The following is a 125929-nucleotide window of genomic DNA, read 5'->3' on the forward strand; positions in this document are numbered from 1 at the left end:
ATCCGACTTTACCATCTTGTTCAAGTTAGGTACTAACGAGAAGACGTAGGCAAGTCGCGGTTGGGTCGATGCATCCACCATCTCCTCTTCATCTTCTCCAACCATGAGCAGAGAGTTGTTATCAGCATCCTCTTTTGCGGCAGTGATTTGGCTAAGGGTGGCTCCAGGAGGGGATTCCTGCATGGCTTTCAACAGAGTGCCCGAATCCTCTACTAACTCTAACAGAGGCGCCTCCAAACTGGATACAACGGTGGTTGAACCCTCCCCACTGTCCCCATCGGTTTGAGAGGTGGTGGGGGAAGAGCCAGAGAGGTAAAAGGAGGCAACCCCAGCAGCTATGGTATGAGTGAGTCTGGACTGGGGAAGTAAAGGCGGAGGAGCGAGGCGTGACGAGGCGACAGGGATAGAGATGTCTCCAGAACTGTTAGCTGCCGAGGGAAGGCGAAGACCGCTGCACAATGGACCCGGGAAGTTTAATGTACTGAGACGACGTGGAGTGCTGCTGGCCATTTGGAGGCATACCCAGTCGTAGAGGGTGCGTGGTTGACCGTAGACGCTGTAGCTTTCGCTCTAAAACGAAAGTACACAGTGTGATTCGGTGCTATAAAGGCCTCGCAGTGACCTACGTTCCTAAGTCAATTTATTTAACTGCTAATGCGGTGGTAGGAGCAGAAATGGGACTGCGGAGAGCACTAAAGAAGACATCCAAGGCAGAAAATTAGCTGTTTCAGTTCCTCTACCCATTCGATCGCTTACGCACTACTAGTCGTCCAGGTGATAATGAACCTTCTCTTTCAGGCTCAGGGAGTGAAAAATACTTGAAGGTGTCAACCCTTCGCCGTCTTGCTAAGGGGAGTTGGTCTGTAAGAAGACGAACCAAATTTCCGATTCAACTCAGTAATTAGTTAAAATTGGAGTAAAACAAGGCGTTGCACCGCAGTTAATTTCATCTGGCTCAAAGCCAGCAATAGTAATATGGTCCAAAAATAGTCTCACTGCGGAAGCCATCGCTATCCGTCCCACAGCGCTGCGCAAGGCCCTGGGTGCGCTCGTTGGCGCGTGTCTAGACTCCTGTCACATGACCACCAATTTCACTCGGGTTAGGGAAAGGCGAACCCGCCTAGGTTGCATTGCAGAGGCAATATGCCGAGACCTAACGAGGAAGCAACATCAATACACAAGATCCAGGTGGAACAAAAATGTGGTGCAAACGGGAGTTAGACCATGGATGAGAAATACCGCTTCCACTGCGCAAGGGGGAGGGGTGACAGTACTGACATAATTAATGACCCAAGTATGCGATATTTGAGAACCTTTAATGCAGGATAGCAGACAGGTCCAAAAAAACAAGAATGACGCACTTGTATGCGGCCGTTCACTATCCAACCCTTTCCCCAGCCTCTTATCTGCGCCTCGTGAATGAAGCTACCGTGGAGGAGATAGGAATAGTTGTATTTATGTGATAGAAACCTCGGTAGTGACAGACGAGCGGAAGCGCTAGACGCTACTCATGTCTGACACGGTACTGAATCCAATATGACGCCTAAGCACTTCTAGTGTCGCACTTTCATCTGTTTAGTTAGAACTACAAAAATTATTCAACACGAACTGCCGGCCATCAAATCTAGATGCCAGATGCGGTGTGAATACTTACTAGATGGTACATGCGACAGCCCAAACAGGTATTAGCAAGGCAGTGAATTCAAATGGGATTTATTCGGCAGGTCCAAAATTAACCTCGCCTATGGGAAGGAAATGCCGTCCACCCAGACCATCGACAAATAAACACCTTGAACCGTCAAGGATAGAACGCACTAATCACAAGCGGGTACACGTTAGCAGGTACCTACTCAACTGACTACGCAGGTCCTAGATTAAACAAAAGCAATTTTAGGAAAAGCTCTAATAAGAAATTAAGCATTGTGAAGCCAAAGGTATGTGCATCGATGCATCTATGCAGCTTTAAGCAGACACGCCCAAGGAAACGATCAACACATTAGCTGCATCCTTCTCCAGAAAATACCTTTTTTTGTACTTTAAACACTTGGAAACGAGTATTTGTTTGTGCGTGCGTAGCTCTCGTGTTTACTCCCAAACAAGCATTTTCAACTAACAAGGCACGTGGTCGTGGGCGCACACACCCGTGTGCGTTCACAGACACAAGTCTGTGGGGAGGAAAGGAGAGAAAAAAAGTGGAATTCGAAGGCAAAAGGGGCCTTTAAAATGAAGCAGCAATTTCACGTACCATTAACTCGGCGGAGGCGGCCAAAAGAGAGGGTAGGAGGGGGACACTGCGGAGTCGATTTTTGATACTAGGAAATCTGAAAAAGAAAAGTGCACAAACATTGTTGGAACAACACTGCTCTGGTTAGGTGATTTAACTAGAGTAATAAAACTGAAGGATTCGGAGTTCAACCAAGCACTTTAAACGAGGAACAAGAACGGTGATTGTAGGAAGGCAAGGAAATAAGAACTCAATGTTGAGTACTAGCTTCGACGAGCTTTGCCAACGTCCACGGGACACCTATTAAGATACAAAACCACCAGTCTCATTTCAATATCTACATACGCCGTTTGCCGACAGCAGTCCCACTTTTGATTTGCATGGCTAGGATAGTACAGTATACACATGAAGCTTTTGATGGACAAGGACAAAGCTACTGAATGCGGAAGGCAGACTTGATCGAAGACCACGAGGTGGTGAGCAGCGTGGATGGGCCGAAAAGGCAGTGGAGGAAACAGTGGGTGGATGAGTTGTCAGCGGCACAAAGGTGTACCAACCGAAAATGACCTTGAAAACCGGCGTAACAGAGCATCTTTGTAAGCAAAACTTTCAACTGACCATTCATATTTTACGCAGCTAAAGTTGGATTTACATTTGCAATTTCAAGGCTGGTCGAGCAGAGGACATCAGAGTTTTCGAAGCAAAGCCATGTCAAAATAAGTCCAATACCCAAAATGAGACCAAATAAGGTGGTGGACAAAACAGGTGAATTGGTGTAATGAAAAAAAAACACTGGAATTAAGGATACACACCAGTTCGATTACCACACCTGCGCCATGGCATTCCACGCCGGTCTTCGAGGAGTGCAAAAACAGGGCCAGCACGAGTCACCTGCGTGATAGGGCATCAGGCCTACCGCGCATAGCAGGCAGGCATCACATGTTTAGGCAGTGGCATCTGACGAAATGCGGCATTGGCAGGCGGGTTACAAATTACAACAACACAAAAGAGACGCAACTCCGACGTAAGGACTAAAACTGCGCTGACTTCTGCTCTCCCTTCTCTTGCACGAGCTGGAGTCCAGCCGCGGGGCTAAAACTGGTTGTGCTTTGGTGTACAGGGGATGACGAGGCTAATACAACCTTCATACTACTGGTTATGCATGGTTAGCTGTAGTGTCGCCAAGGGCGGCTCCTTGATATTACCTCCCGAAAATGCAGAGAAGCGTGACACTGAACCCTGGAAACTGATGGCAAGAGGATTAAGTGACTACCATTGCATATGGTTAGCAAGTTGTACCTCTGCAGAGATGACGATCAACCAAGGAATCACAGGTGCCTGATGTCGTCATTTCCTATGAGGAGGATCTGGGATGGGAAAAAATCTAGACTTATTTGCAAGTGGACAACGAGCTATATTTGGAGTCCAGATGCCTTCACAATGCTGGAGAGAGCCGAGGTTTCAAGTTAGATAAACGATTGGAGGAAGTGATGAGATTAGATTAATGTGCTGAGGAGTTGGGGCGGTAAAGGGAATTTCATTGGCACTTGGAAAGTAATCACGCCAGTTGTGGGTGACAGTGACCATCTCATGACATTTTTAGGTATGCGACATTAACATACGAAATAATTTTCCCATCACAAACATCAGGGTTGACTGGGCATTAACAAGGGGCATTCATTATGGCTGCCTTGAAAGTAACAAATAGAAGAGACAAGACTGCTCAATTTACAGAGCTATTCAGCAATTGAGCGAAACCTAGATTGACCTTGTCCCGAATACTTCTGTTGAAACTAGCAAATGAGCAGAATTCCAGGCTTCAGCACCTTCTACTCTGTGCTAAGAAAAGCTAAGACATCAATACAGACCGATAGCAAAGGAATGGAAAAGATACGTCTGCAGGCAAGGGTAGCTAACTCTGAAAATCTAGCGCCTCTCCACGATGCGGGAAGTCAGATAGCATCATATTCATAAAGGATTGAATAGATAAGGAGTTATGGGAGGAGCGTAGAAGACCCTAAGCTTTTGAGGCAAATTAGTCGCCTTGTTATGAAGAAACGACGTGTCGTGAAACCTACTGCCTTCATCAAATTCAATTTGCTCAGCATTTTCCGACATGACTGATGTAGTCCTTCAAAATCCACTGTTGCTAAAGATGGCGTAGGTCCAGCTTATGGGCTAATAAACGTTCAGAAAATCCCATTCCAAGTAGGCTTTACTTTTCCTACTATTTCGTTTCCGGCAAATAAATCTAAGCACCTGGGAAACCACAACCAAGACAATCTTTTTTAGACCGAACTTAATGTCACAGTAATTCGAATTTCATTAGGTGAGTGGAGTGGAATACAGAATGACCCAACTCACTTGCTCATATTGGCCTCCCAGCGTCCAACCTGACTGCAAAAATTTGCGTAGTCTTTCCAGTAGACGTCCAAAGCCTTCCTAAACTCCTGCATGTCATGATCAAAGTTGGCTTGCGCCACGAACCAACCCTGAAAGAAGCGTTAAAAACAAGTAAATCATAAACAGATTGGGTGAAGCTAAAACAATATATGTGGGACGTTTTCAGGCTGGGGATAACTACATTTAGCAGCAGCTGAGGTTGCCAGTTCGGTGGAGCAAGGATTAATTCCATATTGGAGCAGCAAAACATCTAAGCTGCGGTAATGGACTTGCACCTAAGATCCCAGTAACATGAAATTATGTTTACCAGGGGAAATATACGAAGCATTGGCGCAATTTCTTACAGTGAATTAGCCTAAAGTAGCCCTCAAGTCAACTCGCTTGACCAGGTGATTGATAAACCTCCGTCCGGAGCCCAATGCGATCTGCCTTGAGGATGAGCTACAAAACCTAGCTATTAAAATTGCCCCCAACCGGGTGTTTGTGTGATCTCGTTGCAAACTCCTTTCTTCTTCACAGGTAAATTGGGGACAAAAAAATAAAACGGTTTTCTTCTCTAATATGACTGGCCAGATGGCGACATTATTGACAGTTCACAAATGAGATATCTAGGAAAAGAAATGAAACTTTTATTACCCACACTTTACTCACATTCCATGACTAACCCAATCTGGTGAGAGAAGTGATGCTGGGATGACGCAAGATATTGCTATATTTGTAGATGTATTTTCACTAGCTTTCAAAACACACTCTACCACATAAAATAGCAGCGAAAAGTGCCAAAAAGATAACAGAAGACTGAATTTGTCTGCCCGACCGACAACACGTGAAAACCATAATTGTGCTACATTATAAACAGGATCTACTTTGAGAACAAGCGCATAAATAGCCGTCTGCTAGCTCAAGAGACCATTAGGGCAAGATTTCAACAAAACAAAAAAGCCAAAAGTTAAGCAGGAAAGGGAATTTTAAACAATTCTTCTCGATAGGGAAAAGAGCAGCTAAGTCAACCAACCTCACACATGAGGCGCTGTTCCTGGTCCAGCCGTTGAACCGTTTCGCCATCTTCCCTCACCGCGGCAATGAGGCCTTTCAGGTATTTTTGGAACGAAACCACCGTTGATTCTGTGGGCGTTTTTAAAGCGTCTAGCAAATTTTGTGAGATTTCAGGAGCTGAATTGGAGATAGAAAAAAATTATAACTTGTCTAAATTGCACGATCACAGCAAATGCCTGAGGGATCGTTAATTTGAAGTAGTTAAATGCACCCCTACCACCACCAGATAACCGCCATACTCACCAACTAGAGTCAGACGAACAGGACCTTAGCAGCAGCTCCGAGGATTACTGAGGCCAGTTAATAGAAGGACAACAGGCTAGTGATGACCAAATCCCACGGAGGGGAGTTGGCAGATAGTGACCTTTGAACACGCGCACGCAAATGGGGGACTCAGGCTAATCCGGAGTCTTTAATTTTATCGGCACAAGACAAGAGGAATCGCCATGGTGACACCAACCCTCCTATTTTTTGTGCAAATGACGTGGACTAGACCGGTTACAGTCAATCAAGAGGGTAGGCAATACCGCGAGCTGATTGACGAAATCGCTTGTCACCATAGTACTATAACTTGAAACCACCGAAAACTTTACGCATAGTTTACGGGGCGATAGAGCGCAATCGTTTTGAAAATGCCTGCACACATCTAAGTCAGTTAGGGACCCAACCATGGGAGTTCCCAGTCGTCAGCGTAACTCATGCTAATGAAAATCTGCGCGCATAACCCGTCGTACGACGAAGATGCATAGATGAGTCTTTCCGTGAGAACAGTGAATACGATCAAAACATCCGAAAAATTTACAATTAGCGATGCTGGGTACCAAAGAGGAAAGTAAGCTGCCATAGAATGGTGCGACTACACTGACAAATTATTCAATGCCGAGGTTTTACAAATATTAGAGCAAAGTGCTGGGATAAGTACATCAAAGACTTGTGTAAATTTGTCTCTTTTTTAAAAGTCTTGAATTGGTCTGAATGGCACTATTTCGCATAGCAATTATGCAGCTAACCTTTAAGTGCACACGTCTCGGGGGTAATTGTGTTATCGCGAGAGAAGACGTAGATTGGATTGGTTGGATCCTATACAGGAGAAACAAGATCAAAATATGTCACGATCAGTTAGGTGCAAAGGCATAAGCAATGGGCTGACTTCGCCAGCACTGTGGTCGTCGATTTCATGAAGCTCCCTCAATTGGCAGCCTCCGTTCGTGAGGAGTATTTGATGATCCTGCGGCAGGTTGTAATACCTGGCCAAATGCACGGTGAGACTGCCAAATCTATACACAGAAAAGAAAGCGATAAAATTAAAATAATTAAACAACTTACCGATCCTGAAGGTTTGTGTTGTCAATTTCAATTAGTTTGCACTGGGACATCAAGAACACGTACATTTTGAGTCTAAAAAGCACCAGTGTCAACATTAAAGTAAAAATTAAACTAGGGAAATGCAGTGTTATACGCTTACATAGTACATAGGCTAACTATCACCAAAAAAATCAGTCTCAGTTGCAATAAAAATGTTTCACAAACCCGACTATCAGTAAGTAGGAACACTGCCGAAAAAACCAGCCAGAAGACCAAAGGAAAGACAGACAGAGGGTTTAAAGGCTTACAAAAATGCATTTTAACAAGAAATAATGAGAAAAATGCAGATGTTTAATCGGCGAACATAATTAGGAAAAAGTGATGCAAAGAGAAGAAAGTAAAAATTAGGAAAAAGTGAGAGCAGACGTCAAAAGCACCGCAGAAAAAAAAAGTCAGACCCCACCGACCTGTGTAAGAACTGTCATAAATCCTCAGAATCGAAGACACCTACAATCAGCTGATGGAAGAAAGAATACATTCAAACGAATAGAACGGCGCGCTCGAAAAAACAAGTTGAAATGCGAAATGTATCTTATGGCAAAAAAATATCAAAAAAGCCTATGCAAAACCTTAAAAAAATTTGCGTCGTACAAAATTTGTCTTTTTTTTGCGTAATTTCAACTAAAGTGGAAAGGTGAAACTATGGAAAACAGCCACAATGCTTAATCACAAAAATGTAAAGTCTCTAATTTATTAGCAAACTTAGCAATCTTTAGCTTAAAAGAATTTTAAAAAAATTTAGCTACGGATATTTGTATTAAAAAATCACCATAGTCCTCCACTTTTAGGGCAAAATAGGAGATATAAATGCAGCGCACTAATTGCCAAATATTCCACCTCTCAGTGTATATTTTGCCTAGGTTTTTTTGTTACCTCTAAGGAATTCTCGAGATCGGTATAGGTCTTTTTGCATCTTCAAAACCAGCTAAGCGTTGGGTGCATTTTATTCTAAGCATTTTATGGCGAAATCAAACTAGGCTTGCCCTGGTAAGCCCAGCAAAACAAAGCTACTGTAATACAGTAGTGATTTATCCCCCGGTTCTGGTGAGGCGCCACTTTTGTACTTAGAATTAGCCCCCTTGTACCTCGCTGGGTGGGCCGGCCTTTTGGGCCATGACAATAGCCCAGACACCTTCTCCGTGCTAGATATATATATATTCTACACAAGTATTGTGTCTTTTTTCGTCTTCAGGGAGCCTTGGGACGCTACACTACTTCATTTAAAAGTTAGAGTGCCGGTCCTTTAGGTGCAGTACTTCACTTTTTATGTAATTTCGCGGGTCCTAACTGTATTTATTGCGTACCCACCCTACGACGTGACCTTTGAGCCATGTCGGTAGTTTCTCGGATAGTTAGCATATTTGGCGCTTTTTTTAATACAACCATATCCTTATTCGAGTCCGAAATAGGCGCATGTTACTGCAGTGCCACTATTATCTCTGGCAAAATCGCAGAATGCATGAGTAACTCGTGCTCAGACATCAATAGTCTAGTCGCTTTTTTTAGACCCACACAAATTATAGGTTCTTCAAATTTATTAAGGAAATAATTGACAATACATTTATGCCTACATGATATTGGTATTCGATTTTTTTGTCGGAATCGTGCAGTGCTTTTAAGTATACTTTCCAGAAGTCGTTACCCCTTTTTAAGCGCACGAATTTCTCTATTGAAAAATATCACATATTTTGAATATATCAAATGGTCTTTTGTTAATTGCAAATAGCCTTGAGGTTCTTTGCCGGGTAATACATCTCTTCCAGCTCTTGAACAGAATATCGTGAGGTACGCAATATTGACTGCGTCTTTTTGCTATCTGTGAATACCCATAAAAACCTTAGCAGAAACATACTGTCAGTAGCCACTATTTTTTGCACAGCGTAATTTTAAAAGAGGTATCACTTTATCCAATTTTGTAAATCCGAATTTTTCAACGTGAGTGCATTGCGAGTATTTTGCAATGCAGTTTCAAATCAAAATGAATTTGGCCATTTACTTTTGTTTTTTTCGCTTTTTAGCTGCGTTAAAATACGAATTCTATCTTGATTGTTTATTAGTTCCTTCAAAGGCGTTCTTCTCTAATTTACATCTCATTACTTGTATAAGCATCCGCTAAGCACATCAATTTGTGTAGTCACCTGTTGTAAATCACGTCAAGCTTGGTTTTGAATTGGCGAATTGCAGCAAACTTCTTCATTTTTCCAATAATAATATCTTCTGATGATCAGCTAGTGGAAAAACAATCCTTTTTAATTGTATTAAAAAAATTTACTAGTAAAAGGGAGGAATTTTACCCTTGGTTATAAAGTTATTTATACACAAACTTGTTGTCAAGGCTTAGCGCAAGATTCAAGTTTATTATTAAATAGATTAATTCTGTCCCTGCTATTTCGCATAGAGGACTATTTCACCAAAAACTTCACTGGTTATCCTGATTAAAAGCCCTGATTTAGCATTTTTTAGGCACTAGAGTTTTATTTACTTCTTGACGCTTATTGTAGATTATTTTAATGCTAAAATGAAAAGATAACTTGCATGCTTGCGGATTTCTTGCATTTATTCAGCGCCTTTTGCTGCAGTCAACCAAGAGACAGGGTGACGTAATTGAAAAGGGGCTTGTTAAAGTTTGTATCCTTTAGAGCGTAATTTAAGTGGCGATCCTAGGGTAATCTAATCTAATCTATTTGATGTAGTTCTGTAGATAGGTATTCCTACAACTCCAAAACGAATTATGTGTCATGAGCCTAAAGAGCAAATGAACAGCGTTTTTACAGGGATTTGCGAGGATACGGGAAGATGAGTCAAAGTTAACCAGACATTTAAGTGATTTGAGGGCTTAAGACAGAGAGTCGGCTGTTCATGTGACATGTGACTCAGCTCATTAAATGGCATCTCGAATGAACAAAACGACTCATTTCACCTCACTTTGGCTTACTTAGTTGCCCTAACTGGTTAAAATAACATTTTGTACAGATTGCCTGGTTTTCAATACCAGTTAAAAAGCTTGATTTTTGTTTCGGAGCATTGTACACTTATATTTAGACAATCTTGAGGTAAAATGAGGATATTTACGGCGTTTCTGGAAAGTTTGTGTATTTCTTTATCATTTCCTCTAGAAGTGCAGTGTGATCTGGGTCAAACTCATTAAGCTTGATATCCTCTTCTCCCCCTCCCTCTTTTTTTTTCGACGAGTGACTAAACTTCATGTTGTCATGCTCCGAGTCTTCAGGATCCTGTTTAATAACTTCGCCGTTTATACGTATTTTTACATCACTTTACCTCTCTTGAAGAAAGGAGGGCTGGAGTACGTTTGGCGTCCAAATAAGCACTTAGTGACACAATGGGAAAAATTTGACATTCCCTGATTTCCCTTCGTTTGCATCACTATCCCTTTAGTAGAACAGAATATGTTGAAATAGAACTAAGTTGTTTTCCAGCACCCTCTATCCTATCTCTTGCTTCAAATGACTAAAAGTCTTTTGAATAGTTTATCTCTATTTTTTTTTTTGATATGAGACAATAATCCGACCTGGAGACAGACAAACGCTCTAAGGCGTTATTCAAAAACCCCTTCTTTTGATGTCAGTTGGGAGGGTGACATCTTTGAAGTAAAAATCGTGAGTTTTGGAAATAAAATTTGATTTCTGACTACTTTTTGACAAGTCATCTCTTTGTGGTCTCTCTGCTTGTCATCCTGTTCCTAGCGGGTGTAATGCTTAGTCGAGTCGCCTACGCTAACCCGAAGGCACATGAACGCGCAATTCCGAGGTACCACTCGATGCAAATTAAGTCTACCAACACAATTTTACCAGGAATGAAGATTATGACCCGTTTGTTTGCTGCATAAAACAGTATGACTGTCTCAACAATGAGTTGATGCCATTCAATAGGGCCATAAAAGTGACAATTGGATGCGGAGGTAGGGCCGTATCTTTGCCTCAAAAGCCCTGGAGCCAACTCCTCTCCTTTGAATGTGAAAATTCAACCACCTAGAAAATGACTAAAGTGTTTAAAGTGGTATGATTTTGGTTTGGTTTCAACCTGAGAATCCCACTGATTTCAGCCTTAGTTCAAGTAGTTGGCTACATTCCAGGATTTGTCACCAGATGAACCTCCATCTCAACCATTGTTTCCATCTATTCAACAATGAACGTAGCGTAAAGTATTCCCATTGATAATACTTTTTTGAAAACTTGACCTCTGTTAAAATGTCTTGGAGCTCACAAAATCGGTGTGGAGGACTGTAATACTTCGACAAATGGAAACGAAGCCCTTCAAAGGCCATACTGGCTAAAATCCCTATACCAGGAAGATGTCGTTAAACTTTCTTATCCCGGATTTTGATACTTTGACACTTAAGTGAATGGACTCTGACACGAAATTACAATCACTAATGTCAAAGTAGCGGTATTTTGTTGCGAAATTGGTTTACGAACTTTCAAGTGGCTTACGGGTTCATTTTGACTTCAAATGTCGTATATGTGGAGGAGGATTTCCACATGTGTCTATCTTCACTTAGACGGCAAGACGAATGTGATTTCGCTCTTCGCTTCTTCGGTCAATGAGCTGCATACTAATGACTTTTCCATATCACGAATTTTTCGTGGAGTGCGGTGATCAATCAAGTGGAGTAACATAGGGTTCCCTCAGATCAAAATTTCTGCCTCCTTGAGTTTGCGCGTCTTTTTTTTAATCCAACCCCCTTCTCTTTATGGGAAAAGTGCTGTATCGTTATGTGAGCGTGCTTTGTGTACGAGTAGAGATGGGAAAGTCGAATACAAAAAAAGAGGCTTCTTTTTTCACCTCCTTTTGCAAATCCTTGTGAATTCTACTGCCGTCATCCACTTTTTAAAATGCGAGTCTCCTCGTCAACTGCACATGTGTTGCCAAATAGGCGTGCCACTCCGAAAACAAATAATCTGAAGTTTTTGATAATGCCATTTTGACAGCCACCCACGCCTTTTAAGACAGAAAGCAGGCGCTCTTTTCCAAGGCGCCACAAACCAATTAACGCTCCTCAAGGTCACTCTGATGACCAATCATCACGCGCGAGTGTATTCATCCTGTTACTTCAGTGGTCAACGAGCACACACAGATGTGTATGCTTCTGACGCATTACAATGTTTGCTGCGGCCAAATGCAAAATTTAATCAATTCGTCTTTTTTTTTCTTGCGAAATAACTACTTGTATATTTTTTTCCAATGTTGATGGTCGTTTTTTGCAACTTCACGGAAGCCTAGAAGTCAAGACATTCTCTAGGGTCGCCTGGAGGGAGATAATTGCATTTTCAACTTGAGCGATTTCCGACTTTTTTCTGGTATGAGGAGGCATGATATTCCTACTTCGTCAAATCAAATCATTTGTTTGCTTCTTTTGTCGAGCCTTTCGTGACACTGCTGGATCGTATAACATAGGATCATGCCCTCTTTCTGTCCCCTTAAGGCCCCACCCTCGCCACCTTTGAAGGTCGTCTGTCTCAATGCAGTTTAACAATCTTGGGGCTTTGTAATTTTGTTGGTTCCTGTGTGGAGTCAGTGAGAGTGTGAATTGTCGATAAAACTAGGTCTAACTGCTGCTCAAATGGCACTGATTTAGCGGAACCCACGTTTTTTGGAGGGAACAAGAGACGACTTTTCTCAATTGCTCATCCAATTTCCTTCCGAGGGAAGAGTAAAAAATAGCGCATACCTTTCTACTCATTGACTCGTTGTTTAGGGCGAATGCGTCTACCGTCTCCCTCCTTTCCGCTTCATCCACCACCTCGGTCTCCTCGTCTCGGTTGTCTTCCTGCGTGGAACGTGACGCATTTCTGGGGTTAAAGTTACCTGTCAGAGAGAAATTTCTCCCTCATCCCAACCTAGGAGTCACTATTAAATGTTGTGAGTTGTCGTGTCATAATGCCGTGCCCTCGAATAACCTCCAATTTCAAAATCCTCGCTGGAGGTCTGTCTTATTTCCCACCCACTTAGAACGAATTACTTACAAATCGGTATGAAAGTTAGAAACGGAAGCCGCGACTTTTACATTGCAAGCGATTGTTAAGACCCGCCTTGTGTACAAGTAGCGTTTGTATCCCTCCTGAAGACGTAAGGACAGATTGGTGGACTGTTGACAAGGCATGACATGTACATAACATAACATGCGAACAAGGTGGTGGCCGTAATCACAAAACGCAGACAAATAAAAGCGATTTAACTAAAAAATCCCTTTGTTACATTATGTCCTGTCGTAATTTAGCATTCAGAGCCTCCGCATCGTTTATTGCCCTTCAGGAGTAAAGCCCTTTTGAATTTTAAATGTACCCACCGTCCAGATCGTTAATGTGGATCAGTGTAACGCCTCTTATTTCCAGTGATGAAAAATTTTCTTTCGTCCATGGAACTCAAACTCTTATCTATTTCCATTAAGTATTACATTATCCTCCCCTTTTGATCAACTGAGAGATTGCTTCAAAGATATGGAGAAGGGATGATGGTCTCTACCTTGGGTTCGTGGAACTCCCTGAACTGCCTACCTTCAACACGGCACCTTGTAGCCCACTCACGTTCACTGAGAAGTATCTTCTAGGCTGGATGGAGGGGACACATGTTCAAGGTTGTGTTGTTAGTCAATGGGATGGAAGGGTACTCACATCAACACCGCCCCTTTCCGTAATCTCCTTGCTACTGGTGCCACACCATATGTGGATAGCCTAAGCTTCTCACTGTAGCCACTTCACTGACGGGCGGAGCTAACAGAAATGATAGACAAGTTGACAATTAACCAGATTATAGCTTGAAGGACATACCTATTGCCGGAAGGTGGGAGCACTTGATGGCAAGAATGAATGATTGGCAATGATTAGGCGGCTGTTCTGCTGGAGTTTACTACCAAAATAACTCTAAGTTTAATTTTTCGGAGGCAGTGTTTATTCGTGCCCAAAGGATCCTACTCCCAGTCTTCTTGATTCAATCTCCACACGCACGCATTTTCTTTGTTACTTCCTGACTTTTCCCCTTTTTTCCGTCAAAAAACTCCACTTCGATCCCTCTGCACGCAACTTTTTTTTGAACTTTCTTCATTTCCAACAAACCTATGGCTTAAGAGCAATTGGAGCATTGTGGAGGACCTCTAGCGGACTAGAAGGCGCTAAATGAGTAGCTTCTTGAACTATCGGCTGGCAGGAATGACAACTCCACGGTCTAATTTAAAAGCCCCCGTTCTGCAGCCATAGACGAAGGTGCTTGTGCAACAATTAATCATCACAACACACCCTTTCTCTGGCAAAATGCCTTATTCGCAGCTCACTCAGTCACTTTGACAGCTCACATACACTCAGAACATCAAGGCTGTCTGTTATCGTGCCTCTAGCCAGTAGTATTGTGCCATCTCACCTTCCTTATGACTCGATTCTGCTGTGAGCATAGCACATCAAAACTGACCTTGTCATGCCTGCCTCTTAGCACGGGTAGATCTTGAAGACTCCTCTCTCCAAGGAAAGCTATAGTTTTTAAGTCATCCAACATGATCATTCATGAGACACTCTCACTACCAAGATGAAAGGGAAATGGGTGACTAACTTACACGACGTACTTTCGTTCACCTCGTGAACAGTGACATTTCGCCAATTTTGTCTAGTTTCGAGACAGCCTAGCAAATGAAATTCCAAGTGCTAACAATAGAGTCAAAATAGGGCGTCAAACTGTCTCGCTAAGTAGGTAGGGGACAAGAGGGGCTACGGTAAGCACGTCATCCGACTACTTGTGTCTACAAATTGCTTGCTGTAAATGCTCTCACCCTGATTGTTGAGGGAGAGCGTACGTGTCGTCTCCATCGGCGGTTGGGCTCACAGGTGGTTTATAAGGAGCGCTCCAGCCGTAGAAGCGGTAAAGACTCCTGGAAGTACAAGAATGTTGATACTGCCTACGCATTGATTGGTAGCAGTCTCGAACAACCCTGACTGCATTAAACTGACCCCATGACCGATCTTCAGTTCATAACCAGGGATCACCCCATGTAGGATTGGGGTTTGGTGATGTGGATATTGGTTTAAAGGTCAGTGAAGTGGTATTATAATGAAAGCAGGAAAGCCCGCGCCTATTTTTATCCCGTTGTGATGTGTGTCGTCTTCATGCTGCTGCCGCTTTTTTGTCCAAGCGAACTGGGGAGGAAAACGGAGTTTGGGAAGGATGGGTGAATGGGGAGAAGTGCAGCAACCCTCCTGCTCCCTTTCCTTCCCCACTTCCGAGTTTTTTATACACAAAGTCAAAATTTGACTTAGTGCAACATCTCCGCCTCTTTCCCTCCCCAATGATTGATGCCAAGTTTCACCCTCCTTTAAGTTGCAACCAACTTCGACACTAATTGACTTGGATTAGTTCTGTTGGGGAAAACGTTTTTTTTCTTTACTTGACAAGACAATTCCCTTGCCTCAGTGGGAATGCAACAAAAGTGCAAAATTTTTTCCTTCAAAATTTGATTAGCCTACGGCATTCTTGCCAGCCTTTGTAGCCAGATAGGGGAGACGTTGGAAGGTGTTTTTGTGTCCCATTGATCCGATCAATTTAGGTTCTCTCGGTTTTAGATTAGTACATGTGCTTAGAAGAGGAATAATGAGGGCTGAATTACTTCCTGAATGCAAAAGAGGATGTAGATGTTGGAGAAAATTCAAATATAAGAGTTGTACTTTTCAAATCCCTTCAGCACCCTGATGCAAGTCCCCTCGAAGTGGATTAAAGGACACATTGTTAGCAGTCAGGCATCCTTGTTGAAGAGGGCGCGAAAAGTCACAAGGAAGTCAACTCTGCAGAGTTAATTGTGGATGGAAATCAGGGAAAGATCGCCCTGATCTTAACATCGGTGAAAGGAACAATAAAGCTCTGTCCAGTCGTCTAGAGACGTTGACATTTCACTTTTGGTGCCTTTTACTGCCTGATGAAATGGCTGGAATGCCATTTGAACATCCATATATTCGCCACTTTTTCCAACGACGTCGGTTCAAAGAATTTGAAAAGGCGTAGAAAGGTAGACTGAATTAGTAGGGCGCAATAGAATGCCTGGTCGAGACTCTGAGGTGGTCACTACCTGACAGAAGCCTGATGAACCTGGGGTGACAAATACTGGTTTTTGGTTTATCTCTTGGGAAAAAGTTACTAGGTTTGGAAATTTTCAGTCAGAACCCGCGCACCTCCATTGAAGGTGCATGTATGAAGTGTGGATGTCTGCCCCTGTGCAGACTTGCTTTGCGGATTACCTACAGGAAGATTGTTAAAGGTGAAGCATTGCAGATAAAGAAATCGGAATACATCCATCCATCTATCCCCTATTTATTTGTCGGTCAATTCATTCATCCATCCATCCCTTATTTATTCCGCATCCATCCATCCTGTGTCCGTCCATCCATCTATCCCGGATCCATTCATCCTGTATCCATCCATCCCGGATCCATCCATCCATTCTGTATCCATTTATCCGTCCATCCCCCCATCCATCCGTCCTATATCCATCCATCCATTCACCCATCCATCCATCCATCCTGTATCCACCCAGCCATCTATTCATCCAGCCATTCATCTATACATTAAACCCTCCGTCAATCCATCTATGATTCCATACTATTATCTGTTAACTTTCGGAGAAGGGTTCACGAGGCGACCTAGGTAAGTCAACCACACGCGGTGCCTTCAAGTAAATTAGCGAAGTCCTGCAGAACTTTAAACGATATACGCAAATTGTAGAATACGTATGCCATTGATTCACATTTGTGTGTAATTCCGCCCATTTCTTGTTAGGTCAATTTGCAGGTCTCTCTCATCGAGCAAGTCGATTTTTTCTTCCTTCTTTTTCGTCTTAGGTCAAACTAACCTCGCAATTTTGTGTGTCCACATCTTTTGCGTTTCACAGGAACAAAAATGAGACTTCTGGCGTGCAAATGCCCGTTACTGAATTTCCAGTTAAAGTGGTTGAATTATTCACCATAGGTAAACCAGGTTAGTAAAAATTTCGCCTCTTCTTCTCCTCTCTTCTCTGGACGGTGACATCAGTTGGACCCGACCCCCTCAATAAGGGCTGCTGGTCCCAGAAGCACTATACAACCCTTCTAGTAGGTCTAATTGAAAAAAAGGAGAGATTTTCTTCAAAAGATTGCCTACATTTATCCGAAGAGCACTTGACAGTGGCGGAGTTGGGGACCGCTGCCCTGTACCCCCTTCATTCAGCTCCGCCGCGGCCTCATCTGTGGTTCTAACCAGGACAAGATTTCTCTCAAATTATAACCTTCATCTTAAAACTTCAAGCATTTGACAAAGCATTTATCTTTTCCAACGTCTTAAAAATAAGAAGAATTCCTAATCAGCAGTCGAACTATCCGTTCTTTAAACTGTCACCCCAAATCGATTTGCAAGTAGGTGGAGCATCGGGCCATTCCAAATGTTCCGCCGTGGAATGAGGAATCCGAGAGGAGAAAAAACTCATATTTTCCTCATTTTTTATGCTAGCTGTAAGCCATTACCATGGCTCTGCCTCACCCTTAAGGTAGACGTCACCGTAGGGCCTTAAAAACTGCCTGATTAGAGGGAGGGGTGGGGTTGCATCAAGCCCCTAATAATACCCCATGATGCTGGCATTGAGTCTCCTCACATTTGTCATTCTCATTCGGTATACCAAAGGGCAGGGAAGATCAAAGCTACTGAAAGATTACAAAAAAAAAACTAGTTGTAGAGGCTTTATTTGCTTTTACGGATTGAATGACCTCCGTTATACCTTTCTAATTAAGTCAAGGCCATTCTAAGATAGTGAATTCGGACTTATCCATCTCTGAACTGGTTTATGAGGCAAATTCTAGCTACACTAGATAAAATTTCAAGAAGTAGCTGACGTACCCGCGTAACTACTGTTGTCACCGTCACATGAGGGGCAGTCAAGTTAAACTGACACTTCAGTGGTTGTAAAATGACTAAGTACATCCATTAGAGTGCTAAAAAATGTACTTTTACTTGACCCTCAACATACACTTATTCCAGCCCTTTACGATCTGGACCATGCTTGGATAGACTGCTGCATTACTATCCCCAATCAATGGATGTGCTGACCTCTTCAGGCCCCCCCCCCCCATACCACTCCTGACTCATCGTCATGACCCCGCGATCACTTTTGCCCTCATCAGGTGTTTCGCGTAAAGCCTCTGCACAGGGGTGGCTGTTGTGCCCTCTGGCAAAGATGTCACCACAGTTGGCATCTCCACTTTCCCGGTGCATATGCCACACCATAAAACGAGAGACAAACCTCCAACTTACTGCCAAATGGCCGAGTGTCACATCGTCATACCAACCGCAGTGGAGGCCTTCTGCTGCCTTTTATTCCTTTAATGTTGGCAGAACAGTCCTGTCATCAAAGTTTCGTTGTCTCCCATCTAACTACTCATGAGATCAGAAGTTGAAGCGTCTGATACTCTGTGACAGCATGCCAAAGACAATCTTTTGTGTTAAAGTTGTTGTTTTCATTGACTAGGGTTTACTCCGCTAACAGTAAGCCTCTTGCATGATCAACTGAGTTACATGAACTTTCACCTATTTCCAATTCTATTGTATTCCAGATAGGTACCACCAATGGAAGAGCACACAACCTTTCGATTCGCTCGATTGCTAAGCCTCCCCGACTACGATGACACTTACGCGTGGTTGCCTTTGAACACGCAGGAGAGGCCTCGACTACGGACATCGTCGTCAGTTTCCACACTCTCCTCCACTTTCCAGGCTACATCAACCAATGGAGGCAAATACGATGATCCGCTCGTATTCCATCACAGCCTTCCTAGTCACATAACTGACGACACCACCTGTCACAACGATTCTTCACCTCCTACTCCAGATCTTTCAACCCTACCAGATCTAGATAGCGTAACTTTTCCACTTGTTGAAATTGAAGGAGAACGACTACTGGAGGAATCCGTGCAGATGCCTCAATCCCAAGCCCCAACACAGTCTGGCAGCATTCTTAATCAGCTTTTAGTACCACAGCAAGGAAAAAACAGTCCAGAAGTGAAGCACTCTCAGATGCAATCACAAAGCCTTTACGATCCAGATGTTGGAGGTGGATCCATAAAAGGACCAACTTCGGAACGTCGTTATATGTCTGCGGGGGAAATCATTCCTCTCCCCTCGTGCCATCCCATAATCGTGGAAACTTTCATTGCTTCACCGCAGCAAAATGGAACTAAAAATTCGGCAGTATCAAAGCCTTCTCTGATTTATCCAAGGTTCCCAGAATTCCCTGCACTGAATTGGAATCACAGAGAGAAAAGTGACGTGGCGGCGGTGGTGAAGACACAGAGCAAAACTAATTATTATAGTGATGTGCAAGAAACCCACTGTTCCGCCGTGAACTCTACAGTCTCACCGTTGGACAGATTTGTGTTGCAGGATGCTGAAGAGGTGATTTCAAGGCAGGAAGTACCCTTATTGGCGCGAACTTTAGGCTCCACTATCACGATGGTCCGACGACCTCGTTCAAAGAGCTTACAAAAGCTTGAAATGTTGCAGACTTCGCCAGGACAGGAAACCTACTGTCCCTCCGTGAACTCCACAGTCTCACCGTTGGACAGATCTGTGTCGTGGGGTGCTGAAGAGGTGATTTCAAAACAGGAAGTACCCCTGTTGGCGCGACCTCCAGACTCCACTATAACGATGGATCTGGAGCCTGAAAAGCCGCGGGCTTTGTCTGATCGAACTTTGGAGATTCCGTCGTTGTCCAGTGGACCGAGCCCATCAGCTTTACCTGAAACTATCTTCCCAGTTGGTGACTCGACTGTCCTTACAACAGATGATGTTGGATCGGTGAATCCGGGTAAGTATACTTCATTTTCACTTGAAGGTAGATACTCTTGACGCGGTTTCCAGTGTTAATCGATGAGAATGGGTGAGGGGTGAGTGGAAGAGGGGAGGGGAGGAAAAAACCTGGGTTCACCCGGATTTACCAAGGAAATACATTTAAAGGGGACTAACTAAATGCGCCGTTTTGCCAAGGGAGCTGGCAAGGCCAAATGACATGACCCTTCATGGGGATGTTTACAACATAAAGAGACGATGCAAAAAGGGGAGGCTTGACAGACGTCATTGCACTCACTTCTTGGAGTTTTAAGTAGGCCGCTTCATTTACTCTACACTTTGAAGTAATGAAATGAACCCATAACTTTCGATAAACAATTCCCAATCAAGGCTGCAAAGATTTTCCAACTTTGGAGACAAATTTCCAGGCAATTAGAATAGTCTAGAATCGCCTTCCAGTTATAGGGATGCCAGCAACAGTCAGGATTTTTCGTCCCTCATGAGAATAATTTGGTGATACTAAGGTAGCAAATACAAATCAATCTTTAGGCTTATTATCCTTCTCTAGAGTTTAGCCTTCAATCCAATGCCTTGAAATACATCCACTGCTTCAGATAACGGTCCATTACAAATAGGCCACTGTCAGCGATACCACTGCTAGCCACCAGAGGCCAGGGAGGTGAACTCCATCCCAACCTCACTTTTTTCCGGTTAATTTTTCTTCCAAGAGAAGTGGCATACTTTATACCGAATTTGCATCAACTAGACCCTCCGCTTATGCCCGAAATCGCCAAAATCGGTGATTCGCTGAAACATTGGGGTTTCTGCAAGCCTTATCTGGCCTTGACAAGTCTGTTTTGGGCTAGACGGCTAGCAAGACTTTTGTACGATAGAAACAGTGGTACCTACACCAAATATACTGCATGTCACGCAAAATAGCTTGCTAATTTGAAGATTTGGCAAATTTCCTGATTCGCCAAATTACATACTACTTTTGGGTGTAATGAGTAGACACGGTGTTATTGAGTAGGGTTTGACACTTTCGCCTTATTGTCATTTATTCCTTCATCTTTTTCGACTCGCTAAATAATGCTCCACCTAATTAATGCTGAAGATGATGCCTAGAATATTCACTTAAAGGCACTTCATGCGATGAAAACCATTTGATGTATGTTAAGTGTATGCTCCGCGTGCCTCCGTTCGTTTAAGCACATTGGGTAGTGAGGCGATCAAGTGTGACCTTCACCCCCGTTTCGTGAAGTATTCAGCTAAATTTAGCAATATAAAGGATTCCTATACATTAACTTCCGTCTCAGTTCGGCTTTTTTTTCACGTGGCATCAATAAAGTGTGCCAAACCTGCAGTAATGCTACCAATTTATATTGTCTACACTATCAGGTCGTGGTGTCACGGTGGAACCCGCATTTAAGAAGTAACCTTTGTCAACATTTGCCGTATGAATCATGCACAACCTGGGTGGATGCAAGAAAATGCAGGCATAAATGAATAACAGATTTGGTCGAACTACAGAGGGCCTGGAGCACCAAAGTCTGACACCAGGTCTGACAGTATTTGGAGCATTGCCCCTGGTGTCTCGTCCGTCATATTTCTGTATTCTCCCTCCCAGCGTCAGTAAAGGGAATTTTTATAAAACGCAAAGTTGATTTTATGAGGAGGCGTTATTTCAAGACGTCCCTTGGACTCGGTAGAGGAATTCACCGATGGGCTTCTATAATCTGCTTCTCCACTTTTGAGTATCCCAACTTCTCTGTCTTTCCTCGAAGTAAACACTGTGTCTAAATGTGTCACACTACTCCTTATGTCTGGTAAAAACAGGCTCTTTTGTGGTCTATTAGGGTTCAAATGTTATTGCTTCCTGAAGTGGACTGCTTTATAGGCTAAAGCTGTCTGTGCCAGCAACACAATTTATTTTTATTGTTGTAGGGAAAGGATTTTCTGCCATTGGGTGTGAAGCTGCCTCGAAGTTAGGCGGAAGGTCGTGGAGGAGTCATGCCAGTGTGGTGAGTAGAGATAGATCCCCTCAGATATCTGGCCAGTCGCATCAGCAATCACAGGTCATGAGGACATAGACCTGAAACTGATTCACGAAAGTGCGGGAGAAGCAATTCCATCTAGCTCGCAAGTAGCATTCAAGCCAAGGCGGAACTTTTGGATGTAGTTGTATATCAAGGTGGAATAGTTGGTACTACACGCTGCATCAGGTGACATGCATGTCGTAGTGAAAAAGCCCTCCTCTCGTTTCATGGACCACTTCAGTCACGGTTGATTAAGGCGAGAGACAATGCTGGCAGCTAGTGCATGCAACAGCGCGTGGTGATAAATGAAACGTCATGTCAGTAGTCAGAGAATGCATCGCAAATCCACTTAGATCGTTTAACAGTTTGTTTGACATTTATTGTCTGTTTTATGGTGAGGTGTGTTTGTTGGCAAAGCGACGGGACATCTGCAAGTAAGTGGCGATGCCGTCTGTGGTGGCAACCGTATCACTCCTGTGAAGAAGCATCGTGTAGAGCATCTGATGGGCATGCCAATAGTAGTGAAGTTGTGGAGACGGACATCAGGAGAGGTGGAATGGGTCAGCGCACCCCACAAACAGGCTGACATGATCAGTCCAGCTGTCATGATGGAATTTATCATGCCAAAGCTTTTCAAGTGCATATCGCAGCCGACCAGGTCAGCAAAAAAGTCAACTCTTCGCTTTCTAAAAAAGTTATTTTCTTCCTCTTTTTTAAACTCTAAATTTGCGACTAAAGTGGAGTGGATCTCCAGTGCATGGCATCATAACTCCTGCTAGGGGAGTGCAAGCACCACAAATCACTGTATTCGTCGTCATGGTGGCTAAAAAGCCAACGAAGAAATAAATTAGGAAATAAAACATAAATCACTAGTATAAGCAAACTGCCGTCTGGCCCTCTTCTTCCATCATTTGATGCAGCAACTGGCATTTAATCGCCTAAAAATCCTTCTTCTTTTATTCCTTCCTTCCTTATTTTCGCTGAAATTATGCGCAATAACACGTGATCCATCCTTCAGTGCTTTCGTATGCTTGCCTACGCCTTGCAGCCCATTTGTGGTGAATTTTGGGACGGTATTTCTCTAATACTTGTCTGGGCCCTAATTGCTCTTCAAATAGAGCTTATTTGGTTGTCATGTGTGCAGGGGTTTTTAATTGACTATGGAAAGCATGATCCTTCCAACAACTGGTCTAGAGATGAAAGGCGATGGTTAATTGAATGAAGCCTCCATGCTGCCTAGTATATTCACTTCTTTTCCTTCCTTCACTATCTCAACAATCGATTATTGCGGTAGCGGTGTTGCCATGATCGAGCCAATCGCAATGCACGCACACCGACGCGCACATAAAAGCAGAGCATCCGAAGAAAGAAACACCATTGTATTCACTCACTCACACACTCTCTTCCACTGTACTCGCTTAAATTTCCACTGGGTCCTTCTTTTGATTGATCTAAGCCACCTTCGTCCGCCTCTCTATCCGTCCGACCGTCCGATAGCCTGTCTGGATCTATCCATTCATTTCCTCTCTTCGCTCCCCCATTTCACCCTCGTCGCACTGTAATGCTGCGTTTTCAACAACGATTGCGTGAACGATTCAAATGTAAGTGGATTTTTGTACTTGTCACCGCCTCTTAAGCGGTTAATGTCTCTGTGAAGTGAAACAGACAGATTACTGGCAGGTTTGGCCCTCTCTAGACCCTATTTTGAGTGATTGCTCCAGATAAGCAGTGTGCACGGTGCAGTGAATGTTTTTGCAGATTTCTTTCTGTTTCCGCTCCTTCTGTCTCCCTCGAGCTGCCCAAAAAAGGGAGCTACCGTCTGAGAGCAGATGTGACCGAAGTTGTAGATCTGTGGGCCCTTTTCTCTTCCTCTTTATTCTCGCATTCTGTTTCACTTAGCTGAATGTTGTTTTGCCTATTTCCTTTTTTGCATCCGGACACTTAATAGTTGAAGCACCTTGAGGTGTGCAAGTAACTTCAAATTCCCTCTAGTTTGTCAAGGTCTTTTCGCTGATCCCCCCTCTCCCTATCTCATGGCTGCTTCCGATCTAAGATTTACGTTCATGGCACTTCTAAGTTGTCGTCAGTGTTATTTTGTTTTTACAACCCTGCCCTATTAGTGTATTTATTTAAAATATGTTTCTCGATTCTCCCATTGGCCGAGAAAATCACTAAACTTTTACTCTTATATCAAATGTGTTCAACACTTTAGAACAACTGATCTTTGTAAATAAGCCCCTAAAATGTGGTTCTTTAGGTCCATCTCCCAGATTTTTTATAATTGTTGCGGTTTTAACGCTGATTGCTTCCGTATTTCGGAACCTCATGTGGGGTGAATTTGTTTGAAGAGTATAATAAAATACAGGATGAATATGATTTATAGGCCTCTTTTTGGTCATTTTTTTTCTTATTCAATTTCATTATTCGATAACTTTGTGCCTGCTCGAAGTTGAGGACGCGGTAAGATTCATCGTAAACGTTGAATGAACGTCCACCGTATTTTTGATTTAACTGTTTCTCGAAACAAAACAGTTTTTGAGTTCAGCATTTTCGTTGTGTCACCTGTGTCAGGTCTTTGAGAACGCATGTCAAAGCATTGTTACACCGCATACAAAAAGCAGAACACGGTAATATGTCCGGACATTTGTAAGGCCTTTTACCCTGTGACCCCAAATCTGCAGTTTAATTTAGCACATGGCGTCCAACTTCCGAGGCGCACAACGTTTTCGCGGTCGAAGGAAACCATTTTGCATCGCTCCACTTTAGAAGCATAAATTAGAGCGAATCCGTGAACAGCCCGTACCCCCCAGCCCACACTGAAGTTGCAATTATCCCAAGGTAGTATGGTGGAACGATACACTACTAGTGTTCAGCAGAGTCAAGAGCCAATTATTACGATAAACCTGTAGATCCTAAAGCGCCCACGCAGTTAGGTACGCAGTTAGACAAAGTATTCCTCTACTAAAGCCTGCTTTTACATTTTGGCTGAAAGCTGCGTCGGGAGGAGTGTATTTGACAAAACATCTGGTTTGAAAGTTGGTTCGCGATTGTCTGACATGATTTCTTCATAAAAAGAGATAAACAAGGTCACTCTCCTCCTCAGTGCCTTTTTCCTCGCTCAGTCTGCAATAAGTGGCTGTCTTTAAGTCTACATTGGGGACACGTTATACTCAACCTCTTTAAACAAAAACAAAACCCATTTTCACAAGTTGACCTCATTGCGAATGGAAAATTAAGTCAAAACAGAAGGTTCGACGACTGGGATAGATGCTGATTATCACCTAGTTTCACTTTAGAGTTGCCCATCAACGATAAATTTATTCTAAGTCATCAGAAATTTTATCCCCACCTGTCTGTGAAAAGTAAAAGCGGATCACGAGATCATGGAAAACGCCTACTGAATTAAACTGAAATATAATAGGGAGGACGATGCAATGACGTACGAGGAGAGGAGTGGGTTCTGAGAAAATTGCGGCTTTTGGCTGGAATTTAAGCTCAGGCTGTGATAATTCGTTGGCACCTGCCCAATATCCACCTGCCTTCCCTCCGTAACAAAGGTGCAGCTCCAACTTCGTCATTTTCTACGCGTTTCTGGGAAAAGTGAAGTTTCACGTCACATGTCACTGCGTATTCGTTGACGCCTCTACCTGACGGCATAGGCATGTGCACACGCACTAAGGCATGTTCTCTCTTTTTCGGAGAATTAATGCTTGTGACACTGGAGGAGTCTGCTTGCCGCCCTTATGAGATGAATGGGAATGATGGTTGTTAGATCACCTTCCTTAAGGCATGCGCTTCACCGTGTTCCTCTCAGGGGTAGGCTCTTCGTGGAAGATAGAATGTGTGGTTATCCTGTGTCGCAAATAAGGACTTTTATTGTTCCCTTCTTTTTGCAGCCTGCTCTAGCTTTTCGTTTGAAGTGTAGGCGGGGTTTTAGTTATTTATTAGTCTCTAAATTATGTTTGACACCAATTTGTGGGACTCCTTTGCAATCACCTCAGTTTTCCTATTTTCAGGAATATTTGTAGCCCAGCAGAAACTCTTTTCTTGAAGTAAAAAATATCTTTAGCTAATGGTTTACAGTTTTGTTGCTGTGATCAGAGAGCAATGAGAATTTTTAAGTTAAATGTCTGAGGCTCTTTCCGCCTTTACTTTCCTGTTCACTAGGTTACAATCGTGGGATTTGAAGAACTAACAGGCGGATTTTGAGCAAAAATTGTTGTAACAATTACCACTACCTGATGAACAACTTTGTTGAACTTTTATAGAAGCATAGTTAAACCTAGCTTATTTTGTTGGCCCCGAATTTAACCGGAACTTTCGCGAAATATTCTAGTGAAAATCTATCATTGTGCTTCTTTTTTCTTCCTTTTCATTAAAACTCTAACAAAACTTGACTCTTAAAAATAGCTTAATTTGTTAAAACAAAATGAGGTAAGAATTTTCTCGTAAAAACAGTCCCAAATGATGTTAAAATTTATTTTCTAATTAGAATGAAAAGACAATGAAAATTATGGAACGCGAAACCGAGTTTAGCGTTTCCGCAGCTTTATGGTCATGGCGATGTGGTTAAATTAAATGAGCCTATCAAGCATGTTTTATCAACCTACTTCATCCAATGAAGTTGCAATGAGAGGCGGAGGCACTTTACAAAACAAAAGGGCGAATGTCTCTTGTTAAAGTCCGAAATCCTTTTTAAGTGCCAAATAATTTTTTTTCTTTTTACCTGATTACAAAACAACGCTCCATCCTTCCATTCGTTTTAATGATGCTTTGTCGTCCATTGCACTGGGACCGTCCTATTTTTTTAAGGCTGCTTGTGTGGCAATATTTGTCCCCGTTTTTGGGATTTTTCCCAATCTCTTGGTCTTGCGATTCGGCCCCTTTGTGCGTCCATTTGACTCCTCTATCTGAGAAAATAAAAGATTACTTTCTTTGATAGCGGGACTAGAGGTTACTTTTTGCATACTATCACAACAAGCGTTTTTTTTCTTCATCTTAAAAGTTAATGGAAAAATCACTGTAAAATTAAAAATTTGTTTTTAAGGAATTCGACCCTGAGGAAGTGTGTGGGCTTCTTCTATTTCTCGACACACCAAGCATGTTCTTAAACTTCCACAGGAAACTCAATTCCATAATCGGTAACTCACTCCTCCTATACTTGCTTCCTCTTTTTCCCCTAGTTCTTCACCTTTGTGAAAAACGCAAACCTCCATTCGAGCACTAAGATAACAATATGTAAGCGTACTTATATGGAGTTATGCCTTGCGATGCCGAGGATGCAAGGAGTGGTTTTGATGACGAAAACAGATCAAAATTTCAAAGACAGATGATTGCAAAATGTAAAGTTTCTTTTCACTTAGTTGATTACGCGCTGCAAGACACATAAAACGGCCTCCAGCGCCCCACGGCAAATGGCAAAGTGCCATAGTTCTTCAAATACGTTCCGCTTGTCAATCGATGAGCGTGTGATTCAGCAACACCACAAGTAGTGAACTGTTGATTTCACAAATGGTGGGAGCAAATGATGGGGTCTGTTGATCTGGTGTGTAAACGGTTGATCACGTGACCCTATTCTATGCCCATAGGGGAAAGGTGAGAGGGAGAGATACACACAGATTGCCATGATGTCCTACTTCACATTTTAAATGCTCTACTGGTATGCCATGGACTGCCAGGAGTCACTTCTCCCCCATCTGTAAGTCACACATAAAGTTGTCAAATTTGCTTTATCCGTTTGTTGCTCAAGTGCGAGGTGAGTTTTCCCACCACGCCTTTCCAGTGTAGCTGGCTTTCACTTCATCTCATGACCTTCTCTCCCCTCGGCTTCAGCTTGTATCAACTCTACCTGTAGCACGTGGCTGACTCACTTGTAATCACCCGTCGGAGCCTAGTTTACCCAACTCATTCTTGACCTCTATACATCAATCAAAACCTCTGCCTGTCTATTCACCTTTATTATTGCTTCGGATTTGTAAATCCAGGAGAGTAACACGATTTGCTTGGAAAAAATGTCAATTAGAATGATAAGCACAAAGCTCAAGCAGCCTCACTAGATAGGAGCAGTCAAAGTAGGTTTTCGATGCCATATTGCCCCTGTAAACGAGGCATAATTTAAGGGCATAAATATCTATTTTTAATGCATAAAAACACAGAATGAGGCTTCATTCAATACCTTGAGATCTTGCATATTTGTCGATTTTAGTGAATAAGGGCACATCCTCCCAGCAGTCCACTTTGAGCACAGAAGTATTGGAATCAGACTCGAGGAAGCCTCTAGAATCTTCGAATAACTTGCTTCCGGAAGGCAGGAATAGCAAGATTGATCTCACTGGAGCTGAAGATGACAGGAACAATGAGACCTACTCTCCCACCGAGCAGCTTGTGGAATCGCAGAAACCACAAGAATGTGTTGCTGATGAGGGTAAGTAAACAGGAATAGACCAAAAAGTATATTCACGTTGTAATTTGAGGTCGCTTTTCCAGTAGGACTTTTCATAAAAGCAGTACAAAGCCGAATTTGAGAGAGATGGTGGGGTTAGAATGGATGTCAGAATTATTTCGCCTTAATTGGAAAGCAGGAAGTAGGAAACTCGAGATGTATATTTCAAGGGGGATTTGCTTCCAGGCGATCCTTCTAGCCTTAGTCGATTCCACTTCCACCCACCCCCTCACCTCCGCTAACTACTCCTGTTGTCAATACCTCAGCAGAGTGAACACCAAACAATACGACTAATTGCGACATTCAGCAGAATGCTGAACTTTGTTTAGTTTATTGTTGTGGGGGAGAGGGTAAACATGATCAGTGGTTACCCAGGTGACCAGTAAATCCAGTGGGTCAATAAGATGAGGTGAAAGACATCTGGCTGATTCTTCCAGCAGGTAGTAGATGCCATTGTAGTGCCAGCTTGTGTAAAGGAAACCCAACAGACATCTACACCTCCAACAAAGCACTTGTCATCATTCACATACACTCCGAAACACATATCTGTGAATCGAAGGAGAAAGTAGAGCAGATTTTACACGTTCTGCCCCACTCCGCTTCTCCCATCTGCATCTCAATCATGGAGTCCCCGCCTCTTCCACAAGATAGCACACTGTTCTCCAATCTCTGAGATTAGAATGTGCTCGGTCTAATGGTCCACTTCCAATTTGTTGCACAATAAGTAGTAACAATCCACTATTGTGGTGGTTGTGAATGCAAGTGCGGGCGTGAATGCAAACACGACCTTGAGCCATAAAGGCAATGATATCTTGAGTGACTAACGCGTGCAGGAGCCACAGAGTAAAGCAATGCCTTCCATTGGTGGGAGGTTAACTCTCCACTAGGAATAGCAAAACGATTGGTTGACCGAGTAACTACGAGAGGTCAAAGGATTGAGTCAAACTTACTGATCTTCATTACAAGTATCGCCAGATCAACACAAGAGCTGGTGCGTGTTTCAATACTCATTCTATCCATTTACCCAATCTATCTTTTATTGTGTGCTATTTCTACCCCGGTGGCAATCTACAAGTACACACGCATACTTTATTTAGCTTCACTCAGACTGCCCTCAATAATTAATTGCTGACAATGGCCTCTCACGGAAAAATTATATCTATCCAGTTTGTTACTGCACCCGATCAAAATTGTATTGAAGAAAGTCATCACGTACATTATGATGCATGTTTGGTTTACTATTCCTGCCTTCGCTAAAACGGCTGTTCATTTCCCTTTCTGTGGCGAACTAACCTGTACTGATAAAAGCATTCTTTCATCCAAAGTAGCTACAAGTCTCTCTTTTTAACTCATAATTTATGCTTAAACATATATAACCCATATTTTGACCCAACTTTTGCTTTCTAAGGTGCTAATACATTTGAAAAATAGAAGGAAATTTCTTTGTTAGATGTACCAAAATAAGGGTAGTGCAGATGCGTGTTAAATATTTAAAGAAACGATCCACAGCAACAACATTTTTGAGTTGTTTTATGGTATTGAAGAGGGTTCTTTACTAACGGGGCAAGGAAATGGTAGAAAGGACCTAGCTACTGTTGACAGAGTCCACTTACCCAACACCTCCATTCGTAAATAACACAAACGCCTTACTGTATGATAAAAACTTGACAATTTTGTTAAGTTGCTGGACTATGAGCCGTTTATTTTTTTCTATTACTACATCCTATTTTTTAATGGTCTTCTCTTGGGAGCATACTCGTAGCTTCACGCAGGTCAACGACATCAACAAAGTATGTGGTGGATTAAAACACTTCTAGACTCTGTTTCTAGATTTTCTGATTTGATTTCCTAAGTGGCACCAATGGGCACATAATTACTAATCTATGTAGTCACCTTAAAATACTCACAATGATCAGCATTGGATTCCAAATATTATGAAATTGTCAAAGTTAGCGATAGCACTTCACACTAGCTCGAAAAGTTCTTTAAGGCTTTAAGTTTTCGCAGTAAGAATATCTTCTCATAGTTTTTGGCATTTAACGAAAAATTGATAGGAGTCCAGGTTTAAGCCGACTGAGGGAGGCTCGTCGACTTACTCATATTCACATATTACAAACCAAAAGTCACAATTTTTTATGCAATCACTAGACGGCTTTGCTGACTTAAAGACAGGTCATAGTATCCATGACAGTATTATTCATGCCACTCCCGTCAGACGACTACGCCTATTGCATTTGGAGCCCCAGTTGTGGCTACCACAGTCACTCCAATTTTTTGTGCAAGTGAAGGTAAGTTTTTTAGCACCTAAGGAATCCCACCACTTCATCTTTCCAGTTATCTTTACATTAGTTGGGACTTTTTTACAATTTAATGGAGCCCAGATAGTATCACCAGCCTTGTTTCTTCATCTATCTTAGTTTTTCATCCCCTATATAATTGCCAAATTTGTTTATTTCTACCAGCTAAACCGACTTTTGGACCTATTAAACATCGCTGCACATGATGTCATCAGTACTATGTACATTTCTGTCAGGAAGGTGCATTTTTGATTGAATTCACCAGGTTGTGGTGATCACTCGTGGCTCCGTAGTGTGTTGGCCAATCCACTGATAAAGACATGGTTCATCATTTCAAGGGTGTAAAATTGGAGTAATTTGGGCATAGCACGCAATATGCACACAGCCGCGATAAAAACATGGTCGCCAACACAAGAGTAGGTAAGAAAATTAGCATGTCGCACATATGTGACACTAGGTGATAAATGTGTCGATTATCAGCATCGAAATGAAGATAGACAATAAAGAAGGCCTTATTTTTTTAAGCAATCGGTAAGATTCTAGAAGTTTAATCAGACAAATAAAATTGCAACTTACACCAATATTTCTCTATAGCCCCGGTTACTATGCCTACGTTTATGAGAGAAGATAATGACCAGAAGAACCGACTTCATGCAGTTCACCTTCTCCCTTTGTATCATTTTAGAAATTCGCATCATTACCAAGACTGACGATTCTACAGAGAGTACGTTTGTCTTGTATGCTGTTGAAAAGCCTCGTTTTATTTCCTTTTGAGGGACGGAGCTGAGCGTTTCCTGTTGGCTCCTTTCTTAGGTGTTAAACCTCAATTAATAACCAAATTTGTTCAAGGTTAGTTACCAGACGCAAATTTTGGCTTATTTCATCACATCCTTGACCTACTTTTTGATGGGGGTCCAAAACATTTACACCAACAAATGCCGACAATCTGCTCACCATTATCTCAAATTGTGATAAGTGTTGAATGAACTCTTTCGTGTATGAATGGACAAAGCCGGTTTCATAATCATCGAATTCATTTTTTATTAAAAATCAGAAACAGTCTAGATGAGACCACAGTTCTCGTTCTGAAAAAATTTATTATCATCATAAAGCACGTTTGATCAGCTACAAAATTAATTGAAAACTCATGAAAGTGACAAATTGACATTTAAAATTTCAACTTCAAAATCCTCGCGAGTTCATTTAACCTTCATGCTGATCCCGGAAGCACTAAATAGTCGAATTAGAATTCCACCTAGGTCATCGTCTAACACTCTGTAATACGTGTTAAGTAAAGTGCTCCAAATTTTAAATTCAGAAATCAATTTACTTTGCACACTAACTTTTATCAAATCGAGGAATCTTTAATCAGATCTTGCCATCATTAACCACCACTCTAACTCAAGGCAATGCAGGAACGCTTACATAGTTGTGCAGCTACTTTTGATTGCTTTCTTAATTCGATGTTCACCTTTTACACAAAGCTTTAATCTCCATTATCAGAGGGTGAGCAAAAGATTTGTTTGAGTTGGTTGTGCATCGGGACAGGTTTTTATTCATCCACCAAGCAGTTCTCTCTCTTCAGCTCATTCTATTCCTGTTTACCTTTAACTTCAACTCGTCAAGGAAATTTTCTGATCTGTTTTGCTTATCCGTTCACTATGTCCACATGCAAATGTAACAACTTCAAATTTCAAGGTCATGGGTTGGTGTCCCGGCTTCCATCTTTTGCGCAACGTCTCTCTAGACTGTTTGTCTTCTTCTTTTTCATGAATAGAATGTTTGAGATCCACATCCATCTCGCTTTTGAAGGAAACTGTCACTGAAGGTCATGGGTGATTCCTAGTATTTTCTTTACATCAAACCTAACCTCTATTGCAATGCTTCACTTAATAAAGAAATAGTGAGCATCTATAACTTGCTAAGCTCTATAAACACAGACTGAAAAAGGAGCATGGTACGGTGTTTGGTGTCTCTCCTGGTTTAATTTGTGAGGTAAGTGCAATGACGGCATTTCACTATCAAGACGAATTTGCAAGGCATTCAAATCTGTAAGTGGTTTTATGAGCACAGAGAACAGTTGGAATGTTTGTAGCATATATTGAAGACGAAGGTTGAATTATGAGGCATTAAAAATATGTGCGCCTTCTCGCAGTGACTACAATGCCTTCAGAATGAGTTGAATTCAACTACAAGTGAGGGATTAAATTGAAATGATAAGACTTAACAAAAGGGGAGGGCTCCTTATTTTGCTAGTGAAGATGCATCTCGTGGCTGACAATGAGATTTCTACATGCCTCAGCCCCTGCTCTCCGAAATATTGGTCAATACTGCTCAATTTTCAAAAATAGAAATTTCGATAGATTCGCATGAGAACATTTGCCCAGAAGCATTTATGTTCTAATAGAAAATGAAGTATTAATCCAAGGAATGGAAATTCGTAGAACATCAGGTTCTTGCCAATTTTTGATTTTTTTTCCAGCAACGAAAGTAGACAGTGAAACTGATCAAGGTATCGATGCAGACGATTACGCGCCGAAAGAAAAGGCTAGTGGATCCCCTTCAGTCTCATCAACCACATCATCTATCCTCTCCGCCACCTCGTCCACCACCTTCCCTTCTCCCTTCTCATCCTCCTCCTCATCGAGTTCCTCGTCGTCTTCCAGCACTACAATGAGCACGACGTCTTCATGGTCGGTTTCTTCAACAACACCCCCGTTTTCTTTCACATCACCCGCGGAGTCGCCAACAGCTAATCCGACGGTCCAATTGGACAATGGCGAGAAGACTGTGACTGAGGAATCCACTGGGTTGACAATGGATACATCACCACCGACTCCACCTCCTCGATTGCGACGAATGGACTCAAAAAAGGCGGAAGATGAGGTCTCGGAGACGGGTGAGTCCCTGTTTAGATATCTCACTAAACATTGATAAGATTGCAGTATTGACATGTCCATCGACGAGCCATTTGATAGGTTAGTAAGGTCAGGATTCAGTATGCCATCAGCTGAACCCAGCATTGTATGACCAGCTAGGTGAAGGACCTCGAAAATTCAGCCGAACTACTTGTGCAGAATGCTATCGAAAAAAGGATATCTCACGATAAAAGAGGATTTTTTCAGCGGTCTTGACTACAAGTAATATGCGACGCAGATGGACTGAATAAAATACTGATACACACAACATTTGCGTCCAGTGAACCAAGCGGTGGAAAACTTGTGGAGTGTGCTTATCTGGAGGTACGTGACACGGGAATTGATGGTTTTGACCCGAATTTTTGGCTCACTCGAAAAACTAAGGCTCCGCCTTGAAGCATTTGGTCAGTCCATGGTTTTGCTTTCCAATGTAGTGCGTCAGTCTCCCTCCAATGAGAGGCATTGCTTTACTCTATGGCTTCCGCATGCGCTAGTCACTTAAGATGTCGCACTCCCTTTACTGCTCAAGGTAGCATTCGCATTCACACACATCCACACTCGCATTTACAATCACTACAAAAGTGGATTATTGCTACTTATTGTGCCACGAGTTGAAGGTGGACCATTGGATTAAGATTAGTCTAATCTCACAGAGGTTGAAGAACAGTGTGCTGCCTTGTGGAAGAGACGGAAACTTCATCATTGAGAGAAGCTGGAATGTGCCCTGGTTCCTGTTTACCGATTGAGACGAAAGAAGTCTGACATCCATCCATTACACTTTCAAAGTGAAAGTCGTAAAATCTAAAACACATCCCCCAATAAGAGTGCCTCCTTGTCGCCATCTTTAGGTCGTCAATTATTCATCACTTTACCGCTGTGGGTTTTTACTTGTGCGTTCCGGTGATATCATCCTTGACCTGTGCACACTTCTCCAGCGCTGTGATGAGGTCGCGAGCAACTCTTGTGCCAATTTGGCATCCTGCATAAGGGGAGGCGTTGATTTTATGCGATTTCTACCAACCTTCTTCATGTCACTTGTCTTTTCTCTACTCACTGGATCGTTTTTGAACAGCCCTTATGGAAGTCTTGACTAACGGGGTCGGGTAGAGGCCTAGGGTTGCATCGTACCTTCAAATGACGGCGTATTCCATTATGGTACTGGAATATCTCGGATAATTTCTTTAGGGCAAGGAAAAGCTCTTCTCAATGGAGATGAAAATTTGCTTTTGGTGAATAATTTCACCACGGAAAATGAGATATCTGTCGCGTGGCAGACGTCATTTACCCTCCTAATAGCCACTTCTGAGTTAAAGGTGGTAAATTGTGGGATAATTATTTCGGTGGGATGGGTGAGATAGGCGGATGGATGAGTGAATGAATGGTTAGGCGTGTTGATGAATATTTTGATAAATAAGCTACTTGGGCTGCCAGTTACCCAAAACGGGTACACACTCCTGGTCTCCCTCACTAGATTATCCACAGGGAGGGTTATAGCTTGTGCTAATTTTCTTTTTCAGGTAGCAACATCTCCGACATGCGGACGGCCGAGACCATCACCACCATCACCATCACTACCGTTGCTGCTACCCTTGTTACAAGCTATGACTCCTCTGACAAACCACTGTTGAACCTAGAACGTCGAGACAGCTCCGTCGAGCTCTCCGAATACGCTCCCAAAGGCAGAGCGCAATCCAATTCCGACTCGGAAGTTAAAAGTAGCAGTGGTGGTGGAGACGAAAAAGCGGAAGTGAAGGTAGAAGAAGACAAACCAGAAGAAGATGATTCAGATACCTCTATCTCCCTCTCGCTGTCCTTTGATGAGGAGGAAGAGGATGATGATAGCAGTAGTAGCAGCAGTAATAGTAGCAGTGGTAGCATCAGCAGTAGCACTAGCAGCAGTACCAGTAGTAGTAGTAGTACCAGCAGTGAAAGTGAGGAATCCAGGCATGTGGCAGCTGTAAAGAGTCGCAAATCCCTTGGAGAACGAGATCCCTTCACTGATATCGGTGCGGAGGAGAGCGGCGTGACTATCGATGATGCGATTCCCGTGAAGACGGTCACAAAGAGGTGAGTGAAAAATGAGCGCATTTATTTTTCCATTTTAGAAGCATTTTGAAAAGTGGTTATTTTTTATGCAGTCAAGAATCTAAGTCGTCGGACCAAAGCAAACAGCCCCCTAAGACTCCTAAAGATGTAAAGACAGGTATTGAGGCATCAAAATCCAAGCCCAAGGAAAAACAAAGCTCATCGTCAACTCACCTCCGAAAAATGTCACGACATCATTCCAGAAGTATGGAAGGTGCTGACCAGCATCAAATTCAACGCTCTGGATCCTTACCCTCTATCACCTCTCCAAAACTCGCCGATGAAGATCTTGACGACTCACCCCGTGGTGGCAGCGTCGGTGGGAGATAACGAAATGCCCGAGATCAAGTCACGTCCACATGTCATCTCACCACTGAAACCGAGGGCTTCGTCGAAGCATAGGAAGGGTGAGGAGGTGCAGAAAGAGACAGTTCAGGCGAAGGAGAATTCGACGGTGACAATGAAAAGACCGACAAAATTTACTTCAATTGTACGGCTGGATCTTGTCTCGCCAAATAAGGTATCAGCCGAATTCCACCGAGCTGTTGTTTCTCCAGAATCTTCGCCTTCTTCGAATACTGCAAATCGATACATTGTACCGAGGACACCAGCGGAGGCTCTACCCAAGCAGGTAAAAATGTAGACCTCAATGAATGGGGTGCTTTTGAGCCCTACGGAAGGGATCGCTTATGCGCCACCACTGCTGCCTACGATCTTTAGTTGCCAAGTCTTGTTCTGCTTTAGCCAATTCAAATTTTTTTGTCTTCTTCCCCTTGTACTCATTTCAGCCAACGATAATCGGTATGTCAACGAAGGAGGAAGATCGGCACGCAAACACACCAACTGCTTCCAGTGTCACCATTCCTCGACCAAAAGATCTCACACTCCCAACGAAATCCTCCCATGAGCCGCAACACCGAAGACACCATGAGATGCGTTTAGGTGAAGCTCTGACGCCTCAGTCTTCGACGCTGCCATCGCCTGCCAACAAACCGGCCTATATCACTTCATCGTCAGGTGAGATGGTTCTCCCTGTGAACCGGTCCCTCGGGCATGACTTGAACTTCCATGATGTCCGAGCATGGTTTAGTGGTTTGCACATCCAGCCAGATTAGGTGTTTCATGTGGGGGAAGGCGTTACCTCTACTGGATTTCTGATGTAAAGCTCCAAGAAAGGAGTCATTTGATATTAGCACTGATTAATGCAACATTTAAATTCCACTCGGGCATTCTTCACCTATTTACTTTTGAAAAGTACCGAGTAGCGTGCTGACAAAGCCATGGTAAAAGGAGCTTTTTCGACGTTCCGATTGCGTCGGTATTGCCACATCGTTTGGCGCTGAGTTAACGGAGTGCTCTCACAGTCCAATGAGACTCAGAGGTGAACTGGGTTGAGGCGTGGGTGGATGTAGTGATGAACGATGAGTGGAGGTATGAGCTATTGCCTAACCTGACAGGTGGATAAGCAATGGATATGATAGGTCTATTGTGGGTAGATATTATAAACAAAGAAGTGAGTGAACAGAGGCGAGACATACAGTGGAACAAAGGTGGGGCTAGACGCCTTACTGAGTGAATTGCTAAATGGATGGATGAACAGAATGACATTTGCCGGCAGAAAGACAGCCAAAATTTTGTTCTACAGTGCCCCTACTTCAATCACACGGCTAATGCCTCCTTCTCCTCCACCTCCTCTTCCCTTTCCTTTTTATTTAGCAAAGCGTCATCTAAATGACGGTCAAGATGGTGGCAATGCCTACTGTAAGCGTTACGTCTATCCCGACGGCGTGGTCTTCCATACCACTGGGTCCTACAACACTACCTCACCTACCAGCGTCTCTTCCCCGCATCGACAGGAATCCCGAAAATCGCGAGCCGTGGTCGTCCCCACCTCTCCCATGAGCAACAGCTCGAAGTCTCGGGTAAGTAGATGCTTACATTTGCCATTTGCATTACTCCCGATGATGTTGTAGGGTATGCAGGTCTGTAAATAGCGTAAAATGTTATCATAGTAGCGGCTGAATGGCGGTGTACCTTATAGACCTGTGGAGACCCATGCGTAGTTTATGGATGCCATTTTGGTACTCAGCCTTTGCAAGAGAATGAGGGCACTGCCTCAATTTGACGTTAGCAATGATCGCCTACTGTCGCTTTTGCTTCCCAGCCCACTACCTCAGGACAGCCTTATCATCCACACCACCATCACCATCACAGCAACGGCGTCAGCATTGGGGTTGGCAGCAATACCGGTGGCCTCAACGGGATAGAGCTTTGCGATGCGCCCACACCTCCTCGCCGTCGTGCCGCGAATGCTCGTGGGCACCCGACACGGTCGAGATCGGTATTAGAGATGCAGCCAGCGTCACCGCAGCAGTCGCCTCTTTCTCCCAGTACAGTAAATGGGATGAGCATTGAGAAGGTGCTACGACATTCCTCGCACCCGGCGTCTGGACAGTCATCCAGTGGACTCATGCATCGGACAAATGGATTCGTTTCACCGGGTGCAAAGGGTGAGCATGACGTGGCTCAGCTATTCATCCATTTAACTAGCCTTCTAGATGATGAAACCAAGAAATTGTAGATAATACCCCTCTCTTTATCTTTTTCAGTCAGCGTCAAGAGTTTCGCTCGCAAAGACAAGAAAGTGAGGCATTTCTCTAATTCAAATGTTTTCCTAATGCTTACTCGGTAGTAACTACTTAATCAACGAAATAATTCGCACTTTAGGGTGAAGAAAACGGTTATGTGCATACGCGCGCTGGTTCGCGAACACGTTTCAACACCAGTTTAGAGGTACTTGAAGCCGACGACTACGATCGACGGTCGGAGAAGACGTGGGCCAAACTCACTCCCTCCGAAAAGGCAAGCGTACAAGCGAGAAAATCTGTTTTCTTTTCTTATTCGTCTCTAGTATAATTATGTTGGGTGACGAATTAAAAAGGTTTGAGTCTGGTTTATTTTTTTTGGGCTGATCTTTTCAGGCTTCGATTCGGGAAGAGTTGAATCTGTACAAGTCAAACGAAATGAAAGTTCATGAGGACAGTCGTCAGTACACAAGGTTCGCTATTCTTTGCTGCTACAATTTTACGCCTACTATTATGTATTCAGTAGTTGTTTTAACCAAGTTCAGGGTTTGTCCATTTGATGGGGTTGCATTTAATCTTAATTGTTTACTACCTTTTTAGGTATCATAGATGATATCTTCAACCGCTCTCTACCACAGATTCGCCGAGTATCTTTCACACTCATCATCGCAGTCATATTTATTTTTAATGTAACAAAAAGCGAAAGTCTGGACATGCATTAGACCCACCGTGCCACCTCTGTATGTTCTTTGATTTTTTGTGAGGAAGGGACCAAAGTAGAGTGGGAGTGAGAGGGTGGAGAGGGAGGAAAGAATCAAAATTCGTAAGCCCTCCATATGCTTGATGCAAGTCGCTTTCCTCGCTCCTTTTTCTTGATATTGTAATTCTTCCTTCTTACTTTTGTACTTGTAATATACGCTCTGATCAACCTACTCACCTTTTGTTTCCCTTTGTGGTATTTTGTTTTGATGGGAATATTCCAGTCTACACTAAAATAAGCGGCATTCTCATGGCGCAGTCGTCGCTGCAACGCAGAAGCTACTCTCTCCCCAACGAGACACAACATATTTGCGAATACCGCATTTATTAAGCCTAGCTCCAGTCACCTTCACTTTTTTCGCATCTTCAACTTCTAAACATTCGCTCTATTCTGCTGGTCTATTCGGTGTGTGTGTGTGTGTTGGTGTAACGCCGATGCGAAAATAGCTTGGACCTTGAAGAAAAATATTGCCAAGAGAGAAGACAAATGAGAGGACGCCTCCCTTTCTCCCACCCTAAACGATGCTAAATTTCTCACGAAGCAGTTGTGCTTTATGAGATATGGGGTCTTGCGTTGCCTCGTGAGGATGGGACTTTACGACGACTGATTTACCAGCAGTGGTGGTTTACGAAGTAGAAGAATAATTTCATCCACATCCCAGCGGCCATTTTTAGTCAATGGTGAGAAATTGCGAGGGAATTGGATAAGTGGCATTTTCTGACAGTGAGGTGGGGAGTGAGAAGTCCATTCGTCTAACAAATGTGGAAATATGAAAGCCACCTCTTACCACAAGCATTAACGGCTTTCACTAAGCTAATGTGGATGCAAACGAGTTATTCCAGATCAAGCTTAGGGGGTCCACTTGGATGCGCTGCATTCATCTTTGGGTGACCCACCATCAGAGTTGAGTAACCATATCGCAAAATTACTTGTATGCGAGTCTTCTCCTCCCTCGGCGAACGCTTTTAACCCCATTCATGGGATGGACAAGCTCGCACTACGTGAGGCCGGTCCATTTAAAAGATAGTCCATGATAGGAGGGTTAAAATGAGCGAAAAAGTGGAACAAAGCACCATGATGAGCAACATTGCAGGTAGAGTGACGTATATCTCTCTTCAAAGATATGGGCAAATCCAAAACTACCTGAGACTTTCCGGTCATCTACTAGCCAAGAGATGGAGGCGTTTGCAGTCGTCCGCGGTTGGTTTTTTCAAGGTCAGCTCGGCCATCGGCTCAAGGCACGAAAAGACGATGCAAAGGCGCAGCACAATTCACGCAGCCTGGCTAGAGAAGTGTCACGCCGACAGACAAGCTGAACTACCTTTGAGAAAGGTCTGAAATCAACTGCGATAGAGGGAAGTGGTCGCTTCTTGATGGTATTCAGTAGTATGTCTCCACCGTCTGCCAAGTTTTTAATCATCTAACTTAACCTGATCTAAACCGCTTTTACTGAGGAGGGAAATGACATCCTTCTATTCCGGTCTATTTAAATCGCTCGCCAGGGTAGTTGAATCCTAGGCTGCTTGGACTGGAGGTAAGATTAAGGCATCACGAACAGCGTCGTCTATCTACTATCCGCTAAGTTGGCGGAAAAGCGCTCGTCAACCCCTCATTAAGCAGGCGGATAAACCTCTCTACAGGATAAAAGTGAAGCTCCGAGCTAAGGCATCCATTTTGCGCTAAAAATGTTTATGACCTCATTGCATTCATTACCAGATTGGCTGAGCGGTCACCCAAACAACCGCTCCCCCCACCCACTATTCCGGTCCCCCACCAGATATTTTTCATCCGGACATGACGCATCGTTTGCCATCGATAGGGCACAAAAACGTGAAACGGGTGGAGTTATCAAATTGTCCTCCTACCGCTAAAGTCGACCAACATCTTTCCTGATACCATGGCGTCCGGGCGACTTCACACAAAACCACGCAGGGGTCGTATATTTGAGACTCCGATCTAAGATGAGCAATTCGATAGGTCAGAGAGTTCAGAACTCGGAATATCACCAATCAGTTCATTTATTCCGTTCGGTGAATGCTTAATTAGAATTTCATGAGGAGGAAGCGTGCGGGGCGTTCGTCATCATGTGACTTTACCAGGTCCCGCGACCGTTATGGGAGTTCCAGACGCGGGCACGTCTGTAGTTTTTATGATGCGACGCGGCTAGTGGAGTGGAATTTTCGCACCTGCAGTGTATTGAGGGTGGACGCTCTTATTCCCCTCACCTCTGACCATCAGTCAAACAGCCCACAGGCCAGCCAGACAGACAGAGAGGGCTAACCGGCTGGAAAATCAGGGCATGTTTCAACCCCCCCCTCTTCTCCTCTCCCTTATGCCTTCCCTCCCGCCTAGATCCCCCGCCCCCGCCCCCGCCGCCACCCCAGACTTTTTCAGCGGAATTTTGGAGAACGTGTGTGTTTGCCAAAATTTGGGGACTTTAAGGACTGAGGTGATGTGGTGCCCAGGAAGTAGGAAATAGAGGCTTGATTTTAGGCCTGCAATGCGATCAGCATGGGAAATCTGCTCAACCTTCGGATAGATTCCTCCGGATGGTTCGTCCGACAGAGGTTGAGGAAGAAGATTCAGGGACGAATAGATTGAAGGATCCGGCAGAGGGACACTGTATGGTACTAAGCCAAACCTGATGCCTACATTGCGTGAATGGAGGACCCTCTGAAATCTGCGAGGGAGATCACTGCCTTTGAGGTTTGAAAAAGCGTCTTCTTGCTGTCACAGAACAACATCGACTTCAAATTCAATTCTCTAAAAGTCATTTTTGATGATTAAGGTAGAAGATCAACCACAGAAAGCTCCTGAGGAAAAAGCTTAAAAAAGGAGGGAAGTTAGGTACCGGAAAGTTGTTGGTTTTCTAGGAGGGCTTTTCAGATCTCTCGTGACTCAACCTCCAAGCATTGGAGATCTTCCACTTGTCCTCCAGGCCTTCTGTACATCTATAGTAACCATGCCTCTAAGGCAGGAATGGTTCTGGTCCTTTCAATAGCTGACGCGTTCGACCACCCAAAGCCTCGAAGAGCTTTAAAGCAGAAGTCGGTGATTTACAGACGGAAACCTGACTTTACCGCCAGTACACCTCTGAGAAAGAGAACCATATCTATCCGTTGTCAAGCGACTGTCTCATGAGTGATCATGACCATGACCGAGTTTATGGAAATCTTTACCCCAGTATAGCCGTGACAGGTGGCAAAAGACCTTGAAGGCTAACTGATACGGCAATTACGCTTCAAGGCACTTCTGAATGTTTTCAAGGAGTCCCTATAGATTTTACCAAAGTACAGAAGGCCTGAGAGACCAAGGTGGTCACAGGACACCAAGGTGACAACCTAAGAATGGATGATTAGCCAGTTTTGTGTGGTTAGGCGCACGAGTAAAGCCACCTCCTCTGCTACCTGTGATTGTCCCTCTTGGAGGAGTGTAATCTGCCGAGAAATAGAAACGAAGATGGCATAATGAGTTTGCACCCCATTCCATCAGTGATGGTACATGGAGCGTAGAATACCTGAATAACGCGCCTCCTGTGGGGGAACTGCTTCAAAGGTGAATTTCAAGGATTAGACAATGTCCGACATATAACACGGACCGAATGCCAACAGCCTCCGGAGAGATGTCATAGTGAGAGGCGTCCTTTCCTTGGATCGTGACTTCGATTCGTAAAACCATGGTCTTGTTCCAGTTCGCAGAAGTCAACATCTAGTGGATTACCAAAGAAGGCCTTGTCATTCGGTATCGCCAAAATGTCGCTTAAGGCATTTCGGAAGAGGTGAGATTAGCTTTGTCTAAAAGTTCAGGTGTGATCTCCCTCGATAGTCAGGGCCATTCCGGCATCATGCGTCTCTGCAGTTCCCTCAACCCATCAGCGTCTCCTGACTGGAGATGATGGTGGAGAAACCGCCATCATTGTACAGCGTGAAGACTTTCCGAGAAGTCGGAAGGTAGCTTTATCATCCTAGAGCAAAAGATTAGAGCGATCAGTGACATGGAGGGCGGTGTAACCAAAAATTTTTTGGGGGACCGAAATACCTCAATCAAATATTTTTCTAGTGAAGTACCTGTACGATCCCGAAAAATTCCTTATCTAGACTTGAAGTCCTCAACTAAGGGAGATCTAGTCTTCTCCACTTAATCGAGGATTTAGTAAATGGATGGTTAAAATACCTAATCTCCTTCACTCCCTCTCTCCTGCTTTTTTCGCCACGAGGCGACAAATATAGCTGAGTGCCACATTTTTATCCTTATCCCACACCAACTAACAGGCAAGCATAGGTAAAGTAGCCTGTCAAGGACGGGGAACACAACAGGCCCAAGTGAGTTGTGACCTATCATCTCATCTTGTATTATTGCAGGTATGGGAGGAAGGAGGCCGGCGATAGGGAAAGTAGAGGGGAGGGGAGAGGGTAATGATAACTGCGTATACCACCACCACCACCACCATCACGGCGAATGTAACATTGCACACCGCCGCTGTCTTAACTGCAGTCATTAATCTTCATTGAATCACATGAGCGGAAGAAAGGAGAAGGGGAGAAGGCAGTAAAAAAGGATCTCTGAGTGGGGTGGATCAGGTTGGAGAGGTGAATAAGTGATCTCGCATTATTAATGCAGTCTTGTTACTCCGCTCCAGGTATGCGCATACATGCGCTCTGGGTTGTAGAGGGTGCGGGTGGGGGACAGGGCCAAGGGAAAAGGGAAAGAGGATCCTCTGATGATTACCCTAGGTATTCAGGTAGAAAATAAAAGAGTGCTATCCCCTGTGATCACATCTTTTAAAATCAGGGGAAAAAGGTTTCCATCTTTCCTCAATTAGTCAGGTTCATTTGCTCTCATCTTCTTATAAGTGAAGCCTTGTCACCTTGGTTAAGAGGGATCGTTTACTTCTCATCATCAAGACGTTCCCTATCAGCCGTCACAAATATGTGACGTGTATCCCTTACCAGCTTTTGATAACTGTGAGCATATGTGTTGCCAACAGATGAGGCTTTAAATGACAAGGGCGTTGCCGGGCTTCCTTAATCTAAGGATATTTATTTCTTTATCGATTTCTGAAGAGCTTAACTTTTCGTGGTTGTCATCTTTCCCCTAAATCGAGCGCGTAAAGAAGTGATTTGCCAACCCCGCAAAACTAGTTAACGCGGGTTCTTTTAGTCACTCATCAATTCATGCGCCTCTTGATGTGTGAAGAGGTAACAAGGAAAAAGTGCAAGGCTTTTTCGACCACCTTTAGGCTGATGTGGATGCCCACCCGGGATCCGCTGGGGATCCAACATTGGTGACTACCTCGCCGACATGGCTGGTCGCAAGTTTTCATGCTTGTTTTGAAAAGAAGGTAGGTTTACAAAGTGGCCCTTCCATTAAGGCTATAAGAACCCCCAGCAATGGCTGAAAACGATGGTCGCTTCCCTTCAGTAGAATTCTCAGCAGGCTTGCATCTTACTGGTACAGAATGGCGGACTGTAGCGGTGACGTTTCAAGAGGCTTTTTGAAGTTAAATTTTTAAGGGAAACGATCCAAAGAACCATTTTAGTGTCACGCTGAGTAAATATGATTTCGGGTAAAATATCGCCTCCTAGGGTACCTGTGAGGCGGCATTTTGCCGACCTTCGAACTGGAGGTGAAAAATCGGCAAATTTTAGCAAGTTTCATCACACCAGCAGTCATTTTTTAGCCTATCAGGAATTGACACCTTTTTGCCTAATTTGAAGCCTCTGACGTGATAAATTTTCTTGCCTAAACCACCTAATTTCCAGAAAATGCCAAATTTTTAACTTTTCTTACTTTTTCCTCCTTTTTAAAGCCAAATTTGGTCACTAATGCGATAGTGGTGCGGAGTAACGCTATACTATACTGAAAACTGTAAAACTCGAGTTTTATAACGAGGTTAACTTGTCTCGGAATTTTGGTCATTCCATGATCACCGCGATCATGTCATCGGGATTACTAATCGCCGGCACGTCACTAGACCGCTAGATGAGCCCAAGCGACGGTCACCATGTGACAGGATATAATGAGTCATTTATACGCCATTTTAGCTCTCAAAAAGGTGCTTTTTGTAAACAAAGAGAAGAAGCGGGCTGATATTTCAAAGAACGGTGAAATGCATGGCGGTAATTCCATCCGCTATGCGGCCTAACAACCGGTTCAACGCTTTCCGTGCGAATCAGCAATTTCTTCACCACTTATTTGAGGCATTGTGCAAGCTATTTGCCGTATTTATCGACAAATGGTGGAGACGATGTTGATAGTCTCATAGTCCAGGTGACAGTGTTGACAGTTTCCTCTCGTTGGCACTATAAACGCAGTGGCCCGTTCAAGGGCCACAAATTGCGAGAGCTGGGGACACCAAGATCATAAAATTCCTTATTTTTTTACTCCAAAATTTTACAGACAGAGAGAGAGAGTCTTTCTTAGACACCCAGGACCTCGTCTGAGTAACTCTTTTAAACTGGGACTTGAAAACCACCTAGATTTAGAAACTGACACGTCAATCCTAATAAAAACTCGCAAAAGTCCGTTGTTGCAACCATAAAAATCCGATCGTGCTCCGTTTTGATGTGCATTACCAGAGTTTTTAAATAACTTATTGTTGCTAGGTGTCGTGACATATGGCTCCGCGTGAAGATGAGGCAAATGCCAAAAAATCTGGCAACAGATTAGATCCGAGCATCACAGAGAATGAAAAGTGCTATTAATAACTACCTCAGTAGAATTTATAACGACTTGGTTCTTTTGATTAAGTAGGTTAAATTTTTCTGGAAATAGGCAGGGTGACAGCTTAACCCACGATTCTGTATCCCCAACTGAGCGATCGCAGTAGCTGATAAGGCTTTCGGGTAAGGGGGTGGGTATCTAATGACCGAACTTGGTTTAGCCCATATTTACGTCTTGCTGATAACTGCACTGGATGAACTACCTCTCTATTCTCCTTTCCTTATCTTTCTTTCTTCGCATGCCTAGTGGCTTCAAGATTTGTACATCCATTTCCGGGGGATCGAGATTTTTAAGGCAAAAAATGAATTGATGCCATCGCAATGAGAGTGGTCTATTTAGATTACTTAAGATTTTAGGAGTTTCAAAACTGTTAATGGCACATTTGCTGACTCATTCTATTTTGTGATGTAAACAGAGGTCCAAAACGTGAAATATAGTTTTAATAAGACCACACTTGCTGTCTTTACTCCTCACTGGCGTTAATTCCTACTGCTGGCGCTAATAGGATGGTAAAACGATCAAATATCTTTTAAAAATGCCAGTAATTCTCTTTTTAAGCCCATTTATTATCATGAATGCACTATACAAATTTACTGAATTGTTTATAAGCACCGATCGGAAAAATATTTAATTTTGGACCTTATAACGACTTTAAACGAGCTAAAATGTAATTTTTACATGTTTAACTTCCGGATTTCATAATTTTGATTCGTTTTTGGCGCTTCTTTTCATTGGGGGTCAAAAATTTAGACGAATCTTCACTTACTCATTCCTCACCAATCACATCTGCGCGCATACATGCACGCACAAGCAATTGGCCAAAGGGAGGGCTGAAACAGTCGCGAACGTCACTAATTGGCTGGGTGACTGACCCCCTCGCTGACGCGAAAACAAATAAATGCGCTACGCAGGGTTTGTGTTTTTACAACGAAGCAGAGCAGTATTTAGTGATGCCAACAGAATACGAGGTTTGCGAGGAAAATTTGAGCAATCCAGAGCTCCGAGTTTGGAGTAATGGATGTAGCGAAGAGGTAGCATCAACCCAGGACCGGGTAAGTGCTGGTTTCCTTTTCGTTTGTATTCCCTCTTCCCTTTCTATTGTTTAATCATTTTTTGACTTTAAAATACTAGCAGTTATGCAAAGTTTCGGCGATATGCAATGCTTTGTCATTCGCTTGAGATCATTTCGCTTCAAACCGATCTGCCTGATTTCGTAGAATAAGTAAAATGCTTCATTTTTAATTTTTCATATAGATATTTAGTCAATTGGGTGTTACAAGCAATTTTAGGAACTCAAAACGCCTCTGTGATCCAATTAAATGTTTTGCCTGAATTGAGATAAGTGCGGAAGCGCCATTAAAATGTAACGGTTTCTGGACGGTTGGAAGGGGGGGGGGGCGGAGAGGAATTTACTTTGCGTAACAAATGAAGATTTGCAGCAGACCAATTCTCTTACGTGACTATCTGTAATTTTAAGTGATAGAGGTACAGTACAAACTCTGCCACCCAGCACAGATTTTCACATTCATGACCATGGGAGAATTCCTCTCCAAGCTTAGAAATGTACCCTTAGTTGCGAGGAGGGGAATAACCTATACGCACGTTTGGGTACGACGCTACCTCAATACAGCCGATCCATGAGGAAGCTGAAATCTTTTGCCATCACCACTCGAGCTTGGCAATGGAATGTCAAGTGACACGTATTACGTGTCAGAAACGGTAATGAAATAATTACCAAGGTCACGACGTAGCAGTTGCTGTAGCGGATTATAGTATTTTTAAACGAGACGATTTTTTGATTTATATGAGGGGGTAGCGAATAGCCAAAGTGGGGTTTTCAAAACAATTGGCTTAGATATAGTATGGGTTTGTGGTATCATACTTCCTATTTGTTTGAGTCCTGTTTTAAGGCTCTGACATGACTTTGGAGGGACTCAAAATTTGGCACTTGAAAGAAGGATGGTATGTTACATATTTTCTGGTGATTTTAAACTATCTGAAGGTCATTTTGCCGCATGGTGGAATCCCACGCATTACACTCTCCTTTAGTCTTCATTTTTAAGCCGATGGGAATTTAATTCAACCATAGCACATGTACGCAGGGTGGTGTGAAATACTACTGGCTAAAAAAGCTCATACTACTTATATAAAATTTTTATTTAAATAAAAATGAAATCGAGTTACCCGCACGTGAACCTGGTTAACCCCAACCATCAGCTGAAGCACAATCAGCTGAATCAGGAGGTTGGAGAGTGAACTGCACATCGTGAATGACATCCAGGTCCTATCGACTGGATGGCATATTTGTCAAACTTTTTTGAGCACAAAATTTGACCGAACTTCGTGCGACTATTAGGTGGCTAAAAAATAGATGACTTGACAGTTGGCAGTTGATTTAAACTTCCTGGGTCAGTAAGAAGCGCCTTTTCTGGCACTTGAAGGAAGCTTCATACCTAGGCGAAATTTTCTGACAGACTGAGGAAATGAAAATCTTTTGTCGTCTCAGCAGTAAATACTCGAATTAGCAACTCACATGTTTTGATAGAAAATATTATCTTCAATTTAACCTGTGGGCGGTTTTTGATTGGACGCGAAGGGATAATTATATTCTTCTTGATATCTTCGACACGTTACCCTTTTCTTCCGATTCCTTTCAACTTTTCTCCACCCACACACCTCTGGCTAGAAGGTGGTGGTGAAAATTGATCGTTGGTTTTATTTTACCATCGTTTGTCATTCCATGCCAAAGCCTGCTGATTTATACCCAAATGTGATTTGTCACACTTTTCTCACACCTCCACATTTGAACATTTACCGACTAGAGCGGTTACCATAGCTTAATCTGTAATTTTTTTGCCTTAAGTAGTCAGTACTATTTTCCAAGAGAATGTGTGTGTTTTTAGTCGCTTCTCTTGCTTCTCAGATGCAAGATAAGGGTCGTAGAACTGTCCTTTATTCAACACCCCGTTCTCGTTAAAGCCTTGAAAGCTAAAACACTGTGATTTATTACGTAAATTTTCAAAGCAAAATGAGAACTTGGGGATTTTGTTTGAGCGAAAGATTACCTGAAAAGTGACCTCTTTTAGGTCTGTCACCGACCATAAAAGTAGATGTTGTAGCCCTAGATTGAAGGGGCTAGTTTATAAAATGAAGGATTTTGGAAGAGAGTTCACTTGTTGATTCGATGAAATTCTAGAGTTATTCAAATTATCTTCCTCTTTTTCGACGCTTATTCATCCAAATCATTCATTGGAGTCCAGTTCTTATTCCAATCTGACACCACTCAACCACCATCTTTTCATCCATCCACCCGACCTTCCACCCATCCGCTTCTAATTCAAAGAATCAGAATCGTCCTTCTCCAGTAAACTCTCTTGTGATTGAAAAGACGGTTAGATCTTGCCGTGGTCCTCCTCCGTGGACTTCAACCGAAGTCTGATAATAATCTCTTGATAACAAATAACTCCTTCAAATAAGTCTAGGTGCCGAAACATTGACCTCACAAGAATCTACCGCTGATGGTTTTCGTATTGCTTAAGAGGGACTTTTCCATCACATTCAAAAGACCCGATTATAGTTGATCTACTTTATTCACAATTGTCTCAATTCAGGTCCCTCATTTCCAATAGTAAAATCGCTTATCAGAAAGGAGAACTTCTCATTCAATGCTTCAATCAACATTACTTCATCTTTTTACCTGATTATTGCACCTACCGACTTTATGATAAAAAAAATTGGGGTTGTACTAGGCGATAATGATGATATGGGCACCCACAAGAGAGCCGTTAAGTAAGGAACGTACAATCCCTCACCGGCAATAAAAGGTAGATACGCAGGTAAGTGTTGAAATAGATAGGCGCGCGCATTTTTCGAAGGAAAAAGGATATGGAATTTCCAACACCCGAAGGCAAGCGTGATTTGAAGTCGATAATACCACCAAGAGCAGTAGCAGAAGCGGCAGTTGTTGTTGTTGCCGTTGCGGTGTGTGTGGCTTTTTGCTGAGGACGAGGAGATGGGGAAGAGAAGAAGTTAAAAGTATGCCTCCACAAGGCTGAAGAAGAAACCTCAAATGAGGGGACCACACACCGCGATTACTTTCACCCGCGCCCAACCCTCTCCGCCCCCCACCCACAGTCGATTGGTCAGGCACCCAGTGGCAGTCGCGGTCTTGAAGCCGAAAACGACAGAGACCACCCAACTAGTGAAATTGCAGACAGCTGTCGTCGTAGTCGTCTTCTTCCTCTTCGCCTTCTTCTCGCCTTCCTCTACTGCGCTTGAGGCGCTAGAAAGGGGACGGTATTCCCGCCTTGGATACTGCTGCGATACAGAAATGTGCCGACATCTAGGTGGACCAGTCCAAGTCTACTTGTGGCATCATGGGGGGAGTTAATAAGGCTAACGTCCTAGGGTGGAAGCCTAACAACATTTTAGGCTTCGAAGCCACTTTTTGCCTAGCTGTATTGACGTCAGGTTTTGCTCTTTAAATCGTCTCATGATGATCTAGCGGGGTCTCGTGCGTCGTTGCTACGCTCTGTGGCCAAATCACAATAAATAGATTGCAATGTTTCCTTTACTTCTGGTACTTGTAAATCTTGACATTTTTGATCACTTCTACAATTTTTTAGCCCTGGTTCGTGCATAATCTTTCCATCAATTAAAAAAACTTGCTCTTAGCTATTTATGGAATTAAAACAGAGACCTAGGGGTGTTACAGATGAGATAGTTCAGCAAAGGGCATAAAGTAAACAAATCTAGAGTGAACTTTTGTTGTAGATCCTCGCAGACTCAGCTATTTACACAGGAAACACTTTTTTATGGTGGCAAGGAAATAGGATTTTTTTTTAAACCTTTTACTGGAGCGTTCGTTGTTTCCAAATCATCCCATTCGCCGATGTTGACAATGTAGTTCTGATTGGCTAATAACAGTTGCCAACAGCGAAATCGAATCGCGGGAGATCGAAAAAGATGGCATTCGACGTGGACCTCCTTTAAGACCCAAATACTACTCTTCGTATTTAAGTAGCACACGCGCAGGCTGGCACTAAGGCATTTGGGTTAGGGAAAAAGCTAGATAGTTTTCCGAGATAACATCCCAAAACTGATTTGCAAAGGCTTTTGCAGATAGATCTGCAGTTATGGTGACGGCGGTTGTTACTAAGTCCTGACGACCCGTCGTCAAATCACCCGCACGATAGCTGCCGTGCGCGCAAGACCGCACGTGACAAACCGACAATGATTGAGCTAAGTGGACATAACTCTATCACGCCAAGCTGGGGCATTCAATCCTTCCAAATACAGAAACGTGGGAAATGGATAAGGGGGTAGGCGATGGGGTACTGATGTAGCGAAACTGATTTTGCATTAACCCAGGTGAAACATTTACTCTCTTAGGGAGAAAATGTGGAGAAGGGATAAAAGAGGCTGTAGCTTTTTTCAAATTTGGAGTTTGATATTTTTATATCCTCCCCAAAATAGCTGATTTTGTGCGGAAGTAAAAGCATCCAACCGCTCCCAACAACAGTTGCTGTCTAACCACATGTGCAGACATAGTAAAAGAATTCCAAGGTAATTGCGGAAAATGGGGCTCAGTCGTCTCACCTGTCCACTGCCCTTTTCAGATACCGTACGATCAACGAGTCATGAATCAACCTACCCCATATCCGCCAAATCATTCCCTTCCACAGCAGCAGAGATTACCACTGCAACCATCTTCTTACCACAATGAATTGAGCCACTCGCAGATTTTGCGGGAATCTTACTTCACGTGGGATAGAAAGATTTACACAAACCTTCAACCATCGCGAGTGGACCCATATATTGAGGAGATGCGACGCCACACGAGGCCATTCGCAGCCTATAATCCGACATACAATCCCAGGAATCATTCGCCCGCCCTCCCGAGAAGAAATTCCATAGAATATGCTTTACGGTCGACGGCAGGAGCTCATTGCAACATTCCTAACAATGGACAGTTCATCCCACAAGGACCGACGGGGGGAGTTCATCCAGGATTCTACAGTCGAATACCTCCACAGATGCATGTTTCAAACGGTATTGGTGAACCGGTGTTTCCGCCACCAATGGATGCTCCACATATCCCAATTCCTCGGCCACCACCACCTCCGCCGCCACCACCGCCGCCACCATTACAACAGCATCAAGTTATTTCTCCACACACGATTGAATTTATTCAATCGCGTCAAGCTATCATACCCATTTCGTCATACTATTCGCAACAGAGTTTTTGCAATGGGAGTGGTGGAGTGGAAGGAAGTTCCAGTTTTCAGGAGACGCATGTCGTGGACACTCAGACGTAAGTGAATGTCATTGTGTGTGACAACAGTTGTGCATGTGCGCGCACGAACGCAGGAGGGACATTAGCATTGTGGAGGAAGAAAATTTTTTGTATATCCCCACGAAGGAAGGAGGGGAGAAGATGGCCAAAAAATCGTGTGCACACACACAGAGCTACAGCACAGCGCGGGTAAAAAACCATGACAGTCAAATTAGATAATTTAATGAACAAATGCATGTGGTTTGGAGGAAAAATGCGATAGCGGTAGAAGCATGTGCAGGCTTGAGGGAAATGTTGCCTTACAATTGTGTAATTTTTAGAGCCAAAGAACAACCGGATACAACGAGAACGAGGCCTGCGACGCGACAAGCAACAAATTACTTGAAGACATGGTTAAATGAGCACAACACTAACCCATATCCCACGAAAAATGAAAAGATGGCTCTAGCCACCAGGACAGGCATGACATTCAACCAGGTTGGTAGAGTTCCTAGTCCGTTTGAATGACTATAGACTTCGGACCTCTCACGGGAAAGGTTATTTCTAGATATCCACCTGGTTTGCGAATGCCCGTCGACGTCTGAAAAAGGAGAACAGGATGACATGGTCTCCGAGGACAGGCGCAACAGAATCACGTCCACGAGTTCCGGAGTTAGTGCGGGCTGACAGTGATGAGCACAGCGATGGACATTCTTCCAGCCGCTTGGAAGAGGTCGCTGAATGTGATGCACAGGGCAGAAACCAGCTAGGAGACATATTTATCTCGGAGGAGACTTATTCCATCACTTTCACTGCTGGGATGTCACCGTTTCGACAGTCATACCAGCAGCCTCCGCCAATGCCTCTGTTGCCGTCCGCTTTTTCGTGTCAGACCCCACCACGTCTGGAGGTAGACCATACTGCCTACACCAACAACAACAGTGACAATGGTGCAGATTTCTGCCAAACGCAAAATTACTTTACCAAAAGCGAAAATGACAGTAGTCAGCGTAGTCACTTGAACTCCATCTGATGTGCTTTGAAGTCTTTCCTTCTGCTTCTGCGTTCACGTTCCACTCTCGCGTGTCCGCGGTGATTGTTTGTTCAGTTGTGTGTTGCAGTAGCTAATGCAAAAGTTCGTATGTTACATTGTCTTCTCCATTTTCCGGGTCTAGTTGAATGGGCGTAACACTTCAAATTCACTTAGACTTCAATAGATGATGGCATGAGTGGAAGGCAGGATGGTTTGATAAATGAATGCAGAATAGATGAAGGGATGGATGAAAGATTTGGTGGAAGATCGGTGGAATTGGACGTGGGAACGCAGCCAATGCGAAGGGAGGTGTCCTGGTACACGTTTCGTCTATCCAGTGTACGGAATTTTGCAATTTACTTCAATCTGACCCGACCTTGACGTCTGATCTTACTCGCCCTCTGGCGTATCTACTGGGATCGCTTAGAGGTCACATGACAGGTGAGGGGGTGACTGCAAGTTGCAGTTGTCCAGATATCATTTATTTCACCAAGAATCTAGAAACATATTTCCACAGGACGTCAAAATCATTATTGCTATGGTAACCGCTCGTTTTATCCCTCTCTCACCCTTGGTAAGAGAGCCCTTCTGTACAAGTGTCACAGAAAGAAGTCGGAAATGGTTTCAACCCTTTCAGAATGCTATCGAAGCCACAGGTTAAACATCCAGCGCCACGAGGTATTTCATTCCAACAGAGCAACTGTTTTGCTCTCAAAAAATTTTTCAAGGAAAACTTTTTGACACATAAAACCTTCGAGGAGATTTTAGCTGCGCGCTTTTTCCCCCTTGCTGCTTAAATTCCTCTGTCCTAACAGTTTTCTCAGGGTTAAAGTATTTCATTGTGACCCATAAGTTAACGCAAAATCTGAGTGACACAGACAAAAATTGATTTTGACAATTAGTGACAGTTTAAAATCAATCGTCAATCAAAGGACTTGACAAGGTGGCTTTAAATAGCTCAGCTTCAAATTATTTTGAAAATTTTTTCTTCCGAAATAGTTTGCACCCTTTACTAGATAGCCATTTAAGCTAGGTGGTGTAAATTCACCCCGTAATGTCACTTATTTAACTAACTGTTCTCCAGTGAACTTGATGTGTGCTTGTTCAAGAAAGGTCATTCCAGTGTGTAACCCCGACACTGAAATAGTTTTGTTATTTTTATCCATTTAACTAAAAAGACCAATTGCAACGTTTCAGCTACTTCTGATTTTGTATTACTCCTTCCATGGCTAGCCCTAAGGATGGCAGGAGGCAGTGAATGGAACGGCAGCTGCATTATGGAGGCAATGATGGACTGGAGGTGGTGAGGAGGAGACCTGGCAGCTTGAGTAGGATGAGCAGAACACCATGCCACCGTCATAGAAGTTGGATTTTGATAGAGGAGCTTAAAGATGGAAATGACCAAAAAACGAGAATTGACGTGTCTACTAACTCAGCAGTTTTCCTATAAGCAGTATCAACATTTGGTGGAAAGTCAAGGGTACAATTAAAGACTTTTTTTGACATCTTGGATCATATTTGCTTCCTGAGCTCAGGATTGCTAATCCCTAGCAAGAAAATCGTGATTGCCAGTCCTCAAAAAGAAAATCGGAGAAATTGGAACTTGTTTTCGCTTCCATTGCCTTTCAAAGTCCACCCACCTGGTACGTATCGCTCGTCGGACATCTCAACGGCTGACCCTTCTAGTTTCCCCAAATCACGTCACTCAACGTTTGGAAATGCTTCCAAATGCTCTACAGCTTCAATAAATCAACAAGTCTAGCGGCAGAGACTAATGGGCTGGTGGCACGATGAAGTCTTCTGAACTCCCCGGCCAATTCAAAGACATACAAACCATAGATATCGACATGCTGTATTCAAAATAGAGCTTTAGCTAACATCACGTGGTCGAACTGGGACACGAGAAGAAAATTATATTCGTCATTCTCTGTGATTTACAGAAATTTTTGGTGAAAATGATTGAGTCGGTTTCTCCCAGGGAGTCACTCCACAATCCGCCGTTACAATGGAATTCAGCCACCTCCTCGATACTTCTCATGACCACCCAGGCTAAACGTTCAAAACATCTGGTAGCACCGAGGCTACCCTTGAAGGAGTAGTAAAGCCAAACTAGCGGACAAGCGGACAACTGGACCTCTATATCACCAGAGTACACTTTGGACTGATTCAGACTAAAAAGTGGTTTTTGACACTCTAGTAGTGGAACGGATGATTATCAGCGTGGAAGGTCTAAGCCTTCAGTTATAAAATCACTCTCTATACGAACGAGAAGACGAAAATAATTTTAGGCAGTCCCTCACGCCTATGGTGCTCTATAAAATTGCCGAGAAACTCAAGAGAATCGACGTATTGCGTTCCCTCCTACCAGCAGATTAAGGTACGCCATTTGCACACAATGGTGCCCCAAAGGTGCAAATTTTGACTGTGGCGGAGTGGATACCGCCTCGCTCCTCTTCCACTTTCCCTTTCTCCAGCTCTCTCTCTCGCTCTCACGAGCTGGACAGGTGGTTGACTGGCTGGCTGGATGGCAGTCTGTTTCCATATCAAAGGGGTGGCAGGGAATGCGCAGGGTGCTAGGCACGGGGGGAAAGGGGAATGAGGCAACGCTGAAGTCTCTGTGCAACTGTTCCGCCTTCACTCTCCGCTCTCTTAGCCGTTTTTTCTTTCCTCCGATTTTCCTCCTCCACGCCTGCCTTCGTGCGTTCTTGTGTGTGTGTATGTGTGCACGTGCGTCTGTGATAAAGTGAAAGCGCAACTGGTGCAAGGATGACAGGAAGCCACTCCAGCCCCTACACTTAGTTACTTTCTGCTCCTTCCTCCCTTCCCGCCTCCCTTGCCCCCTCTCTCTCACAGCGAAGCGCATTAGGGGAGGGAAATAACGACGACGAGGACGACAGCAAGCAAAAATTTCTGCCGCAAACAGCTGACGCTTGTGAGTGGAGGTGGAAGAGGAGGGAGACGGAGAAGAAGGTGAAGGATAAATTCACTTTGCATGGGAAGTAGAGGCGTTGTAGGGTGAGGTAAGGTGGAGGAGGGGGGATGAGGAAGTGGAGCAAAGGCGAGAAGAGGGAGCAAACAAAAAAGCGGAGCCAAAGTGGGTAAGCCAACGAGAAGGCACGGGACCAGATATTGGCAAAGTTTGACCAAGTTGATTAATTTTACTGCAACCCAGCTAGCTGTGCAGTTGGCCAGGTAGCCAGATAGACAGGCCTGATTTTACTCTTTCTCTCTCAGTCACTCAATCAGTGATGCACCTGACTTAGCTTGTTTCTCTTATCAATCAAACCAACTTTTTTTTAAACCCGAAGCCCACTGATAAGGAGATCCACTGTCTCTCTGGCGGATTTTGCGTGTCTACATGTCCAGTAGACAAGTCAAACTCCAAAGTGAAGAACTTAGCCAGTGATTGATGATTGACTGACACAGAGCTACTGCAGGTTTCACCTTTTTTAGAACAGGCTATCTCAAGAACGTAAGAAAAATCCTCGCCCAACCCACCATCACCATTTTAAAGCCGGCATTGTTGCAAGCAGATGTCAAATATCAGGAGAAGCTGATTGTCATCCAAATCGGTCCCGAGGTGGGATATGAAATGGTCTCGTGGGTGAAGCCTTGCGGTGCCAAGATCGTTTAGGACTGCATCACCTGTTCTGACGGTTTCTAGAGAGTAGATACATCCCAAACGTACCTGTGTGGTAGTCAGCAAGTGAGCACTTTCGTCTGTAGTCTGCCTCAGAAAGGGATTGTCGAATAATAGCCAGTTATGCATTCGTTTGCCCGATGAACGTTGGAATTTCTCAGCTCATGTAAGTCTGTCAGTCAGTCAGCAACCGGTCCAAAACTTAGCAGTATTACGGCCTGGGAGGAAGTTATTGTCATCTTTAATGCATATGGCGGCCATTAACTCAGCTTTCATGGCTTTCCCTTCCAGGCTGGGGTGAATATAAATGCATTGTTGCATTCCTCATTGTTGGGTGATTTTACACCACAATCAAGATGGTGGCTCGACGGTTAGATTTTAAGCAGTGCGATTTGCCACCTTAAAATGCCTCTCTTCCAAGCGTTGCCCTATTCAGTGCTTTAAAATGCGAGTTTAACTGAATCCAAAAGGGCGAAAAAGTTGAATTAAACGAAATTTTATGATCCTAGATGTCAAAAGAAGAGTGGTGGTGGAGGCGACGATAAGGAGCCCCCGCATGGATAGACCAGGAAATGTTTATGCTTTTTATTCCACTAACATAGGCAAGTGCGGACGTTTTAGTGTGCCAATGCGTTCCGACATGTTGCGTCGGCCTGTAGGTAGATTGTTGAACTCTGCACTTACTTGCGACTAATAATGAAGGGCAGAGACCGGAGGGCTAGCGAGATAGTAAATATGATGCTTAGATTTCCATTTTTAACTATCTCTTCAATCTTCGTGGATTTCGGCCATCATCTTGTTATCAAGCTGCCCCGGCTCCACACCTATAGCCACTTCGGCCCTCTGTCTCTCGGGGGTGACTTGTAACCCTGAACACAATGCTCACATTGGAAGACCGGAGGTGCTGTGATCTTATCTGATCTACCCTCTACTTAGTCGTAGATTTAGGAGTTTCAGCGATTCCATCCAGGAAGGAACCACATTCAACAAGTGAAACTGGAAAAGCTGTAAGTTCCTTTTGTTTTTATAAATACCATCCATCTTTTCATTCCCCTCAGATCGTATCTCCATCTTGGCCAAGCGGCCCTTCTAAAGTTCAACAATATGTCTTCATTCATACCGCTGTAGCTTATTACGACTTCATAGTAGCCACCAGACGTCAAATTTGGCAACACCGAAAAGTGGACTCGACCCATGAAGTGAAACATTCTGACTCAAAACCAAGTCTTAACATCGAAGAAGGAAGGCTTCTGCCACAAGTAAAAACAGGAGAACCGTAAAAATCACGTCAACTTTTCCCCACTGACCCTAGTCCTGCCTTCAGCGTAAAGACTGGTGGTAATTTTGGCGCAACAAGGCTGGAACAAGTTGATAACATTTACTGTGGAGTTGTCCACTTCATTTATGCAACTTCGGATACGATGGCATCAACGAGGCGCATCTCTAAACATTTTGTAACCACTGTTTCCCCCTCATGGAGGCTCGTCAAATACCGACTACGCTGTGAGGATCTGTGCTAAAGCGTGAAAACGGAGAACGCGGATGCTTTTGCCTCACCTTCCATAGCTCGTGCTATCCTCTACGCCATCTTACTCGCTCTGTGTGTCGATAACGAACCTACTTCCACACTGTATGGCATATTACAGCAATGCAAGAGACTAGGACGACCACAGTGTAATACGGAACTAACGACACCATCAATAAAACCGAAAGGTAAATAGTGAGTGCATAAAAATAATGAAAATTATCGCTCTGCAAGCAGACAGACATGGTGATCGTGGTAACAGGATGGTGTTTGGCTGTGACCGCTTGCTTGTTTTCCGCCAGGTCATCAGCTTGCGCTGAACTCCTCTGGTCAACCCAACCTACTGACTTTTTGTTAAGTGATTCACTAGCCAGAAATGCCGGTTTTGCTCGAATTTCACGACTGTTGTCAAATCGTTGCTTACCATAGGACACAACCGAGTCTTCACAAAAGATGCCCTTCTTTAACGGTAACCACCCATTCCACTTGGAAGTTAATCCTCCTTGAATCCCAGGCTAACAGGTGCTCAAATTACCTCCTATGACTTGACAGTCTGGAAGACAGCTCAATTCTAAGGAGTACAGAAGGTCTGAGAGCTTCTGCATTCCAGCGCGGAATACCATGAAAGGGTCCGACATGTGCAATTTTATTTTTGTCTCTTTTAACCCCCCCAAAAATATATATCAGCGTGTTTCTTCCTCTTTTCTTCCTTTCCCTTCCCTTCCTTCTGTAACACCGCTTGCCTACACCGGTATCAAGAAGTGGTGCGCACATAAAATCAAAATCAAACCCACCCCTTAAGGCACGGGAGAAGGGCGCTCTTAGCAAACCTTGTCAGGCTATGGCTGTTTGATTAATTTGATCAACCGATGAAAATCTAATCGGGTATTTATCAAACCCGGCCTCCTCTGCTCCCTCCTTCTTTTTCTAATCCTTTCTGCAGCAGCAGATACATTCGCAGCTTCAGTGGCACTTCTTTATTGGCGACGGTAGCAGTGGCAGAGACGGAGGCAGTAGCGGTAGTAGCTGGGATAAGAGTCAATGCAAGTCCAAAAGTGTCAAGCCTTTATAGGCATCATAATTCAACCGTTGCCGTCGGTGTGTGCCTAAGGCAATAAAGGAGCGGGGGGGGGGGGAAGGACTGAGGGCGAGGGCATTAAGTCCGAGGCACAAAGTTATGGCTATCGAGGCTAGGGCCTGTCTCGTCTCGACCACTAATGATTTACAGCCCCTTCTTCCTCACTACAGTCCATCCCTCTCACTTTCTTACCTCCTGTCAGTTATTTGCGGTCTAGAAGCGGTCTGGAAAGTGGCTTTAATGATCTCAATAGACATCTCTGTAGTTAAAAGGAAGGGTTTTGTAGTTTTGCCTTTACTAGCCACAGATCAGCTCGTGAGCTTTTAAATACGTTCAAGACTTTGAAACTCGAATTCATAAGCACAATGTGAAACAGCTGTTTTGTCGGGAGTTTCCTTGAATGGTTTGAGGAGGAAGTTGACACATTAGATGGGATTGTTTTTATGAAGTCCTGACCTCCATTTGGATCGAAATCAGATTTGAATGCAGAGGTCTACTACGCATCACTGAGAGGATCCAACCACCAGGTCATGGATTCAGATTCCTTATTGGACTTCTGAGATTACTGCACTCTCTATGACCTGGGGAAGTTGAAGGTGTGACATTGAAACCGCTGATGAGGGGATAACTTTTTCTGACCAGCTAGATAAAAAATTACCCAAAACATTTAAAGCTGCCAATTTTTTGACCTTACGGTAAAGAACTACGCAACACCTGTCAGATCAAAGGCGGAGTCCGGAAGTATTTTGATGCAATTTATCGTCAATCCACATAAAATCATTATTGGCCAATTCGGTCGGCTGAAAACTGAATTCGCACAAAACCTGATTCCATCCACGCAAATATGGAGGTGGTGGATTCAACTGGTATAATTGGAAAACAAAGTGAAGCAATGGTAAGCATGCACTTTCGGAAGCTTTCGGGTTGGTGTGCTTAGCCTGGAGGATCTGTGGGTCCATCTAAATCAGGATTATTGCTTCCTGCTTTTACAAACATTCAGTCGTATATTTTTCGTGGCTAGAGGGTCCTCATGTCTAACAACGCTTGTGGATAATCGTCAGTGTAGAATCCCCTGCCGGAGGAATTCCTAAGTCCTCCGCTTTGACGGTGACATTGGACCATCGCCCAGTTTCAGTGGCCAATGCTAAACCGACCACGAAGGTCACACTCGGGGAGAGGTATTTTTCCACACGGTTTTTGAAGAAGGTCAGGTCGGTGAAAAAAATAATAAGCAGCCAACCCTGCACTCCTTGAGGCAGAAGTTTCCAGTGTGGGTGTCTAGCTGGAACGGGAATAATCCAGCCTCGATTTTGGAACTTGTCCAGAGGTCTCAGCCACAAGACCTTCCAAATTGTTAAATCACTCATCAGTGGCAAGTTTGTTGATGGCGACTTCTTCATATCACGGAAAAGTAGGAGATTATTCTCCGGGGCATAGAGCTCTAGGATTCTATACCTTTTTGACTTCAATCTTGATATGAAGGTGAAAGGATGCATTCCTGAAGTATCTTCTAAATTTATTCTTATCCCTTGAAATGCCGAAAATGTAATTTTATTGAATCAAGGAGGTTCAAAATGCCTCCAAGCCAAGAAATACTTTACTTTCACAGGAAAGAAAAACCAATCAGAAGAGTAGGAATGAAAAATCCTATTAAAGAGATTTCTTGAAGGCCGACTTTCAAGCTTAGGCATCGATAGTTGGGCTTAACGAAGCGTTCATCCAAAGGAGAGCCTTACCTCCACGAAGGTGGTGAACAATGCTTTTTGCAGGTAATCTATAAGACGGAAAAGTTGGGAGGGTAAAAAATATGACGCATGTCTGGTCAAATGCACCTTGGAGACGGCCTGTGTGTGTGTGTGGGTTGGTGCCAGCGAGTGTGCGTCGCATCACATCGATTCCAGCACAGTTGGTCACAGGCCAAGAAAGCCCGCGGCGAAAGCACCGAAGACGGAGGTATTGGAGGGTGAGAGGTGGGGGATGGGGTATGGCAAATCTGCCTTAAAAATGACAAAAAACAGCTGACTAGGGTCATTTAAATGGTTCAAGGGAGATTTATGATGTTTTGCGGTCCGAATGGCGCGCGGTCTGTGCATATGTGTCTCTGTGTGTTTCCGTACGTGCGGGTTTGACTTTTGACTACTGTTGTGCCCTAAATGAATCGTTTACTGCGTCTTTGTTTAATTTTACCTGGGGCAATCTGATTAAATCGTCAATAAAAGCCGTGGCCATCCATGACTGCAAGAACTTAAGAGCTCTAGGGAATCATAATCGCTTAAGTCCAGTCCCTCATGGAAGGTAAAACTGATGATCCTTACTAACATTATCAACGCAACCAGTGGAACTATCTGGAGAAAGAGTCGTGGTAATTGGCCTACTTGTGCCTACAATTCATTATAAGAGTCACCACCCTAGAATGAAGTAAGTTGCAGAATTCCTACCAGGTCAATGGCACCATGGAGGAAGGAGCATCGGGAGAGGAGGAGAGGTGTACATATCTTTGAGACACAAATTCGTCTTAGGAGGAATTATGGTAAAGATTCTGGCAATACAAATTTAGCGGACTACAGTTGTCATTTTGCGGAGTGAAGGGGGACTTCCAGACATTGTTTTATCCACAGCAGTGACTCTGTCCTCGAAGAATACTGCACTAAAGGTGAAATTCTTTGCAAATTTTAGTTCCGATTTCTTGGTGAATTAGGTGAGATTTCTCGCACCTCCTGCGGTGGCTGACTAAATTTGTCCTTGATGTTAGCTATTAGCTATAGAGGCCTGGGTTGCACCTTCCACACAGAACGCATCCCAACAAGCCCTTGCTATTTATCACGGGGAGATACTAAAATCTTACTTTAAGGTGTTCCTACAGTCACAGCCCTATTTGCATCTCCCTTAGTTTGGCTGTTTGGTGCCCTTTCAGGGCCTTCTACCGCAATACGTGCCCTAATGAGTGGGGACTAGGGCAAATAGGGGGTCGAGGTGGCATTCACTACCCCTTTTTCGGACAGAGGACGGACGAACGGGCGAGAGCAAAGTGGATAGGCGAAACAGTTGCGACCAGTGTTTGGAGGATCAAAGAAGGTGCTATTTAATTTGATAACTTGAAGAATGTGGAAGAGACTCTTCCATTTATTCCCATGCATCACCTATTGGAAAAACCTAACTAGGAGTTGCCTTTACAAGCACCTCACTTACTTCTCCTTGATCATCAATATGCAGTAAAAGATTTTATCACTTCAATTTGGCATCCGTTAGTCAAGTGAGGTCGTTTAACGTTTATAAAATGCAATTTTGAAGGTACCTCTAGTTGTTGAATTTGCCTTGCTGCCAAGTCCAAAAGCAACGAGTTTTCTACTCTTTTCGACCCTGTACATAGAGCCACAGGGGCGTGAGGACACGATGCGACCATTGAAGAGAGGCGGACTCAACTGGATAGGTAAGTGAAGTGCTTTAAGGATGATACATGTCAAATAAGGACAAACAACTGAACTACCTGTGACCTGCGTTGATCACGCTACCTCCGCCCTCCCGAACCGTTAAGGCAGTTTGATTTTGTGAGCCATCTATGAGTTCAGCATTCACTGGAGCGATTGAATAGTCGTTGATTAAACGAAGAATCCCGTTTGGCTAACAATTTGGGCTTCATCAAGCGGATGAAAGCGCCACTTTCCCAAATTTTATAGGGCTAAAAGTCACTGCGTTGCATAAAATACCAGTGAGTGAAAGCTCCACCTGAATAGGTTGTAGGCCCCCCAATCAGTTGATTAAATTTAACTTTTGAATGGAAGGAAAGCTGTAGCTTTGGGTATTGGGCTTAAGATGTAGCCGTTGAATCGCCAGATTTTGAAGCTGGTATTGTACCTAAGACGTGTTCCAGGTCTATGCTTCCACACCGGTTCAACAGGTAATGCAAGCTACAGTGGGAAAAAATCCCTTGAGATGTTCTTTGCAGCTAGCTTCCACGACGTAGTGTTACATTTGTCGGTGTATAAGGAGTAAAGATGGGCGTCAGTCCCTCGTTGCGGAACTTCCGCTGCGGAGCTGTTGGTTGCCCCTGCTGAATGTAGTCCAAGCTTGTCCGTTATACGCTTCTAGATGCATTTGAAGAGGTGTTTTTGATGGAGGTACCATTCAGGAAGGCTTTCAAAAGCTTCATCACCTCTCGTGGCGATGGAAATGCACTGTATTTGGAAGGGCCTTCTAATTACGTGTCACTTTGTGATGAAATAATTCCTTGACTCCTGCATTAAGAGACAGTTGTGGAGGATACCAGATGGGTGGATCTCAAGCCTTTAATCTTCAAACCGCTAGTTTGCTTTTCATTTCTCTTTCTAGAGCGCCACCTAGCTAAATTTTTGGAGATAAGTGGCTTTCCTATCACAGCACAAAGCCAAGCTGCTATGCCTCCAGGGCTCAACCCCATTTCTTGCCTAAAGAAGGCGCTTGCTTTGTGTGTGGTAGGCAGCAGATGCAATTTTTCATCATGATTAGTGAAGTGTGCCTAAGCTTCAACTTCTCAATGCAGTCACACGACTGCAATATGTAGAAGAACGAATTTCTTACATCGGGAAACAACTCCCACCCCCAAAACCAGCCCATGAGATGTGCGCTTTTGGTAGGAAGGAAAGGAGGGAGAGGGAGAGACAATGCCTCATTCTCCAAGCTCCAAGCGATGCTTGCTACCTTTTCCCCCCATTAGCATTTTGCTAAACCACGCGCTGAATGGGGACACGAAGCAGGACAGACCATCGGGAGGTGTGAGTGGGGGAGGAGCAAAGACGGTCGTAGCCAGCGATCATGTGTCACTTTAAAGAATAACTACATCACAGCTTAAAAATGTCACTATTCCGCCATGTCAAGTCCATTAGAAGGTTCCTTGGGGCCATAATACCTTTTTAACCCCACTTTATAGAAATTGCGTATCAAAAGATTTCCCCACCTCAGTAGTACCTGCTTTCCACTTAAAAAATCTAAAAATAAGACTCTATTTTAAGTAAATGTTTGAAGCTTATAATACGGAAAAGGATTTTTGATAAATTTTTTAAAGAGGAAGAAACAGCTGCTAATATTATTTGCTTGGCCTCGAGATGGGAGGGGGTGGAGGCACTTGATTTAAGCGATCTCCGTGGTGATCCCATACAATGGCGAATTCAACTGTCTTGAGTTTCTTATTTGTAAAACCAATTAATTTGTAGAGTAACTCTGTTCAGTTTTTGAAAAGTTAAAAAACTTAAAGTGGTTCCTGATTTTGAAATCATATGATTTGTGTTTCACTTACCAGGTTAAGGAACTGTTGGCGATTTAAAGTGCAGCGGAAGGGAGACTTCCAAGTGCATTGATCATAAAGTGGCCAATTATTATCTTAATTTCTTTAAAAAGCAAAATCAATGCAAAAAGAAAGTGGTCTTATTAGTCTTACCTTGGCAAAGTGCTTTAGCTTTGAATTTTCCGCATTAGGCATCAGTGTCACAGATATGTGACGCCCTTACTTGGTGGATTTCAGCCTCACAAATACATGAAGTCTGCAATCTAGGTAGATCTGCAGTTGAACAGATGTGCAACGCTTTTACTTTCCTGGTGGATACCGGCATCACTGAAGTGTTACGCCTTTACTTTCTTTGTACGTCCCTGCGTTGCAAATATGTGACGCCTTAACTTTCTTGGTGGAGTCCAGAGTCGAGTGGTTGAACTTAACAGAAAATAAACAACTTTAAAAAGTCTCCCAAAAGACCCTACCAGTCTGTGATCTGATCTGCTCTCAACAAAACAGAAACTCTAGCCACCCCTATTCCCACTTCAATTCCACTTTCCAACCGTCAATGCTGCCTCGCACGTCCATTTGGCGCGAGGTCACTCAAAATTGATGATGGAAGGTAGAGGCGATGGCCTTTACTTGGAGCTTAAAAATATTACTAGGCGAAATCTCAGTGTGTGGAAGATATCAAGGTAGTCTCTCCTTTATTGAAGTATCCACCTTCTCTTCTGAAGAGTTAGCCTTACGTCGTGGGGTATGAAGTTTGAGGTGCTGCGTTGTTCTGTGTTGCATTGGCTGGATGGAATAATATTAATAAAACTTTTCGTTTGCCACTTAATTAGTCCTGACCACTGATGGTTTTTTGAGAGAAGGAAGGGGAATCGGAAGGCAGGGAAGTGCCTTTGCAGCAAACCCCCCACTTGTATTGGGCGGGATCGAATGGAGAGACTCCTTCTGTAATTGTTATGTTTTCAGTACGTAAATTGCTTTTAACCCAGTCTTGTGGAGGTGGTGTGTTGCAGGAGAGTGTGGTAGACAGTGAGAAAATGGATTGTTTAGGCGGAGACAACCAATAAAATTCTCCCTTAATAGACGTCGGACTACTACAAGAGCCGTTTCTTACCACAAGTCGATAGTTAGGTCAGCCAGTCAATCACTCGGTCGGTCACTCAGCCAGTCGGTCGGACCGCAGAAAATCCAGCGTGGACGCCGATTATTCATGAAGCGAGTGAATAAAGCGAAGAGCAAAATTTGCTGCCCCTACCAATCAGTGATAGTCTGCGGAGCAGTAGTTAGATGATTTTACCTAAAAGGGAGGAAGAAAGAAAGTGAGGAGGAAGGCAGTCGTTGATTGATGCGTAGTATCGAATAAACCCCATTTTGAACCCAAAATTTGCAATTCGTGATATTCATGAAGTTCTGACGGAGGAAGATCCAGGCGGGGCAGCTCTAACCAGGGTTAGTTCCATTTGCAAGAGAGAATATTAAACAGCATCAAAGAAGCATGAGTGTGGTAAAGAATTTATTGACAACGAAGGCGAGGGAACTGTCAAACGTGGGATTCATTTCCATACGCTGCAAACTTAATTCCTCCGAGCCAATCTACCGCGGGATATGTGAACGCGTCCGATTTACTACCAACAGATCAGTTTTTTGCCAATTTTTAAAATTTTTAATAGCTTGCAAAAAATTTGACTACCAGCTAAGGTGCGAAGCATTCGATAGCACATTTAACACGTTAGCTCGCGGTGTCACACATATGTGACGCCCACACTAACCTTAAGTGGTCCCACACTTTACGCTGCACACCTAGTTAAACTATTTAGTCAGAGAAAAAAAAACAGAAATGAACGATGACAACTAGTACATACGGTGCAGCATATCACCCGAGTGGCTTTGGTGGTCGAGTCACTCCTGAGACCATGATCTGTAATGGCTGTACCGCCAGAGATGATGTCTACCCTACTTCAGGGGCGAATTTCGTCATCTTACATTCATTTTTATATCAACTAAGGAAGTGACGTCACTTTTATATGAAAGATCAAGAAGATTCAATGAAGTTAAAAGTATGGTACTGATGCTTCCAACTAATTTAGCCCACAACTCCAATCAAAGTTATCATGTGGTTTTATTAAAGAGATCGGTGACGTCTTCTCTACAATGCGGCACCACCGAAGCCTCAAAAGTCAAGTTTTACGGTTCGGTGATTTGTCAAGGGTGCTAGATGTCAAAGTAAAGCCACAAAAACAAAACAGACAAAACGCCTTCCCAGCACGAATTTTGTTATCAGGACACAAAAAGGAATGAATCAGCTACAAAGCGATAGTAAAGGCAGACTGATTAAGGGATTTGATTTGATGGCTAGCCATGTTGCGCTAATCGCTTTTACCAGTTATAATGTCTTGCGGTTTGAAAATTGCGCCTGGTTTTCGGTGCACGCACCTCGTAAACGCCCGCAATTGTCCATATGGGTGCAGTAGAAGACATAGACAGGCCTCGATCTATCCAAGCAAGGCCCCTAATCGCTTACTTGGACACTTTTCCTCCCTTTCGACCACCTAATTTATAAAATCTGTATTGATTCAGGTTCTTTCACCTACCGAATCCAGATATATTTGGTTCCGAGAATCCTAAAAAGCGTTTTAACATGCGAATCGCCCTCCAGATTATTGTGCCGTCGGAAGCGACTTGGACGCCGCAAAGGTTACCGACTGGTCAGATACCCGCGAGGTTTAACACCTCCTCCAACCGACTGCTAAGTTCACACGTCTAATCAATGCTGAATCAACGTTTATAACAACTACGGAATCACAAATGGCGCCTTCAACAATGTCACTTCCTCCGTGTCACCCCTAGGTGAAAAAAAAAATCTATCAGAAAAAAAGAATCAAAGTGCCATTCAAACCACCAAGCCAAAATGAAACCCACACATTTGAGATTGTGAAGACTTTCTCATGTGGAAATAAATACAAGAAATGTATTTGGAATTTCTCCACACAAAATCCCCTCCCTTTCTCTAGGACCCACTCGTTGGAAGAAACGAAAACTCCACACACAAAAAGAAGCCTGTTTAACGGAAAAAACGGCTAGAATTGGCATCTTCACGGCCACAATTCCACACATCTACTCCTCCTTGGTGTCGTAGCCCACCTCCTCGTAGTCCTGCTCTAGCGCGGCCAAATCCTGACGCGCTGTTACAAAGTTTTCCTCCTCCATGCCCTCTCCCACGTACCAGTGGACAAAAGCGTGCTTTTTGAACATTAAATCAAACTTCCTGTCAATCCGAATAAATGCCTCACCGATGGCCGTACTGTTGGCAAGCATACAACACGTCCGCATGACTCGTGCTAGGTCCCCACCCGGCACAGTAGCCGTCGGTTGACTGTTGATGTCCACCTTGAAGCCGGTTGGACTCCAGTCCACAAAGTGGATGGAGTTGGCCGACTTAATTCCTGAGGTAGCCGAATTCACACTGGCTGGATCCACATCACCCCGGTAGAGCAGACACACCGCCATATACTTACCCATCCGCGGATCTATCTTGACAAAGGAATTTGCCGGCTCGAAACAGGCCTTAGTGATTTGATCAATGGAATTAGTTTCGTGATAGGCTCTTTCTGCAGCCACAATCGGCGCAAAGGTAATGAGAGGAAAGTGGATTCGGGGATAGGGTACCAAATTGGTTTGGAACTCGGTCAGATCTCCATTCAGCTGACCTTCAAATCTCAGCGCTGCGGTGAGGGAGGAGATAATCTGTGCTAGGATACGATTGATGTTGGTGAAAGTTGGACGGCGAATATCAAGATTGCGACGACAGATGTCCCACACCGCCTCATTATCCATGAGGAAGCAGACCTCAGAGAGTTCAATGCATGAGTGGGTAGTAAGTACGGTATTATAGGGTTCCACGACGGCCGAGGCTAGACGCGGAGCCGGGTAAACACACAGCTCAATTTTAGCGCGTTTACGGTAGTCATCTGAGAGGCGTTGAATAAGGAGGGAGCAGAACCCAGAGCCCGACCCACCACCGAGAGAATGGAAGACAAGGAACCCCTGGAACATGTGACAGGTATCAGCAGTCTTACGGATCTGATTGAGCACGTTGTTGACCATCAACTCGCCGACGGTGTAGTAGCCCCGCGCAAAGTTGTTTGCTGCGTCCTCCTTTCCTGAGATCAAGCTGTCTGAATGGAAGAGTTGACGGTAGTAGCCCGAGCGAATTTCATCTAAGATAGTAGTAAATGCAAAAGATTATAGCACCGGTAAACAATGGTAGACGAAGTAGGGAATTTTCAGGGTTCGAAGGTACTTCCTAGATCAAGGATCCCTTCCAAAGATGACAGATTTGACAATCCTAGTCTCGATTAGCTCCTGCCGTACAATATGCGCTCTCCTTAGACCAGGGAGCAGCCTTGACATATACCAAGGAATTGGACCCCTTATGATGCAGTCAGTAACAAGGATAGTGTCCTTTAGACTTGCATGCCTTATTACCTCTTCCGTATCTAGTCAGACGCTACAAGTTCCACAACTCACCAACCACAGAAGGTTCCAAATCAATGAAGATGGCGCGGGGCACAAATTTGCCGTGAGCGGTATCATTGTAAAAGGTAAGGAAGGAGCTGTCGTTGGGTTCGTAACCATCGTAGTAGAAGCCATCCGGTCGAATGCCATGCTCCAGTCCAAGGAGCTCCCAACAGGCATTACCGATCTGCACTCCCGCCTGTCCGATATGGATGCATATCACCTCTCGTACTGCGTTCTAAAAGATGTATCATCCACGTCAATCACTTAAATGACACGAAATTAGGTTTATTTTTGACCTAAGCAGTCTATAGCACTTTGGGCCCTATGCAATAAGTTCGCCACGGGTGTCACATATATGTGACACCTTATTTTTAACCTGATCCAGGGCGCATAAATATACTGGATCATGACCACAATTTCCATGCTAAATGGAAGCAAGCACAGACAAAGAGGAACTTAGGGGTCCTAAATTACCCTATTCTAACTTGACAATTATTTGTTTAACTCTCTGTAGTCAGTAAGTCTACTTTTGATCCTTTGCTAGAGCAATCTTTCGATCTAAACAGTAGTTCTCTTTGAGGGGGAGGAGTTTAAAGGGGACAAATAAAACTAGATCATGACTTAAGAGAAGGCGTCAGGTGATGGATTTGGTCGAAAAGAACTTCATAAGTTAGACATTATTGGACTAAAAGACTGGGTAAAACTCACAAATTTTAAAGAAGTAGGGAGGGGAGATTGAGAGGCAATTTACTCACTTTGGCCATGCTGGACGTCACCGCAATGCTGCAGACTTCGAGCCAACGATACGCCGACCGACGTCCGATCGATCCATGGATAAAGATTGCGTGGTAACGCACGTGAGGGCATTGCAGTGTTCGATTTGCCTCCGGCGGCCCTGCAAGGCGCGTTCGTCTGGTCCGGAGAGGGAGAGGTGCTGTCGCCTGGGAAATCGATGACAGGAGTGACAACTCAAGCTCCAGGCCACTGAGAGCTCTCTGCTATCACTCTCCTGCCACAGTTAAGACTGGAGCGAATATTCCAAAAGAATTTTTTAATGTAGGTGGTGCTGACCGGTTTCTTCTTTCCCTTTGTGTTCGAAATCTTTTAAATGCGAAAACTCAAAGTCCATAGGACAAAGATGTATTGTGGTGAATCTAAGTCTATTCTAAAGACGTTGCAAAGCCTCTGAGAAGTGAGTTCCAGGGAAAACTGAGTCGAGTGGAAGGGGAACCACCAGCTTTGAGAGCTCCATTTGTTGGGAGATCCAAGAAAGGGATGGGGAAGACTAGTAGCGAATTTCGACTGTATTTTCACCTTTTTTTATCCAATTTTTCCATCTAGATTAGGAAAGAGGTCAGTAAAATGGAAGAATTGGAAGCACTTAGGAGAAATTCATAAAATTTACCAAAGGACTGGAAAAGCAAGTACAACAGGCAGCCGACTACGAACAAATGATCAGAGTTCCCCACTATTGGGCTGAATTAAAACAAATGGCATTTTACTTTCAGCTACTTCTCTTCTTATCCCTCGGTGACTATATGGACAATTTTTCTCTAAAAGGACAAATTTACAAGGGACCGGTGATAGTTCTGTGTCTTGAAGTCCATTCGGGGTTGGATGGTACCCCTTGAAGTTGCCAAGCCAAATATCATCTGGCATTGTCTAGCATTTGGGGAACTCAGATCACGAAATGGTATTTGAACAAACGTATCGGGTAGATTTGAATATTGTCTGGACTACGTGCGGCGTGAGAGTCGGTTCCACAGGTGCTGTGGAGGCTCTTTGGCTGACGACAGAAATGATCCGCTAGAGGATCTTCATTATAGATGACATGGGAGGGAGGAAGAGTGGATACTGGCTCATCTTCACTCTCCTCCTGTGTGTTTTTCCGAGTTTAAAGTGACGATCGCCACCTTTTCGTCTCCTCGGAGTGACACAAACACACGGTGAATAGATATGCGACCCCATCGAGGTAATTGTAGAGTCGACCGCCTTACTGGATAGGTGCCTCGAAAAGCATCACTTAAGAATAACGTCATACTTGGAAAGGTAGATTGGTCTTTTGGGGAACCAAAGTTCTAGCGAAGTCAATGGAAGCCCCTTAAGTGCTGAATATAGCTTGTGGTGGTGACCTCTTCATCCAACTTGGCTCTACTCTCCTCCACCAACCCGAATAAAATTCAGCCATCGGTACATCGTTCTTGCGACCTGCAAGAAGCGGCCGATTTCTTGCAGGAGTTTTATTGTAGATCTTTGAAATCAACTTTCTCGGTCTCTTCAATTTTGCTTGTTACTGTTAGATCGGATGAAGGTGGGGATGCCTCAAGACAATTTACTCCAGTGAGCGCAACCCAAGATAATCGAGGCATTTCAAATCAGATTTTGGAAAAAATTGCATTTATTAAAATTTAGCGTTGTGGATAAGTTGGAAGACTGTACTTACCCAGAATGTAGTCAAGGCAGAAATTTAACGACAAATGTGACTACTCAACCGGTATGTAGATGACAGCTTCACTTCAATCGCCTCCCTACAAGGCATTTAAATGCTTTGTGTGGTAAAAGTGACCATCTGAAATGAACTGGATGGCTGGAACAGATGGCAGATGATTGCTGGAAGCCTCTTATAAGACTTTAAGCAAGGTAATCACTTCATCATTCACACTGATTGTTACTGAAAGTAATTTGTGTTCTCCAGCAAGTAGACGATCCTCCCCCCTAAAACAAGTGATTTACTACTAGGATCAAATTGTATGGAACATCGTTTGGTTGTGCATACCTCAAACTCGCTTCCTCCTTCTGCCATACAACGAGGTTGACAAACCAAAATCAACGGCGTTTGTCGACCCAAATTTAGCAGTTTCAGCTGACATTTTGCCATCACACTGCCCAGGTGGCATGGAGCGGAGCAAAGATAATCACATTGACCAACTGATGCCTATCTAGGCGCTTTACTGCGTGGACATAAACAACCGCGCATAGTTTAGAAGGATCTACGGCCTTCTTCAAGTCATTACAGCAGGCAAAGTTAGCTCCGAGATGTCACCTACACTTCCCTTCGCTCCAATGGACTCTCAGTCCATGTAAGCGGCAGTAGTCACCCAGATCTTGTGATTCTTTTTTCGGGGTCCTTCGAGGCGAATTGGACACTTCAGCATAACCCTTCTAACTCCGCACTACCTTGAAATGTCAGACCTGTCTTTTCCACCAACTGACTATCTCCGTATTAAACCAGCAAGACCTCCTCTATTCAAAGCAGGGAAGCTTAGAAGTACCTCGACCACAAAATCCCCTTGCAAATGGCTGGAAGGGGAGGGAGCAGGTGAGCTCCTAACTACCCGGAAAAAATGGAGGTGTCCCATGCTTGACTGGCGTCCTAGTTCAAGGTCGCGATCGCCCAAGTGATAACGGCTTGGTAACGCGTGTCTATGTGACCGGAAGCATCAGGATGTAAGGGATCAGATATGCGCCGGATTGAGGTAAAAATATGCCCCTATCCGTAAAAAAAGCCATTTCTACCTACTATTTAAAAGGTTTCCGTCGAATACGATTGATACAGTCGCTTAAAAATTGAACGGATGGAGCGGATAGCCACCGAAACCGTGGTGATTCGTGGTTTAGGCAAAAAAACTTTTTCCTCTAGGGTATTTTTTACTCTAGGAAATAAACGAACAGATCGAGCAACTGACTGGTAAACGCACACTTCCACTAGCGGACCTCCAATGACCTTCAAAGCAATGATTCTGCATGAACGATGAAATTTAACCATTCAGCAAGTTGAGGCTTCCTCCAGGGAAAACCCGAATCTTTGACACCCAAAACAACCCCAAGGTTTGACGTATTTACTTTCACATGAACTAAACACCCACTGGATAAACCTAAACCGCTAAGTTGCTTCAAAAACCATTTTACTTGTACCTCAGTTCAAGCAAGAAGTAGCAGGGATCAAGCGACTTCCAACATATGCACAAAACTTTATTTTCCACTTATCAAATGATAAAAATGAAGGAAGGCAGAGTCAGAGCCTTTTTAGAAAATCAGTCAAGTTCCATCTAATTTCTACAATCCCGAAAGAGAGGTGTGTCAAAGTAGTTGATCATCAGTAATCAGGGAGCAAGACATTGATTGACAGCCTGAGCAAGTGCGGGATTCTCCATGGCGGCGGCGACACGCTCCTTGTCAGCTAGTTGTTTGTTAATGTCCGCCTCGGTTTCGTGCATACCTGACGCTATCGTCACGTGAATCTAGCAACAGAAAAAGCCGGTCTACTAACACTATCATCAGTAGTAGTTTCACTGCAAAATCTCGAATATCTGTATTGGTCACTGTATTTTGAGGGGTTGGTCTTGCAACGGAGAACATTACCATTACAATGTTGCAATCACACCTTCTACTGCCGTCAATGTGGCAAGTAAAGCAAGTAGTACTACGAATGATGCCATCGGGGTCGCAGGAGTGAAGTACACGAGAGGGAGTCAAGTCAAACTGGGATTCGCGGCTCTTCGTAGACGACGATGAGACAATCGGCTACAAGATGATCCAAAAATGACCATACGTCTGTAGTTCAGGCAATCCCGACCTTGCCGGTTACGGACTTACGACTTTGACAGCTACTCTCTATTCAGGGCATGAAAGGCACGATCCTGTTCACCTTACTGACGCATAGCCTGCTGGCGCAAAAGCACAAAAAAGGACAGAATCCTTCCGCGGGCACAGCAAATACCATACAATAGTTTAGGAAAATGGTCGATTTCAAAAGGCTAGCGTAAGCTGGGTATGAAGGGGGAAGGACCAGTCAATCAGGATAACAACGACCTACACTAAAGAATCAACGCTGAATGGTTATGGGAAAGGACTAAAAGGTGAAATTCGTGCTTCATTTTGGCTCAGAAAATAAGTGAGCTCCTGAAATCTTCCAAAAATGTGGTCAAAAGGTACACCAAAGTAGTCAAATGGGACCAGCCAATCACCTTGAAGCGGCGTGGCAATGACCGCAGCAACTTGACCTTGATTGAGAGACCAATGAGGGTAGCCATGCTGCAATGGGGAATAGTGGGTGTGAACTGGAGATTGACAGTGGAGGCGGCGTCATCCACGGCTATTTCCTCCCTCCTTACCACACCAAGCGCCTCCAGAGTGTAGGGGTGCTCCGGATCTCGAATGTCGCGAATGTGCTCTGCAGGGAAGGCGAAAAGTGTTGCCTGTTGGGTCTCAAGCAGAGACTCCGACTTATTCATATTATTTTCTTTTTGTCAATTTTCCATCCCGATTGACTTACCGAAGATTTCGGCGGCTGTGATTGGTTCGCGGGTAGATGTGGACATTGGCTTGAATTGTACACCCATTCGACTCTTGTCGACGGGGTAGAGGCGCGGTGCTGCGTTTTGAAGAAATTCCATCTGGAAAAGGAAATGGATAGAATTTAGACTCATATCAATCGGCACATGTAAAATTGTTTGACGTCACGTATTTTGGAATTGGGGAACTTGCTACTGCCGTAGTGCTAGCGAAGGCTTTCAACCTATCGGAAAAAACAAATGAATCGCAGAGTCACCAGCAACCCTCACTGAGGCTACACGCTTTTTAGAGTTTAATGGAAACAACAGCACGTCCCTCAACTTGGCATCTTTTAAACCCCAACGACCTTCCCGTTTTGGCATTGAAAACGACACGTGAGAGAGAGCAAGTTACTGGTGATTGACTGACTTCGCGGTTGATAAATACTTGACCTAAGAATGATGGATATCAGACCGACTCTTCCCAACAAAACAACCTTCTACATAAGACAGTGAGCATCACGTTTTTCCCCCTACTGATGCACTATTAATTCAGAAAGGGGCAGAAAGTGCGTAGGCATCAGCTAAAGGTGATAAAATAAACAACAAGAAATCCTAATGGGAACGGTTGTGAACACGGTGACAAACACCAAATCAACACACCAACTCGTCCCCTATACAACTGAATAATTTAATTCACAAAAACATGCTTGAGAACATTCCTAAGGGGATGCGGTCAACCCCGAAATGATCAATAGCAGCACCCCGAATAACAGATGAAGCCTACTAGAGTGAGAGCGAAACGGTTGTAGGTTGTGGTAGTAACTCTCATCAGGCAAAAGAAGACAGGCATAGTCCTTAGACAGGTGTATATTTATGCTTGTTGAATTATCAAACAACGAAGCCGCAATGCGAGGTTGAGCCGTCAACGACGATTCAGGCGCGCAGACGTGCGGTGCTCAGTTTCTTTTCAACCTCGTCCAGCTGGTCATTCAACTAAAAAAAGACAAAATGGAGGTAGGCCAGCAGTTAACAAGTTAACAACCTTTTCGTAGACACAGCAGCGTAGCTCTGATTCCATCGCAATCGCCACTTCAATTCCACACTCTCCGAGCTCCCATTTTAGGCTCGTTTATAAACGCTCAAGTGCATTATAATACCTTCCGAGACGGCTCAGACGCTATGGCAAATAGTGAGCTAGGTGGCAGCTTACTCTAACAGATTATCAAATAAGGTGCAACTATATAACTGCTTTTTCTGATAGTGTTTCAGCCCTTCTACACTAAGATTTCCAGCATGTTCGCGGATGCGTAACATAATGCCTTCTGAGGTGGCTTCCAGAAGCACTTGTACAGAGAAAACATCAGTACTGGCAACACCTTCCGTTCTGCTCACTGCTCAGGTCGCCTTCGAGCTCATTTTGAGCCTGCAAATCCACTACACTCACAGTGCCTACTGATAACACTTAAGCAGACAGAACAGCTAAATAAGGACAGACCTCACGCAGCTTCTCCAACTGGAGCATGAAAAACTCGGAGAAACGACGATCCACCTTCATGTCCGCGATGTGGATCATCTCCCCATCCACGTAGAAGTCAGTGTCACAGAGGAGTTGCAGTGTACCCTCCAGGCTACCACAAGTCTCTCCCGTGCAGGTAACGTTCTTCAATTGGTGCTTGAAACGCATCAGGAGGGAATGTACGTTCTCCTCATCCTTGAAGGAAAAGAAAACAAGAGACAAACTCCACTCCTCATCATCATGTGGTATTCCGTGTACGCGTTACCACTGCTGGCTGCCACCTGTATGAACGGTGTCTGTAAGGGTCCACGAATGGACCGCACACATGCAAGACATACCTCCTCCAGGAAGTGGCCCAACTTTTCCACGGGAAGAGAAGTGTAGAGCTTGAGGAAGGACCGCAGTCGCGGCAGCTCGATCCAATACTGGTCGAGCTCGCTGCGAAATACCACGCCCTGGTGGCGCTGCGCGTCCAGGGCGTAGTTCACACGCTCCGTCGCCTTCGAATCCGGATTTATGAAGCGCGGGCAGCCGATGTCAAAGCACATGGTGAACTCGTCCTTGTTCCTACAACCCAATGCATTAAAATACCATGAACTATGGTTTCTACATGAGGTTACCTGCGGATTTCAAAATTCAGAGGCATTTGGGGAGCTGCAGCAGTTGGCCAGCCACTGAGCAGTTCAGACTACCGATAGAGTATTAAAGCAGGAAACTCACGTCTGTTGCAGTCGGTTCAAGCTTTCTGCAAACTTCTCCTTCAAATGCTGCTCCACAGCCTGATCAATCGGCATTGGGTTAATGGTGATACAGATAGCCAATAGACTGGTCATCTGGTCGGCCTGTTTCACCACGTACTCCCGGAGATCAGGTCGCTGGGCAACGCAAGCGGAGACGCGGGCAATGTAGGCCAGGGTATGAGTAAAGGTGCGCACTGCATCCTGAAAGCGTCGCATCATGAGGTAGGCGAAGCCGACGTAGTAGCCCGTAGTGATGTGACATGTTGGCACTTCATGATACATCTCCTGCCGACTTAACTGCACATGCTCAAGCATTTTGAGCGCGGTGAAGTAGTCACCCAGCAGGCAGTGCACCCGACAGAGACCCACGAGACTGAAGAAACCGAGCATCTTGTAGAGGTCACATTGGCCAAAAGGCCCAGCCACTTCGTAGGGATCACCTGGTAGTGGAAAAAGGGTGGAAATTAGTAATAATTCCTTTGCAAACATTTACAGATCCTGATCGTGTGTTAGTAAAGCCAAAAAAACCAGAAAAGTAGTCACAAGTTGCTCACGTTGCATGGCATAGTAACTAAGCTGTAGATTTATGTTCGACTTCTCCACGAGTTGAAATAGGATGCTGATGACACCTTGAATACTCCAGGTGGAAGGATTCAGGCCCAAAAAAGCATCATCCTCCGGTTTGCGCTTGAGCTTACTACGATAAGTAGAGAACTTCTGGAACTGGTATATAAACTCGTCGATAATGTCCCACAGCCACTGATTCGGCAACTCCAGTTGAACTGGATTTTTTGGTTCTAAAGCGAATAGAAAAAGAAGCTTACGTGAATTCAAATACTCTGGGAAGTGCGATCGAAAATGGGAATAGACATACTCAAAAGAGCGTCAAAGAGAGCACAATAGTTGAGATAGGACTGGTGGGCCTCTTCCAACTCGGGAAAAGACGTAACGTGTGCGTACAAATGGCGGTAGAAAAGTTCGTTGTAGAGCATCATAAAGATTGAATCTAAAAAAGACATCAATTTTGGAACTAAGCTTTTACCCTTGTTAACAAGGGGAGCAATCGCTTCAGCAGGAGGCCAGCGGGTGGTTTTAAAATACTGTTCAGTAAGCTTTGGGAACCTAGGAAATTGTCTCAGATTAACTGAACACTTACTTAACAACGTAGTCATTCTCAATTTCGGCCAAATCATTACTTTTAACGTGCTTGTAGAAGGACTTAATAAAGGCTTCAACATCGGCACAGAGGGCTTTGTAAGGATCGTCATGAGCCTTAGAAACACCTGTTTCACCAGCCTTTAAATATAACAAATGCTATACAACCGAACCTGTCGACCCTCGCGTGTACCAGCCATCTAGTCAGCGTTTGAAGTAGTCGCGGAAACTTGGACCAAGCATAACGCTAAAATAAAGTGGTCTTAAGAAATGCTAGCGTTTTCGATAACGATTTAGTACACAACGTATTTCTTATAATCCACTCATAATCACTCGTGAAATAAGGCAAAAAGGGTTAATGTAACACATAATACAGCGTTATATTTTCTACCTAAAACAAAGTTTGTCCACACAACAGAAGATCTTAATTTACCCATATAAAATAAACTTCGCAACTTTATAGTTAGCCATTTTTGCATATATTATTCGTCACACTTTTAATCGACAAATTTTGCGGTCGTATTGTGAGTGCATTTGTTAGCCTTGGCGGTGGCGTTTGGGGTGGGTTAGATTGATGTTGATATATTCGTTTGTGTGGTTCTTTTCAGAATATATTGTGCGAATTTTCGCTACAAATGGTGCTAGGCGAAAGGAGTGATGGTCGAATTGACAGGGAGAAGACCTGTCCTCTTCTGTTAAGGCTTTTTTGCGGTCATTGCTCCCATAACAAGATCTATGAATATTCACGCAAGTCGTTCCCTCTCAATGAGCTACAAGCCTATACATGGTATGATATTATGGCCAATGTAATCACCAGTTTTGCCTAGGTTGGATGCAACTTTGCTGGAATTATCCTCCCTAGTTAAAATAGTTAATCCTGATGCACGCAAAAGGGGAACGATTTTTGACTTTGCCATCGTCTCTCCTGACCCACGGTCTCCTGGTTACAAGATGCGTGATATTGGAAGCGTCTGCTCTGGTTTTCCCTCGGATTCGGATAAAATAATGTTGAAGGCAAGAGCATAAGTTTTGCGTATGGTTTTCGTTATTTGTGTGTGTTTGTATGTTTCTTTTCCAAAAATGCACTTTTTTGCCTTACGATCTATTAGTTTTACAACAAACAGTCACGCTGGGAATCAGATAACAAGAATTGTGAGGAATTGACCGTAGCTTCTTTTTCCAAGTTAGACTCTGGCATCAATCACTGACTTGTTTAGTTATTTTTTAGCAACTTGGCTTAACTTACGTGTTCTTTGAGGCCGCTGATGTATGCTCTGCCTAGTATCTTTTGCAGTTTTTGGCAAAGTTCTTCAGTTTTCGCCCTTAGTGGGTGAGTTGTCCCATTTACCAAGCATTCGATTCGCTTGACTTTACGAGCACGCGTAAGGGTGAGAGTTTTGAATGCACCACTTTTATTCGCCTTAGTAGCACCCTGGGAATTTGCAATAGCTACATTACTGTATCTCCCAGGAGTGTGCCTTTCGTATCATCCCCTTTTGGTCCTCTTGGGATATCACCTTTTATTTCCAAAGTACGAGTTTTCAAATAGACTCCCGTCTTTGAGTCGTTAATTTTTTTCCGAAATCTAGCTAACATGCTCGTGCATAAAATCATGAGTAAGTAGCATATTTGTTTCGATAAACACAAGTGGATGTTTGATTTTTGACGGAATGAATTGGATGCAGTTCTTAACATCTGAAAAAATTGCCTTTTTCATTGTGTTTAACCCAAATTAGCGCATTCTCACATCAAAATCCCTAGTTCCTAATCAAGCAGTTAATTCTAGTCCTATCACCTAATTAATTCTATCACTTCTCCCAGTAGCTCGTATTCTCTCAAAGTACTTCATTCCACTTTTCTCATTCCTAGGACTGTATTTCGAAAAGAGAGAACGCAACATGGCTGGTATCTTTTTGGTCCAACCGGTAAAGTGCTGTGGAGTAGCTGCTAGTCGCTTCTCTGGGTTTTCATAAAACCCTTTAGCGCCCTTTGAGCCTAAATAATTACATCAGTTTTATCCTCGGTTATCTCTTAGCGTTTTGTAAGACTATAGTGGTGTCGGGAAAATTCTCGCATCTACCGAGTCCGTTCTATAAGGTGGTTTATGACTGGTACAACCAATATGTCTATCTTCAAAATTACAACTCATATTAATGCCTACGATACAATTTTACCAAGTCCCTGTGATTATGAGGACGAGCTTTTGCTTTCAACATACATCTGTCTACACTGCCCAGCTTATTGCCGGTGGTGCCTTCTCCGGCGTGACTCATTCTGTAGCTTTCTTCATCCGAAACTGTCAAATTTCCTTTTCCAGATGGAGGTAATGCCACGCCATGCCCAGGAGTAGTAGATTTCTCCCTTCGTCATCGCTGTAGAAGTGGTATCAATGCTTTTTTTCCTCCTTTCATCCTTTATACCAGCACCTATATAGCTGCAGGTGTTTTGAAGGCAAAAGGTGGTTCTGCTATTTTTTCTCCGCAAATCATCTTTGATTGCATTAGTGCACACTTCACACCAAAGAGTTGTTTTTCCTTATAATTTTACAACAGTTCTGAAACTACAAGGCTTTTTTAGGGTGTGCGCCTCATTAGCTGCTGGCAAAATCGCTCTTAAAGGCACGTAAACTTCTTTGTCTTCTTACACTTGGAGGCGATTCGCTGCACTCATATCTAGCACGATAGTCCTCCTTTATCCCATCTTTTACTGCGAGTTCACTTTTAATCCCTGGAACTGCTTTTATTTGAGGTAGTTTAGAGATCAAGAGATCCTATTTTTGTCCACCCGAAAGGCACTGCTACTAGCCGACAGCAATTTTGGTCTTCGTTTCATAACAAATGCTTGACAGGTTTGGAACTCCACAGCCCCTCCTAATATGAGGTACTTTAGGGACTAGTGACGTCAATACATTCGTTTTCGCCCTACAAGGTTCCATCTTGCACATGCGAGACAGTTTTGCGACCAAACGTCCACAAAACGTTTTCGTCAATTATTAGAGACGGCTTCATAATACCACCAATGCTGTTGTGTTGCCTTCACTCCGATATAAGACTACTTACGCGTTTAAGCCCAAAAGGCTCCCTTTGAGTTACTTTGACAAGAGATGCTCTCCATTGACTACCTACTCAACCTCCATGTAGGACTGTGCTTTCCGCATCGGCGACATGGTTGACGTGGCGGTAACACCCCCAGCCACGGAGCGAACGTCTACCGGCGGTGGCATCGGCAACGGTAAGCGTCGAGTGGTGCGACGGAATGCAGAGCCAATTGATAATACCTCGGCTACAACGACAGGCACCTTCCAAGCCGAGCAACCGCCTCGCAGGGTCGTGGGGCGCGACCACGACAGCTACCACTACTATCACCCGCGTCAGAGGCGTTTTATGTAACCGGTGAGGGGCGCTGCCATCATCACCTGCCGTTTTTTGTCCTGTACAAATTTGAGTACGACTCTACAACACATGCATTGCATTTATTGTGGCTGGGAAAGTTCGGAACCGACTGGTGGGTCAAGCATGCGCTGTAGCAGTCCGGACATCACGAGGACACTACATCAGTTGGTTTGAGTAGGGTGAGAAGGGGGGTCTTTTCTTTTTGACCACTTTAGGAGCTTCGATTACAAATAAGCCAAGTGGAGGATCGACGTCGGTGCCAGGAGGCATGATGGTAGCCTCCGGTGGATTTGAATGATGGTGGCTGTGGGGTTTCTCAGTGGTTAAAAAATTCACTTTGTGGGATCTCTTGGATGAATGCGCTATCGCGTTTGCCTTCCCGCTGTGTCTGATATCGCGCCATTGAATGTACGAAACCCGCTTTGCATCATGTGATGCTCCATCCAGGGGATATACCTTTCTAAGATTCGACCGCGGAGTTGTCGGCAGCATAACTTGATCATCCGAGTTACTCCGAAACGGCGTTTCTCTCGTGTGCTGTCGTTCCCTTTCCCTTTTTGCTTTCGTTGCTTTAAGTAGTGCTGCTTCTGTCACCAAACGTCACTTACTCACTTGGTTGTAGGTTTTTCCTTTGCCTTTGTGTAGCTGTCGTTTCTATGAGAACCGCAGCCAATAAAGCAAACAAGATTTGCTACTTGGGTCGTTTTGTTCCTCGATTTTGCATTTTGACGTCTTCATACCCTCCACAGAAGGGTCGAGGAGGGAGGTGTTGGATAGAGCCCCATTTTATCATCGCGTAGTTTCGAATCCACCAAGGACCAAAATTTTCCTCCTTCACTTCTTTGCGGTAAATCTTCAAGTTAGCAATTCTGGATTACCCTGGAAGGGGTAAGAGGCTGCTTGGTTGGATCGGAACCAAACTGTTCATGGTAGGTGGCTAGTGGCAAGTGAAGTGATAAGCAATGACAACGAAAATTCTTATCCTGAATGCGGAGTGCAGTGGTTTTCTGTTTTCCTTAAAATAATTCCAAGAATTGTTCATTAGAACCGTAGAGCTCCTGGCATTAATAGGTGACTCTCTGACTCTCATAACTGCCCCATTACGACGGGAGGTGGTGGGAAACCCCCCCCCCCTTCACATTTGCACCTGATGAGAGGATAGTTTATTTTGTAGCTATGTTCATTGTTAACGGATCAGCTCACTGGGTTTTTGGAGTGGAAGATAACTACGGGGAACTGTTTAAAAGATTTAATTCAATGAACCATCCATCGCAACAATTCAGTGGTCCACTCTCAATGAGGCGCGAGCTTGCTACGAATTCCTTTGCCTCTGGGAACCAAAACTCTACCACTTTTTCCGCCATTATATCGCCCATTTGGTCACGTACTGTCTGATTGTCTAGCGGCAAGAAAAAGGGCATCAGCTGGGGTATAAGAAGGGGCTTCTCTAAGGCGATGCACGCCGGTGCGCTCCACCATCAGATCCGAATTGCCTTAACAATGGGGAGACGGTGAGTTGAGCTAAATAATAAATTCTAGGCAAGATTGCTGCATTTTTGAAATTGGGCTTGTATTTCCTTAAAGTCGGGACGTTTGGATCACATCAAGACCATTCGTCATGCCGTTGGAGGTTAGAGTAGGCAGGAAGCTGTGGAGAGCACATTCGAGCTGATAGGGCAATGGACATCGGTGCTCTATACCGCATGCGTGTGGGCAATCGCTTCCCTTTTGGGAGGCTCTATAGGACACAACAAGTCGATGTAGCGAACTGCACGAATTTTCCGCATGTTTTGAACCTGATATTCTAGTCTTGGTACTTCTCAATCATGCGGTGCGGTTGCTACTTACAATTCGTCAGTAGAGCACATTTGCATGGTGGAATGCTATCAAACAAAAAAGGGAATTTAACCTACTTACAAGCACCTACTCTAAGTATTTTTAGCGGAAAGTCACCAGGATTAATGATAAAATTCCGGATTATTAAAAGCAGTCTGACTTTCTTCGATTTACTTCGGGCCCCGTTTGCCGAGAACTTGAACTTTGAGCCTAAGACTGTGTGCGGAGGTAAATACCAGGCATTTGCACCCTTTCTTGATCAAATAACAAATAATCAGACGAAGCGATTCCTAACAAACCCGTCATCGTCATACAGCTTAGAAGAAGAGACTGAATTTCCAAAACTAGGCAGGCAGACCGAAAACCGTCTGTTACTTTTCATCCAAGGAAGTTGGAAGGTTCCTGTTGTTTGAAGGATGCAAAAACAATCATCATTATGCTTGAAGGAACTAGATTACACATCTCACAGTGCGATATGCCCTCCTTGGATTAGCAACAAGGTAAGTGAATGGGTACAACGTGTGCCGAATGATGGATTATCTTTCAAGCCCCGCACATCAAAAGGAGGCCTTTTCTAGGCTCATAAGCGAGTTTATCTCGGCTTTCAAGAACCGCACTAGTTTTCAACCTGTAGAAATATGCAAAAAATGCTTCCTGAATTGTCGATAATATATGGATTTGTAAGAATTTATAATTGTATATGCTTTGCACCAGTGGAAGATGTGCTTTCCACTTCACTGACCAAGGTGTGTTCAATTTCCGCAGGTTCTGATGCGTTTCAAAGTTGTATAATATCTCTTGTAAAGGTGCAGACAACATGGAGCCTCAATGATGCTGTCTACTCGTAAACAAATGCCACGATGGTCGATTATCTGGGTGAGGTGCTTCGTCTGGCCGCAAGCGACTATAATCCTACAAACGAGCCACTTGTCGCTTAGGAGACCGGGTCGAGTACTATGAGAGAGCCAGTGAGGGTAATTGACGTAGAGGTGGAATGTAGATGGATTCCTTTGGTTCAGAGGTACTAAGTAGCCCTGAGAGTGGATTGAGGTTGAAGGAGCACGTTATTTATTCTCTGCAGGTGGGCCAGCATCCATCCATCATGTATCCATCCATCCATCCTGTATCCAACCATCCATCCGTCCCGTATCCATCTATCCATCGATTATTCTATCCTTGTAGTCTCTAGGTCCTTCTCCATTTTTGAAATTAATTTCCCCTACCGTTTTGCATTGTGACGTCTTCAGGATCGACTCACAGTACCGTAGACACTTCTCCATCACCGATAGGAGAAGTTTTCCTGAGACATCGAAACCTCGTTATCGTAGTTTGAAACCAGGGCTTTGGTGGTCGTTTTTCCAGCAAGACTCTGGATCTTGAAGGAACAGTGACCCTCAATCCACTCAACTATCCTTCATGTGTTCAAGATTTTTGTTTTTGTGCCGCGCTTAAAAGCCTCGTGAATCACAAGCCACCGAAGTGTGCAAATTTACATTTCCCTTTTCTGCTGCTGCGCCAGAGAGCGGAGCTTTAGTTATAAAATGACTCCTTTAAGCCAAGGCGCATAAAGGTATGTGTTAATGGAGAGAATGCTTCTTCTTCTTTGCTCGTCAAGAAAGTAACAAACTGTTCGGGCCTTGCTATTCCGCCAAGCTGCCTGGGATGCGGCAAAATCCTATTGGTCAGTCGAACTTTCTGGGGTAGGTTGGATGACCACCAGTAAAACATTTACTGAAATGAGTTTTAAATGTTAAGGGGAAGGAGAGAAGAAGGAACTTTGCTCTTTGTGATAAGAGGTACTTTGGATGCCGGGGAAAAAGTGTATTCCTTTCATTGGATGAAACCGACGGCGTCCCTAGCGGTTCTAATCAGGGAGTGCATTTCTCCTGGACTTCATTAACCCTTAATGAGGGCAAAGCTCCTTTTTCTAGTGCTTCTTAGATGAATTCAGTCCTCCTCTGGTCATGATATGGAATAGCGGGGAAAGGTGGAGGAGTTCAAATGAAGGCCAAAGGAGATGTGAGGTCACCAAGGCATTGATTGGTTTGTCTTCCTCTACAATCCTATCAGATAATGTACTTATATCTCCTGCCAGAGGGCTACAAAACCGCAATCTTTAACAATGGATGTAGTGCTTTGGTTACTTGTTTAACTCTTCTTTTTAGTTTTACGGACACCTAAGGCTCCGCCTTTCTACTTCCTCCGGGGCGGCGCGCCGGTAGCCCTCGAGGTCCTTCTCTGCGTCGGCAAACATACTCAGCAATAGCAGTGTAACCTTCCTTGTCTTCAAGCAAATCCCGAAGCGTTACGACTGCGAAATTCTAGTCTAAATTCAACAGACTAGATTTGTAATTCGATGAGTCAAGGGGTGAATTCCCCCTTGGTGCAGAGCAATGGTGAGATCGCTACTTTTTTTGTGCATAGGTCAACAAATGATCTGAGCCTTCTTCATTTTCACTCTCTACACTTTTTAATCTAGTATTTAGTTTGATAGATAACCCTTCAAAAATGGTTTCGAGGGTTTGGCTGGTGACAATGTTACCTCCCCTGAAAATGTGGAGAGGCAAACTCAATGGGGGCAGAGGTTGGTGGTAAGAACCACCTCCGTGTCACTGGTAAGAAGTGCCTCCTTTCTAGCGACTACGATTCAGTGGACGATAACATGCACATTTAATTTCCAGATAAATTAGGCAGTCAATTTGATATCAGAAATACTCGATCCCTATTGGTCAATCTTAAATGGGAGATGGAGGAAGAAGTTAATGATAAGAATCAAATTTTTTATGCTGACAAGAAGTAGCCTTCTTTAACAAAAGGGACCAAGGAGACAAAGACATAAGGATTTCACTCACGTTTAAATGAGGCTGTCAATTCGTTGTCAAATATACTTGTTCCCTATTGGTTAATCTTTGATTGAAGATTAGAGGATACCTCCACTTTTATGATCAAATTTCGGGGATAAATTAGAAGCTTTTATTACTTAGATAATAAATTTTGCATTACTACTTCCGAGGGGAGTTGCCCGTGTACTCTTAATTAGTTAGTAAAAAAGTCACTACCCCACGGAGGAAGGGGTGGGGGCGGGAGAGTGGAGGACGGTTAAGCGCAGCGCAAATCACGCCATTGTCGGTGAAGTCGTTGAAAATGCTGCCATTTGTTGTAGGAGTGGTGGTTGTCGGTCTCGTTTGTGGTCGGTGTGACGTGAAACCTCACAAGCGTGGCAAACGCAAGGGGGTCGGCAGCACACACACCAACGCTAGGCGACCATAAATCAGCACCGAGGCGTGCGTGTCTGCGTGCAGGGTGAAACATTACACCGAGGCACTTTTGTAGACTTGTGAACCAATTTTGTGCATTCTTCACTCTTATCAGGCTGATTAAGAGGCCTGCTTGGCCTCAGTGGCCATCTTTCAGCCACTTTAGGGAGGAAGACGGCAAAGGCAAATGATCCAGTGTTGTGAGAAGGTGTGACAAGTTTGACTAGCTACATGAAATAGCTTAAATGGGAGATAAAATGGCCTCTGCTGACTGGTCAAGGAGTAATATTGGAGGTCACGATTCGGATCTTGAAGTGTCTGGAACGCATCGTCTTGAAATGTCTCCAGAGACTCCAACAACTTCCTCGGACGCGTGACTTAAAAGAATAGTCAAAATTTATGCGTCATGGCACTATCCAGGTTGGCTAATTTGGTCGAGATGAGTCTTGGAAGCAAATGGCGAAACTGAATGCCTGTTTGTGTTGACTGTGCTTTCAATCAGCGTCTGCTGCGCCTTCCGAACCAGTCAAATTGTCGGTAAAAATGGATGAAAAAACTACAGCCCACCTCCTCCTTCAGTAGATGAGCGCGTGGCCCGATGACCTGCATAAGGAGGTATCACAAGATCTCAAGAGTGGTTTAAGTGCTGGGATTACTTCCGTTGGTTTCGCAAAATACTGGTTTTAAGTAACGATTAGAACTCCGGAATCTGAGAGTTTACCGATTAAAGGAGGGGAAGGAGGGACGACGCTGACTGACTGCTCTCCCATCCATTCTTTACCAGAAGGTAAAACTCACATTCCTCTATATGCTAGATCGGAGTTAGATGATCTTTAGCTATTGAGTAGATCCGGAATATTATAGTAGATTTGTCTTCGTTTTACTCTTTATACGAAGAAGTCGTCTATTTCAGCGCATCTTGACTTATTTGTGGAGAGGCGGTCATTCGTCAACGGTCTTAGCCTTGCAGAATGTTTTTCTACCGGATTTAAGTTCTGAGCGTCTCAAACTAGTCAAGAATTGTTAAAATCCTAAAATCTGCCTTGTCTTGACAGCCTTCACAATTTTGTAAAGCCGCAGCTGCAACTGATTGCTGATTGGTTGGAAGGGGTTAAATTTGATCCACCCCCTTTAGTAGAAGTAAAAGGTTTGCATTTTTTTAATTTTCCAATTAGTCTACACATTAAACGATTCCTTGAACACTATGTCGATAAAGTTGAAGGGTTATTTGATGTTCCAAGTTCCTTCAGACATGACTGCAAGACGATCCAACTTCCTGACTTCTTCCGGATACTATCTTGAAGAATCAGGTACTCTTAGGTATTATGTGCACAATGTCTTTTCAAACCCAACAATAGATTCGAAAGTTAATAAAACTTCTTCATAAATCACTAAACTCAACCTCCGTCGAACCTTTTCGAGATCTCAAGTACAAGAACCGTTGATTATAAACTATCGGAATTCCACCAAAGATAAATAAACTAATCAGAAACGCTTATGCCGATCCAAATCTGTCAATAATTACTAAAGGAGTGTACATTTAATTTCCTTAAGGTTCCAAAAATAAGCTTTTAGTAAGGCCTGCCTTCAGATGAACTGCTTGAACTTACGGGCGATTCCTATTGGTTGAATTAAGGGAGATGATATTAACCCCTCTTTCTCTTTCCATCTTCATCTTGACTTTCCGCATTAGTGTTTATTAAAATCTTTTACCAATCATTAAAGGACTGTCAATCCAACGTACTCAAGATACTCATAAGAAGCTCTTAGCGAAGGCAATCTTCCGATGACCTAATCCACGATTCCTATTGGTTGAATTAGAGGAGGCGATGGTAATCCCTTCTTTCAGCAATAGTCCCAAGACGGCCGATGAAATTAGAAGAAGCAAGAAAGGATCCTCTTCGGTTTAAATTCTCCTAGTCATAGATGATTTCAAACTCTGTACTACCTTCACGTTTTTCAAAATCCACTTTAATGTTTTTTGCAATGAGCCAGCAGCGCACGCGAATGAAGGTGTTGCGCTTCACGCCATCAAACAGCACAAACACCAGCGGTTGCAGGTAGGCCAGTTGTCCTGTATAGGGGAAGTACATGGAGTGAAAACTTCCATTGTCCAATTTCCCCGGGTTTTTGCCTGGTGCGATGGCTGAGAACTTGTAGTCCATATCGTAGTACCGAATGATGCCCAAATTGAAAGTGTCGTCCTCGGTTACGCCGGAGCACTTGACTAACACCCCCGTGGCAAACTCGTCGATGGGATCGGGCAGCCAGCCGTAGATACGACCCATTTTGAGGACGAAACAGGCCTGGGCTGTGTCGAAACCGTAGCTGTGGAAGAATGAGATAAATAGGAAGGTGGTAGATGTGTGAGGGACATCCAAGACAACCTAGGAATTTTGAGTTTGTGACAGACAAAAAACAAAGCACATTTCAAGGAATGCTCTTTAATATAATGTCTTTTTACTCTTGTCCCCATTTCACTATGCAACGACTTGTCGCTGGGGTCAGACCTTACTTCATTTCATCTTGAAGTAAGGAGGAGTTCATGTAAGTGGTTTTGCGCACCTTCCAGTTTTTTGCCCATGAGACAAATAGAGCCCTATGAGTCAAAACTGGTTCCACCTTTCCTCTAGATCACTTAAGGAATTGGAATGGACTGAAGTAAATGACATCCTACTGGCGCATCGACTTCAGGGTCCTGAAGTGGTTCATCCAACTACGCCATCGTCTCTCTCCAAATCGCCAAGCTATCCTAGATTCCTTCCGAGTACCGCAGTCTGAATGGTGTAGTGCAAGGTGCGACGAGGTGAGCAGTAGAGCATTGAGAAACCTCCAAGACCGATACATGTGACAAGTTGAACTAGACCCTGGTTCTAAGGTTTTGTATCTCCTGCCATCACAAGAGAAAGTGAGGAAGCACAGCTTAGAAAACTAGACTACCGCGCTGTCACTGCCACGACCGATGGCCCTGACATCGATGTGGGTGTAGTGAGCACTCTCGCGTGTCTCGCTACCGTTAGACCACACAATGAGGCCTCCAATTCCACCCTCCTTCCTCCGCCCTGTAAACTGGACAGTTTCAGCCACATGTGCAAACCTGTCTCTCTCTCTCCACCTTCATCTCGAATTCCTAAGCGCGTGCGTGTGGTCGCCATCAGTGGCATCGGATCAGGCAGCTTTCTCACCCGCGTTTAGACACGTTTTACCACGCCAAATTCTAGAGCCTCGTGGAGCACAAAGTTGTCATTGGTTTTTTTGTTCTCTCTTAAGGTGGATAGATCCGCCACGTTGCCATTAATAGTCTAGAGTGACTATGGTCGTAGTTACCATATCGGAGGGAATGCAGACAACTTTCAGGATGTAGTAAGGTGGCAAATTTGAATAGCTTGACCGCCTACCCATTCATGATGTTACAAGGCCCACCAGCGTTGATATCGTAGGTACAGGGGCGTTCGGGGTTCTGTTTGTAGCCGCCCTCTTGAACGCAGTCTTCGTACTCCGTGGAACCAGTGTTGTCTTGATAAGCGTGTAGAAAGGCCGCCATCTCATCCGACTTCTTGTAGTAAGGCAGGGGTTCACGAGTGCGGAAGTAGAGGAGGGTTGAGAAGAGGTCGGGGTTGGGAATGTAGCTGAGGCCGGGATTCATTTGCAAGGCGGACTGCATTCCGGTGAGGGCTGGATGGTCACGGGGCACCTGAAGGTCAAGAAAAGAGTGAAGCTTTGATAGAATGGTCTCATTTTTGCATTCATAATTCAATCTAAGGACAAAAATTGGTCGATATGGTGTAAAGATGATTGATTGAGGGCGCTAGTCAATCAAAGTCAGTCATCTTGACGACTGCTACATAAGCCAGTCAAATTGTGTGGCCATGCGTTGGTGAAGTATAACTGGTAAGGTGAAAAAAAAAATACAAAACTTCACACGCTCTTCCGGATGTCTAGGGATGCAGGCGTCTTCTCGTGTGCACGAGCACTTTCATTGAACCGCGCTGCGGCAGCGCAGGCAGCACCAGCAGCGCCATTTATCAAAGAGCTAGAGAAGACATTGGGAATGTACGTGTTCGGTTGATTTATGGGCGCGCAAGACCCACCAGACTAACCGATTGTGTGATTCAAACTCTACACTCTGAAGGACCATTTGGCGCCTCGTGCCTCGTGTGAAAGAAAGAAAATTCAAGGACTTGTAGTGAAGGCAGAATCTACCCCTAAAATAGCAAACTATTTGACTTTTTAAACGGAGAGGCATTTACTTCTTCCAGTAGCACATTTGAACGGGCTTTTTAGTCGTATGTAAATCAGCCTCTACGACAACGACATAGAACTTGGTTCGGGCCGCCCATACTACTAGTTGCTTAAATCTCCTGGAGAGCGACTATGGAACTACCTCCACACTACTAGGGGTTCAAATTTCTTGCTAAGATATTTGGACAACGAAGCCTGTCAATCTGTTTGACCAGTCATTTCTAGAACTTTTAACCTTGTCAGCTTTCCACACAAGCCACTTCCTGATTGGTGGATTTTGGACCAAAATCAAATTAAACCAAGCCGACCCATCCCACCAATATGGAGCTTGAAGAGCCACACACGGCTCTACGAGGCACCGTCTGAAGAGTTGAGTGCGGCCTACAGAACAGTCCTCACTGTTGCAACGCCCAAAACAGACGAGAAGACCTTGGAAGGCATCACTCACACCTGCTAACTTGGCAAATTTTATTTCTGGATGGCGCAGGATTAATGTCACAAATTTATAACGCCATGAAGGGCTGCTGATGAAAATGTGAATTAAGATGTGGCGTTTTAGCCAAGGGAGTAGAAGCACGTCACACTAAAACACGGAAAAAAGGGGGATCTTTCACGAATTCGCTAAAGATAGCCACAGTTGCTGTCGCTTCAAAAAAGTTTGAGCAATCTAATTTGTCGATAGATTGTCCGTCACATATTTGTGACGCGGTGGCTTTCTTGCCTAAAGCAAAAGTGTCACACATACGTGACACATAAGTCGATGAAAGGATGGATAAATAAACGAGCGAAATATCTGATTGATAAGTGAAAGCAAGATAGCAGACATATGGATAAAGGGATAGAAGGAAAGAAGAATGAAAATAAATAAGTGGAAAGATAAATATCAAATCTGTAGACAAGCATACATACCTGAAAGTACATATACCAGTTGAGGTACCCCACAAAGAACAAGGCAAGGACCGTGTAGAAGGTCAGAAAGTAAAGGAGGCGCTGACAAATGGCTTTCACAGAGTCAACGTCCTCCGTCCGATTGCGTGGACATCTTCTCTGACGTGGATAGGCGTAGACAGTGGTGTTCTTGAGGAGGAAGGCCTGCAATGGTTCAAACTCCGCCTCATGAGGAGAGGGTAGCGACACCGGTGAATGCGGTCGTGACCTCACGGACATGTCTACGGTAGCTTAAATCAAAATGACGCGACAAGATGAAAAGCAAATGCGTGCACATAGTAGGCGGTGCGTGTGTACACTCCCTTTTCGGCAAGCTGATTGGTGCTTCCCAAGGACGATGGTTAGTCCTTTTGAAGGCAGTGGACTTTGAACCAGATGGCCGACACATGGCGGCAGCTTAAAGACTTTTGTTTGCCAAATAGCTTCAAGGGGTTACATTACCTTATGATATACAGGGAGTTGTTTCAATTATTCGCCGAATTACCCAAAAAGGCAACATACCGTTTTCGGATGTTCAATCTGATTTTACATAGCAGGCAGCATCTCCACGTTAGAAATGAAAAACAACCCCAAGGAATCGGAATACTGACATACGCGAACTGTTTGGAAAAAAGTGGTTAAATATTGCTTCGTCCAAAGGAGAGCCAAAAGTTCACAATATATTTAGTACAATTAGGATCTCATGAAGATTTTGACTATTAAATTCCTATGGTAAAAACGGAGCTTGTAATAAACCAAATTAAAAATCCTAGGTTTTAGTGAGGTTGAAACAAACGAGTTTGCAAAAAATAGCTTTTAAGAAGTTTTAACTTGGCGCACCACAGCAAAATTGGTTCCTACATCTAGTAGGTATTTGATATGTTTATGCATTTTAAATCCAGAAGCGTGCATACACTGGGAAGGTTTCAAATTGACTTTAATTGAAAAGGAGAGGATGGGTTGTTGCATTGGAAGGTTTAGAATATATGTGAGAAATTCCAACTCGGTGGATATCCACTAGTAACTTTTCTACTTATTAGTCATAAGTAGAATGCCTTAGTGAATGAGTCGAGTTGAAGATTAATTTTGTTGTAAAAGTATGACAAAAATGGTAGCTGGAAATAGTTCGGAAGCTTCATCAGTTCATTTTAATTCCAGTAGCAAGTCATCCAAAGGCAGGCAGGGTGCCTTACAAGGTTTTTTCTTAGAGAATATAACAGGCGAGTAATATACCCCATCAAATAAGGCTGTAATAGTTTTATTATATGAAGTAGGAAGATGTAATAACTTTTACATTTTATATACAGCAAATCTTTGACTTCAATTTAGAAAAAGCATCTTTAAAGTTGCCTTTTTTGAAGGTCGATCAGGTGAAATGAAGCTTGTGGACTATATGTGCTGTACCAGTTAATGCACCCTACACCAAGGTAAGGGTGCCTAAAGTACTTTACCCAAAATCTTTCTATATTTTGAAGAAAGTAGCAAGTCATGGGAGGACCATTTAGCACCGTACAGTTAATTGGATGGACTTTAGTGATTTTGTCGTGCAGATGTCACAGAATTACTCCCATTGCTGTTTCACTCCCTTCCGTTACCGCTTTTGCGTCACCGAAGCTGGAGCAAAACGGCTTTTCGAAGGCCTAAGCCTGTCTTCACGGCAAGACACATGGCACGTTGATTAACCCCCACTTGGGTGGAATATTGTGTAGCCCCCAGTCAGTGACTCCGTGATCACAAACGCCCTCATTTAACCAACTAAAGGACCTCAAGACACAATGAACTACCTCAGAATGAATGGGGAGACGGCACTCCCAAGGAGAACGCCCGGTGAAGTCTCCCCAACATTCATGCATCTCATGACAACTGCGCCTGGACCCTAACAAGATCCACTACTGTCGTGAGGGAGAACCGCGTGTCGTAAAATTGTTGGGTCGAAATAGGAGACCGCACTCAGGGAAACAGGCAACACTATAAGGTCTAGTACAGCGTATCAGCCAACCGGGACCACTCTTCGGCCAAAAACTCCACGGAAGACACTCCCAGACCGCAGGTATTTTTATTTACCTGGACGTAGCCAAAAAGGCATCCCGAGTGCCGTTAAAGTACACAAAAGCCGAATTCACGCAGTTCCAACCACGTGGTGTCCGAGTCTTTGTCCAATCAACCTTCCACCACTAGTAAATCCCAGGACACTATAACTTTTCACTTGCAGCCAATGACAAACTCCTGAACCATGTAGCCGATCTTCCAAAAGGGATTATATGATCAGCTCCCACCCTCCCCTGTGCCGAAGAAACCGCGGCTGAACACAAAGGAGGAGGAAAAAATCAAAAAAAAAGAAGGTACGCATTGATATGTACAGACGGCCACAGAGATTGAGGAGCTGCTGGGCCAGGCGCAGTTAATGTGGGGATGAGGGAAAGTAGTGACTAAACAGGTCCTCGGTACACGCCACCAGGGAGGAGAGATTGGAAGTTCGACGCACGCCTCCACTACCGGCACCATCAGGGCTGGGAGACGACGAGACCGAGTCGAATACCACATCGTCATCGTCCGAAGAGGACTTCTAAAAAACATGGAGAGAAGGAGTGACTTAATCAACGCCCGCCTGCCTGTCCGCGCATAAAAGCCATGCTACTACAGTGGAACAGTAAGTACAGATAGCTGGGAAACATTTCGTGATCCAGTCTAGTCCGAGCTACCTCATCAGGATGATAGATGGCAGTGACAGTAAGGCATGAATTAAACAGTATGGCGGGGAAAAAGCTTTCTAACAATTCACCTCAGGAAAGCCTTAAATACTTGTATACTAGAGAGGACTGTGCTGTGACAGAAAGTTCAGTAGTAAACATTTCAAAGGCAGCTACACAAGCGGCAGTTTAGGCTTCGGCCGTGGTGGTTCCAAGTCCAACGCACCGTCTCGACAGTAAGGCCTGTAAACAAGCATTTAACGCGTAGAGTCCCTGATGCTGGGCGTGGCAAACACAGTCAAGCAGGCCGAAGAAAAAGCTTCTGCTGCCAAATTTGCTCCCCAGGTGTTAGCTAGACACCCGAGTTGACCCAAACATCTCCTTCCCCTTCCCCCCCTTACATTCATGGAGGGAAAAGGTGTGGGGCCGCTTAAGTAGAATCTGTACCTTGGCTAAGTAGCTAACTATCCTGGATTAGTGACCTTTGGCCCGAATGTTAAGCGTCGTTGTCTAATTGCACGCTGGCTTAACGACTATCCACCTCACAAACGCCGCAGACCGCTAAGGGCTTAACAAGATCATCTAAAACGGCATAAATTACATCTGAGAAACTCAAAATTCTCCACGGAGCTTAAATTCAAGAAGACTTCCTCCACATACCGTGATACAGTCGGAGACATCGGACGGATGCCTCGAGAAGCGTCCATCCTCCTCCACTGCACCGCCATCTTTCGCTACCGTCACCGCGTCCAATCTTGCCGTCAAGTGTTCAATACCCACAAACGAGTGTCTTTCAAATGCGCTCGCACCACCCCTCTTTACCCCTCCACGAAGCATGGACAACGTTGAAGTGGAAGTCTTCCTTATTACCTTCTGGGCCGTCTTCTGCTCCCTCCACCACCGTCTTCCCTTCTCCCCCGCCTCCAGGGTGTTGCGTTTCCATAACCCTCCCGTCATCAAAGTACCCGCGCTTAAGTTTCGTGGGGGGTGCGGCAAGTGTGGCACCTTGAAGACGGTGAATCTTCGTTCACCCTCACCAATTCCACCAGCGAAGACAGAGCCCCTCTTCTGTGAGTTGTCACGCCCACGGTGGCGTGAAAGTTCGTTGTCGGCTATATCGTCAAAGAGGTCAGAAGGCGAGATGAAGATGGCATGACGCAGACGGCGGACAAGGGTGTTGACATACCCCCGGTCGCGAGAGAGGGCGGAGAGGAGAAGGCGTGTATAGAAGTCCATTTTGATAGGCCTAGACTTGGAGACCTTGTTGAGGGTCTCCTCACCACTCCCTACATGAAGGTGGGACTTGCGCGAAGTGAAGGAGGTCTTTTGGGGCTTTTTGAGGATCTCAACTGAAAAGGAAAGTTAAGGAGAAAATGACTGTCACCTAAGATTTGCACATTCTACGAATGGGAATTTGTGTCCATAAGCATGCCAGAAGATCACAAATCCACATTCCCCCTGTAATTTGAGGAAGAGTTGCTATTTTTTGGGTCACATATGAATTAACCGCCCATATTCGATTGATAAGGCACCATGAAGCCGTACTTGATATTGTCGACGAAGGACAAAAGAAAAGACGGTTTGCCACTTCAATTGATGCGAAAGAAGAACCCATTTAGTTGGTACCACGTCCTTTGACTACTTGCTCAATTGTTCAGCATTGACAGAATCACAACCGCATCAAATGGTGTTGCTAAATCGCCATTTTCATCACAGCCGTCAGTTCATCGCCTGTGCCATTTACCGACGTGACCCCAGGTAAGGTCGCCAATATGACAGTTCAGAACGGACCTTTCCTTTCGTCCGTTGGCTACATCCCTACTAGCCGGGTATTTCAGTTCTAGAAGCTGCGAACCAGCGTCTCCGCTTTGCAGCGCCACAACTGTTTTTACCTCAGTCACGACAGTAGTCAATAGATTCAGCACCCCGGACGACACTTGGATCATTTTCAAGATTAAAATCACCTGCCTAACCTACCAATATTCCTCCATTCATTTGTTGACCAACTTTTGAGAGCCAAAGTGCTTCCAAAACACCTCAGGTACCGGCGTAATTTAAAGGCAAAACCGATTCTATTTCGTGCCAAACCAAATAAACAAACTGCGTGACTGAGAATAGTGAAATCTAAGGTAGTGCAAGTTGTTAAAGTTAGGACAACCAAAGGCGGTTGCCAAAAGCACTCGTGGCAAGCTGGAGATATGGGGGTGGGTAGTGACAATTCACATCTAGAAAGTCGGTCATTTAATTCTTAACGTCGTAGTTCCATGTAAAATACCTGAAAACCGATATCAACGAGTGTCAGTTAGAGAAAAGCCCACTCATGCTGCAATCCACAATGACTTCCTTCTGAGACTACTCAAGCAGAAAATTAGCAAAGCTTGTAGCGCCCAAAACTCCACAAAGAAAATGCAAAATATTAAGTCAGTATTAAACTTACGCTGTTTTCTAATGATCGCCAATCTACCGGACGTCAACAATTCTGCAGGAAAAGAAGAATCAAATAAAATTAATGCATTGATTTTTTTCTCAAAGAAGGAGAAGAAGAGGCAGAGAGATGTGGGTGTGGCACCTCTCACGATGCTTACCCTCCAAATCCTCCTTTATCTCCGGGGTCGAGATGAGATCACGTGGAAAGCGACCCGTGTAGTCCATGATGTCGGTGCGCGCGTCTAAAGAGATTGGAGCAGGAGAAAATAAAAAAGAAAAAGGGCGCCTTGGAAAGGCATTATGCTAAACAGTTACAACTGTAGCGGCAGCATCGGTGTGGAGATGTGTGCCGTGCACTTTTGAAGTGAAAGCGGAGCTATTAATGCATTTGATTAATCCTTAGGATGTACTTTTGAAGTGAGTGGAAAGGAAGGAAAAGCGAGAGGTAGATAAAAAACAAGGTATTAACACTACAGTGTGTAGTACTGACACCGAAACTAGGTCGAATAGGCAAAGAAGTGATGCAAAGATAAGCTACAAATTCCTACACTAAAAGAAATTGAATAAGAATAGCTGGTAAACGAATTGATAATTGAATGAATTGAGAGGTTTTAAGGATGATAGGGGGACTACGGTAATGCCTTGATAGATTGTTTAGCTCTTCGTCCCAGTTTTGCGGGTACTTTAGCCTCCGTCTTAGTACTTCCACTGGGAGCATGACCTCCGGGTCATGTGAGCACCTCCCCACCTTTTCCATCCCAGCATTATGCTTACTTTCGTCTTCAGGCAAGACTCGCGGTGCTACACTGGTGGCAGTGGAAAGCGAGTCCGACTAGCCTGATTTCCCCTCCTGGATGCTGAACCTTGACGACGAACATCTGACGCCAAGAGGAAGATCTGCCAGGACTCTTAATAGAAGGGTTGTAAATGATGTCACCTTCAGCAACTACCTCGGGCCCGTGTTCTGCAGAAATGCTATTAGCAACTGGATCAACACTAGCCGTGACAGTGAACCATCTGGAAAAGTTCATCACAGAGCTAGCTATGGTACCTGTTTGAAGATGTCGATTAAGTGAACGTCTGATTCCTCCTCCATCTCTCTACTAGACAAATGGAACCCAAATAAATTAAGAACAATGTGGCAAAGAGGAATGTAAGTAACTTAAGGCTCGGCCATTTTACTCTCTCTAAGCGGTATGGCTTCCAGACCGTGCTAGTAGACGCCCTCAAACCCCTTCTGTACGTGAACAATACACTACGCCCTAGTAGCATGATACTTTCGACTTCAGAAAATACTCGGAGCGCTTTGAATTAATAGGAAACGTGCACTTCGCATTCATAATTTGGCCAACTCAGATTGAATAGCGGCGCAGAGGAATCAAATACTGCCGCGCAAAGATGGTCCGACAACTGCTGATCAAAGTCAACTTCAAACAGAGGCTCAGTTTCTAAATAATAAGAACATAACCACAAAGTTACGCTCAGAAAAGTAAACAACGAAACTTACCACCTCCTTGTGGCCAAACAAGCCTAGAACCAAACCCAAATAGAGGATCGGGCGACAACAAGGTAGCAAGTCATTCACAGTGCTTTGGCTAGCTGACAGTCGAGAAAAAGTGGCTTCAACTAAGATGCGAAAATACGCCCGATGGACGGAAAACACAAAAGAAGAAATTTAATCGGGTCCGCAAGATGTATTATCACAGTTGAAATCAAAATCATGCATAGTTTCCAAAAGCAGATTTGATTATTCCAAAATCCTGAAAACACTTAAACACGCTCCCATACATGGATGCATTACAACGCTCTCAGAGGTGAATCGCTATGCTAAATACCTTTTTCTCATCAAAATAGTGAAAAAGCAGCAACAGAGAATCTAACAAGAGGATTCCTACCAATGTGAACCGCTCTGTTCCGCCTGCATGACTGTGTACGCCATTCCATTCCTACGTACTGAATGCATGTTCGCAAGCATTACTGTCGAGGCTGTGGGCTGGGAATGGAATCACCACGACCGGAGTCTAGTCTGACGGGTGTGTAGGTGACATTAAAATGTATACTACTGAGCTTCCTGTCGTAACACAATGTAGAGGTGAATAGTTCTTGAAAAAAAGACCGAAATATCCTTTCTTATTAGTCATGATTGGGGGCAGCAAAGGAGATTCCTGTTCCAGTAACTATAGAGGTCTAACTCGGCAAGGGCCAGAAGAGGTCTAGATCATCGTCCGTTAAGTCTTGATGAGCCCAGAAGTCATCTACCCCAACTTGGCATTTCATCGAGAGGTAACGTGCTTCTGGAAAGTTACATTAACCACTCAAAAAGGGATACAGAATAAATAGTACGATGTATGATCATCAAAATGCATAAACAAAAAGACTTACGATAAATTTGGACCAGAGACCGAGCAAGGAGACGTTGTGAGTACATCACAGCGATATGGAGAGGTGTAGAGCCCTACAAAGAAACGATCATGAGACGGTTACGCAGTCAAGCTTGATGAGACAGGCCTTCGATACGCCTCCATCAAAAAATTTCGAGAGAATACAATTTTATACGGTTCAAAACTGTTTTCTTCAATTTCCTCGGCTTTCACACCTAGTTAGTAGCAAGACCCCCTAGTTGTGGTACGAGCCTCAGAGCTATTCCGTACGTTGATAATAAATCCTCATCCATACTGGTATGACCTATTACGGCTTGAAAGGAGGGCCAAAGTCCACACTCCTCTACAGTTTGAGTTCGGACAGAAACTTTTCCGCCTTTATTAAGTGAACTTTCAGCGGCCAAACGATATAAGGCTAATTCAAATAGCTTGCCAGGACTTCCTGAACACCTTCCTATCATGGATTGCACAAGGGTTGAAAGTGTTTCATCCATGCCTAACTAGTAGAGGAACCATGACGTTACTCGATGCTCATGTGTCTTGATTAGTGAGAATATCTTTAAAAGGAAGTACTAACGCTCCACCTCAATACCTTCAAATCATACACTGGGAAGATTCAAGATGGTATCAATGGCTGTAATGATGAGGCTTTTTTAAAACCCCACTCTCACAGGCACATTTCGATTAAAACTAAATGGAACTGTGCACCACCAAACCTCACGTCTGCCAGAATCATGCCTTTTCAAGCCGGTCGAACTCGAAACGTAGTTGCCAAAGCTTGACATAATTTTCGCAGGGAACACTCAAGGAAGTCCAGATTCGCCAAAACTAAAACCACACAAACTTTGGCGTTTCATCTGCTGGAAAGTTTACACATTGGCCTTCAATTCTTGATAATAGTTTCAGGCACACTGCAATAGTGCCAAAACTTTACCAGACCCTTCGATTTCAGACCGCATTGAAAGATGGATTGAAGGGTCCCTAGGTGACACTAACTCCAAATTTTGTCAAGGTATAAGCTCTAAGTTCTTCAGCACTCACGTACCCAACGTAGTGGTTCGAGGAGCTTGATAATTCTTCGCCTTCTCATTCGCTCTCCAGAGAGAGGAGTAGTGATACCAAAGTTTCCAAAGGTCCAAATCTTATATTATTCATAAATATCTGCATATTGAACATCAAAGTCCTGAAGGCGCTGTTTGAAACAATGGAAAAGAGTTCTAAAGTGATTCGTAGCCTTGTAAATTATGCTTCCCTCTTTCCTGGGTCAAAATTTCTCCATCTTAGTGGGTAGATGTTCCCGATGAAGGGAGGGAAGTTTTCGTTTTGCTAAAAGATTTCTGACCGCACCACTGTGCCAAACTAGAAGTTCCTATAAAACATCAACGACAGTCACAAGCCCACTGATCAGATACTTTTATTATCTGCCACTTCTCACCCACTCTCTCCCGTTTTGAAGTCTACAAATGGATTGACTAGGGTCGCGTTGCCTAGGTGAAGCACTTTAAAGGACTACATTTAATATGATACTACATTCATTTTTCGTGTTCGAAAAAGATCTAGCTGTACAAAGGTATTAATCAGGTAGATTAACTCATATTAAACACATTGGCACCGCTTAAGCTGTGCTTTATTGTGAAAAATCAAAGTCGCCAAGCTCACCTCATAATACCTTTCAACCGGTTGGGCCCTACAAACTCCAAGGGGCAAAAGGGCACTAAAAAAAGGCTCGCCTCATTGCAAAGCCGTTCCCTACAAGCAAGCTTCACCAGTGCAGAGGCAGTGGGGCAGATATTACTCGTGTCTCTAATTTGGCAATCAACTCGGATTTCTTTCCAATTTCCTCCATCTTTACGTCTTGCCTTCTTCCCCGTCAAAACTTGAGCTGGCGTCTCACATTTACATACCTGGCATGGGTGCATGAGCGTCAAAGAATGCACGCGCATGTGGTTTCGTGTGTGACACCACAAGCCTCTCATTCCCTCTTAGTTTTTGCGACTAGACATTAAAGGCATACAAAAATCTCCGTTCTAAAGAAATCGCCTGGCAACTTTTGAGCAATCCCCTCATACAAAATAGGTTCAAAGAGAGCGAGAAAGAGGAAATAACATTTCAAATAAGCTACTGCACACAGGCACACAAATATAATGCGCAGATTTTATGCAAATAAACACACAGACACACGTGCGCATGTGAACAGTGCTATTATGCATGGCAGAGCAAAGTCAGCAAACACAGAATAATGCACACTTACATTCTTTCGAAGGAGGGCATGAAATGTGAGAAGAAAAGCGAAGGGATTAGAGTCAGAACAACTGAGAGTCCGCTTGTACACCTCCCCCTCATTACTTATTGCACATTCACTGTTACAAGATCCCCTCACACACACCCACAGGGAGAACTTTGCATAAATTTCAGACTACCTTCATCCGACATTACTTGTGGTTGTTAGTGTGCCTGTAAAAGGTCACAAGGAGCATTAATGCACAAGACAAAAAAGATGGGTGATGCTTTTAAGGGTAAAATGTAACACCCACGCAGGTAGTTTGCATGTTGACGATCCGTGGTATGACTCACATGGATGTAAATAACAATGTGGCATCAAGTAACTACTTCACACAAAAAACCGAGATGATTACTAAGCCATTAAGTATGTGTTGATCAATTTCGAATTTGAAAAAAAAACTCCACATTCACAACCAGTTTAGTTACACCTAACGCAATAATTATGATGGGACAGCATTTCTTTATTCATTAAGACACCGTGACGGAACAAGTAGTGCTTAATGAAAATGGACGCATCATGCACACTGACCTACGAACAACTATAATGACCGAAACGCCACAACAGGGGATCGACAAGGAATTCAGGTACTTAGCAAAACGGCTACTCGACCCATTACAATTGGCTTTCCAATCACACTCAGGATCCTTCTTAGTACAAGCGCAAATCTCCCACAGAACATGCCTCATAGTCAAGATTTAGACCGTCTGCCAGAAGGAGATTCCTCACTTAGTATACCGATCCTCACCAAATAAACAATTCGTTTGTTCCCAGATCTCTATATGTACCAGTTGCTACGACTATTTAAAACCGAAAAACAATTCTGTAAGTGGTATTTTGGAAGATAGCAATAAATTCTCGCAATAAATACAAAAAAACCCAGAGAAGGGTCGACCTGGAACATCAGTACGGTATTGACCCCGTGTAAAATTACAACAATTAAATCATCGTGACAAGTAAGGTCAAACAAACGAACGATCCCAAAGACCGTGGTTTAAACAGTTTACCCGGGATTAAAGTTGGGCACTTTCTAAAACAAACCACCACGAAATAAGTCAGCAAAAAGATCTGAGATGCAAACGCAGTAGTGATAAGATTTTACCGGGATCTAGATAGCTCCTAGTTTAACCGACCTACGTTGCACCAAAACCTGACATTTACGCCCAAGTGAGAGAATTCTGGTGACGATAACGACGCAGCAACGCGAGTGAAGGAACTTGATACCCCGAGACATCAGTGGATAAGGGGCACATTCCAATTTTAAAAGCAGTAAATGATGGTCGCGGGTACCCGTGCCATTAAAATATTACTCCATTTGAGGAGACAACAGCAAATAAGTGACCAAATCATTGCTACAAAAATAGAAACTTAGAGAGTTTGACCGCCTAGATAGTCAGTGATAGGCCAGGCTTAGCTCTAGGATATTCAAGGTATTGAGTAGCGACAACTTCAGTGGCTAACATCGGATTGAAATATTCCTTACTCAGACAATTAGCACAAATTGCAGAGACTAAATAATCCCAACGATAGAATCAACGAAAAGGTCTCAGAACCACCAGCGAAGATTGATGCTCACCCAATTTCCAAGGCGGTAGATGATGACTTCAAAACAGATTAGGTCACAACAAGCAAGCCAATGTTTTACTTTCAAGCCGTCGATGGTAAAAGGCGTTTTGCTCAAACTACCTTGGTACCGAAATCAGGCATTTTCTACTCACTAACGCAGCACCGTTTGAAAACCGGACACTCTTGGCATGCAGGGCCAACCAAGAAGACATGAAGTCCCGACTAACAAATGACAGTCATGTTATCAGTGATCGAATGGGTCTACACTCAAAGGAAGGCAAAATCAAACGCTTGATGCTTTGCAACCGGTTTAGCAGGATAAAAGACAACTCTAAAATCGTCTGTTGAATACAAGTAGCTCTTTATTTAAGTACCCTTCAACGCCAATAGACGGTGATGTTAACATTAACATCGGGCACTTCTTGCCTAAAGATGGACATTAACTATGGCGATCCGACCAGGAGCTCAAATATCCAGCCTGTCGGGTGCAAATGGTACTCAAAGCGATAGACAATTATTTTAACAACTTGTCATACACAATCAGCTGCTGCCGTAGTGAAATAATAGGGTGTGCTGAAATAACAAGACATTCCGACATTTGTTAACCATGCTGTCAGTGACTTCGTCCAAGCAACGTATACTTGCTTAACCGGCCTAGCCAATAGTACCAAAAAAGAAAATTTAAACTTCGTGCAACTGCAAATAAGCAGATTTCATAAAAGCGGACATTAAAGTGGTAGAAAATGAGTTCAACCAACTCACCTTGCACTGGGTGTCCACACTAGCCCCATATTGCTTTGCCAAAAGGTCAAGACATCGGAGATTACCACTTTTTGCGACGTAATGCAGTGCAGTCTTAATGAAATAAGAATAAAACAAGAATGAGGGGAGCCTCGAATGAAGGTCAAAGTATACTGACAAAATCCGCTCAACCCAAATCTGAGGAGGTGAGACCTACCCACTAGTAGACGCGAGTGCGATTCCATTGTAGATGACCGTGGAAAAGAAACGGGATTTATTAGTTTTTGCCAAGATCCGAATAAGGTGAAATCAGAGTAAAAGCGTTGAGTAAAATACTTAAACGTTTCACAGCTTACACCATCCAGAGGGTTCTAAAAAAGATGAACGTGAAGTAAAAATCACCTTACCAATAACGTAAAAGATGTACAATGATTCAACTAAGGAGTTTCAAACGTAGGACAAGTTGAACAAACACAAATGACATGATACTTATAACAAATAACAGACGAGAAGCCAGACAGAATGATAGTCCCAAAACTGTTGGACAACACTTTCGTGGCATAAAACTATAACATCATAAGCATCTCTGAAACGAAAATATACGGTTAAGGGAAGACGCGCCCCCGGCTTACTTTCCAATGCAAAATGTTTGGGTCGTCGTTCAGAAGACGTTTCATATTGTGCAGATTCCCTGCAGTAGCTGCATCCCACCATTCTTTATTCCGTTCACTCCATGTCGAAGAGGGATCGGTCAACTTGCTTTGCTGAAAAGAGTGTCCACTCAAAAGAAGGTTGACAACAAGCACAATAGTAGCACAAAGCTATCGCACAAAATACATGCAGAGTAGGATCACAACGTCAAACGACTAAAGTGGAACCTACTCTAATGCATTTAATAATTTCTTCCACGTCTTCTGCGACACCTTTTCCCGTGGATCTCAGAGTCCCCGACTTCCTCATCGAGCCAGTCAAGTTCGTTCGTGCCCACTTGCGAAAAACCATGGAAAGGTCCTACGACACGCATAAGAGTTTTAGCTAACGAAAATTGATGTTGGCAATACCTCAGGTACCGAACTTGTCTCACCCATCCTAAACTACAAGCACAAAAACAACCACCGATAGACCACAAGGCTAGATGAAAATGACGAGAGACGCGCTTCGACATATGCATAAGTATTCGATAAAGTAAAACGAGGAAAACCCAAATTATAAAAGCAAACTGGGGGTAGACTTTAGGCAAATATTATGCTCACTTTTTGAAAAAGGCTAAAAAACACAAGGCACACGCATTTGTAGAACAATTTGCTTTATTAAAATCGGGTTCCCTTCTACACAGTTTGATCTATTGAAATACCTATTCTCGTACTTTAAAATCTAGCGCTAACAATAAATTTACAAGCTGCTCGAGATAATACCTATTTTGCACATTTTATTTCAGCCTTGACAAATTCTTAAAAAATTTAAAGTCAACCCGTACGCACTTGAATATTGGTCCACATGGGACGGACACCTTGATTACATTTCGTATAAAAAAACCCGCATAAGTTACTGGAATATAGCATCTCTAGCACATGACCATTTTTAGCAAGATTTTTTTAAGCAATGGCAATATAACATTGGTCAATGGTCTCAGCGTTTTGCATTACCTTAAAACACTAATCAATCAATTATAACCCGACCAGATAATTTGCCAAATTCCATCAAAATTTATCAGGGCCAAAGCAATTCCTTGCTGCATTCAAGATTTATCTTATCTTAAAACAAACATGCACCTATTTATATAAAATTGGCCAAATGTTTTTGGATATTCAGCCGCCTCATGAAGCCAAGCCAGCTGCAACTGCCTTCGCAGACAACTGCAACGTACGGTAGGTTGACTTGAACATGCTTGTACGTAGCGATATGGTAGAAATCACCGCACACTTGGCCTCCGAGAGCAAAGCTGGTTTGAGCAGGTGAGTCAGTTTGGAGTCCCGATAGGGCACTGGGATTGGCGATTGTGGATGCGTCGCATTGTGCCGCAGGGCTTCGAAAACACGCCCCAATACAGTCCCAGCTATATCATTTCTGCAAAATGTATTTATTTTTTCATTAAAAGAGCATGTTTTTTTACCGAAAGAATGATTATTTGATGAGAGAACGCACACATTTATGCTTTGCCGCTCCGTTTTACCTACCCAGGCGGCGGTATTTGTAATCCTTTTTGTTCGCGGTCGATCAAAACTGACCAAATCACACAGGATGAGAAAGCCATGGCTGACAATTTGATGGCATCGGACCCGGGTTTCCAATGCCTGTGTACCTGCTACTGTTCCCATTTTGGTCGGCTTGGACAGCGGTACCTTCCCGTAGGCCTTGATGCGCACCAGCACAATGAAGTGCGCTGAGTCGATGTGACTTGACTTGGAATGCGTCTGCCAGGCATCACTAATTACAGAAGGATAGCTGCTGGATACAGTTGATTAAACAGGCCTTTACTTGAAGCGACTAGTCTCCTAGACCTTCCTCATGCGATAGTGATAAGTCTTTCAAGGAGGTATGCCTTCTTCCCTACTTATTGCATAACTGGACCCTAGCAAATTTCCTCTACAATCAATCTGAATAAAGCAAATGTGAGCTGCAGTCCAACTCACCAAAAGATCTGGATCAGCCTGTCCTCTGTGTTGGCCTCCAATTCAGTTACATTCTTCAGAACGATGCTGGAGCCGTTATCATGGAGGGTAATCTTCGATGGACGCTCCAAGGTGTCGGCAGCAAACCAGCCTCTCCTCAGCTCATATTTGTCGTCCATATCGGTGAGAAGATCGTAGATTTCCTCGTCGACAATCTAGAGAGTGGAAACGATTCGAGGCTATTAGCTCAGAACGAAATATTTGTACGTAGATTTGCGAGTATCTCCATGGAGGTTTCGACTTCAAGGAGGGTGACCTGGAACTACCACCATCTCCTTGCACTCAAGGTCATGAACTTTCTGGACTATCGATTTTAAAATTATGCCTTGAATCTTGACTCGCCTGAATAGCACTGAGGGAGATCTTGAACTCCCACAGGGGCGAGCGATCAGTGCAGAGTTGGGAAATGAGACTGAGAGCACGCGGAATAATCCCAGCGTCGTCCGCAGGTCCCACCATCGTGTGTGTCTTCCCAGTGCCTTTTGGTCCATTCGCGATTATTGCGGCGGTGTTGCTTAAGGTCAAACGCACCGACAAATAAGGAGATAGCTTAGGCCACTCATAATCACAGTCAAGACTTAACAGATCACTCATCTCGACCATACGGAGGCCTCCAATCTCCATAAGGTTGTCACTCCATGCTGCTTATGCTACTGGCCTTCCAGCTATTTCACGCATTTTAATGCATCTACTTCTAGACTTGAACACACTTAATCGAACCTGTCAGGGCCAACTCGCCCACCCAAAGTGGCTTCAGTCCATCGTCTACCATCGGTTAAGACCAGGAACCATGACTAGGCGGAAGGTAGGATTGAGGCAACTCACCCATCAACGCAGGCCTCAATATAGTCTCTAACATCGCCAAAGATGACAGCGTTGCGGGTGGCGTTGCTGTGAATGTTGAAGACGCTGAGATGCTCTGCCTGTGCTTTGCCCTTTAGATGGGCAAAGTTGAAGAGGGGCTTGCGAATTAAAATGACGTTCGAATTTACAATCTCTATGTTGCTGAACTCCTCTGCTGTTGGAAGGTATCTATAATGGATAAAAAGGGGGTGAGGGCAATCTTTAACACTTCATACAGGGAAGAGCACTCACCGCACAACGACTCGAATGCCACCTCTCGTCTCCAACAGCTCGTTGTGCAGCATCCGTGTATGCACATCACGGATGACGTTGAGAGCGCGCTCCTGCATTAACTTCTGAATGACGCGATCACGCTGCACTAAGCGCTGTTGCAGTTGCGATACGTAGGTCTGCAGGAAACCGAGGCGGGCGGCCGTCTGGCGAAGGTCCTCGCGCAGCTGCGTCGCTTGATGGCACACCGTCTCCTTCTCAGAGGTCATCTTGCGCAGATCAGCGCGGTACTGCGCCGCCAATAGCGTGTCCTCGCCACACTTGCCACGCTGAGGTCCATCGCCCTAGTCGAGGGGGGGAGAGGAAGCAAAAGAACTTGGAAACGGTTCGCATGAAAGTCATTGTGAGTCTTCAAATGGCCTACTTGCGAGTTTTGCAAAGTTGCGAGCTCCATCATATTGTGCCTATATTGTAGGCGATTGTGTTCACTCACAAGTTCAGCGAACTGCGCCTGCAGATTGGCATACCTCGTGGTCAGCTCTCGGTTGAACTCCATCAGTCGGCCAACGTCTAGGTGTCGGCCAAACTCTGGCGAGGTCATGAGACCCTCAGTGGACGCTGGATTAGTGGTTGTTGCCCCTGCCTCAAGAGTTTTTTGTATTGGTGTACAACTTGAAATCATACGGGGCGCGGAATTGGCGTTATTCACGTCCAACGTCACCCCACCACACTCCACATCTTGAACCGGCTCTGGCTCCATCATTATCATTTCATCCTCTACCCGAACGGTGGTGGCGATGACGGTGGCGGTGACGGTGGTGGTAGGGTTGAAACAAAACAGTGAGAGGGTATTAGCTTAACAAGTTTCAACTTTAATTATATTTATGACTTTGAGCTCATTTCCTTATGCGTAGGGTCCTATGTGAAGTGGCGTGTTCAAGTGAAGACGGGACGCCATGGTCGAAAGAGAAGCTACTGTATGGGATGCTTTTTGTATGTAAAATGTACTCTGCTGCCACACCTTTTCAAATAAACCTTCTCCAGACTTGGAGTGGGGCATCTAAAACTATGAGATGGCGTTCAATTTAACCAATCACTTACGCTATAAGGTAAGTTCGAAATGACCGAAGAGAAGGGGAGAGAGGAAATAAGGAGGCACAGCGAAGAAGACGGTCCCAATAGACTTACATACACCTTTACTTGACCAACTTTAGCAAGAATCGTGCAGAAATTTCCGGACACCATATACATGATCCCGACTTAGCTATACGTAGCCCCTAACATATGGAGCAACGCGTTCAGATGAAAGCGGGACGCAGCAGTCGAAAGAGAGATAACATAATTTGTGCTCGTGACTAACATACAAAAGTTCAATTCTATTAACTTTTGAACAGCTTATAGCCTTTTTAAAGACCATAAAAAATATTTATGTTATTCAGGGGTAAAAAATTGGGTATGGTGTTGACACTCTTCATCTCACATCTTTTTTGGCTATTTTCTGCCGTAATTTACAATAAAATACACAAAATAGGAAGCGAAAATTTACTTTGTTGCCACTTTTCTGTGGACTAGGATGCCAAATGACCCCCTTGATGGCCCACCCAATGACCTCATTAGCTTCATCAACTAGCGAATGTTTATTCACCTGCAGGTACTGTCACACAGTAAGAGACGAGCTAATTCATTATTTTAAAAAATGCTAGTTTAATTTCCTCAATTATTTTTGTCTTTTTTGTAAAAAAGATGCTGCGATTGACGAAAGACTTATCATTTACTCACCGTTTAAATAGTCGCAGCTGTGATTTAAACCTCGCGGGGTCAAATTTGAATTCCAAGCGTCTGATAACGGAAATCGATAGGCACATCTACGAGGCAGTGGCCCATCTGCGCAGCAGACTGTGCCTCGACTTGTCCTTTACCTAAAATTACCTGACTTGGGGGCAATTTCAATGCGATCCAACAACCACGGATCCCTCCCTCCCTGTACCTCGTTGAATAGTCAGCACTTTGCCGTGAGTCCTCTTACTCTCCACGTCTACGGAAAGGTGGCACCTGCGTAGCAGACTGTGTTTTGAAGTACCTCCCACCTGAACATGCCTGGAGCAGGGGTATTTAAGCGGGATCCGACAATCGTGGGTTTCTCCCCGCAGGTAGTGACAATCAACGCCTTCCACCACCTATTTTGTACTTCGCTATGCATCTCTCACATCTACGAGATTGTAGCAACTGTACAGCAGATTATGCCTTGATGCGCCTTCCGCCTAAATAGACCTGGACTGGGGCATTTCAATGCAATTTTTGACAACCGTGGATACCTCACGGCCACATTGACGGTCAACGCTTTCCATCACCTTCTTTGTATCTCTTTGAATAATCACTACTTCGTTGTGCGTCTTTTTGCCTTCCACGTGGGTAGATTAGACGGACGATTGAGAGACAGATAACGCAGATGTCAAAATTTTTGCCTTGATTGCACTGAATGGAAGTAGTAAGTAGTGTGTGTGAGTTGCTTTCATTTCGTCAAGATGGCCGACTGGCAAGACACCTTTGCCATTTTTCACTTTATAACGGAAAAAATTGTTTTTTATTCCTACCACCCACTGTCAGCAAAGCTGGACGCTAACAACCAGCGATGAGTAGAGAGTGTGGTCACCAACACGAAATCTACTCGGACATGACCGAGGAATGGATGTTCCTGGGATCGGTGGACATTGAGAAACTGACGATGTTCCTCCTCCTCCTTCTCGATCTGGCCATTCTGAGTGTATTCACGGCCATGATTATCCACATTGTGCTCACCATGAAGTATCCCTACAGTCAACGCTACAGGGGCGAGAAGGCGTACATGCGCACAGGCGAGTATCTCTTCACGGGTGAGTATTTCGGTGATGATGGCGAGAAGAATAGCCAACTGTCGATGAGCACGTATACCCTTCGTATCAAGTCCGTACTGTTCAGGGGTACTGTGAGGCTCTGGGTGTATTGCTCACGAAGTTGGGAGCTTACATAAAAGCAAGGCTCCGAAATGGTTCATCTCTATGTGAATGATATGATATGGTGACAATGTACTCCTAACTAGGAGTGCACCTCCTCCTATGATTAGTAGACCATTTTACACATCTGGAGAATTATTTCCTACCCACTCTTAAACTGCTTTTTGTCTACAGGAAAATCGCGGAAGGCTTTCAAGATCCTCCAATTCTTCCCACGTGAGTAAAGTGATCGCCCCAGTATAAATCCCCCTTTTTGACCTTAAAAATGCCATTTACAAGTAATGTGGGGGTGATACACTGGCGTCTTACTGTTCCTGCAATTTTTTTCCTTTCCCCCAATTCATTGAAGGTACCGAAACTGTTTGTTTGAAGAGCGGTATGGGATCGAAACTAACCAATCAAATTGCTGCATTGTAGGTCATTTCAAAAGCCTGGAAGGTAAGGCCCTAAAGTACCCAAAGTTGCTCCTTTTCATTAAAAACCTTCCTATTTAAAAATAAAAGACAGGTTTTGATGATCACTAACATTGCGTAAATTCTCCACTTGCTGCTGAAGAGCCTTTAAGTACAAGTAGGATCATGTCGTTCTGTTGATTTCTCGCCTACTCCCCCCCCTCCTTCTTTACCTTCGGTTCCTTTTTTCGCGACTTATTAAGAAAAGTTGATAAATCAAAATCTATAAAGAGATTTCTTTTTGACACGTTTAGGCTTGTTTTTAAGTAAATTTCGGGTAATTTAATTGCGAAAGAAAAAAATATTCTTCTCTTACTTTATAGAAGAGATCAGTGAAATTCCCTTCCATGAGCCAGGTTAGCTTTTGGTCTTGTTTTATGGTTTGTTTTGCGTATTTAACCAGTCTGTTTCTTACCTTGGGTTACATAATTAAACACACTCGGAACTGGCGTCACATATATGTGACATGCAAATCCTGCCAAGCTTATGAAAGATGTAGCTACTCTACATCCACTGCCATTTAGACCGGTTAAAATGAATTTTAAATGGAAAAGTGTTTTTAAATCGAGTGACGTAAATTTTAGCCTACTTTCCGACTTTCCTCAGAGGTAGATCCTAGTGGCGGCAGAATTATGGAACAGTGCGGTTCTGTAGCGCCCCGAGTCTTTTCTGAAATCGAAAGACCACATAATACTTGGGTGAGGAGTGTCCTGCCGACATATAGAAGAGTATAGGAAGCCAATGACATGGCCTTGGGGCTCTGTAACCCACCGCGAAAGCAAAAAGGCAGTTACAAAACTAATTGGAGTTTTGGATTCCTGTTCCATATTGCCACTTCTTAATTAAATTATTTCCTTTTTGTTTTTTTTAAGTCAAAGACATCATTGAGGAACCAATCGGTAGGCTTATCTTATGCTCTGTGTTACCTTATATTCTAAACCCTTGATCCCACTGAAACCCACCTGAAGTTTAACTGTTTGGCAAGAGCTACGGATATTAGGTAATTCCTCCTTGGTTTATTTTTTGAGCCACCTCCTAGAGTTAGAGCATCAAAAAAAGCCAAAGCACCGTACAACGAAAACAAAGGGGAGGCGAACCACACCGAGAATGTCGCCGTTACAAAGGTTATTCCGAACTAGTGCGAAGATGTCCTCCATAAGGAAGCCGCCGACGCCGTCACCCGCCAAGGCAACACCGAAACATCGTCTATTGAGAGAAAAAACTTGTACGATCATAGGAAGCCTTACCTGTCCACTGTTAAGCTTGCAAGTTTTTTTGTGACTCCAATGCTCTTTCAAGTGGTTATTCCAAAAGAAATTTTAGAAGTGGCAAATGATCAACTGGCTATTTATGTGACTTTTGCTAGAACAAAAATTTCAACTAAGTAATCTAAAGGATCGTTTGATTTTCAGACAACAGGATGTTCTTCCCACTGATCGAACCTAAACGGATAGAGAAGGTCAACGTTGAAAAGGCAGTGAAATCGAGAAAACCCAAGTCGAAGAAACGTAGATTGCGGGCTTAAAGAAGATACTGCTGAATAAATTTTTTTACAGGGGTAAATTTAATTTGCCTTCTTTGAGAAGAATAAATGTGGATGCGGGACTTGTAGATAAAGTATATAAAACGGTTTTGGCTATTTAACCCATTTTGACCATGACCTGGTACAAACTGAATTGTCAACCTACGCATACAATTTTGAAACCAGTGAATTGTCAACAGACGTAGTGTTTCAAATAATGGCAATATCTTCCAGTTGAAGCTAGGATAGAAAATCCACTTTTTGGCTTGGAAGCTGCACAAACATTGCTATGCAGAGTGTAAAAAAACTAGGGAAAACGAAAGCACCCCAACTGTTGGACGCGAAATTGGTGAATTTTCTGTTGCACGTAAATCCTTCTTCCCCCGATCTCTTTTGCTGGCAACCATAGCGACGATGGAGAAGGAAACAAAGCGCCCGCGCATGTATGGGCAAGAGCACATGAAGTGTGAATGTACGTTACCATGACTGCCATAGCCCATTAAAATTGCTGCTGAAATAGCTCCGTTATCACCGTTCCGTAGTTGGTAGGCGCGTCGAACGAGGAAATTACGGAAGGTGAAAGGTTTAAGGTTTGCTGTTTATCACCTTTTTGCCCTTTTTCTTTATTTTTGGGATATCCCCAAAATTCCCTTTATTTTCACAATGGTCAAAATTCTTAATGGTAGAAGGCTAAAATCCTACGGAAATTATCTAAAAATTCAGTAGGCAGGTCCTGCACGATCTTTTATCGAAGCTGGTTCATTCATAGAAGGGGTTACTATTTCATCGTTAATTGTGATGGTCCATCTTGAGTCGACCACAAGTTGTAACAACCAGAAAAATCCTAAAAAACTTAGACCTATCTAAGGAATCAAGAAAAGTAAATGATATTTTGACGTGTTTTTAATTGAGCTTAAGCAAAAAGCCTGACCGCCTCTTACTTCTACAAGTTTATTATTTTCTTTTATTAGAAGGGCATTTCTCGACCACAAGGACGTCTTTTGGCACCAAACATTTCCTTTTTATAGCTGTAAAGAGACACCAGTTCCTCTAAGGTATTTATCATGGCCACCCACCTGTACTCAATTAAAGACCGGCGTTAAAAATTGCAGCAGGAAATTTCTTAGCCGTGACATTGAAATCATTCTAAGTGTAGTTGATGTTTAATCAAGTAAAAGCAAAAAAAATACAACCAGTGCATTTGATGACATTCTGCTTTGAGACTACAGTGGTCCTTTACATGACTATTTGAGCAAAGAATACATCTTTCTTTTCTTCAAAAATGTCACCAAGGCCAATTTTGAACAGACGCTGAAGCCTAAGCTAAGCACCTTACATTTGTTACTTTAGATCTAAATATAATTTCTTTTAATGAAATACCTGCAAATTTAAACCAGAGATTTTACTGAAGAAAAATGCAATACTGTTAAAGATCAGTACGAAATTTAGTTAGGTTAATTGTAGTCGTTTTTATATCAAACAGGACTAACAAAAACTTCTATAACGGGGTTGTACTTTCTTGTTCATGCGTGCAAAGCGACATAAAAGATCGTTTGCATTCAGAATGACTGCGAACCCGGGTTACGAAAGCGATCATCTCGGCAATGAACAGGAAGCAGAGGCCGTCTTCCTCGACAACACACATTACAACTTCGAGGATAAGCAGTTGGGCTACGGAGACGCTGACACTCACGGCTGTTGGCACCGGTTTTGCGGCTTCATGAGAAGCAAGTTTACCTGATTGGAGGGGGGGGGGGGGAGGTATTTACTTTGCTACTGAATAATCATGACTAGCATCGTTTTATGCTATAGAATTCTGGGCCACTCGTATAACAGAGGATACGAGGTCGGACCGCGAGCTATTCATCAAAACAACACTTCGTGAACTGCTCATCTACATCTTTTTTGTGATCACACTCGTTACAAGTGAGTAACAGTGGTATTGTTCTCTTATATGTGCCACTATATTCGTAAGGCTTTTGAACATCCAACTGGCCAGCTATCAAGGTGGTGCTCTAAATCCATGGTCAAGTTACATGTGCTCCTCCAGACACACACAAACAACTACTTATAGATGCGTGTGATTCGTAACGACTTTGGAAATATAATCACTAAAGAGAACTAAGTATAACTTTTGGATAGATCTGCAGGAAGGCTCGAGATTTAGAAATCGAGATGATCCAGGTGGACTTCCATGGCATCAATCGGGTATGTGAACATGAAGGTGATGATGAAGACCTGCACAGCATCATTCTTTGCGTTAAATATACTCTGCATTCTTTAGAAAAGTCACCATCTACCTGCCCTAAATAGCCAAACCACCCAGTAGATTGGTTTCAAAATCACTCCCAGTACTGAAGAGGAATAGGGAATTTCCATGACATAATAATCCAACTTTTGTCTCTTTTCTTTTAACAATCTTGGCTTTAGTCGCTTTTGGGATGCTTGACTCAAAAGCCTTCTACATGACCGAGGCGGTGAGAGATGTGCTGATGAATACCCCGGTTGAGGACAGTGACCTTACCCTGGCCTCCGTCAACTCCATCGACGACTACTGGGATGTGCGTTATGCTTGTGGTATTGTCACATTGACAAAAATATTTGCCTTATGAAGTCAATGAGAGAGTGGAGGTTTAAGAACTTTATTTTTAGGTCTTTTAAATCTAGACTCGCTTGATGTGGCTCCACTCACCCACTTTAAACGTGTCAATCCTTTCGCCTACCGCATAGGTACTAAAGGGTCCATTGATCCACACCCTTTACGACAACCAGTGGTACAACAGCAAACTGATCAGTGGAAATGATACCTACTACTTGGGTTACGAATCGGTGAGACTGGGACTAATACGAATTCGCCAGGTGCGTGTGACTAACCACTCCTGCAGCATTCCGGAGGACTTTGCCCAACAAATTACCTCTTGTTATGGCATCTACTCTGACGCCATTGAGGATAGATCAACCTACGGGCCGGGCAATTCGACTGCGTGAGTTAAATGGCTGCTCAAGTCACGCCGTTGGGGAAGCTACCTTAGACTAGTTGGACCGTACCGTAAACTCGATCCGAGCCTATTCTGAAGTTGTAAAAAGGGACTGTGCTATGGCGGAGAGTGTATTAATGACGAAGAGAAGGGCTAGGGGGCTAGTGGAAAGGCTTGAAAGTTCCACCACCTAAAGGAAGTACAAAGGCGAAGCCTTAAGTTGTCGCGTAACTAACACATAGAGTTAAACAAACCAACAAAGTGGTAGCTTTGGGACTCGAGTAACATTACTGCCTCGAAAGTAGCTAAAATATCATCTGTTTTAAGATGGGTCTACACCTCGGGGGACGAGTTAAAAATGGGCATTCATTTCGGCACGGTGGCGGTGTACGGCGGCGGTGGGTACTACCTGGATCTGCCGCAGGATGAAAACATGACCTTGGAGAGTGTGACGGAGTTGTTCCAAAACCTCTGGGTTGACAGAGGCACTAGCGCCATCTTCCTCCACTTCACTGTCTACAACTCCAACGCCAATCTCTTCTGTGTTGTCTCGTAAGTTACGAACACAACTTGGACGTTTTACTGACGATAAAGACGAACTGTCACTAGCATTGACAGGATCCTTGGTGGAGCGGTTTTAGCAGCTTGAATCAAGCTATAATTCAACTGCTATAGTTATAGCCATGCTTGGATAACCAGTCGTCCCTCCTTAAGATCTGTTGAGTTTGATTATCATCACTTATTGCAATCACGTTGGAGTTGACCATAATTATAATTGTGTTGGGCTAATTTTAAAGAAAATCTATTAGTAGCTTTGACTTTTCACCATTTGAGGTTAAAGGCTTGCTACATGAGCAGATAAAGAGAAAGTGTAGATCAGAAATTTAGGGAGGTAAAAACTAGCTGCAATGCATTGTCAACTGCGCGAACTCCAATCTTATTTTGCTTGTAATATTACGCTCGAAAATGTAGCACTTTGAACCCTCCCAGAAGTTCAAATAAGGCATTTTGCAGTTAGGAAGATTGTGATTAGCATACAGAGGGACTAAGAAAGTAAGAGCGTGGTGAAGAGTAATACTACCGGGAGTAAATATGATCTGCGGAACTAGATAGGTCCATACAATTACATGCCAAGCGTAACGCTATATCGAAACGCTGTGGCGAAATGTGAGATTATTCTTTAAACTAAAACTTGGTCGCATTAGGGTTGAATACTAATTCCTGTCAAAAGAACAATCATAAGAGACGAGGATTACAAACTGCTTTGTAGTTATATATTTATGTGAATAAAATGGAAAATTTTCCCACAAATTCAAGTTATGATAGAGTGTTCCAGTTCTCTAACTTACTAGTAAAATAGGGGAGAAGAGAGGGGGCAACTTAATTTTTTAATAACAATTTCCTATGGCAAAACGATAAGAGTACTGACATCTTTTCTACGCAGTTTAAGATGGGACTGCCAGAATGCAAGGTGATTAAAATTTGCCTACAAACTCGCTTTATTTATAGACCCATCAACTTCTCTGAGTCTAGCCCTAAAATTTTCGACTTGTTTGTAGCAAAAATTAACCCTATGTATAATTGTTTAAAACCTAATTAAAATGAACAAGTATGCAAAAGTAGAAGTGGCAGGGATTTTAGAACTGGTGAAATCAACCATATATTATGCGCCGTCATCCTGCATAAAACACAACCTCTTTTAAAGCAGACAGTAAAAATTTAAGTCACAAAACAGCCTGAAAATAAGAAACGCGATTGTCGCTAATTGCAGTCTATTTTCCAATTTTTTAAATTATCTTAAGGCCAAAGCCTACTTTCCATTCAATTCATCGCAAGAGGCAGTTACCATGGTATCAAAAAATGGAACAATAACAGGAATAGTACAGCTCGGTTGACGAAAACTTGCAATATAGAATAATGCTTTCAAGTTACCAAAATTCCAAGGATGATTTTTTATGCAGGTTTAGATGAAGCAGGTAACTGGAAAATAATCCTCTTTGTTATTCAGACTCGTAGCAGAACTGCCTCCGACCGGGGGGATCCTAATTGGCAGTGAATTTCGAACAGTAAAACTGTTGCGCTACGTTCGGACGCAGGATTATGTTGTGTTGATGTTTGAGTGCTTCTTCCTCCTCTTCGTTGTCTACTACGTAGCTGAGGAGGTTATTGAGGTAGGTCCGAGACGGGAGTCGACACTTACAGAAATGCCCCCTGAGCCCGCTTTACGGTGTACTCATTAATCCCACGCATTTCACAAATCCATATAAATCACAAAAAATCGTTTCCATTGGTTTATGGCAAACCTGTATGGAGATTTTTAGTCACTATATAAATTAGCAAATCTGGAATACCTACAAGGCTTCATTTTTTCACTTAATAACATCACTTCTACAAAAATCGACTTCTTTTGGAAGCTTGTATAACGTATAAGGTACCCTCTTTTAGCTCATCTTTCCCCTTCCAAAGCTTTCATCTGTCAATGTCCGAATTACTACTCCCCTGATCATGTGGTCGGAACCACAGCAAAAAAATTTGTGAGATACTTCCTCAACACAAAGCTGTTATACTTGTCCACAGGTGTTCAACCTTGGCTACAAGTACTTTACAAAATTCTGGAACATTCTGGATGTTCTTGTTGTGGTACTGTCCTGCATCTGCGCGGGATTCAACATCTACCGCACGGTGAGGGTGAAAGCCACGTTAAGTAGTCTTCTGGCCAACCCCAACGAGTACTCCAATTTCGAGCGGCTGAGCTACTGGGAGATGCAATTCAATTACGCCGTTGGCATACTCGTCTTCCTGGTGTGGATTAAGGTACCTTATCCCCTTTCTCCCTCTCTCTCTTTCTACAAAGCACGCTGACATTGCGCGCATATCAACGTTTGCCATGTGCCTTCAAAGTGTCATTATAATGACCACAAGGAGTTGTACGTTCTTCCTGAAAGAAATCCACGATCCAAAGAAATGCCGAGCAGTATAAAAAAGCAAAGGAATTAGACTCCATTCAATGACACACACCTAAGGCAAATGTTCAGCTAGTTAATAAACACTCTGACTCCTTTCACAGATTTTCAAGTACGTCAGCTTCAACAAGACTATGAACCAGCTGAACTTGACCCTGGCAAACTGCGCAAAGGATATTGCCGGTTTCGGGGTGATGTTCTTCATTGTCTTCTTCGCGTTCGCCCAACTAGGCTACCTGGCTTTCGGGACACAGGTCTCCGACTTCAGCACATTCGCAACCTCCCTGTAAATTTGTTACCGGTTAACTGAAAATGAAGAATAAGAATTATAAAATCATGATTATAAGTCGCATGACTGGTGGAATAAGTGAGCATTCCATAAAGACGCAATAACTTGACGCAATTCCTTCCAACCATGTCTGTTTTAGCATGACTCTCTTCCGCATCATTTTGGGCGACTTCGATTTCCAGGCTCTACACGACGCGCAAAGCTTCTTCGGTCCACTCTACTTCCTCGTTTACATCTTCTTTGTCTTCTTCGTCCTCATCAACATGTTCATTGCCATCATTAATGACACCTATCTGGAGGTGAAATCGAATTTGTTGAACCAGCCCAGCGAGTTCCAAATGAAGTCATTTTTTAAACAAGTAGGTTTACCGAATTCGAGGTCAAAACTCTGCTGTTAGAGGTGAAGGAAACCAAAATAGGCAAACGAGGTGTGGGTGAATGAATGAAAAGATTATAAAAAAAGGTTGCATCTAAGGTGAGTGGTTCCCAGATCTTGGATAAGTGGATTAATTAAAAAGAGATAATTGGATCCGGGATGGATGCACCCTGGATGAATGGATGGATGGATATAGAATGGATGGGTGCAGGATGGATGGATGGATGAATGGATACAGGATAGATGGATAGTGACATATAATCTGCTATCTTGTCTGAGGAATAGAATAAATTGAGAATTACATTTGTGCTACACCATGAGTTTGTATTACAGCGCCTTAAGGATATGCGTAACAAGATGAAACAAAAGAAGAGTCAACTTCAAGAGATCCAAGACGCAATCGACGCTGTAGCTACCGAGGAGAACGATATGTCTATTGATGATCTGAAAGCTGAAATGAAGTATGTTGTGACCATATTTCTCCTCCTAATCAAACAAATTAAATGGTATAAAATCAATACATAAGTAGTCAGTAGAAAAAGTAGCATAGATATTTGTACCAAAAAATCACCCTCCTGTATACTAATGATAAATATTTTAAGCAAGAAGTTCCTTGTAAAACATAAATTAGATTAATCTTTCTTTAGCGGAGAAGCTAGTGGAGCTGCATTGGATGAGATTTTACGAAAAGTGGACACAAACAATGACATGAAGTTGGATACAAATGAGCGCAGGGCACTGCGTGAAACCCTGGAGAATAAAAAGGTAAATCAGCCAGACATTAGATAATTTCAAGAAGAGCACAGAAGTCTGTATTTTATGTAATGCTAGGGAAGGAAATGTCATTAAAATTTATAGGAAGGTTAATATAAGCAAGTTTTACGAAAGAAATAATATATTGAGCATTTCGTACGCCGAAGGGAATTAAGTAGTATCAACATCTTGAAGCACAACGCGTTGATTAATTGAAAGCTACAGGATTGATCGGCAAATTAATATGAACCAGTTTCCATCTCATCACTAATAGTAGGGACATCTTTTAAAACTTACCAAATCGCCGAAATGTTGAAGATGATGTACTAGGTAACGTGTTACTCTGGTGAGAAAAGGGATACTGAATTCCAAAACCAAAACAGCCCACCATATAGCCGAAAGGTACGTTTGCACCTATTTCTTTCCTCCTTCCCTTTCTGGTCGTCATTTTAGATGAGTCTGATGCAGGAGATGTTCAACTTCCAAGAGGCCGAAATTGGGCATTCGTACGATCAATTCTCCAAGCTGTTGACCACCCGGGTGGCGAGCAAGGAGGACATGGATCGGGCGTACATGCGTCTCATTCGACTGGAAAACTGCATCAAAAATGTCACCGAACGTCTGCATTCAATAGTGCGGAAGTTAAAGCAAAGTGAGGAGGTGAAAAATAAACGCACTGAGCAGATGCAAAACCTACTGGAAAATTTAGTCTCGGTGAGTGGGACTGCTAATAATGCTCGAAATTTCCTTCATGGTGAAGTTTTAGCACGAAACTAAGGGAAGGGCCTCCTCTGTGGGTTGCGTGATACCCAGTTTTGTACGGTTGCTTCAAATGACGTCTGGTACAACTTCTTCCAGTTTATGTGACGCCCTGTGCTGTATGTGTCTGGATATAGGTTCGCGCTGGTCGGTGGTTTATTCCTATTACCAATCATTTAATTATCGAGATTATTTAGTTTGGGATGTAGATTTGCAGTGCTCAGGAGTCGCTGGACCAGTGACCCTCTCACGACACAAAGACTGATTTTGAGAGGCCAGACGCCAGCTCACTTGATTATTGCGGTAATTACCACTCAAACTGCCCATAAATCTAGACATAGTTAAATTTATTCTTAGTAATTATGAATTAGCCATACCAGAGGTGGGTTGTATCTGATCAATACAAGTTCATCCACCCATTAATTTACCATTCTTGTATTCATCCATCCATCTGTCCATCTATTTATCAATTCTGCATCCATTCATCCATCCATCCTATATCCATCATCCAACCCATTCCTCCGTCCATCCATCCATCCATCCTGTATCCATCTTTCCTTTTACCTTTCCATTCACCCCTATCCATCTCCATCAGTCCGTTGTTAGTTTATTGGGTGTCTAGGGCCTCCCAGAAAGCAATTTCTCCCAGTCGCTTGGGCTAAGTTCTGTCGAATTCTTCTTTTATCCGGACTTCTTACCTCTCTCACTTCTTCCGAATGGCTAAGTATTGTTGTATTAGTAGTCTTATCGTATAAATGCACCCATTCTTTCCTGCTAATTGCAAGATTTTGCATCCTGAGGTAAGAGCAATACCCTTTAAGCATGTAGAGAATTTTGATGAATGAAGTTTGGTAGTGTATGTACTTAGAGGTGCAACTGATAGACACAAGGAAAGTCCTCTCATTATCAGTAGGGCTAAAGTTTATATAACATTCCAAAAAATTGTCTCATTCTTCCCTCCACCCCCCTGTGGACTGTTTTAAGGCTATTCATGCACCACCACCGCCACCACTGTCAGCAAAACCAAGCTTTGACCACCAGAGCAGTGTGGATGCTACTGAAATGTCCTCAGTAGCGCCTACACCAATGGAAGGGGTTAGGAAGAGACCCGACAGGAACCTCTCATTCAAAGGCCTGACGAAATTTGTGAGTCTTGCTATTACAAAGGCTAGATATTTTGGAAGTTCACGAGGCGCTAGGAGGCAGAAATAAAAGCAAGACTTTGTAATTTCTTATTTTTAAACTAGTGGGAAAATTTTAGGTTCAATTTGCTCACTTTGATTATATTCAAACAGTTCGCCTCATGTTAATTTTGGGGTTTTTCAGCAAATTTTGCTCTTCTTTTTTAAGGGCAGAAAGCGCGAAGAGTGAAATACTGCAGCAATGACAAGTGTTGTGTTGGATTTGCACTAAAGGAGTCATTTTGTCGTCGTCTACCCACCCGCGGTTAAGTGTAGTATGTCAATCATTATTTATCCATGAAAATAGAGCCATTTATTCAATCGAATTTTGTAACACACTTGCATGCTCTTATGCAAATTTGATTTTTATGGCATCTTTCTCATCTTTGGGAAAAGTGACCGGATATTTTTGAAGACTTGGTTGTATTTCACTGTTGTGGAGCCTGACTTCTTCTTGATGACGTGGAGGGATTTGTGGCTCCAGTCAAAATTCCTGTTAAAGGTGCATAAAAAGGTTGGGTTGCTATCAACATGACTGACATGATTGGAACCGGTATCCTGCCAAAATGGAAATGGGGACTGCGGAGATTAAACTTCTCGAGCAGTTAAGTCTGTAACTTAAATTGAGTAGCCCACTGGCCTCTCTGAACCTGTAATAAAGGCACGCCTGCAGGTAAAGAAGATGCGTTCCTAAGGCTGGGGATCATAGGCATGACCTTTCGGTAGTCTTGTCGGGTTGAAATCACCAAACCTGGCGACTGAGAGGCCACTGTGTTCAGATCGCAGGTAAAACAGTCGACAAGATAGCCTTCAAAAGATCCCTTGGACATTTTAAAATGTGTCCTTATAAGTTTTTAAACCCCTTTAGATGTGATTTTCTTCCCTCAACGTTAATGTGCGGAGTCGCAAGGAGGGATTTGCATACGTAGGACTCTGGCAATTAGCACAGGCTAAGGCAATTCATTCCCATTCAGTTAAAAAAAAAGAAGAAAAATTGGCTTATTAAAAACGGACTTACCTGCCATGAACTTTTTACTTTAGAAACAAAGGTCGATATAAATTGACAGGTTGTCATGGCGTGGAGCAAATAGTCAGTTCAAGAAGGGAGAGAAAATTACTTAAAAATATAGTGGCCTCCTATAAATCCACCATAAAAATGGTGTTTTATTTATCAAAGATCTGTTGGAACTATAATATGATCTACTGAAGGTCAATTGGCCTCCTATTGGTGCACCTCCACATCATCGCGACTGTCAGACCATGTCAAGGTGACACGATACCAAAAATAAAAATGCTGGAAGTGGCTTTTTAAAAGTAAAAATAGGTACTGCAAGACTAGCCACTCAATTGTCGACTTAGAAGAAAAGGTGAGAGTCCTCTTCACAGCAAGTAAAAAGGAGAACTTGTGGCGCTGAAGCCGTGACCCGTATCAGTGGCGGTGTCAAGGGGGTATCGATGATCTAGGCCGGGCAGTCGGTATTATTGCCCTAATCAGCTAAAAGCCCACAGGACTGGGGCCTGGTGACGGAGAAGAGGCAAAGTTTCTTGGGAAAAAAGACGGTAATTTACTTGGAATTTACTGTTGATTCTTGATTTCAAAGGTGAATTAAATCTAATGTAAAAGAAAAAAAGGCGCCTGCGGATAAATTGGCGTGTTTTCCTTGATTAATTAAATGGAAGATCGGAGGAAATAGTGGATGCGCCACCTTGGTTGGGCGCGCCTGTCCGGCGATGCAGTTGTACAGGATGAAGTGTACATTCCTGAACACTTATTTATCATTCTGAGTGCTCAACCACATCCTTTGTACCTGCCTTCGTAGTAGAGGCACACATTGGCATACAGGGCTTCATCGACTGTCAATCACTGAAGCAATCATTGCGTGATAAGATAATATTCCAAGTAATATTGTCACATTAAAGAAACACCGTAGTGTCCTGAATTTTCCTGAAGTCGTAGGATATCCCTTCGGTATGGGAGAGGACTTCGTATTTACGCGCAGAGGGACAGGGAGGCCATGGATGTGATCGCAGGTCTGAAACATCAAGTCAGGGAATAAAGAAACATCTCAAAAGTCATGCCACCTAGCGGAAGTACAATCACTGGAGACTTAAGTGTACGAATAGTGAGACGAAGAGTTAAACAATCTATCAGAGCATTACATAACTGCTCTCTTTTTTTGGGAGACATTCTCGGCACTGCCCATGGTCATCCGACCTCGTCGGCCATCACAATGTGGTCGGTGCCGAAAGGAAAAACACCCACGAGCCATCCGGGCCAGTCCTCGAATTTCTATGCAGCTGAGTTAAAAATTAACCGCAGTGTCACTGACCCCTCTCAGCGACTCCACAGAATCTAGGGTTTTCATCCAGTTCGGGAACAATATTGGCGGAAGGGGAATGTGCAGGCCATCTGGAATTCCCATCACCAGTCTTAGGAACAGTGGCCTAGAAGTGGAGCCATTGACCTAAGGATGAAGTTCAAAACAGTTATTGCGGAGAGAGTATTTTGCTTCTTTTTCCCTCTTGTCACTGTGTGTTTACTTCAGTCCTGTCCAGACATATCTACCTGGGATCTATCCAGCTAGTAAATGGGTGGAGGAGATATCACTGATTTACCTAAGCGACACCTGAATACAGGTACCGTAGACAGCTCTGTAGCGAATTTTGCCAGACGACTAGTGTCGCCCCATTTGTTAATACTATTTCTGCAGAACAGTAGACTGCGAAAGACGTCATTTCCAACCCAGCCGTAGGAGTCTTCACAGATTCTCTCCTCAGTGGCAGGTGCTCTTCCTCTGGGTTTAATAGCCAGGAAGAAAAATTAGGGTAGCCATCCTCTACGATGGATTTTGCTTTTCTTTGTCACAAATAGAGCTACTCAAATATTCTCTGAATTTTTACAAAGTCACGGTAGTATGGAGGAAGAGTTAAGGCCAGTGGCATGCCTCGGAGACCATGGATCAAGGTGAAGTAACATCTGTGGAGACACAAAACGCATTCCTTCTGCCTTTAGCCGTTGACAAAGTTTTTCCAAAATGCAAGGATAAACAACAACCACCCGATCGTAACACGTAAATCATGCCCTACGATGAGGAGTCCTTTGTGCAGCTCCATTTTTGACTTGACAAGTAATTTGCCATTCTCCGTAATCCTTTCTGAACCAGAGTTGAAGCAGATCGGCAACTCTTGTACTTAATGTGTTTGTGCTTCTGGCAGCTGGCACAAAATTACGTAAAGCAGTGTGAATGAAGTGAATGTGGGCTCGGGATTCCCAGTGGAACTTCAACAGTGGCATGCCCTATCACAGCATGCTGGACACCCAGGCTATTCAGATAAGAACCGGCACTTGAAGACTGCTAAGTGAGTTAATATCATCGTCTTTCAGGGACAAGTGTATTTTTCATCATTAGTTTCTACAAGCCTTAAAACCCAATTTACTACAGCAGCGCCCAAGCTACCCCATAGCGGAGGTAATACGGCAAAGCCAACCTGTTACCCACCTGTGTAACAACTAGTGACATGATCATGCCATCAGCATGAAGACCCACTTACGGGTGACAGCAAAGCCGGTGTAGGTGAACTTTACCACTCTAATAATCATTTTACCACCAAACGCTCCTTTCTTGTAAGGCGTTTGATTAGGGCGCCGACTGCTTCACTTAAACCGCACCTCCACCTCTGACATCATGTGTTGCTGTCGCCGGCAACGACATCTACTACCTGCAACTATAGGTGCTCCTTTTCACTCCTCTCTTTCCCTTTGCTAGCTGATTTCTCCACTCCTGTATCCGCGGTCTTTCACTTGACAGGTTGATTGTTTAACCAATGTACTAAAATGCCGCCGAGGGGTGGAGGCTTGAGCACAAACCACTCACTTCGTTTGCTGTCGCGTAAACACTTGATCTCTTCTAATAGAGACTTGTCATTTAACTTCTCATCCAAAATTAGCCTTGTTTCATAATCAAGTACCCAAGTTAATGTTTAGGTAGAAGTCAGTTGGCACTGACTGCATTCCAGAAGGAGAATACAGCGCCCAAATCGTCCGTAAGGTACTGTGAGCAGACAGAGTTGATGGTTCAGGTGAATGGAAGATGAAAGCAAAGAAAGATGTGAGGGAAGCATAGCTCTCTTATTGTTGTTTAGCGCACTCAGAACCTTCATTGTTTGCGTCTGCTCTGGTCACTTTGTCGACGAAAGAATGGAATTGAGTGGTCTAGAAAAGCAACGGCATCATCAAGGTTTCAACTGTCGGTGCTCTCATACCTCGAATAAACATAATACCTCCTTTTCTGGTGGTAAAATGCTTCACAGAATGTTTGGCGCCCTTAGCGTCAGTGGTAATGGTCAGCTCTTCCGTTGAGATGGTGGCAATCTAGTCTGACATCTTTGGTAAATATTTTACAGAAAAAAGACAAAAAATGGACAAAAAAGGTGAATAATTATTGCTACTTTTTTGCGTCTTAATTT

At 43.7% G+C, this 125929-nt stretch overlaps 10 protein-coding genes across 10 annotated transcripts in view; 5 read left to right on the forward strand and 5 right to left on the reverse strand. All coding sequences in view use genetic code 11, as the record gives it.

Annotated features, from left to right (window-relative positions):
- Positions 1-8407, reverse strand: part of EGR_05173 (hypothetical protein) — a gene marked incomplete at both ends in the record, with an annotated part of 9268 nt that extends 861 nt beyond the window's left edge. Inside the window, 8 exons of the mRNA XM_024494422.1 lie at positions 38-570; positions 2246-2321; positions 4589-4716; positions 5643-5800; positions 6694-6763; positions 6834-6960; positions 7010-7081; positions 8370-8407. Coding sequence (XP_024351208.1) covers positions 38-570; positions 2246-2321; positions 4589-4716; positions 5643-5800; positions 6694-6763; positions 6834-6960; positions 7010-7081; positions 8370-8407 — 1202 coding nt within the window. The remainder of the gene's footprint in view (positions 1-37; positions 571-2245; positions 2322-4588; positions 4717-5642; positions 5801-6693; positions 6764-6833; positions 6961-7009; positions 7082-8369) is intronic.
- Positions 8408-18634: 10227 nt separating this feature from the next.
- Positions 18635-44447, forward strand: EGR_05174 (Phosphatase and actin regulator 2; the record flags this gene model as incomplete). The annotated part of the gene is made up of 19 exons (XM_024494423.1): positions 18635-19871; positions 22306-22448; positions 23345-23489; positions 28094-28312; positions 33110-33526; positions 35063-35612; positions 35684-35748; positions 35834-36261; positions 36419-36647; positions 37347-37552; positions 37795-38140; positions 38240-38274; positions 38358-38498; positions 38612-38688; positions 41328-41385; positions 41486-41597; positions 42801-42925; positions 44215-44316; positions 44400-44447. The coding sequence occupies 19 exons, from the start codon at positions 18635-18637 to the stop codon at positions 44445-44447; spliced, it is 4683 nt and encodes a 1560-aa protein (XP_024351209.1).
- A 7286-nt stretch (positions 44448-51733) lies between these two features.
- Positions 51734-57925, forward strand: EGR_05175 (hypothetical protein; the record flags this gene model as incomplete). Its single annotated transcript, XM_024494424.1, has 3 exons — positions 51734-51961; positions 56937-57015; positions 57582-57925. The coding sequence occupies 3 exons, from the start codon at positions 51734-51736 to the stop codon at positions 57923-57925; spliced, it is 651 nt and encodes a 216-aa protein (XP_024351210.1).
- A 2045-nt stretch (positions 57926-59970) lies between these two features.
- EGR_05176 (hypothetical protein) lies at positions 59971-67145 on the reverse strand (the record flags this gene model as incomplete). Its single annotated transcript, XM_024494425.1, has 3 exons — positions 59971-60111; positions 64383-64444; positions 67097-67145. The coding sequence occupies 3 exons, from the start codon at positions 67143-67145 to the stop codon at positions 59971-59973; spliced, it is 252 nt and encodes an 83-aa protein (XP_024351211.1).
- A 474-nt stretch (positions 67146-67619) lies between these two features.
- Positions 67620-75128, reverse strand: EGR_05177 (Tubulin alpha-3 chain; the record flags this gene model as incomplete). Its single annotated transcript, XM_024494426.1, has 7 exons — positions 67620-68722; positions 69033-69251; positions 69779-69964; positions 73141-73264; positions 73991-74196; positions 74299-74419; positions 75084-75128. 7 exons carry the CDS (start codon positions 75126-75128, stop codon positions 67620-67622), a joined length of 2004 nt encoding a protein of 667 aa, XP_024351212.1.
- A 104-nt stretch (positions 75129-75232) lies between these two features.
- On the reverse strand, positions 75233-77910 carry EGR_05178 (Eukaryotic translation initiation factor 3 subunit L; the record flags this gene model as incomplete). The annotated part of the gene is made up of 9 exons (XM_024494427.1): positions 75233-75292; positions 75795-76010; positions 76154-76382; positions 76536-76995; positions 77110-77352; positions 77430-77561; positions 77598-77677; positions 77712-77851; positions 77884-77910. The coding sequence occupies 9 exons, from the start codon at positions 77908-77910 to the stop codon at positions 75233-75235; spliced, it is 1587 nt and encodes a 528-aa protein (XP_024351213.1).
- Positions 77911-78345: 435 nt separating this feature from the next.
- EGR_05179 (Histone deacetylase complex subunit SAP18) lies at positions 78346-81778 on the forward strand (the record flags this gene model as incomplete). Its single annotated transcript, XM_024494428.1, has 4 exons — positions 78346-78497; positions 78538-78679; positions 80851-81095; positions 81748-81778. 4 exons carry the CDS (start codon positions 78346-78348, stop codon positions 81776-81778), a joined length of 570 nt encoding a protein of 189 aa, XP_024351214.1.
- A 6333-nt stretch (positions 81779-88111) lies between these two features.
- On the reverse strand, positions 88112-108447 carry EGR_05180 (Kinesin-like protein KIFC3; the record flags this gene model as incomplete). The annotated part of the gene is made up of 23 exons (XM_024494429.1): positions 88112-88523; positions 89594-89889; positions 91347-91615; positions 93795-93930; positions 94715-95403; positions 96492-96533; positions 96640-96723; positions 98864-98936; positions 103472-103564; positions 103672-103821; positions 104083-104214; positions 104333-104461; positions 104512-104544; positions 104932-104960; positions 105318-105517; positions 105596-105895; positions 106084-106277; positions 106419-106426; positions 106461-106636; positions 106948-107154; positions 107218-107540; positions 107621-108051; positions 108381-108447. 23 exons carry the CDS (start codon positions 108445-108447, stop codon positions 88112-88114), a joined length of 4473 nt encoding a protein of 1490 aa, XP_024351215.1.
- Positions 108448-109828: 1381 nt separating this feature from the next.
- Positions 109829-110432, forward strand: EGR_05181 (hypothetical protein; the record flags this gene model as incomplete). The annotated part of the gene is made up of 2 exons (XM_024494430.1): positions 109829-110161; positions 110364-110432. The coding sequence occupies 2 exons, from the start codon at positions 109829-109831 to the stop codon at positions 110430-110432; spliced, it is 402 nt and encodes a 133-aa protein (XP_024351216.1).
- Positions 110433-113727: 3295 nt separating this feature from the next.
- On the forward strand, positions 113728-121652 carry EGR_05182 (Polycystic kidney disease 2-like 1 protein; the record flags this gene model as incomplete). Its single annotated transcript, XM_024494431.1, has 13 exons — positions 113728-113860; positions 114594-114724; positions 114894-115147; positions 115469-115693; positions 117150-117312; positions 117719-117955; positions 118209-118390; positions 118533-118752; positions 119103-119230; positions 119417-119534; positions 119976-120236; positions 121266-121427; positions 121632-121652. The coding sequence occupies 13 exons, from the start codon at positions 113728-113730 to the stop codon at positions 121650-121652; spliced, it is 2235 nt and encodes a 744-aa protein (XP_024351217.1).
- Positions 121653-125929: the final 4277 nt, after the last annotated feature.

Source organism: Echinococcus granulosus (assembly GCF_000524195.1).
Source record: "Echinococcus granulosus chromosome Unknown EG_S00036, whole genome shotgun sequence".
Taxonomy (NCBI): Eukaryota; Metazoa; Platyhelminthes; class Cestoda; order Cyclophyllidea; family Taeniidae; genus Echinococcus; species Echinococcus granulosus.